Source organism: Podarcis pityusensis, assembly GCF_964106645.2.
Source record: "Podarcis pityusensis genome assembly, chromosome: 5".
Lineage (NCBI taxonomy): Eukaryota > Metazoa > Chordata > Lepidosauria > Squamata > Lacertidae > Podarcis > Podarcis pityusensis.
In genome coordinates, this window is record NC_138032.1 from 24,182,315 (window position 1) to 24,306,749 (window position 124,435).

General features: G+C 42.4%; 3 protein-coding genes and 1 long non-coding RNA gene across 11 annotated transcripts; 2 read left to right on the top strand and 2 right to left on the bottom strand.

Annotated features, from left to right (window-relative positions):
* Window positions 1-9,035: 9,035 nt before the first annotated feature.
* LOC308478522 lies at window positions 9,036-26,439 on the bottom strand. Its single transcript, XR_013987099.1, has 2 exons — window positions 26,036-26,439; window positions 9,036-9,970 (listed from the first exon to the last, which is right to left on the bottom strand). It is a non-coding gene; the product is annotated as an uncharacterized lncRNA (long non-coding RNA).
* A 210-nt stretch (window positions 26,440-26,649) lies between these two features.
* PFN2 (profilin 2) lies at window positions 26,650-33,651 on the top strand. The gene is made up of 3 exons (XM_081008357.1): window positions 26,650-27,008; window positions 29,964-30,156; window positions 31,619-33,651. Exons 1-3 carry the CDS (start codon window positions 26,877-26,879, stop codon window positions 31,714-31,716), a joined length of 423 nt encoding a protein of 140 aa, XP_080864483.1. The 5' UTR covers window positions 26,650-26,876; the 3' UTR covers window positions 31,717-33,651.
* Window positions 33,652-44,951: 11,300 nt separating this feature from the next.
* Window positions 44,952-96,430, bottom strand: RNF13 (ring finger protein 13). Of its 2 annotated transcripts, none has more exons than XM_081008241.1 (10): window positions 96,274-96,430; window positions 84,422-84,548; window positions 81,297-81,377; window positions 75,958-76,083; window positions 69,204-69,291; window positions 61,988-62,075; window positions 61,641-61,746; window positions 57,776-57,869; window positions 47,898-47,978; window positions 44,952-46,422 (listed from the first exon to the last, which is right to left on the bottom strand). In XM_081008241.1, the coding sequence occupies exons 2-10, from the start codon at window positions 84,533-84,535 to the stop codon at window positions 46,052-46,054; spliced, it is 1,149 nt and encodes a 382-aa protein (XP_080864367.1). In that variant the 5' UTR covers window positions 84,536-84,548; window positions 96,274-96,430; the 3' UTR covers window positions 44,952-46,051. The 2 variants fall into 2 exon arrangements, with proteins under 2 accessions (XP_080864367.1, XP_080864368.1); XM_081008242.1 differs by lacking the exon at window positions 96,274-96,430 and adding an exon at window positions 95,414-95,625.
* On the top strand, window positions 95,840-118,160 carry ANKUB1 (ankyrin repeat and ubiquitin domain containing 1). 7 transcript variants are annotated; one of them, XM_081008030.1, is made up of 7 exons: window positions 95,840-95,950; window positions 103,800-103,976; window positions 105,956-106,099; window positions 108,653-108,869; window positions 111,660-111,813; window positions 112,738-113,667; window positions 117,649-118,160. In XM_081008030.1, exons 2-7 carry the CDS (start codon window positions 103,887-103,889, stop codon window positions 117,746-117,748), a joined length of 1,635 nt encoding a protein of 544 aa, XP_080864156.1. In that variant the 5' UTR covers window positions 95,840-95,950; window positions 103,800-103,886; the 3' UTR covers window positions 117,749-118,160. The 7 variants fall into 7 exon arrangements, with proteins under 7 accessions (XP_080864156.1, XP_080864159.1, XP_080864160.1 ...); XM_081008033.1 differs by having other exon boundaries at window positions 95,842-95,950; window positions 111,699-111,813; XM_081008034.1 differs by having other exon boundaries at window positions 95,843-95,950; window positions 103,892-103,976.
* Window positions 118,161-124,435: the final 6,275 nt, after the last annotated feature.

The following is a 124,435-nucleotide window of genomic DNA, read 5'->3' on the forward strand; positions in this document are numbered from 1 at the left end:
CTTCCCCCAAGTTGCAAATGCCTGTGTTTTCTGAATGCCATATGGAAAAGCACATGAACCTAACTTTGGGAGAATTTGTAAGTAATCCATTTCTAACTTACCAAACTTGTGGTCTTTTTCCATGCTAGAGAAAGAGGCGCCTGCACATAACTGACTTCTGTTCTGCCCTCTTCATTTCTCTGCCTGTTCTAGGAGATCCCAGGGAGGGGAGCTGGGTGCAGCAGGAGGGGGTGACTCCCTGGCTTCTTCTCTCTCTGTGTCTCCTGGCACCACACCTCTCCACCCCCCTCTTCTGCCTCAGAGCTTGAACTGTCCTCTGCCACCAACTCTGCTTGCTCACTAAACCCTGTTATCTCCCTTGCTTATGGCACCACCTCCGCCTCCCAGTCTTCTCTTCCCTTCTCTGACCACCGGTCGTCCTGCTACCACCAATCCCAGGCTCTTCTTCCCATGGGGACTCCATGGCTGGTGCCTCTCAACCCTCCTCTAGATCCAGCCACTCCATGACACAATATCAGGGGTTGATTTGATTTGTCATATTTCTATGCCAGGCAAAGACACTCAAGGAGGGTGCAAAGCTGGGTTGATGAGGGCTGTGGCCTACAGAGAGTCCTGAGGGCCAGATAGAAAGGTTTGGAGGGCCAGAGGATACCCCTCCCTGGTGGAGGGCTTTCACAGGATTGGGACTGCCAGTATCCCTGGCAAAGCAGATCCCACTATCCCTACAGGTAACTGGTTCCATTTCACAAGAACGAAGAGTCTTTAAGGAATAACTTAATGTCCAAAGAGTTTGTCACCAGAGCTCTGCTTATTGTGTCCCAGGAGTGAGAAATGAAACAAGCCTCCTATAAGAGCATGGCTGGGTGAGCTTGAAATGCAAAGACAGGTGGCTGATTTATTCCTGCAGCAGCTGAATCTTCCCCCTTGGCTACAGAAAAGGTGACACTGTTTTAGGCATCGTCACAACATGGTTGGTTTGTTTTATGACACAGCACACTTCACTGTCTTTTCTTTATTTTATTTTTTATTTTGAGAAAGTAACCATACATAAATAAGAATAAAAATGTGCACCCCAACACCGAGACCATTCCATTGTAACTATCCAACCTCCCAAAATATCAACACCTCTCGCACTGGTTTGACCCCTTTCCATTTTAACAGTACAAATTCCACAAACACCCTCCGTATATCCTCAAAATAATTTCTGCTACCTATTCCCCATCTTACCTTAATGGCACGTATTAATTTATCATTAACAACTATTTCTCACACCTCTTTATACCATTCTTCCATTTTATATTCTGCTTGCCCCTTCCACTTCCTAGCTATAATAATTTGTGCTGCTGTCAATAAATTTGTGAACAAGTCCTTCATAGCCTGTGAACCTTCCACCTCATCGTAAATTGATAATAATGCTACCTCTGGACTTTTGGCCAGCTTTAACCCAGTGATTTATGTTATCTCCTTAAACAACCTTTGCCCAAAAAATTGTACATATATACATTCCAACCACATGTGAACATAATTCCCTGTTTCCTGGCATCCCCTCTAACATAACACCGAATATTCCTTGTTTATTTGATTTAACCTAACTGGTGTTAAATACCATCTCCAAACTAATTTATAATAATTTTCTTTTAATTCTTATATTTCTTCTTACATACTCCAGGATGTGATTAAACGATATGATATTATAGGATGACACCATAAGAGAACTTGGTTGGTGGTAACCAGATACCAAAATTTGTAAATGTTTTTAAGTGAGGCAATAGCCCACACTGACGTTTGCAATATACAAGCTTGCAGCCAGTGCTACATTTTCTATGAGAAGGAAGAAAAAGGGGAAAGCAAATACTCAACTGCAGTACATGGAGAAAGATGACCTACTGCAATGAAGGAAACCTAGGAGAAATAGAAGTGCCCGGTTAATTGGGTTTTATTTGCTGTTTGTGACCTGGTTGCTAAGCTTTCTTTTGGACCAGTTTTGATGGTTGTAGAGTAAGCCTGTAGATCAGGGCCTCTTGACTACACAGTTAATCTTCCCTCAATTCGACTTGCCCAAGCAAATGGTTAAAAACAACAACCCAGAAAAGAAGAAATACATCTCCCTCCTGGCACTTCAAACTTTTATTAGAACCAATTTAAAATGAATAAAGACACTCCAAAATCCTGAACACCCCTGGTATCTGCTGAACTGATGATTCAGCCTTTTAGTCTGGCTGAGTAGTGTGTGTGTGTGTGTGTGTGTGTGTGCACGCGCATATAAGCTAAGGAAGAAAGAAAGAAAGACTGCGTTGCCAACCACTGCCCTATGATTTACAAATAAAAGATGATCCCATGACTGGCAATATTCCCCTCAGTGCAGGACTGCTACTTTTTCCTCAGTAAAGAGCAGCATGATGTGCTAAGACTGGGAAGTCACAAGGGAGTACCGTAAAATCTGAAGGGGCAGTAACACATGAGACCCACAGGAAAGGAAAAACTTGGCAAAGAGTAATGACTCGTGAGGCAGACTGACTGATGTAATGAATACCATTCGTAACAATAAGTAAAAAAATTGTCACTTTTTAGGGTTTTTTGGCTGGGCCCTTACGAGCTGCACAGTAGCCAGAAATTCAACAGGTGAAACACTACAGCTCATTGCATCTCAGTGCAAGGAAGACTGTACTTGTTGAACACAGGGCTGTTATAAGAAGCTTTGAATAACTCTCTGTCCTTGTAAATTAGAGGGGCAAGGCTGCAAAAACACCATACATTAAAAGCAACCCCCCCCAACCCAAGAATCCTAGGAACTGCTGTTTGTAGTTCTGATGAGGGAAAACTTCAATCCCCAGGATCCTTGCAGGCAGTTTTGAATATGCTTTGGATACTCGGTGTGTACACAGCCCATGGCAGAATATTTAATTTGTATTGGTAAACCTTCTCCCTTTATTCTTTGTACAGTTTCTGCTGGCTCCATGACGAATCTTTTCTTCCCACTGAATGTTCTATGCAAAGACTCTTGTAAAGTTTGCTCTAAAATGGACTCCGTTCAAAACCCTTTTGTACTTATGGAGAGTAGATCTTGGCTGCTTTGCTTAATAGGTAGAAGTTTCTCTTGACCCAGAGAACACTCAATTAAATAACTCTAGACTGCTTGTTATTTAAAGTGGATCGCTGCTTTAAAAGAGAAGTTGTTTCTATTTGAGGGGAACGTTTTCCTTTCAGGACCTTTTCTTCTTCTTTAGGCTCTGTTTGAACTCTGCTTACGTCGTTCTCTGGCAAACCTCACGCCAGGATTGATTCTTCTTCCCACTCCAGTGTAAATGCAAAGGGAAACCCAGTGAAGTTAATTGAGCTAAACCGGTCTAAACCTGGAGAAAGACAAATTACCAAGAGCTTTACTTGAGCAAGGAACAACCCTTCACTGTTGCTTCTCGAAATTGTGACACGTAAATTATAGACTACGGTTTTACAGGAGAAAACAGGATTTGAGGGCTGGTAGATTCTATTCCTGGCCCTAGAAGAGGGTGTGTTCTCTAGGCAAAGCAAGGAGTTCCAGTTCTGAGAGGTCAGCTCTTCATTTCCAGAGTCTAACCTCTACTCTTGTAGTCTTGTCTGTGCATTGGGGCAGGGATAGAACTGCACCTGTTGGCCAGCCCCTAACATCATCATCATCATCATCATCATCATTATTATTACTACTACTACTATTCTGCCTTCGGGCAGAAGATATAGAAGCATGATTAGTCGCACCAACAGGGTAAAGAACAGCTTCTATCCATGGGCTGTTAGGCTGCTGAATGAAAAGATAACAACAGGGCAACTGACTTTCAGGTTTGGTGTGTGTGTGTCAGGAAACGAGGGGAATTAAGACTAAGAGAGATGAGTGGGAGGTGCTCGTGTAATCTCACTTATACAAGTTGTACAAGTGACAATAAAGTATTTCAATTATGCACCCAAGCTCTGACATCCAGGGTCATCCAATGACGTTCAATGGAAAGCGGTTAAGAACAGAGAGAAGGTATGGTGAGACAACGTGGTGCAGTGGTTAGAGTGCTGGACTAGGACCTGGGAGACCAGGGTTCAAAGCCCCACTGAGTCACGGATATCGCCAGGTGACTTTGGGCTAGTCACTCACTCTCAGCCTAACCTACCTCACAGGGTTGTTGTGAGGATAAAACGGGGAGGAGAAGAGCTATGTATGCCACTTTGAGCTCCTTGGAGGAAAGGTGGAATATTATAAAGGCAGTAAGATAAATAAACAAATGGAAGTCATTCATCACACAGCACATAGTTCAGTATGGAATTCATACAAGATACGTTCACCAGCTAAGGTGACTTTGAAACAGGACTGGACAAATTCACAGAGGATAAAGCTATCAATGGCTATCGGACATGATGGGTATCTACTATGTTTATCAGGAGCAGGGTACCAGTTGCTGGGGAAGAACAGCAGGAGAAGGCAATTGTCCTCATGCCTAAATATGAATGGTCTTCCCATATGCATCTGGCTGGCCAATGTGCAATGCGGGATGCTGGACTAGATAGGCCTTCAAACTATTCCAGTAGGACTCTCCCTCAGGAAGTTGAGTCAGATCAGAGGGTCCGTTCACTCACAAGTGGCACCTCAAGCCAATGGAGAAGCTTTGAAGCCCTGTTCTGACTGTGCCATACCCCATATGGAAAAGTAGGTTGAGCCCAGGAGATGGAGCTGCTTTTGTACTAGAATGGCAGGAACCAATCAGGAACCAATTAACTTCTGAAAAGAGAAGTGTCCGTTCTAGCCTGGTCTGGAATATCTTATATCATGGGTAGGCAAACTAAGGCCCGGGAGCCGAATCCGGCCCAACTGCCTTCTAAATCCAGCCCACGGACGGTCCAGGAATCAGTGTGTTTTTACATGAGTAGAATGTGTCCTTTTATTTAAAATGCATCTCTGGGTTATTTGTGGGGCATAGGAATTCATTCATTTTTTATTTTATTTTTCAAAATATAATCTGGCCCCCCACAAGGTCTGAGGGACAGTGGACCTGCCCCATGCTGAAAAAGTTTGCTGCCCCCTGTGCCTTGTATCAACATGCAGTCCCAAATGTGTGCATTGCTGGTGGGCGCATTGTTTAATCTGGTGAAAGAATCCCTTTTTCTCTCTTATCCCACTCCTAACCCTCTGAAACAGGCAACGCTAAGGCTCCTAAGGCTCCTCCCTTGAGACAGGAAGGAACTGTCCTTGCCAAAAGAGGTCAGGGAGGCAGTCCTTTTTGTGTGACACACAACTGTTTGGGTTTCTAGCTCCTGGAGAACAGGAATGTGTCTTTCCTTTCAGAATACAAGTAAAATAATTATTGATATTTTTTTTAAGGAAGAAAAAAGCTGTTTGAATAATATGCTGGCACAATGTATCTAGTGCTAGAAGTTGCAAAAATTGAAAAGGTTTCTTGTATTAAATCCTTTCTTGGAGAGCAAGGCCTCCAATGAAGCTGAATATTGGAAGATTCTGGATGGTTAGTATAGAAATTTATTTATGTATGCTACTACAGCAGCAAGAATACAGCTTGCCCCAAAGTGGAAAGATGCAGAAGTCCCAGCAAAGGAAGATTGGATACGAAGACTTATGGAATATGCAGAAATGGTGAAACTCACCGGAAGAATAAGAAATCAAGATAACAAACTTTTTATAAAAGAAGGGGAAATGGTTTATTGAATATTTACAGATAAATTGCAAACAGATAAAAACATTGGCAGGATTATTGTAATAACCTGCAGTTTCATAATGTAGGTAATTAAATGAGCAAAAAAGATATTAAAAAATAAATTTAAGGAATCGCAGAAAGAGAGGGAATGGAGTCAAACTTTGAAATGTTAAATTGATTGTAAAGCTAATGAAATGTAAGTGGTCCATGTTTCACAAGTATATAGTAAGGTTGGTAGTAAAAAAGCTTGGTAAACAAGCATTTTGGTTTCCCTGCGAATGTCCCGGCATCCAGCTGGCCACTTTTGAGTATAGGATGCTGAACTACATGGGCCAACTGGCCTGATCCTGCAGGCTTTTCTTACAAGGGCCAGCCAAACGCCTGTGGGATTTCCCCCTGCTCCTCAGGCAATATACTGTGGGAATGGGTGAGCCAGCAAGCAAATCCAGTTTGACCTTAAGTTTTGTTTTTGCTTGCTGGCCAAATACCTACTTGTCAGGGCTGCCTCAAGTCTCAGCTCACAAAAGACCAACGCCTTTCTTTTCTTATATACAAAAGTGTTTATTGCAGTTCATTGTTTGCTTCAGATCCGAGGCGCGCAGCCCTACGTCTGTTAGGCTTAGACCGCTGAAGTCCCTTCTGAATCCGTCCCTCCCCTGCACCAGTTTAAGAGGCTTGCGCTGCTCCACCTCTTTCTCTCTTTCCTTTTCCGCAGGGTCTTTCTGCCCGCTGGGGTTTCGCCCCTCCTGGATTCCTCCGACGCGGAATCAGACTGCTCTTGCCCCCTCCTGCGGGCTTTGGGACCTGGCCCCTCCTCCGGGCTCCCTGTACTTCCGCGCGCCTCTACATTTGAACTTGGCGCGCGCGCCCAACCTCTAACTTTCCTTTTGACAGCTACGCTACTCCCTTCACTACTCCCCTCCCCTTCCGGGAGGGTGGCTTGCTCCGACCTCCCTCCTTTCTCTACTGCCGGAGCCGCCTCCCCTGATACACTTGAACCTCCACCCCCTTCGCTGCACTCTGGCGGGGAGGCTGGTCCTGACGCCCAGCTGCCACTTTGGGATCCCCCGCTGGCCCCCTGCTCCTGACACGTCCCCCCTGGGGCTCCCCTGGCCTTGACCACCGGCGCCCCCTTCTGGGAATCCTCTGATTCGCTGGAAAGACTCATGGAATCTCTAGAGTCATCGTCATCCTCTTCCTCGCTGTCCTGGGATTCATCCCCATCGCTCTCCATCTCCTGCCTACCCTGTGCCTCTGTCCCTGAACCCCTGACACTACTATTTTTCTGGGGCAAAGTTCTTTGAACAAGAGCAATGTTGTCATCTCAGATGGGACAGAGTCAATCTGACGCAGCTGGTTTTTCCCCAGTCGACAATGGGTTAACTAACATACCACTGAAAAACCAGAAGAATGGCAAAGGGGCCAAAAATTCTAGTTAAAACTGGCCTAACATCATTCAACTCTCCCTGAATACAGGTATCTGTCAGGACAGTTATTGTTTGGTAAGCTGATAAGTAGGGATGGGTGTATTAGTGTACAGATTGTTCCTTCTGTTTTTTATATTCAGGGTGTGAGTGCTATTGTTTTCTTAGCCAGAGCGCTGCCACCCACACAGACGAGGTATTTTTTGCCAGGCTTGGCAGAACCTGAAGATTTGCAGAAATACCAAAAGTATTTTTGGGGGAATACACCTAAGGGCGGACCCCCCCCCCAAAGAAAAAAAGCTCAGAGAGGAATGAAAGTGTGCAGTGGCTACAGAATGTTGACTGCCTGGAAGAAAGTATAAGAACTGGGTGATGGCAGCGGCGGAATGTAGAATGGATAGAATCCTGAAAAGAAGCCACCGCACTGCAACATTTTGTTGTAGTTCATTTGTATCCAAAGTCCATGAAGCTGACAACCCTGATATTAATTTTCTTCCCCATGTAATGGCTGGGTAAACAGCCCCATTTCATGCCTGCAACCCATGTCCCAACTATAACCCCCTTTTAATCCAGGAAGAGACTTGGCTGCGCCCTTGCCAATTCTCATGTTTCCTCAAATGTACACCACAGGGTTTTCTCAAGCACCCACAGCTTATGTGGACTTCCCCTCATTGGCCAGCAGTTGAATGATGACATCATCTGCCAATCATGTCTACCTTGATTAAAGAAGCATAAAATACAGCATTACGTCTGTGTGATTTATCACTCATGCTTCGGCCAGGGGCTACCAACTGTTGAGCTGAGTCTTTTGTTACGTTAGGTTGCCCAATTCACAGGTTGCTGGTCTAGATGGGCATTTGGCCTTCTTATGCTCTTTTGCTATTCTTATTTTTGCTTCTCTTACAAATACGTCTGGTTTAAAAAACCCAAGCAAACCACCAGTGTACACTGGTACCTCGGTTTAAGAACAGCTTAGTTTATGAACAACTTGGATTAAGAACGCTGCAAACCCAAAAGTAGGTGTTTTGGTTTGTGAACTTTGCCTTGGAATAAGAACATGTTTCGCTTCCTGTTGAGTGTGTTCCATTTGTAAATTGTGTCCCCCGCTGCTATGGGAAAGCACACCTTGGTTTAAGAACGCTTTGGTTTAAGAATGGACTTCCGGAACGGATTAAGTTTGCAAACCAAGGTACCACTGTAATATTGCTCAGTACAGATACCATGACCTTTTCACCTTCTGCCTCACCCTTAGCTGTTAGTAAGAGCTTAACTGGGAGGAAAACCGAAAGCTGACACATAAAAAGGAGTTTCCACAAAAATTGGAGAACTAAGCTTTTCGTTATAAGCTTCTTTCTTTAGACCTCTGCTGTTGCTATTGCTACTTCTACCTTGAGTGCATATCTGGTGTGTCCTCTGTCCCATTTCAGTTCTATCCCTCCTTGCCCTGGGAAAAAAATATTGGTGCATTTGACATACACACGATTCTTCCACGTCTAGGAGCGGTGGGCTCAGTTGCTAAACATTTTACCCCTTGCAATAGATACTGATAGTGTTGCCAAGAAGAAAAAAAACAACAGCAACAACCTAGTGTGGCCTATTCCCCCACTTTCCCTTTTAAATAGAGGTTTGCCCTGCAGGAAAAATCTGCCCAGGAAGCTTTTCAGTGGCACTGAGGTAAACGTTTATTGCTTGCTAATTACTGCAGATCAAACTGCTCTTAAAGGGACAGTTACAGTGGCCAGTTTGAAAGCTGACAAGGGCGAAATGCTGAATGTGCACAACTGCAACCAGGGATGCTCTGATAATTGAGATGCACTGCACTTGGTGGGAGAGGGGAGAACGCTTGAGACTAGATAATGAGGCAACTAAGTTCCCAGGGCATGAAATATATAGGCTTAGCCTGTCCTAAAACCAATTAGTAAATAAATGCAATGAGACATATTCACCATTCTTCTTTAATGTTGTCAGAATGAGGAATTAAAGAGGCAAAACTATGGCCAGAAAAAGAAACAATATGAAGCTTCAGTCCATAGCTGAGTTAGTATCTATTTTCTAAGCACATTATCTTGGGAAAGGTGCTTCTAAACCCACATTTGCCCAGAGATTGAAACTCTGAGGGTGCGCAGCTGCAGGACAGAATCAGCAAACGCCTCCTGGGACTGCCCTTTCTCCCATGCTAATATCCACCCCCCAGTCATTTCCCCTGTCAGATTGGCTAACTTGAGAATTTATGAGCCTGGCAGTGGCAAGGAAACATAAAGTCAGTGCAAAATGAGGGTGAGGTTTGGTGGCATTTGCAGGTGAGAATCTGCAGATAGAGGAAGAATTAGGCATTATCTTCCTCCTGTTTATTTTGTCCTGCAAGTATTTCACCCCCACTTCACATTAGTCTTAGGAGTGAAACACCAGATTCCCCTCGTCACATCTAGTTCCACATCAAATATTATGCTTTCTGTTGTTTATGAATCTTGATGAACCAGCACACATGCATAAGGTATAGCACAAGGAACCTACTACTCTCATGAAACAGTGTGCCAGTGGTGTCATAGGCAGATGCCTCGATTCAAATCACAGGAGTCCTACTTTTAGTTCTCCTCCCACTTAACAATTTTTGGTCATTCTACAAGGAAAACATAAATGGAAATATTTTATTGTATGAAAGCAGGTGAGATCAAGCTAGCACTGAACTGAACTAGATTAAAAACTGGTTTAGAACAAGGAGCCATCTTACAACACAATTCCAGAAACAGAGAGAAAGACTCAGCAGCACACACTGCAACAGATTTCCAAGGAACACGGAGATCACTCATTGCATTGCCAAGTCCTTCTTGAAATTTTTAGGATTTTGTTATGTTCTCTGAGAAAGGAGAAAATCTAAAAAGAAGAAACAAAAGAGGAGCAAAGTGAGCCAATTGTTTCATTTAGCAGAACATATTTAACATTTTCAGCAAGTTTGTCACAACACAGTGTTTGGCAGAGGACATTTTTGCTGTAAACAACCAAGCGACACATCCGGCTTCACCTGGTTACAGCATAACCTACTTAATAAGCTTCTGTAAGATGAAAAATGGTCTTTCCTTACATTGTATCTTACATACCAAAATCTTGAACCTCCTCACAGATTCTGCAGATTAAAATCAACAACCTGACAGCTGCACTCTATAGCCACTTCCCTAGGAGTAAGTCCAATTCAATTCAGTGGAACTTACTCCTCAGCAGACATATATGGGGGTACATTGCAAAAAGGCAGAAAAGGTGTATATCTTAAAATAGCGACTGCACACCTAAATAAGGTCACCAAAGGATCAGGCAGAAAGGAATATAAACATAACCTGCAATTATAGTTTACCAGAGATAATCTATAGCAGGGATGTCCAACTGGTCGACCACGATCGACAGGTTGATCCCCGGGTGATAGTGGTAGATTGTGGTCGATTGCAGGGTCACTTTCTTCCATGGGGGAAAAAAGGGCCTCTGGCCCCGCCCCTCTCTCTTCCCTTAATTTGCGCACGACCGCAAAAATGGAAGATGGAGTTATCGCTGCCGAGTTTACTATTCAGTAAGCGATTTATGTCGCCCCCCCCCAAGAAGCGGCTTGCCCCCCCCCAAAAAAGCTCAACAAGTTTGGGGTCTCCCCCCAAATGGGTAGATGGGTAGGTATTTTTTATCCGTGAGTAGATCATAGTCTCTTGGGAGTTGGATGTCCCCGATCTAAAGTACAGATTATGGTTATGGTCACAAATATATGCTAATGATGTCAACAAATGAATTTGTACGATTAGTACCCGAAGTTGAACAAAATGCAGTCCCAATGCATAACATTAGTCCACCAAGAGGAAGGTCTAATTACCTGTTTCTAACATACATCTTAGTGATGAGCATCCTTTATATGAAACACCTAATTTGTAAAGGGAGATCTCTTTACAGCAAGGGATACCAAATGATTTTCACATGCGGTTCCCATTTAAACAGTTGCTTTAACTTCATGTCGCAATGTGGCATGAAAAGGACTATGGAACGCCTTATCATCAAACAAGGCAAGACGGATGAACCACAGAATTATTTTATGGATTGCGCTGGATGGATTTATTGAATTGTCAACGTGAGATAACGTCTGATATTAATTGCAGGAGAGATATTTGGACGCTTTAAAGATGTGGAATAAATAGCAAATGAAATGCCCCTTTACTTCCTTATGCATCCCCATAACACACAAAGCAGAGCTGTCCCATCGCTTTGTGTGCAGAGGGTTCCCACATTAGAAGTATCCACATCTCACCATGAAGAAGGGCAGGGAGGGGAAGATACAAGGACCACTTCAGACGCGGAAAGTGAATTGCAGGGGGCAAGTGCTCTTCCTTCCCCTCCCACCAAGTCCCTGAATATCCAAAGCTGGGCTTCCCTTTTGCAGGTCTGAAACTTGGGCCAGTTGCTGTTCTCCTGCTTTATTTTCAACTCAAAATGGTTTGCCATTTTACTGCAGCACGGGATAAAACAGAGGGTGCTTCCTCTGACAGCAGTGCAAATATGAATATAAAAAGCTGCCTCATACCATTGGTTCATTTGGTCAAGTACTATCTACTTGGCGGGCCTCTGACAGGTTTTTCCAAGGACAACCCAGTGTGGCCTATTCCCCCACTTTCCCTTTGACCCTTTTAACTGCAATGTCAGGGATTGAATCAGGGCCCTTTTGCATGCAAAACTTATGCATCATCACTGGTCTACGGCCCCTCCTGTCTAAATGCTAGAAACAAAGTGAGGACTGTAACTGGACCAGCACTAAATATACTGCATATGCACAGAGTAAATGATATGTGACTCCACTACAAAATTGTCTTCTTCTTTGGCGATCACTCGTAGCTGAGTAAGATTGTCTTCCATAAACACAGTTTTAACAATGAGTCTGTAAGTGACTGTGGAGGCCAATTCTGGATCCACACGTCCTTCCACAGTGGAGTTGAACACGGTATGGATTTGCCAAGAATGCCTTCCTCTTAGCACATTTCTCCCTTGCGTTCTGAGTTCGAGTGTCTTCAAAGTCCATGACACCTTTGGTAAAGGCTGTTCTCCAACTGGAGCCAGTGTTTCCCAGTTGTCGGTGTTTATACTACATTTTTTTAGATTTGCCTTGACAGTCTTTAAACCTCTTTTGTTGACCACCAGCATTACGCTTTCCATTTTTAATTCGGAACAGAGTAGTTGCTTTGGAAGACAGTCATCGGGCATCCACACAACATGACCAGTCCAACAAAGTTGATGTTGAAGAATCATTGCTTCAACATTGGTGATCTTTGCTTCATCCAGTATACTTACCGTATTTTTCGCTCTATAACACGCACCCGACCATAACACGCACGTAGTTTTTAGAGGAAAATCCGCAGGCATGCCACCCGTAGGCATTCCCTCCATAACACACACAGACATTTCCCCTTACTTTTTAGGAGGAAAAAAGTGAGTGTTATGGTGCAAAAAATACGGTATATTAGTTCGCCTGTCTTCCCAAGTGATGTGTAAGATTTTTTGGAAACACCGTTGATGGAATCTTTCGAGAAGTTGGAGATGGCATGTTTCACAAGCATACAGTAAGGCTGGTAGTACAATAGCTTTGTAAACAAGCATTTTGGCTTCCCTGAGAATGTCCCGGTCCTCAAACACTACTGTCATATGAAAAGTACACTTCAGAGAGGGATTAGAGAATGACAAAGTAGCTTGTAATCCTTGATTTGCTCATGAAAACCTTACCAAAACAGGACCAGCTGCTCACCTTCCTAGAATCTCTGTCTTCACAGAAGATGGCTACTCGCATTGTAAGAAGTAGTGCCAAGAATGAATACCTTTTGCACACCCACAAAATGTGATTCTCTTGAATTTTTTTTTAAGTGCATATAGGGACATAGGAAGCAGCTGTACTATACCAAGTCAGACCTCTCTTCCTTCCACCTCTGGGTTGTCAACCCTAACTGGTACCCACCATCCAGAGTTTGGGATAAGAATCTTCCCTAGCCTTGCCTAGAGAGCCCAAGGACTGATCACAGTACAGTATCTTTTGCATGCAAAAGCATGATTTCTAATACTGAACCACATCCCCTTTCCCCTAGTGATTAATTTTCTTTAAAATTAAATTTATACCCCATCTATCTTCTAAAGGGCTCGAGGAGATGTATAAGCTTCTTTCACCATTTTATCCTCATAATAACCCTGATCAGGCTAAGTGACTGGCCCACGGTGGGCTTCATGACTGAGTAGAATTTGAACCCTGGTCACTATACCAAGTAGCAATACACACTCTCAAGAGTTAGAACCATCCTTGCAGAAGGACCATTGCTGACATTTCTGCAAATGAAGCCTAGATTTTTCAAGATACAGGAAGGTGGATCATTAAGAAGAGAAGGAATTTCCAGGTGAACTGGTTATGGCAGAATAGCTTAGCTGCGGAGGAGGAAAGTTGTTTATTTTATTTTTTTTCATTATCTGTGTGGTATATGTGGTAAGACTGTTTTGCCAGTGGCAGAGTACAGTGGTACCTTGGTTTAAGAACAGCTTAGTTTATGAATAACTTGGATTAAGAACGCTGCAAACCCGGAAGTAGGTGTTCTGGTTTGTGAACTTTGCCTTGGAAGCAGAACATGTTCCGCTTCCTGTTGAGTGTGTTCCATTTGTAAATTGAGTCCCCCGCTGCTATGGGAAAGCGCACCTTGGTTTAAGAACGCTTTGGTTTAAGAACGGACTTCTGGAACGGATTAAGTTCGCAAACCAGGGTACCACTGTATTCCCCAAACCACTTTCATTTAGCTCTTACTCAACCTCATTGCTGATAACTTCTTCCAGAATAATAGTAATTATTATTTAAAGGGAATTTGAGAATTCAGGTTTGTTGAGAATGGATCTAGCCAAAACATTAGTCGGTAGAGCGTGAGACTCTCCTTGAGCTCCTTGGAGATAGGATACAAATGCAATAATACATACATACCTACATCCCAGGTAAGCATGCAAGGGACTGCAACCGTACCTAGGAATATTCCTCATTGAGTTTAGAAAGATTCCTCTCCCCCCAGTCCAAGTAAACATGTACAGGACCAGCCTTAATATCAGCTTGGGGAGGAGAATTTGCACAACAGGACCTTGAGCACTCAACAAATGGCTGGCTCAGGCACTCACTTTGGAGAAGATTGTGTGGGTGCAACATGTGCTCCTTATTATTAAGCTTCATTTTATTCTGGGCACTGGAGAATATACCTTGTGGTTTTCTCCCAAGTACAGTCCTTTTCTTGCAGGTTAGGTTTTAATCAAATGGGAAAGCAGCAAGGAGGAAACAGGGCATCAGCAGCAGGCTAAGCTTTCAATACTCCAGCAATTTGAACCATGGCTACAGCTGGGCTAGCTTTTGTCGCTTGAAATTATATGCAACAATATACCTCTGCTCACTTTACTAGCACTTTCCATCCCTTCTGCATAAGAGGGGGACAGTGATTGAGCAGCACTCAGCACCCGAGCAGCCATAAAAATGTATTGTTATTGTTGTTCTTTATGCTGAACGCGTGTTGGGAATGTTGACTGACTGATTAGAGATGAATTGCTGGTGAGGCTGAGCAGAACTGCATTAGCCATGGGAGATAAGCATAATGATCTGCAGAGTTGCCTCAGACCTTTAACTCTGAACTGCAAGCAGAAATTCCGATTGGAATTTGACATTATCTTTGTTCAATAAAGCTTAATTACATATCCAAGAACGCACTCACAGCGCCTTCCATTCACCGGAGGGATACAGAAAATGCCTCTCGTGAGCATGGAGGGCTGAGGGAGAAAAAACCCAGCTAGATGCCATGATGAACCAGGCAAGTATATCACCTGAAGTGAAGTGAATTTCACACCTACGCTGCTTGTTGGCAAAACCCTCCCAAATGCTTAAACAGAAGCAAGATGTGTGTGCCATTTGACCTTGGTTTGAAAGCTCAGGCAAATGCAATGCATTTTATAGAACCCTGGGCTGGTTAACACTAGGACCTTCCTGTTAAGGAAATATTTTGGTGCCACTTCATAAATAACCTCCCTCCCTTCCTCTGCATCAGGGATGAGGAGACTGGTGATCTCCAGAAGTTGCGCTTCAAACTCCCATCGTGCCTGACCATGGGCTATGCTGGCTGGAGCAGATGGGAGTCCTACACTACCTTGAGGTTCTCCCTCCCTGTTCTACATGGTTCCCTGTCTACTGAAACTTGGTACACTTTAATCAAGATTGTATCTTCTACTAAGGAGTTAAAAGCAGCCATATGAGAAGACATCTTTTTAAAAAAACACGTCCTTGCTCTAGAATTTTGGAGGCTCCTTAAAGGAACCCAGAGCAGGCATCTTTAAGACAAGAGACTGGAACATAGGAAGCTGTCTTGCACCAAGCTACATTATTGCTCCCTAAAGTTCAGTACCACCTACATTGATCTGGAGAGGCTTTCGATGTTTCCAAACAGGGGTCTTTTCCAGCCTAACCTGGAGTTGCAAACTGACTTTTTGTATGCGGATTAGGAATCTTCTCATGCTACCCACTTCCTAGGTACTCCATACATGAAAAGCACTGCTGCTGGGATAGATGGTCAGCCTCTTCACTCTCTAGAATGGGTCCTATGCTTTATCGTTATACAATAACCCTGTGAGGTAGGTCAGGTAGAGAGATCGTGACTGGTGCAAGATCACCAGCGTGCCTCATGGTGAGTAAGGATTAGGATCCATGTCTGCCCATGCAACCTCACACCAGCCCTCAAGGGTATGGCTCTCTTTGCCCTCTTTCACAGGATTATTATTTGCGGATTTGAACCTGAGACATCCCTACCATCAAAATCAAGAATCATATCTTGGGGACAACATGGTTCTCTTGTTCTCTTGTTCAGGGAAGTTTTTAATGTGTGACATTTTAATGTATTCTTAATCTTGGTTGGAAGCCACCCAGAGTGGCTGGGGAAACCCAGCCAGATGGGCAAGGTACAAATAATAAATTGTTGTTGTTGTTGTTACTATTTTCAGTTTTGTTGATGGGCTCCTAAAAATAATGAGATTTGAAAATGATAAATGTGAAAGTGATTTTATAACTTTATTTTTTTGACTTTCAGGCCTACTACCTATATGCTTTTTCTGTGAGGTCTCAAAACCTGTTGAAAGAAAGAAAGAAAGAAAGAAAGAAAGAAAGAAACCCTAAGAATGTTGCTTTCTAGCAAGAGCCAATAGGCCATGAGTAGGTGTCTAGGCTAAGGCAGAAGGAGAGTACAGACATATGACTTGTCACTGTTAACAGTGTGTTCTGAATTATCATGATTCCTACAAAAAATATTGCTCAGCGACATGGTTCAAAGAAACGGGAGATTTCCTCTAGCGATGGCATTGTTCAACAATGTATTGCGAAATGAATGTTGACACAGTCTCCGCTTTATTTTTAATACTTCTGCCGTTCTGTTGACATCAGCAAGGTTTCTGGGAGAGAAACCGACAACAGAATTTGACCCTAACAAAACAACTCCACTTGGAAGGCACACAATCCTGCTCTGATGCCTCCCATTTAAAATAACAACGTATCAAATATCTGAATGGGTAAATTTGTGCGCCAGTTTCTCCTCTTTTCCAGCAGAAGGTATTTAGTGCCACCACCAGCTACAACCTATTTCCCTAATTGAAATGGGTGTTTTAGTTAGCGCCTATGAAGCGCTCTGCAGTGTGTGCATCCTGCCAAACGACGGTTCATATATTAGCTAATGTACTTTGCTCAACAGCAATCATAGTAATAAGGTTCTGAATTCTTATTACCTCCATATGTACTTACTATGGACAACTGCTCATACCAAAAGGTGAGCTGCGTCTTACTCATCGACATCACAAGTTAGATGACCTGCAATGTTATCACTTCAGAATGCAGGGTGGGGAACGTAATACAGTGTGTGATTTAAGTGCTTTTTGTAAGCCAGAGTAACGTTAGCCTTAACTTTCCCTTCAGTGGGAATTAAAGAATAGTGTTTTATGTAGACTTTTAAATAAGCAAAATGCTTTAGCATCTATCTCATTTTCAAAATCTTACAATTTGGTTGAGAGAGCGAGAGACTGCAAATGGGTGCTCTACATTATCCCCAGTAGAAGGTGGATGGGTGGGTGGGTTTCAATTAAGGGAATCCTTTCTTGTTAAGATGATGCATACAAGGAACAAGGGTCTATTTGCATCTATGACATGCCTGAATATGCATTCTCAGCAGGGCGAGAGAGCAAAAAGTACACTTTCAGAATAGGTACCCACCAGCCACCATCAAACTCTTAAAGAGAAATGAGTCCTTTTGGTTTAATTTGCCTGTATTGGTGTGCTTGCTTGTTACAGTCTTTTGCTTGAACTCCAATATATCTAGATGGAATTTGGTACACAAGATCAGGGCACAATTCTGTTTTCCATGTCTGAACCCAAATCCCATTCATGTCTGATTTAAAGAGGAAGGCGATAGGGGCACAATAATTATATTGTAATGATATACCGGAATGAAGAATAGAATGCACATTCAGGACCCAATTCTATGCTTCAAGTTTGACCCCTACTTTGATGCCTTCACATACTTTTAAGGGAGTCAGGAAAGCTTTGACATACATACTGGCCAGATTTAAATGTAACAAAACAAACCCTTCGCCATTATGAGCATGAGCAGTCTCAAGTTCATACATTCTTTCCTCTCCTTCTCCTGTGCATGTAAGAATAAGTCTAGCAGCTGGTTTGCGGCAAACCATCACTTCTTTTTCAGACAAAAGGAGAAACCACAGTTTGCCACAAAGCCAGGAATGGGAACTTCTAACCTATTCCGTTCACGTGCAGGAAAAGGTGAGGAAAAGATGCATGAGATCAAGGCTACTCATGCTCATAAAGCAAACTATGGTTTGCCATTACATTTATAGCCGCTATAAAGCAAAATATCCTTGGGTGTTGAGAAATAAAACTTGGGAAGTATGTGCATCTGTTTTCTGAGATAAAAGATTAAAAACACACTGGGTGATATCCAACTAAGTCACGCTCAGAGGAGACCTATTCTGACTATGACTAACTCTTGATATCACTCACTGTAATGTGGTATCTGAAGCAAAGCTTCTTAAACATTCCAATTTCATATTTTTGTATCAGGTTTGGTGAAAGTCAAATGATTTCTTCCCCCAGGTTTTGCTTCCAGTCCTAGCGTAATAACCCTTAATTATGAAATTAGATGTGAGGAGACATCCTGAAGAGCCTTAAAATACTGTCAGTCTTAATTCTTACATGGGATTACAACCACAACAAAGCAAAATCTTCCCAAGTTAAGCATAAACAACTGCAGTCACTTGAAGCTGTTTCAACCACCGTATTTCTATAAACCACTTGTGGTAAAGAATAGATAGGAAACAGGAAACACAATGTGGTTTAGAAAGAAGTATTTAAAAGCATCACCACAACTCACACAGGAAATAATGAGGGAAAAATTGAAAGTATGTTGGCTTAAAGGCAGGGGTGAGAAACCTCAAGACCACGGGCCAAATCAGCTCTTCCAAAGGTCTTCTGGCTCCTTGGAAATTTAACTATCCCCATTAATTTGGTATCACCATGTCACCCGTCAGTTTCTAACCTATCTCCATGGGCCAAGTTCCTCAAGGGTGGGGTTTCAAAGTGATCTGGGAGGCTTGACTTAAGGGGGAGAGTTACAGTGGTAAAAAGCAGGGAGTCAAACTATTTTTAAAACTTGATTCAATTCTGGCTCAGGTTCATTAGCATTTCTAAACTCTGTGATTCTGTCCTGTGCAATTGTTTGGCACCAGTTTTCTCTCTCTCTCTCTCTCTCTCTCTCTCTCTCTCTCTCACACACACACACACACACACACACACACACACAGACACAAAAACTATATAATTGCAGTGTGACTCTTATAACATGACTATAGGGATATTTTATGCAGGAAAATGGTTGCTTTCTTCCCTAAACACATGCATGCATACCAGATCTTTATGAAGTTCACTCTCCAAACATACTTTTTACATTGACTTCCATCCCAGAAAAATATATATATATGTTATTTTTAGCTTACTTCGGGCATCTTTTATTTGTTGGCTTCTGTAATGCTATTATAGTTCCAATCACCCTACCTATTCTCAGAAACATACAGAAAAGCAATTAAAACGGGGAGGGGGGGGGAGCTTTACCTAGCACAACTGGAGACAAGACAGAAGCTTTAAAAACTATACATTGTTGGACGCATAACACTGTTATGTGAGGGCTTATGGGATTGGAATGCTTACACAGAAAAAGGGAACCACTTCTCTGAATGCTTTCTCACGATCCTGTATTCACCTCGCAAAACTTCAATTCCCAGCACCCTTAACAAACTACAGCTCCCGGGATTTTTTTTTAGAGAAGGGACGTGTTTTAAATGTATAGTGTGGCTCTCCCCCTCCTGGCCTCTTTCCCTATTATTAGTCAAAAGAAATAAATATGGTGTGTACACAGCCTTACTGTTTGCCCTCATACACCAGGTCAAAGCATATGCAAGATACAGGAGAACTATAATCCCCAAACTCTTATTTTTGCTCCTCCTCCTCCAGTTTGGCCTGCCTGCCTAACGTTAGAGAAGAGAAAGGCCCTATTCACCCGCCTCAAAAGGATCCTTTGGACTACTGGTGAAGCACTTATTTTGAACTGGTTACTAGGTTTTGTTCTGGGGGACTCGGCTCCAAGCTCAGCTTCAAAGCAACTCAACGAGTTCTGCGCCAGCTAAATGAAAAGGAGCAGGGTGGGAAGAGACAACCATCTGAACTGCTGTGTTTGATTTGACGTCCACAGTTGGCAGAATGACTACAGAGAAAGAGAACCAAGTGTTGCCAAGAGACCCCTGAAACTTCAAGGTTGGCCCTGCTGCTGGAATGAATTCCACTAGGCGCCACTCTTTTTTTTTTGTCAGTGGCCAATTCACGTATTCTTTAGTTCCAGGGCCTGTAGAGGCACATCCCACTTACCAGGGCTGGCCCAAGACATTTTGGTACCTGAGGCAAACCACAAAATGGCACCCTTCCCCCACCAGGGAAAAAGGGGTGAATGAAGATCTACAATGGGTTATCAATTCCTTGGCAGCCAGATCTGCTACACTTGTGGATTTTGCTGCTGGAGGCAAGGAGCTCTCCTTGCCTCAGGCGGGGGAGCAGCCCTGCCATTCATACTGCTGACCCCCACTGGGGATGCATAGGGTCTTTTGGATACGATCTGGCAGAGACCTGTAAGGGTTACGAATGTTGCATTGAAAGAAGGGAATCAGAAGTGCAGGTTGCTTCTGTTTCTAGAAGCTCCACAACTGGGAAATGTATGAACTGGCTTTAAGCCTCAAGGGCATTTTGAAACAAAGCTCTCCAGAGAGAAAACTGCTGCTGGAAATAAACAAGCGCAGGACTGGCTCCTGTTCTTGGCTATCCAGAGCAAAGGAATAGAAGCTTCTTTTTTTGATCATTACTTTGTGTGTCTTTGGGTGGGACAGAGCGTGCATTTAAGGAAGCACTGAGATGCATAAGTCATCATTCTTGCATGTGAATCCATGTGTGCAAAGAAGAAAACATGAAACCGTCGAAACTGAGCACAGATTTGCATGGTTGTTATTTTCTGTTAGCCTTGCTGGGCAATTTAAAATTGGCAACGAGGTTTCCTTATCTAAAATAGTTTCCCTAACCCTGGCTTAAAGGCACCATATCATTAAATCAAAAGCAGTAACCAAAACAACTCTAAAGAGTGTGGAATTTCCTGCATTCCTTTGTGTTAAGAGTCTCTGTATCAGTTGCTGGAATCCATGGTTCTCTTTCAAATGAAATACTTTTTAAAGAAAAGAGAAAGGAAAAAAGTTCAGTTTGAAAAACCCACACAGTGCCCTTCCAGAGTTAGAACACATGTGTAAAATTCAAGTTTGCAGAAATGTATCTTGCTCCGATTCAACTTTGCTTTTGAGCATCAATGACATTTTGAATATAGCTCATTGCACTGAACACAGAGTTTTGGCACCATCACAAAAGCTACTTTGGGGGAAGTGCTCCTTTATCCTTCTCTCTCCCTCACTGTAGGCAAACACTTCTGTGCATTCTCTTCAAGGCCTGGCTTTCATTCTCCCTGAATTAGGTTACTTGAAGAGCACATTTGCAAAAGCATGCTTTTATATAAAGGCACTGTGGAAAGTTTTTTTTACAAAGACTTTAATACATGGTCAGGAATTAAAACACCACAATTCCAAGTTGTTATTTTTAAATGTACCCTAAATTACAACACAGCTACTATAAATGTATCTTTGGCACGGCCATGATTTAAAATTATGTTAATCTACTCTTGCAACATGCTTCCAAAAGTACAGCTCAAATAACTGTGTCAACATTAGAAAGAAATCCTGAGGCACTGGCACCGATCCTGCCTCTTCTCCTACTCCTTCCATTTTTCTGCAGGATGGGCTCACATCACATTTTTAATGAATAATGCTTTACTTGGTTTTGCTCTCTGTGTGTGGTTGTCTTCACTCTCACCCGTTCCATTTTAGGTGACTCCTTGTTCAGGATTATAAATATCCTCATGGACTCCACAGGTCTGTGCAGGAAATTCTGGGTCTCCCTCAGTTCTGCTTGTAGGTGGGATATGATCTCTTGTCAATTCTGCTGCAGGGAACAGCACTGTGGCTGCAGCTCCTGCCTCTGTCTGTCACCCTCTATCAGGGTGGATGGGGGGAGCAGACAGATATATTACTGTCATGCCAGCTACACTTCAGGAGACAAGAGGATGAGCGAGACCCCTTCCAGCTGGCTTGTTGTGACCATTTGTTCCTAGCTTTGAGGGGGTTTTTTTGTCCTGATGAAAAAGGCAAGCTATAAATGACTATCAATCGATCCAGTCGATTATGGATATGGGACCCAGAGCCCACAGGGCTCAACAGAGACTGCTTTATCCCAAGTCAGATAGTAGGTGCACCTAGATCAGGCTTCCTCAACCTCGGCCCTCCAGATATTTTTGGCCTACAACTCCCATGATCCCTAGCTAGCAGGATCAGTGGTGAGGGATGATGGGAATTATACTCTCAAAACAGCTGGAGGGCCGAGGTTGAGGAAGCCTGACCCAGATCAGCCCCTCTCCAGAGGTTCATATATATTTCCCGGCCCAATCAAGAGACACTAGGGACCAGAAGCCTTCTTTCCCCCCCCCCATCTTCTCTCTCTCCTCCTCCCAGCACTGTGAGCGCATGTGCAAAAAGAAGTGATGCAAGGAATGGGATGCCCACACACCCCTCCCACGTCAAAATCTGGAGCCCTGCAGGTTACACATCCTCTGGAACATGAGCGACTTGCATGGCACATGGCAGGATGAGGGTGTATAAAGGGCTCAATGATTTCCCATAATGCTCCTTTGCGCTGCTTGTGTGCATGGCCTGATGAGCTTTTGGGACTCATCTGGGGGTAACGCAATGGTGCGTTTGACTTTGGCACTAGTAGCAGTCTGCCTTCACCTGCTCCATCCTCTGCATTTCCCTCTGTTTGAATGTGAGAGCGCTGCTGAAGAGCCACATCAACTTGTTCGGCAGTGAGGGCGAAAACAAAAGGGTCGTGAATGCCCAAGTGTTTGTGTTGGATCATAGGCATCTAAGTTTAATGAAGGGGTGGGAAACCTTGGGCCCAGAAGGACATTCCCACCCCCCAAACCATGCCTACTTGCCCCACACCTGACTTATGTGTAGGGTGGGTAAAAACATGGCTCCAAATAAGGAGTTGGGAGCTCAAAGTCAACTCCTAATTGCTCCTTTGCAAGTGGGGATCACTGGCAGCCCTGATCAGCTGACTGGCGGTGACAGCGAGCCCCAATCTGATCAACTGCACTGGGCATGCCTTCAAAGGGGCTTACCTGGATTTAAGCCTGCAAACAGACATTCTTCCTTTGCCAGCAGCCTATGGAGGGAAAATGTCTACTTGCAGGTATAACTTGAATGCAAGCCACACTTGCAGACTGACTTCCAAAGGGCTTGCTGTGAGAGTACTGATCGGCAAAGGAACCTCTGGGAGAAAACTACATAGGTGGCTTAAGCATCACTTCCTGTTTTGCTGCAGGATTGTAGAGCTTAGACATTTTTTAAACAGGACAGGAAGATGTCTCTTTGGTAGGGATAATTTCTAGGACTAGTGAAAACAGCAAGTGAAGCGTCATCTGTGTAAATGGTTCTCTTCATGTGCCATGTACCTTTGTTAGAGCTGCGCATTAATCCATAAACTAACAATACGAGATATCAGTTATCAATTGGTCAAATCTCAGTTGGGACATATTTATCCTTAGTTACCATAGGTCAGGGGCAGTTTGAGGCTGCCCTTTATTGTCATCATCTGGGCACACCTGTGCACATGAACCAACTGCAAACAGTAGATTTGAAGTGGGGCAAGTTGCTCAGTTTTAATGTGATCTACTAAACACTTATATGGATGGGAACAAGGAAGCCTGATGGCCATTTTCGGATGCAGCATGTTCTCGGGGTTGCTGTCTCTTTTGCGTTTTCTCCCACTTTCTTGCCTATTGGTTTGGAAGGCAAGGATTTAAAAAAAATAAAATAACAAAACTCAGCTTTAAAATTCTGCTGTATGATAAGAAATTGCATAGAACACACCAAAGACGCTCATTTACAAGCAGGTGGCTTACTACATGTAATTGCACAATACTTGAAACAGATTTCTGAGATGCTGAGGAGGCAGTTTAAGACATTTTGATGCTTCAAGCAAAACAACCAAGTGAGAGGCCTCACATGGTGGCAAAAATAAAAGAAAGAAAGAAAGAAAGGATACCCTTTCATGGGTGCTGCCTGGGGTGAATTACCTCACATTGCCTAATAGTAAGATCAATCTAGAGATAGCACAGAACATTTAAAAATGAGGCAACAGCATTCTAGATTAGCTGGAAAACACACGCAATAATGTTAACCTTACTTCCAGGAATGTGTGTGTGTATGGGGACTGGCTGCAGTTACTCAGCGATGAATGAAATATCTCTGCACATATTCAAAGGGTGCTTCACCTTATTATTCACATATTCAAGGGCATGTGAACTGCCACTGAATAGAACTCATTTCTGCGCAGAGATGTGTATGATTGCACTGAAAAACCAGGTTGGTTTCTGCTGTCACTTCAACACTGAGATGGGAAAAGATTTAACAAGGAAGGTTCTCCCTTCATGGCAATTCTTGAAGTTGCAGCCTGTGGAGGTTTGGGGACCAGTAACCAACATGTCAAATGGAACCTCTGCATGTCACAAGGCTGGTTTAAATAGTATATGGATTCCACAACACACATCATTTCGATAAAGAGCTGAGGCTTGAAAGAACTCCTGTTAATTCCAATGGACCTGACTGCCAAACAAGTACCACAGCATTAAAAGAGCAATCCAATTACAGTGGTACCTCAGGTTACTGATGCTTCAGGTTACATGTTTTCGGGTTGCGCACTGTGCCAAACCTGGAAGTATATGAAACGGGTTACTTCCGGGTTTCGGTGCTTGCGCATGTGCAGAAGCGCTAAATCACGCATGCATAGAAGCGCCCAAATTGCAACCCGCACGTGCGCAGGCGTGGGTTGTGAATGTGCCTCCTGCACGGATCATGTTCGCAACCCGAGGTTCCACTGTAGTCTATAAAGCAGCCTGCTCAAGTTTCATTGACGGCTATGGTCTTCTCTGGCATTACCTGAGAGTAGTCACTTGTGGGACTGCTCTGAAGAAAAATTGAGTCCAAGTGCAACAAAAAGTGACACACCCACACCCACGTTTTTCAGTGAGGAAGCAGGAAAAGAAAGTCATAATTTACTCTCAGGGAATTCAATGGATGCTCCTTTTCAAATGCAGGCACATAACAAAAACTGCATAAATTTAAGTCTTACAAACATCCAGAATTCTGGGCTGGTTCTTATACAGACCGAAAAGTTTAACCTGCAGCAGAAGTGATAAAATTGCATGTGCCAAGCCTTTGCTCTCCTCCCATCTAAGAGGTGCTGAAGGGAAGTAAGCAAACACTCAAAACTTATTAAGCCTGCAACCTTTTCTCTTTTATTACAGTATGGTCAGATAACCATCTGGTGATCCCAGCCAAGAATATGACAGAGGCTCCAATTTACAAACTACTTACTCTTGCAGCCATCTCCTTGAAATCTCTCAGAGATGAATCTAGATTCAGTGCCCAAGGCAGCAAACCCTAGATGCTCTTGCTTGGAAGGAATTCTTTTTATTGAAATTAAGTGAACTGAGTAGACATGTTTGGGATTTGCAGTGAAGGGCCGGGATCCTGACCTGAATTTCAACTCTTCACTAAAACCAGTTAAAGCTAGGGCATCAGCCTGCAGGGCAACTAACTTAGCAAACGGTGGGGGGGGGGGATTCTTATTCCACACATAAGCTTGTAGCAAGGCCAGGAAGAAACACCTTCTTTCTACAGAACTCTAGGCAGCAGGATCCTTAGCAGGGCTGCAACCCTAACCCCACATATCTGGGAGTAAGCCCCATTAACTACACAAAACCTACTTCCCAGTAGACCGTGGTTAGGACTGCACTGTGTCACTAAACCTGAAAGAACTCCCAAGAAAACACGTGCCGCATCTCAGCCTGGGTACCAGTCGCATGTGAACCACCAGAAATAACGATTCACACGTCTTGCCCCCTTCCCGCACCTCTCCTCTACCCCAACACCTACATTGCAGGCGGAAAAGCCAACAGGTGAAGCCTCACTCGCCTCCGCCACTGCATCGCCACGCAGGGAACAGCTGCAAAGCGTTGGCTTTTGACTTGCCCCATCTTTTTAAAGAAAAAAAAAAAAAACTTAACGAAGCTTCAGCAGACCGCAAAAGTGGGATGGGGGCGCCTAGCATTTCTCCCCTCTCTTCCCCTCCCTTCTGCCCGCACCCCCGCGGGCCCCCGCACATACCCTTGCTCTGCAGCTGCCACGACGCCTCGCCCCGCCTGAGCCCACCAGAGCAGCCACGGCGAAGAAGAAGAAGGCGCCAGCTGGTGTCCAGGAGCCCCCGCGAAGGAGAACAGCAGCAGCAGCAGCAGCAGCAGAGCAGCACCCTCCTCCCCCTCGTGCTTGGGCCTCAGCACGCGGCAGCGCAGCGTATCCCTCCGCCGGGAGGACCCACAATGCCAATAGACGGCGGCAGCGGAGGGATCCTGCCGCGAAGAGAAGCGTCCCCGGCATTGAGCGAGCGGTGGAGGCGGCGGCGGCAGCGGCGGCCACCCGCACTCTTTGGCTTGCCCTTCCCCCTCCTCCTCCTCCCCCCTCTCGACGCCTCCACACGCGCCGTTCGTCGCTGCGGGTCGGTTGGGCGCTGCCCAGTGGCCGCCTCCTTCCTCTTCCTCGCCTCCCTGTGGGGGAAGCTGCCATTTAATAATAATAATAACGATAATAATAATAAAGGGAGAAAAGCGGGCGGGCGGCCGGCCATCGCGGCAGTGGTTGCCGCCGCAAGCGCCTCAGGTGGACCCACCCCCTCGGTCCCCTCCCCCGCCTGCCTTCTCCTCAGCCGCCGCCGCCGCCGCCTTCCCGTCCGTCAGAGAGTCTCGTCCGCTGCGGGGCTGCTCTCCCTCTCTGCCTTTTCTCTCTCTCCCTCCGTGTGTCTCTTTCCCCCGCTTCCTCTCGCCCTCGCCTTCTTTCCCTCCCTCCCGCCTCGAGTCCCGGCTTCCTCTCTCTCTCTTTCCCCCTCCCTTTCCTTTCCTTCCTTCTTCCCTCCTTCCCCGCCAACCCCCCATCCGCCAGGCGCGAGCCGAAGATGGCAGGCTGGCAGAGCTACGTGGATAACCTGATGTGCGATGGCTGCTGCCAGGAGGCCGCCATTGTCGGCTACTGTGACGCCAAGTACGTCTGGGCAGCGACGGCCGGGGGCATCTTTCAGAGCATTACGGTAAGGGCGGCCGGGGGGTAGGTAGGTCGGTGGGGGGGGGTCCCGGAGAGAAGCAAGTGGCGGCGGGGGGGGGGGAGAGAAAGAGGGATGGATGGAAGGCTAGCCCATGATTTGTAACCCCCCCTTTTAAAAACACCAAACCCGGGCGGGCATATTTCGGCCCTTGGAGGAGAAGGGATGGCGGGCGGGCGGGCGGGGGGTGTCGGCTAGGCTTGGGCTTTGGGGGAGGAGGCGGATGAGCCCCACGGAGTTGCACCTAATCCCACGAGGGGCGGATTGCAAAGTGCAGCCTTTTTTCTTTTTTCCATGCATAGCGCGCGCGCAGGCGAGGGAAGAAAAAGGAGCGCCGCGTGCGGCGGAGGCGACTGTCCTTTTCTCTCCCACGACTAGGGAGTGGGGAAAGGGGGTTTTCTGTGTTTCCTGCATCTCTCCCTCTTCTTCCTCTGCCACCCAGCTAATAATAATAATTATTTATCTCTTGGCTCCCCACCTTGGTCCAGTGGTGGTGGGTGGGGGAGCCGAGGCTAGGCGAGAAATCTGGGGGCGGGGAGCGCCCTCATGCAAAACGCTTTCTGCCCTTTTGCTAGCTTGCATTATGTGTGTGTGCGCGCGCGCCCCCTTCCCAGCTTTGGGCCACGGCCGTAGCGCCCCCACCCCCCAAAAAAGAAACACACCAGGGGGGTGCGAGAAAAGGGAATAGCAGGAGAGGCCCAGCTGGGTGAAGGTGTAAATGGCAGCGAGTTTCCCTCCTTGCGGTGTCTCCTCTCCTTCCCGCCCACCCGCATCTTACGATGGCCGTAAAAGCGCCTTTAATGGGAAGAAAGCAGCAGCCCGCGCCAGTTAGGCCCCGGGCATTGCCTTTCCCCCTCGGATCTAAGGCTCCTCTCCCCAAGTAGTGATTTGAGGCAGTGGGAGAAAAGGGCCCTTTATCTGGTGGCTGGGCGGGCGAGAGAGGGAGGGAGGAGGGGGCAGACTGGCGTTTTGAGATCCCCTGCTGCTGGGCTACCTTGCCGCTCGCCCTCCCTAGCCTCTAAGGCATGCGGGGCCAGGTTGGGACGGGAATAGCCTCGGGCTTCTCGGGGGACCATTTTGTATGCCAGGCTGCGGGGCTCCTTAATTGCCACGGCAATTGGGCTGGAGCAATAGCCGGCAATACGGCGGCGGGAGGAGGAGGAGGAGGAGGGAAAAGGCCGGGCGCGGGGAAGGGAGGCGATGATTCTTGGAGAGGCTTTGCGTAGGATTCCCTCGTCTCTGGTCCGCACTGCTGGGGAGAGACTTGCGAATCCAGCGTAGGAGGCTTTTGTGAATCCATTCCTCGCCACTGGTTCCATGTTTTTTCACCTCCAAGATGGCGCACTGCCGCTGATTTTTTTTTAACCCCTCCTTTTCTCTTCTCTCCCGAGATATTAATCACCCCGTTTCTGCACTGCAGTCTTTCTATCTCCTCAGTTTTTTCCATCTCTCATCTTTCTCTTGCCATAAAGTTTTCTGATCATTCGAGATAAGAGTTTATAAAAAGAAAGGGGGGGAATTTCCGTGAGGTTGTGTGCTTGCCTGCTTAACTCACCGATATGGTATCTGCAGGCTGAGAGTGTTGAAATGTATATTGAAATTATATAGATTCTGTTGGCGCTTCCCCCTTTATTTACCCGTGCATTAGGTGTGCAATGTGATCTTGCATTACAACAGGGGTGGTGGCTGGCTAGCTTCATCCCCTTCCACTCCAAAATGCCATTTTGGCTGGCTGCCTGTCTATGCAGGCAAATGTCATGAAAAGCGAGCTCCCTTATTCTAAACAGCACTCCTCGCCCCTCTTGTCAGTGCCCCTTATTGAGAATAATACTGAGGGCTCTGTCAGCAGTATTAAAGCATGGCTTAGCCCTGTCCTGTCTGTAGGAGGCATAGGAACGGGTTAAAAGAAGTGGTGCCCTTGGTAGCTGCTGAGCCAGTCTCTTTGCTGCTAAGATGTTTATGGGTAGAATCTTGGCTTATGCTTTGGGAATGGCTGGGGCCTGCTATGACTCTGCAGTTCTACTGGAACAAGATGCCTATTCCATCATACAGTGCCGCGGGAGCATGTTTTCTTGCTGGACTGCCTTTTTCCATTTTGCTGTATGAATACACACACCTTGCACTATTCCTGATAAAAGAGGGCTAATATGTAGCCACCATGCTCTTGTTACTATGTTACACATTTTTTTGGTATTTCTATTGCAAATTGCTCCGCGATCATCGGATGAAGGGTGGCATAAAAATTTAAATTAAAAAATTAATTAATTTTCCCCCTGCTTGTCTAACATTGAGCTACCATACCCAGTTTTTGAGGGTTCTGCAAAGCACGTGCATTTTCCACCTGAATGGCCTTATTAGTATTGGAGAAGCTGTAATGTAAACTTTGTAATCTGTGTGGGAAAGAACAGAAATGCACGGTGTTAGAAACAATAACCTTGAGAACACTGCTTTAAAAATATGGTTTAATAGCATCCCTGAAACTTATTGACAGCCATGTAGCTATAAGTAATGGAGGCTATTCTGCATTTTGTGCCTATGTTGCATGTAGAACATAGGCCCTTTGTGCTTCTGCTTCTGCCATAGTGCTTTAGTTATTTGGCACATTGCAGGGAGTGGTCCTGTAGACAGCATGAAGATTTAACTTTTTTTGATCTTCTCTCCCATAGATGTATATGCTCAATCTAAAATCAGGGTCTCATTATTAATTGCATACTTAATGAAAAACATATTTGAAGACTCTACTTGGGTATCATCTTACTTTGTAGCACTCAGAACTACTTCATTAACTTCATACAGTGTTAGACTTTAGAAGCTACAGTTGTTTCTGCTAGAGTTATGTTCTCTTTTTGCTATTACATTAGTACATTCAGTGTGTACATTGACTCTTCAGAATCCAGGTATGAGAGCTTGCTCTAAAACTCTATGGACTTCTCTTTTTGACAGCCTGTAGAAATAGATATGATTGTAGGAAAAGACCGCGAGGGTTTCTTCACCAATGGTCTAACTCTGGGTGCAAAGAAGTGCTCTGTGATCAGAGATAGCCTCTATGTGGATGGTGACTGTACAATGGACATCAGGACAAAGAGCCAAGGTGGCGAGCCAACATATAATGTTGCTGTAGGCAGAGCTGGTCGAGGTAAGCTTGGAACTTTCACTAGTGTTTGATCTGGTGTTTTGTTTTCTACTGCTTAAAAAACATGTAGGCTTTAAATTATCTCAATTGATCTGTCCAACAAGATCTGGATTAGGTGACTGGCTGTCAAAATAGCTTTGTGGAGAATAAGACCATATTCTTAAGACTATGCACCCAGGATGTTAATGTTTTGGCATTTGAAATTAATTGCTTCAGGTAGAATAAAAATGCAAGTTCAGGCTTCTAATTTTGGAGGTTATTTATTGTACAGCAAAAGTTTATGACAAAGAGCACATGTACCTGGTTGCTTAGCTAAGTAGTTCATAGATGATTTATGCATGTATCAGTTTATAAATATGGAATATCTGTTGCTTTACATTCCCAAGACATCCTCAATACTTCAGGATGCCAGTCCATGCAGACTTCTCATATAAACCTTCCACTAAATAAGAAATGCATGTTGGATGGTGTTCCAAAAGGAACTTCTAACAACCTGATCCTATACAACAGGTGTGGGGAACTTGTGGCCTTCCAGTTGCTTTTGGACTCCCAGCTCCCATCCATCTTCGTCAGCATGGCCAGTAGTCAGAGATGATGGGCGTTGTAGTTGGCAACAGCTGAGTGCCACAGGTTTCCCACAAATGCTGCATACTAGTCTATTAAAAACCCAGTGCTTAGGATTTTATTTTTAATTTGATATACGGTACTGATCATCATTCAGCTTGTTCAACTTCATATGCTCTAAAACTGCAGTCCTGTACCTATTTATGTAGGAGTAAGACTCATTAAATTCTGTAGAGTTTACTTCTCTGTTGACATCTATAGGATTGTGCTGTTTGATTTCTTTTTTAAAAATTACATAAAACGTTGGCCTATTGGACTAATTACAAGTTACTTTGAGGCAAATCAACTAGTATAGAAATAGAAGCATCAAAAGTGAGAGGACAGTGAGAATGTAAGATTGTTTTGCGCACAGAACTATAACACATTTTAGTGACACCTACTGGCATATAACAGTACTTGCATTGCTAAAGGTCTTCAGGACTCTGCTGTTTTGGCATAAACACAATTGGATTCTTTTTGTACTGTGGACAACTTTTGATTTATGAACTACTAGAGCAAGTGAATATGATACAGTTGGTTCATTCCAGTTATTCCAATTCATATTACCCCACATCTGCTTTATTTACCTTGCAAGAAAATGTAGCCAAAGCTTCTTGACCCCACAGTATACCCCATGTATCTCATTTAAAAAGCTTGGTCATACTAAATTAACATCTGCGTCTGCTGAACATTCTTTTCAATTAAACAAGGTAAATGTTCAAAACAATATAGTAATGCTGTGCAGGTAACTATTCTGATATGCCAGTATTTGAATATGCTTATTGTACTGCTTTATTAAAACTTGGAATATTTCCTTGTCTAACACACTCCTTTGTAAAACTTCTTTTCTTTTCTCTTTCAGTCTTGGTCTTTGTAATGGGCAAAGAAGGGGTCCATGGAGGCGGATTGAATAAGAAGGCATACTCAATGGCAAAATACTTGAGAGACTCTGGGTTCTAGTTGCTAGGCAGACTGTTAAGTATTAGGGGAAATTGCTATTAAACTTTCCTGGCCTCAAGCTACATTGTGGAAACTTTATTAGCAATGCAGGGTGATGGGGTATGAACCTGTGTCTCCTTTGTATCCCTCTATTGGTGGGGAAAGGTGTTATTCTTTCTTTAATTCTGTTCATCCTTGTTTCCTTGTGTACTCCAGCATTGGTTATGGCCATGGGAAAGGGAAGGTGTCCATGGAGGGACACTCAACAAGAAAGCTTATGAACTGGCTTTATACCCGAGGAGGCCTGACGTCTAAGCAGCCTCTCCCCATCCACATAGCAACTGTTTTCACCACCACCTCTTGTGTTAAAAGTACTACCAGCCTATAGATGGCGGTTTTATTTACACATTTCCCTATTGTCATGGCTCCAGTTACCCTTTTCGTTTGTATGTTAATCACTGTTGTACCCATGTTCTGTATCTGGCACCATCTATTGCAACACAAAAGATGATATGCATGATACGTTGAAGCCTTGGGAGGGAATCATGCCAAGTCCAGGCATTACTTGTCTTAGCAATTAGTGTGACATTGAGAACTAAACCAATTTAAATTAAACTAAATAAGGTGCCGATTGTACAATCCAGATTGATCAATGCCTCCTCAGCACTTTGAGCATTTACACAGCTCATTAGTCTTCCTTTTGTAGAGCATGGTTGGGAGGGAAAAAGTGCATGCATATCTCTACTTTCCTCCCCCTTGTCCTTACCTTTAATCCACTCTTCTTTTTTGTTTGTTTGCTTCCATCTCTATCTATCTATATATATACATTTTTAAATACAGTGCCTGGTTTGTTTAACCAATTTGCTGCTTGAAAGCTGTCACAAGTGTTGCTTTAGTTTTGTTGTTGCTCTTCTGTGTAGACTTGCAAAACTCTTCATGGTGTCTGAAGCGCATCCTGCTTTTAAAAGGGTAACTGCAAAACTATGAAAAGGTGCCGATGCTCTTCTCCCCTCCCCTTCACCACCATCCCCATCTTGAATGAATCCCCAGGGACATTCCATCACCGCAATAGCTCAGGCACGTAATTTTGTTTTTGTTTTTGCCAGCTCCTGTTCTGTAGTTGAAATGTAAAAAGGCTGCCATCATGGACTTTAGATATCCCAGTGTAACCATCTGGAGTGTGTCCGGTTTCATTTTTTCATAGGACCAATTTGATTTGCAGCTTGGGTTTTTATATGAAACTGCATTGTCATTGTCAACAAACTACCACCTCCAGCTATACACCTATAGCCTAGTCTGAGATCAGTCTGTCAGATCATCAACTGAGAAATAAGATTTGCTGCTCTGATATCAGTGTATGTTTTGAAGGTTGGTAGTTGTAAGATAAAACGGTCCAAACGGATACCATTTCAAATCTAATCTTCATTTGGCCTGTTATGCCCTTGCTGCAGAAATTGTGGAGTGAACTGCCTTGTGCACTAGTCATCCAAAACGTGTAACCAAATTGTCAGTTTGAGCACAGTACTAACTTGTATGTCCATTTAAAAGAGAACTGCAGAACTCTGTATACAAAAGAGAAAATGGAAGATGGTCTTGGTTGGAATAACTGAGTTGGCTGTCTTGTGATGAATTTTTAATGTATTCTGTGCCATACTAATGTTTTAAAAAAATGAACTGTTGCTATTGTGAGATGGATTTTAACTGACAAGAAAGATTTCTTCTGAATGGCACTACTTTAGGGACACTAGTATTTGCTTCTATTGTTCGGGCCTTTGTGGATAATGTACAGACTTAAAACAAATTCTTGTTGCTGATTTGTCCATTTATTTCCCTGCACTTTGTTACATCTGGGATACAGTCTAACTCATCTGATTTAATATGCATTTCAAAAAATGCCATAACTATTAAACACCTTGTTTACAGACAGATGAAATAAATTTATTCCAACCAAATAAAGTATGAGTTAGTGTGTTATGTGGTTCTGATCTGCCCCATACCCCACCCCTTATGAAGGTGTGTCATATTGCAGTGCCCTTGTGGCGACCTGACTGTTAAGGGTGGGTTTAATGTTGTATTACATTTACCTGGGTCATGTCTTTTATTAATAAAGTGCAGCCCATTCATTGTAATGGAGTCACTCTGGTGTAAAATTTGAGTATAGTTCTTTATGGACCTGAACCTATAAAGATTACTTCTTGAACTATAAAACTGTTGCACTAGCTTTTAGTAATAAAATGAGACGTTCCTATACAAGTTAAGATGCATTTGTGGGAGTGGGGCACCCTGAGGCAACACCTCTGGTACTATACAAAAACTTATTTTAAACAAGGTTCTTTTTAGAGACTGAGTATAGCCTAGGATGGTGTTGCTCTGCTGAATTCTACTTCTGTTACAAATGAGAGAACTATGGTCTTGCACCCCTCAAGCTATTCCTTCTTAAAGGATGTACCATTTTTAAAAAGTAAAATTATGTAGATTTTCCTCTTTCTCTTATTGCTTCCCCCAAATTGCTGTAAGGCTGCTATAGATATCTTTCCACTGCAGCAAGCGCTTATTTAGTCTGTGTGTCTCTTCAGTCTTAAGTGGTTATTATATCTGCATGTGCAGATCCTTTTCCCTTGTAGCCAGCAGCTCTTAGTTTGGAAGGGAGAGTTAAGAGTTGCACATGGAATCACCATATTGCAGTCCTATAGGGATATGGCACTTAGAGATTGTGAATAATGTTTCTTTCCAGAGCAGAAGAGTATCTGAAGGTAACATACCATAGGCAAGAGCTAAATTATCATTTGTGGTGTGTTACAACTTTTCTCTACCCCCACCTTCCTACATAATTTTCTCCATGGTGATTTGTCAGCTTGGACTGAACATATGCATACTGTCTAAGACTGCCATTACCTATCCTGATCACAGCCTTGTGTGGCATGGAAAATCTGGAACCACTTCACAATGCATGTTACAGCTGGGTTAGGGAAATTGCCACAGCTTAAATATTCTTGAAATGGGCTTAGGAATCAGCTATGTGATGTGTGTTTTTTATCCTTTTCAAAAGGCTGCCGCCCGATTAAGAACCTTAATTGACAGTTGTGTAAAATTTGCATATAAAAATAGTTCTGAAGTGGAAAGCATACTTTGTTTTTAGATATACACATGTGCTGTGGTAAGCATTATCATGAAAGTGGTATTGCTTCCTGAGGGGGGGAAAGGGGATTTCTCAATACCAGGGAACCGTTTTAGTTAATTACTCTTAATTAAATATTGCAGTCCTAGTTTAAAAACTTAGCTAAAGCTTTGTTTTTAGAAAGTTCCTGGTGGTATATATGAACTGTTTCATCACAAATGCTGTTTTTATGAGAAGTAAGTTGAAATACAAGTGGTGAGAGGTGAGTCAGCATGGGGAACAACTATAATACTTCCCCCCCCCCCTTCCTCTCAAGGATATGAATGAGCCCTTGCAATCCTTGTTTGAAGTCTGCCTGTCTTTTCAAGAAATGAGTCTGATTTTGTCTAACTGATCAAAATGAGTTGATTCTTTTAAGCTGGGTGAAAGGTTGGTCTGGTGAAGAATAGAAGTTTTATAGACACTTTCGTTCTTTTAACTTCGCAATCTTTATTCTGTTAATAGCATTCCCTTTATTGGTATTTTTAATATTATTCACTCTTCCTTCATAAATAGAAATAGATGATGACTTCAGTAGGTCTCAGATGTTTTCTTTTGTGCAGATGCTTCTCAAGCTCTTCTGTGAGGTATATATGAACCAGGTAGTTGAGGCTCCAGCACTTTTGGAAGAAAGCAATTTATAGTCATACCTCGGAAGGCGAACGGAATCCGTTCCAGAAGTCCATTCGACTTCCAAAATGTTCGGAAAGTAAGGTGCGGCTTCTGATTGATTGCAGGAAGCTCCTACAGCCAATTGGAATCCGCATCAGATGTTCGGGTTCCAAATAATTTTCGCAAACCAGAATACTCACTTCCGGGTTTCTGGCATTTGGGATCCAACGTACAACTGTACAAATATTCTTTAGCTAGTCTTCTCTCGATCTTCTTTTGCTTTTACAAGCTGCTCTTGGGTGGAGGGACTGCAAAATTTCCATCAAGGCTGGTGCAAGGCACGGCACTGCCTGAAGTGGGTGCCCCTTCCCCATCTGATTTGATGCTACTACCATGGCAGCAGCGCTGGTGCTCCCTCACTCTCTTAAAAGAAGGTGAGGTGACCTGAGAGAGTGCTTGTGCTGCTGCTGCTTTGCCATAGCATCTAGAAAACCTTTTTTTTTTAAAAAAGTAAAGTAACTAAAGTAAAAAGGTAAAGGAACCCCTGACAGTTAAGTCCAGTTGCGAACGACTCTGGGGTTGCGGCGCTCATCTTGCTTTACTGGCTGAGGGAGCCGGCGTTTGTCATGTGGCCAGCAAGACTAAGCCGCTTCTGGTGCAACGGAACTCCAAAACCAGAGCAGCGCACGGAAACGCTGTTTACCTTCCCGCCGGAGTGGTTACCTATTTATCTACTTGCACTTTTTGAAATGCTTTTGAACTGCTAGATTGGCAGGGGCTGGGACTGAGCAACGGGAGCTCACCCCGTCACAGGGATCCGAACCTTTGGGGGGGGGAGCTGACCAGGGATTTGGCAGGTGGGTGGGCTGCAGAGGTAGTGGGTGGCAGGCCTGGGTAGAAAGGCAAGCAGGGTGGCTGAGCACTGCTTCCTGGCCCCTGCCACCTAAGACAGTTTCTCATTTTACCCCATGAAAAGACTAGCCCTATTGCCCAGTGATCCTTGGGTCTTAACAAGAAGTTGTACATTGGAATTCTAATAGTTCATATGATTCTGTTATTGCGTATTAGTCAGCTATTGTGTTGTCTGATTTGGAAAGATATAACTGGATGGTGCATCTATCAGTGGGTTCAGGTTAATCTTGGATATTTCTGCATGCTTAAACGTTCCTCTCCCTCCACACCCCCTTTACAAAATGTGGGCTAAATTGTGAACATTTGTCATTCTTCCACCAGTCTGTTACTTCTACATGCAAAAATGTCTGGCTCAGATCCTCGCATTAAGGCGCCCTGATACACCCTGATACAAAAAGTCCTGAATGGTTCTGGCTAGTGTTCCTAGGCTGCTGCAATATTGTAATATGCAACATTTTTGCCTTCACTGTGGAACAGGTTATAGAATAGAAAGCTGTATCCAAACTGGTTGAATTTGCTGTTGTATAGTATCAGGGATATTTTCTGTTCTCAATGAACTGCCATTTTCTTAAACTTGTTTGACTATACTAAAGAAAATAAAATGGGATAGCTAATCAATAGCAAGGGGAAGGGCAGCAGCTCAGTGGTGGAACACTAGCGTTGTATGCAGAAGACCCCAGTTTCAATCTTGGTATCTCCAGATAAGGCTAGGAAAGACTTCTTTCTGGAATCTTGCAGAGCTTTTCCCAGTCATCATATAGTCAGTGCTGAAGTAGATGGGCCAATGGTCTGACTCTTCTATATTACTGGAATGGCCACTGGGTACAAATAGTGCTAAATGAAGAAATCATGCTGGTTTTGGAAGGAATTCAGCAATTCTCTGAAAGGATCCATCAGGTTGCTTTCCTCCAAAATAATTCCAGTGGGGGAGACGCATTTACGTTTAAATTTGCACTAAGCAGCCACCTCAGTACTTAGCAGTGGTTCATAGAACTGCTGGTCAGCCGTCTTCATTTACCCTTTTCTCAGATGAAACAAATATGGAGGGAGGGAAGCCATTTGTCCACAATAATGCCTGGAGTGGAAGGACTTGTGTGTGCATTTTAGCTAATGCATCTAATGACAGGGACCCCACCATGCTGGCATATGACAGGCGTGACCTGACTGGCAGTCTGAGTGATGAATGTTGAAAAGGGCAGTTGAAGCAGCTTCTGTATGGTTGGTTTCTGCATGAGAAAATGTGTGGGATAGGGCAGACAGGATTGTAGCAAAGCAGCAGCTTGGGAGTGAGTGAGAGCCTTGGAAATGACTGCAGAAGTCAAATCTGCATAGCACAAGGTGTTAAAGCCCCAACTGTAGCATTTTCATCATTCCTGTGTCAGCAATAGATTTACCAGTTTCTGATCAATTTTCTGTAAGTTGAAGTGCTTGAAACGGCTCTTTAAAAAACCCCTTAGGGGTCAGGACAGAAACCAAAAATATTACTGCATTGCCATTGTGAAGAAGTCGGTAATGGCAGTGAACAAGGGACTATGTGCATGCATATGAGAGAGTGAGTGCAATCTTAGATCCATTTACCTAGAAGTAAGCTCCATTGAACTTACTACAGTGGTACCTCGGGTTACAGACACTTCAGGTTACAGACTCTGCTAACCCAGAAATAGTACCTCGGGTTAAGAACTTTGCTTCAGGATGAGAACAGAAATCGTGCAGCGGCAGCGGGAGGCCCCATTAGCTAAAGTGGTGCTTCAGGTTAAGAACAGTTTTAGGTTAAGAACGGACCTCCGGAACGAATTAAGTTCTTAACCCGAGGTACCACTGTAATTGCTTCTGAGTAGTAAGGTTTTTGTAACGTGAGTGTAACAAGGGCCATGTGCATGTTTGTTGTGGGGAAAATGTTAAAAAGGCTGAAAGTGGAAAGGAGAAGGATGTACAGAGAAGCTATGGGGCAGGGGACCTGCTCTACAACATTTTTAGTAGCTGTCCATATGTACATTTAGTATAAAAACTTGCTTTTGCAGCCACTCTACTACTCTTTGTTGCAGATCTCTCGAGTTAAAACCACCATAACCCTAAGCATTCTTAAACTGAAGTAGTTTTTGCTGTTCTGATCTTACATTCATTGTTTTCCTGGTTTTCTCTTTAGTCTGTATCAGCCATCACCCTATACAGCACCACCTCCTGCAATCTTGCTCTCCTATAGCTCAAGGCTTGGTGCTGTTCTGCCATGTTCAGTATGCACTCTTTAAGTGTGTGACCATCTACCATATTTTCTCCTGCCCTTTTTGTGGTTTCTCATAGCTCATACTCTTTGACTGCATAGAGATCCTCTCAAAGAGTCATAAAGCTAAAACTCCTTCCCTGCCCCTCCATCGAACCCTATTACAGTCCACCAACTATGTTGTACTAGCTGGTGTGCTCTGTTGAATATTCCACACATTCCCTTGGGGCAGTGGCTGCTGTCAAACCACTGGTGTATTATCTTCATTTAATGTAACTGATAAACAGCTTCTGATGGGTGTATTCAAAGTATGCACCTTCAGTGATAAAGTAGATCAACATTCTCTCTAGTGCGTACACTTTATTTTGATGCTTTGACTTCTGCTTATGACTGGGTTGTGTACTGATTGACTTTGATAAAACTTCCAAATCTCTACAGAGGGTTCTTGCTGGGTAAAAAGTGGTTTTCAGCTCATAGTTAAGCTGTCCTGAGCAGCAGTTAGTAAACTTTTTCAGCAGGGGGCCGGTCCACTGTCCCTCAGACCTTTTGGGGGGGCAGACTATATTTTGGGGGGGGCGGGGGGAAATGAACGAATTCCTATGCCTCACAAATAACCCAGAGGTGCATTTTAAATAAAAGGACACATTCTACTCATGTAAAAACATGCTGATTCCCAGACCGTCCGGGGGACGGATTTAGAAGGCAATTGGGCTGAATCCAGTCCTCGGGCCTTAGTTTGCCTACCCATGGTCATGAGGAAGGAACCAGATTGATGGTTATTCAGCTCCTCATGCACTTCTGTTGCTGTCCTTACCAAAGAGTCCTATGTTATGGTTTGCAGTTTCCAGTTAGACTGCAACAGGGGTGCAGGAAGATTGGGAAGACATGTAAAAGACTTGGTAAAAGACTGCAAAAGCCACTTCCCAAAATTGTCACCTGGCATACAGCTTCTATCTCATGAACCATGGCACCCACACCTATGAATTTTGTCAAAGTTTTTGATGTCTCATTAACAGCCAACATAATGAAATGATGTAAATATTAGCCAGAACATGTGTAACAGACAACAAACATTCCAAAATGAACTTTGGATCATCAGAGTTCCAGGAGTATCTCTGCTATGAGATGGTGTTGAATCACATGTAGCTAGCTGTCTGCTACTTTCATGTGCCTATATACCGTACCAGTAATAGCCAAAATGCATTGAACTTCATAAGGAATTAAACCACCCACACCTCTGTGAGTCTGCCCTCCTATGAGATAGTATTGAACCTCACCTGTGCCATTTGCCAAAATATGCTTTTTTAAAAATGAATTGGGGATATGCTCCCCCACTGTTAAGGTTTTTGCCACTCCAAATGATCACTCAAGGTCCAGGAAAGCATCCCCTGCAAGACATTTGACCCAATGCAATGGTTGATGCAACATGCACATGATGAACTATTGAATTTCCCCCCCTGTCTAAATGAAGTTGTTATCAGTAATGACTTTACTATAGAACCTGTTAGAACCACTGGGCCAGGGAGGGTTATTATTGGTTAACTTTATATCCCACCCTGCCTCCCAGAGGAGCCCAGGGCGACAAAAACACGAGTGATAAAACTAAGATATTTAAAAACATTTAAATTTTATATGCAGTGAAAGATGCAGTGCAGAGCTACTGGTGCCCTCCAGCTGTTTTGGACTACCCCTTCCATAATCCCTCACTATTTGCCATGCTGGCTGGAACTGATAGGCATTATAGTCCAAAAATCTGGAAGGCATGTCAAGATGGGCTGCCATAACCTTTCATGGTGAAGAAGCAGGCTCTAGTTTATGAATGTAAGTCTTTGAAATGCCACAAGACTTTTGAAATTAAGGGCTACAATCTCATAGAATCATAGAGTTGGAAGAGACCACAAGGGCTATCGAGTCCAACCCCCCGCCAAGCAGGAAACACCATCAGAGCACTCCTGACATATGGTTGTCAAGCCTCTGCTTAAAGACCTCCAAAGAAGGAGACTCCACCACACTCCTTGGCAGCAAATTCCACTGTCGAACAGCTCTTACTGTCAGGAAGTTCTTCCTAATGTTTAGGTGGAATCTTCTTTCTTGTAGTTTGGATCCATTGCTCCGTGTCCGCTTCTCTGGAGCAGCAGAAAACAACCTTTCTCCCTCTTCTATGTGACATCCTTTTATATATTTGAACATGGCTATCATATCGCCCCTTAACCTCCTCTTCTCCAGGCTAAACATGCCCAGCTCCCTTAGCCGTTCCTCATAAGGCATCGTTTCCAGGCCTTTGACCATTTTGGTTGCCCTCCTCTGGACACGTTCCAGTTTGTCAGAGTCCTTCTTGAACTGTGGTGCCCAGAACTGGACACAGTACTCCAGGTGAGGTCTGACCAGAGCAGAATACAGTGGCACTATTACTTCCCTTGATCTAGATGCTATACTCCTATTGATGCAGCTCAGAATTGCATTGGCTTTTTTAGCTGCCGCGTCACACTGTTGGCTCATGTCAAGTTTGTGGTCAACCAAGACTCCTAGATCCTTTTCACATGTACTGCTCTCAAGCCAGGTGTCGCCCATCTTGTATTTGTGCCTCTCATTTTTTTTGCCCAAGTGCAATACTTTACATTTCTCCCTGTTAAAATTCATCTTGTTTGTTTTGGCCCAGTTCTCTAATCTGTCAAGGTCGTTTTGAAGTGTGATCCTGTCCTCTGGGGTGTTAGCCACCCCTCCCAGTTTGGTGTCATCTGCAAATTTGATCAGGATGCCCTTGAGTCCATCATCCAAGTCGTTGATAAAGATAAAAAAAATCCTTCCAGTAGCACCTTTAAGACCAACTAAGTTAGTTCTTGGTATGAGCTTTCGTGTGCAAGCACACTTCTTCAGATACACTGAAACAGAAGTTGCCAGATCCTTCTATATAGTGAGAAGGTGGGGAGGGGTATTACTCAGAAGGGTGGTGGGAATGGGAGATTGGCAGATAGCTGAGATGAGCCTGCTGACGACTCTTAACGACTGTAATAGGTCTTACAGGAAAAGGCAAGGGGTGAGAAGGTGAGAAATGGCTTAGTCATGTATAATGGGATAAGAATCCAATGTCTTTGTTCAAACCAGGTCTCTCCATGGTTTTAAGCTTGGTAATGAGTTGCAATTCAGCAGCTTCTCTTTCCAGTCTATTTCTGAAATTCCTTTGTAGTAAAACAGCTACTTTGAGATCTTGTATAGAATGTCCTGGGAGATTGAAGTGTTCTCCTACTGGTTTCTCTGTTTTGTGATTCACCTTCTCACCCCTTGCCTTTTCCTGTAAGACCTATTACAGTCGTTAAGAGTCGTCAGCAGGCTCATCTCAGCTATCTGCCAATCTCCCATTCCCACCACCCTTCTGAGTAATACCCCTCCCTACCTTCTCACTATATAGAAGGATCTGGCAACTTCTGTTTCAGTGTATCTGAAGAAGTGTGCTTGCACACGAAAGCTCATACCAAGAACTAACTTAGTTGGTCTTAAAGGTGCTACTGGAAGGATTTTTTTTATTTTGACTATGGCAGACCAACACGGCTACCTATCTGTAGTTGATAAAGATGTTGAATAAGACCGGGCCCAAGACAACCCTGTGGCGCCCCACTAGTCACTCTTCTCCAGGATGAAGAGGAACCATTGATGAGCACCCTTTGGGTTCGGTCAGTCAGCCAGTTACAAATCCACTGAGTGGTAGCATAGTCAAGACCGCATTTTACCAGCTTCTTTACAAGAATATCATGGGGCACCTTGTCAAATGCCTTGCTGAAATCAAGGTAGGCTACATCCACTGGGTTCCCTTCATCTACCAGGCTTGTAATTCTGTCAAAAAACGAGATCAGGTTAGTCTGACATGACTTATTTTTCAGAAATCCATGCTGACTATTGGTGATCACAGCATTCCTTTCTAGGTGCTCACAGACTGTTTGCTTAATGATCTGCTCCAGAATCTTCCCTGGTATTGATGTCAGACTGGGCGGTAATTATTTGGGTCCTCTCTTTTCCCCTTTTTGAAAATAGGGACAACATTTGCCCTCCTCCAGTCTGCCGGGACTTCGCCTGTTCTCCAGGAATTCTCAAAGATGACTGCCAGTGGTTCTGAGATCACATCTGCCAGTTCTTTATTAAAAGAACTCTTGGATGCAGTTCATCTGGCCCTGGAGACTTGAATACATCTAGACTAGCCAAGTATTCTTGTACTATCTCCTTAGTTATTCTGGGCTGTGTTTCCTCTGCTGAATCATTTGCTCCAAATTCTTCAGGTTGGGCATTGTTTTCTTTATCGGAGAAGACTGAGGCAAAGAAGGCATTGAGGAGTTCAGCCCTTTCTGTGTCCCCTGTTTGCATTTCACCATCTTCTCCTCTGAGTGACCCCACTGTTTCTTTGTTCTTCTTTTTGCTATGAACATACCCATAAAAGCCTTTTTTGTTGCTTTTAACCTCTCTAGCAAGCCTGAGTTCATTCTGTGCTTTAGCTTTTCTGACTTTGTGTCTACACGTGCTGGCTATTTGTTTGAATTTCTCTTTGGTGGTTTCCCCCCTTTTCCATTTTTTGTACACATCCTTTTTTAATCTTACCTCAGTTAAAAGTTCTTTAGATAGCCACCCTGGCTTCTTTAGGCACCTTCCATGTTTCCGTCTCATTGGTATTGCCTGAAGTTGTGCTTTTACTATCTCCCTCTTAACAAACTCCCAGCCATCATGAACTCCCTTTCCTTTTAGTATTACTGTCCATGGGATCTCACCCAGCACTTCCCTAAGTTTTATGAAGTCGGCTTTCTTAAAGTCAAGAAATTGAGTCCTAGTATGCTTGGCTGCTCCTTTCCGCTGTATAGTAAACTTCAGAAGAGCATGATCACTCGCGCCTAATGATCCTTCCACTTCTACCCCACTAACCAGGTCATCAACATTGGTTAGGACCAGATCTAAAATGGCTGTTCCTCTTGTTGCTTCTCCCACTTTCTGGACAATGAAGTTGTCTGCAAGGCCAGTGAGGAATCTGTTTGACCTTATGCTCTTGGCTGAGTTTGACATCCAACAAATATCCGGGTAATTGAAGTCCCCCATTACTACTATCTCCCTTCCTTTTGCATGCTTGGCCATCTGTTCCAGGAAGGCATCATCTATGTCTTCCGTTTGGCTTGGGGATCTATAGTAAACTCCCACAATCTATATTATTACTGCCCATTAGCTTTAATAGGGATACTGTGCCCTAAAAGCTTTAGGACTTTAGTGATATCGTGTATTTTGTAAGCAGGTTGAGTGTGTATGCATGTGTGGCGGGGGAGAGAAGAGTCCTTCATCTAATGATTGTTGACTCATTTGTGTGTTGTCGTCCCCCCACCCCACCCCCACTATCTTAATTTTCCTCCAGTCACATTGAGTGACCTTTCCTCAGCTACCACAGTAACACAACTTGCAGAAATGATTTCTCAGCTGCTGTGAGAAGACTACTGACAGCGTTTGCATTTCTTTTAAGTTGACAGAGGCTTCCCTAAGACAGGATATTTGAATATGGATGAGGGCATTGATGCACTAAGGCTAAAGAGAGACTTATATTTATGTGTTGTTTTTTAAAAAAACTGCACAATGCTTAACACAGAAACTGCAACGAGTAATTTAGAATTGAGCATATTATAAGTGACAAACATATACTGTTCATTTTCTTGGTTCTATATTGGTCACTGGAAATGAAAAGCAAAATATGCTTTTTAATAGGGCTCTTGATTTCAACAGGCTTGCACAAGTAATTCTTGATGTGTTGTGCCCTAAAATCTATTTGCTGCAATGTGAGTGAATACTTATGCATTCAACAGTTGAACTAGGTTAAATCTTCAGCAGGTAATATGGTTGATGCCCACAAGCATTTCCCAAAAGTTTACTTTATTATACTGGCTCACAGCTCCCACTGACTGCAGCCTCTGCACCATTTCTTGCTTGAAAATAACACAGAACAGCTATGTAACACTATAAACAGGGGGTGGAGACTCCAGATGCTGCTGAACTACTGCTCCATCACCCCTGAGCCCTGCCCATGATGGGAGTCGTAGTCCAGCAAAACCTGGAAGGCCAGTTTCTCCATTACTGTTGTAACTACTCAGAGATGGCAAAGTGATAATGGCAGTGTGTCTGCCATTAATGGAATGCTGCTGCCTGAATGCCACATAGTGGCTGGGGGGGGGGGTTCTTACTGCATGAACACAGTTTCTCGCGCCTCCCCCACCCCCCTTTTGCATATCCTCTGGGAAGATTGCTTTTGTGGTTCTGTGTTCACAGCAATCCACTACATTTTGGTTCAACTGCAGTTTTTAAACACTCAGTTATGTAGTTCTTTCACATACAGTATTAAAGTGGAAAACATGTTTTATTAACATCCTTTCAAACTTTCCTATACAAGGCCATATAAAAAAATCTCTGCAGTTTAATTATACAGAAGTGTGGCTACTTTCTACATAGTTACAATTGTATATAATTTATCTTTTTCCATGATATACTGTAAGTAGAATTCTGTTAGATATTTATAAGCACTCATTTTTCAAATCCAATACTTAATTTTTCTATGTGCATAGTTGTAGCAGACTAATGGATCTTCAAATGCTCTGTATAGAGGTATATATCCTTTGAGAATCAATAGCACACACACAAAATTCCATATTTCTATATGTGGTGTGGCCTGATGGTGCCTTTCTGCATTGGTCCCCACCCCTGTCTTAAGAATAAACTGAGTTGCTTTTAGCGAAGTGTGCCAGATGAATACATTTGTATCCTGATTATTTTCCTCAGGAGATGTTTAAGCCTAAGTGATGCTGAAACTTCTTTCACTACTTCCAGCAGTTCTTGCAAGCACAATAGGATAATGGGAAGGGCAGGCAAATTGCTTTTCTACGGAGATCAAAGCCCATCTCCCTCATCTGTTGGAGAAGCTCTTGATAAATGAATACTAAAACAAGCCTACCTTGTTCTTTCATTGAGTACTAGCTGTTCTAGGAAAAGCCCTCAGACACATACCCATATACTTTTTTTGGTTGGATTTGCAGGGTAGAACGTACCATACATGTAATAAATAACGTTGTCAATATAACCTCTGCTTACCAACACACTGTAAGCAAGAAAAAATATTTACTGTCCTGGCTAAACTCCATTTTAACAAGGTGCTGAAATAACATCTCTTTCTGTGTGCATTGTCGTCCCTAGTGATGGGAGTGCCCCATGTTACTCATTACCATTGTGAAGTCCAGTTAAAACGCTTGTCTTCAAAAGACAAATGGGAACAAAACAACAACAACAAAGAAACCTGTAATTAGATCAAACTATATAGAACACTATATGAACAGCTGCTTCTACTGAAGCAACAGGAGGGTCACAATGCGCTTCCCTATGTATGTGTACATAAAAGTAGAGCTCTCTGGACAGAGGAGTTCAGTTAACACCATTTGTTCTGAAGTTCAAACGGTATTTGCCATTCTGTAATCCTGTTCATCATTGGGCTGTAGCTGGACTACTATACTCTCTTCAGTCATTCCATTCTCTGCATCGCTACTGTCAATATCTTCATTGTCGTCGTCGTCTTCATCCTCATAGTCTGAAGACTCGGTCATGTTTGGGTGAGAATAAGACTCTGACAGCGCCCCAAAGGACTGAGTGCTGACGGAAGCAAGCGGCCTAAGCAAAGGAGTGTTCTCGGAGACTTCATTTTCTTCCTGGCTGTCCGTTTCAGAGTCTGAATCTCCCTGGGAAGGGACCACTTTCTGTTTACAGACTGGGCATGTTTTCTTGGTTTTAGTCAACCAGGGATCCACACACTTGCAGTGGTATGCTATTTGGGGGGAAAGAGAGAATCACTTAACTTCATCAGTAGTTTTAGAAAGAGGGTGGTTTATATTTCATGATAAAACATACACAACACTGCCCCAAAACCCCTACCTGTTCTATAGCAGGTAGCTTAGTGGGGTCCACTCCCCCCCCAAAAAAAAAATCAACCATGTGCTGCTTAGGTGTTATCCTCAATGGAGGAACAGCAATAGAACATTTGTCAAGCTTCAATTAATTTTGAAAATAAGGGGCTAAAGCTGAATATTAGAGGACATTTACAAGCAGAAGATTTTGGGTTCAAGTTTTGGCATCAGTGGGTAAGACTGGGAATATCTCATTTCAGAAATTCTGGAGAGCTGCTGCCAGTCAGTGTGGATAATACTGAACTGGATGGACCAAAGGTCTGACTTGGTATAAGCTCCCTTGTACCAAATCAAATAATTGGCCCATCTAGCTCAGCATTGCTGCTACTTTTAGAAGCCCTCTGGAAATCCCTGATTGTTCCTGTACAGAATTCTAGGTGGCACTGGGTATCAGGAAAATACTTTTGTCGGACTGCTTAAAAGCACAAAGTGCTGTATAAAATTAAAAGTGAAAGGGGCCCCGTCTGCAGCACTCAATCTAATCAAATGCATGTACTGCCCTCATTTAGATGTATACTTCAGCCTATTACTGAGAAAAGTTATTCTGGATTAAGGCAGACATAACACTGTCAGTCTCTCAGGTAGCAGAATTAATCAGGGAGGGAGCAAATTATGCAAACACCACTTTCTAGCTGCAATCAAGGCATTGATGTGTGTAACACTTCCTAACGTTTAGCTGACCTACCTGTTCAAATAAGTAAGCGTGCATAGATTTCCTCAGATTAGCATTTCCAAATGTAAGTAGGAAATAGCATATTTGAATGTGGCTCCATTCCCATATTAAAAAGAAACCTCACTAGACAGGACTTCTATCTGGCTATTGCTGTTGGCCATTGTTGTATGCACTCCTTGAATTTGCTACATGACTTTCCTGGCATGCCAGTTTTTTCATAGGAAAGGGTTTTTGACATGGGAGAGCAGTCAAACAGAGCATATGCATGATCTGGCATATGCATTTGGCAGTGGTACAGACTCCAGGGGAGGGGAACCACCTGCTTCTTTGGATAGTGTTGACTGCCATTAGCACTGGGCTGCCTGGAAAAGTTGCCATTCCATCTGTGCTTTTGCAGCAGTCTGCTGAACAAATACAATTTTATTTGTCCGTTATAGTACTTTAAACTATTCTCCTGCTTAACTCCACATACTAAACAACCTGTTGAGTAGATGAAAGTAGGAAGGGATGGTTTTTTCCAGTTTTATTATTTTCAGAAGTCCCAACAATACCCTTGTATTTCACTGTGCATCTTGGACAACTAAAAGGATTTGTTAACAACAACACAGGTTTTGATTTCTTTTTCGTTGCATTTTTACATCAAGCCCAAATGAAGTTACTTGCCATGAGAACAAGGAAGGATTCTGAGCTTGTCTCCATCCTCATATTCATCCAGGCAAATGGCACAAACATCATATTCATCTCCTGCAGCAGAAAAAAATGGAATAAAAGTTGCATTACAAAAGTGGAAACTCAAGTATAAGATAGAAAACTGGCTCTACGGAGAATTTCTCCTCAATCCTGCAAGGCTGTTTTAGAATGCAGGACAATTAATTTGATGAAATGTTGTCTCTTTCGTTTTTATTCTATTACTGTGTCTCATCTCTTCTTCATGTTAAGCTATTAATGCTATTTTCTCACATTCTTACAGGGTCACTTTCCATAACATTTTAAAATACTGCTAAATGCAGGCTTCTCTCATAGAGTAATACTGAGAATGCTGAACCTTTGTATTGTCCTTGGAACCTCCAGAGAGTACTGAAATCCCTGTATGAAATGCTGGAGCCACAGCCCGTCAGTATAATAATAAAGCAGTGTTTCAAGTGGGTTTAAGGTAGCTTCCAGTGCTGCTACCCCAATTATGGTAAGGTGTAAGAAAAATGGGTGAAGATGGGCCCAAAACGCAGTAGAGAATAGTCATGAAGAGAGCCCTGTACTGAGATCTGCATAACACTAGGCTGCAAGGAAACTAGAGCTCTTGTTTCATTAGACGATGTTTCTGAGCTGCCTACAATACCAAAATTATTTTTGATCTTTTCTCAGAAAGAGCAATGTGTATCATTTCTAGTCCTGGAGAGAAACTATAATTGTAGAGAGGTTAAGCAATCTAAGACATCTTAATATTTTTACAACAGAATAGTAATTTGTTAATTGTTGGAGTCATGATTCCTAAAATTATTAATAAATAATAACAACATGACTGTGTGTGTGTGTGTGTGTGTGTGTGTGTGTATGAGAGAGAGAGAGAGAGAGAGTATAATATATACATAAATATAAAAACCAACAATATGATGAAAGTACACAATTTGAAAGGGAAGATACCTATGGTGAATTTATGTTTGCTTAGATATTAATTTATCAGCTTAGATGATTACCCTTTGGAGTTTACTAATTGTTAATGGGAATAGTTCTGATTCTTTTAACATGGTAAGACCAGGAAGTATACATCCTTGTACCCCAAGCCAGCATTTGTTATAAACATCCAAGCTCAGACACACATACACAATTCCTCTATATACAATAGTTCTCCTTTCCCTATTTATTTCAACGGATGGGCACCTGACAAATACATGCATGGACTTGTTCAGAAGCTTTGTGTGTGCATCAAAGTGCACACAACACTTTGCATTGGGTGTGGTTTTGTATTTTGCAATGTTTTGTGTAACATGGGATGGAAATGCCAAAGCACCTTCCAGGAACTTGTCTGGCAATTGTAAAAGAGTTGCAACTGTATGGTGTGCCGGCACGTACTGCTTCAAAGAAGAGAGCACTGGTTAGAATCAGAATTGTAGAGTTGGGAGGGACCATGAGGGTCATCTAGTACCACCGCCTGCAATGCAAAACTCTTTTGTCCAACATGGGGCTTGAACCCACAACCCTGAGATTAAGAGTCTCAAGTTCCACCAACTGAGCTATCTGAGCAACACAAGCAGGGGCAGCAACCCCTAGTAAACCTTATATTGCTAAATACCTGTACAGTTGAAGTGTTTTAAGATACTAACAATGGGAGCCATGAAAATAAAATTACTAAGACTTGAACCATATGAGGAGTTATACAGTATTTTGAAGTCAGGCAGATGGGCCAGTAATGGACAGTAACAGGATAAAGGACAATCCCATTTGAAAGAATAACACAATTTCTAAATGACAGAATTGTACTTATATTACTTTAGTTTATAATAACACAAACCACTGTTTTCTTCTTTGTCAGCATCCTTAATATGACTTCCATGATAAACTATGTTCAACATTTCTTCTGGTTTAACTATACCAGTTAAACCAGTTATATGAATTTATGGAATTTTTCCCAATCTTGCCACATAAGGTTTACTTAGCGTAGAATTTTCAGCCTACCCTAGGCACCTTCAAACACCACCTTCTCCCAAAATTAGTTGTAGGTCTCAAAACCATGAACCCCCTCAGAATGGCTTCCCTACTGAATCCAACAGACATGATCAGTGTGTCTCTTCTTTTACTTGTACAGACAGAGCCTTCTGTTAAAAAGGTGGTCATGCGATGGAGACACCTGGTGCAGAACTCAGCAGCCAGGCTGCTCACTGAGACCAAATTGCCTAGCACTTAACACCAATCCTGGCCTGAATGCACTGCCTACCAATTGGTTTCTAGACCAAAGTCAAAGTACTACTGGCTTTGGCTTATAAAACCTTCTGCAGCTCAGAATCCTAACACTTCAGGGACTGCCTCTCAACACATGAACCAACCCAGAACCTGTGTTCTTTACCTGAGACCCTTCTCAAAGTGCTCACTCCAAGCGAGGCACAGAGGATGGCAACACAAAAATGGGTCTCTCAGCTTACTGAATGCTCTCCCCAAGAAGGCCCACCTGGTACCATCACTATGTGTTTTTACGTGCCAGGCAAAACATTCTTATTATCCCAGGCTTCTGTATCTTAATTTTTCTATATTACTTGTGTATTTTAACTTGTTTTATCCTTGTTTTTAGTGTTCATTTTTTTGCAAGTCTCTGAGTTTCAAAAAAAGCAACTAACAACAGCAACGGCAGTCTCTACAAAGACTCCACAAGCCCTGTCTTGATAGGAAAAGCTGGCTTCAACAGAAAATGCCTGACCAAGTCTTCAGGCTCTACATCCTAAATGCTAAGAAATGCATCACATATAATAAAAGAAAGGTCTGATTCTCTTCCCTTACTACTGTGAGACAGGTGTAAGGCCATCCCTGCACAATACCCCTCATGCCAAATGCAAGCTACCAAGAACAGCCAAGAACTGTTGGCTCAGAATTAAAGCAAAAATCCAGCGAAGGAATAGCTGGATCCCTCTCCCTTTCTAAAAAGTTTGACTAATTAGCCTCATCTGAATGCAAGGAATCACACAATGCTTTTTCTGCAAGCAGAGTAGGCTGCAGTTGAAAGAAAACCCAGGAATGCCTAATACCAAGATTACAATCCTCTGGAGCTGCTGCTTTACTTCCCATCCAAATAAGCACCAGGAAAGCCCTGAAAGGTTAATCCTTTAGCATCAACAGGGCTGAAGCTGTTGTTATTGGTGCTAATGCATTTTGCATTACTGTCCTGGGAAATCTTATCTAGCAACAATCAAGCCATTTTTATTCCTCTCTTGCCAAACCTGACAAAGAGCCAATATGGGGCTAGAGTTGGCCATCACACAAGTTTCCCTCTGTAGGCAACACCAGGGATAACTCAGGCTTGCTCTGTCTAGACGCCAGCATACTCAGAGCTACCACATTGTTTAAAGGAGCTTTGAAGAATAATTAAGACTGAAATGTGCCCTATTCCCCACCTCCCCCAACAGGCTTAGAGGTTTTTTCCTTAGGTCTTCCTACGGGAAGTTGACACAGTTTATATGCAACTTAGCAAATGGCATTAACAACCAGTGAAATATTAGCTTCTATCTTGATGCTAACTAAAGCAGTTTGAGTGGGGAGGGGGTCACACTAAAGATGGCTGTTTTCCAAAATAACTATAAGAAACCTTGCACATACTGAAAAGTGGCAAGAAATATGTCTGCCTGTACATACTAAAAACATTGTGTTCCTTAACAACATGCACGGGGGCGGGGGGCGCAGGGGTATGGCTCACTCAAGCGCAAGCAAATATGCAAGGAGAAGCAGGGAGGAAGGGCACTGCCAAGTCTTAATAGTTTTGAGGGCGAAGGTCTATAGCAGGAAGCCTCCTCCACCCCTGGAGACTCTGCCTGCCATTTAGAAGCCAACTCAATCCACATTCTATTTTTTGTTGCCCTTTTCTTCACATTTTCCAGCTCTTCAGTAACCTTTTTGAGGTACACGACCAGAATGCTACCCAGTATTGCAGCTCAACCATAGATTCAAGTAACAGAATCATGCTACTGGAAGTTCTATTCGCAATCTCTTTCCTAATGATGCCTCACAGGGAATTTTCTTTTTCACAGCTGTTGCACATTAGTTGCATCGAGCAATCTACTACAATTCCAAGGTCTCATTCCTGCTCAGTCATGGTCAATTCAGGCCCCATTAGCATTTCCTTGAAGTTACGATTTTTTGCCCCAATGTACATCACTTAACCATTGCTTTTTCTGAATTGCATTTGTGATTTTAATGCCCATTTCAGCCAATTTGGAGAGATCCTTTTGGAGTTCCTTGCAATCATCCCCCCCCCCATCACCTTGAACAATATGGTGTCATCAGCAAGCTTGGCCACCTTACAGATCACTTCTAACTCCAGACTATTTATGAACAAGTTAAAAAGAAGAGGTTCCTAAACTGATTTTTGGACGAACCCACGTCTTACATCCCTCTGTTGTAAGAACTGTCCATTCCTGCTCTCTGCTTCTTGCTCTTCAAGCAGTTACTGATCCATAACTGCTAAGCTCACTTAGGAATCTTTAAGAGACTGTATAGAAAGCATATTGAGAGTCTTAAGTATACATGCTGTACATGTGCTTATTGACATTCTCAAATAACTCTTAAGAGGCTGGTTAGATGGGTCTTATTCTTGCAGAAGCCATGCTGGAATTGCCCAGTGTATTAATTTAGTAGATGTTTGGTCCATGTGTTCTAGATGATGAATTATATGAAATAATAAATGCATGTATTCTGCACCTCTAACCTGGCAGATTAGGGAAATATAAAGTATGCAACCATTATTTGAGAAGTAATGGCCACCATGTGATTGTAATAGTATGTACTGGTTATAGGAGATGGGGAATTAATGCCAGCAAGTGGGATGAATGCTGAATCTGAGCTGAAACTTTTAACATCTGATTTCACAGAACTTTGCTCACAAGCACATTACATTAGAAAGACAAGACTACATTTATCAAAATATGACTTCCATATATATATATGTGCTTTGATTTGTAAAATGAATTAATGAATGTGGCGGTCTACTAAGACCCATACCAAATCGTGCCATTTGAGAACTGCTGGTCTAAGTGGAGATCTACTCTATTTTTCACACACTCTCTCTACTCATTTCACCCTCAGGAAGTTAACATTTCATATTGAAAAAGATATTTGTGGTTTCTCTGGCTTTTACCATGATGGAAAAGAGTGGGGCCCCCTGGGGGGGGGGTGCTAATTCATCTTTAAGATTCAGATGCTCTTCCAAACCTGTGAAAGACTGAATGAATTGAGTTAGCTGTGATTCTGCCTATCATGGAAGACCAGAATGAAGAGCTCTATGCTACTGTCTCCATCAATAATAGATTCAATACAGCACCCACTCAGTTGATTCCACAAAGGCCCCTTGATCAAATATTTATCACTTTTCCAGCGGTTTGTACAGTTAAACAATAATTTGGCAGTGTGTTTGAGTATAAATGGACTGCACCTTAAATGTCACACATTGGAGAGCTCCAGTGTAATTAATTAGCATTAGCAGTTAGTAATAGCCTTTACAATAAAAAAAAATGTAGTTGTTTACAAGACTTCAGGAAAAGATGAGCAAGGGAAAGCAACAGAATAATCCAAAAGCTTTCCTTGGAGTTACAGAAGATTTCTGGGTTGTCGTCTTGCCTCCAAAGAACACAAAATATCAGTGTTGTAAAGCCTAGTCTATTTGCTGTTTTAAAAAATCAATTGGCATTGGAATTTATTTTTTTTATAGTAATTTGGAATGTGCTTTCCATTAGGAGAGTTCAAATATTCAAATAAAGTGGAAACAAATAAAAATAGTATGTGCCTGAGGACTTTCAGCTGGCACCCATCTCAGAAGCCTGTGGCTGTGTTCATGGGGACAGCTAATACAGCAGCTTATATGTGCCTGAAATTAGTACATAAAACAAGAACTGCCTGGAATCTAGCCATTAACTTGTGGCAGACCTGTCACCATGAAAGGAGCACTACTCTTGTCAATGGTTAGACAGGGAAGAGTTGTGCCCTCCAAATACCCTCACAGCAGCTCTGGCTGTTCAGGGCCAAACGAGATGTGACATTGGGAAGTGTGTCATGGGATCTCCTGCAATTATTATTTTTTTAAAGTTTAAAGATCACCTGATCAGGACTGCAGCACCAGGAGGGGTATGTAACACATTATTCTATGCCACTTTTCTGATTAAAATCACAACACTCCAAAGCTACTATTTGCCATGTAGGGCAAAACATGCAAGTATTTACAGCGCTATTAAGTCAGCATTTGCCCTGTAGAGAGAAAAATACCATATGGGCACCTGTGTGGCAAATAGCTTTGTGGGACTATTTTCATCAGAAATATTCTCTCCCCCCGCCCCCAAAGGCCGAGCATTTGCAGTGTGCCCCTCCATTAAGCCCCATGGATGTTATTCTTCAGAAGTGCTTAGGAGAATGTGTTTCTTCCACGATAAGCAGTGTTATTCCACTCATATTTGAAGTGTTCGTATGTGTGCCTCCAGCAATATAAAGTACCAGACAGATTTTTTAACTTGAAGAGCCTTACACCTTGTCTTCCTTCCCCCATTGCTTTCCTCCTCAATCAGTTCTTAGGCAAAGGGTTGACTTCCTATTCTAAGCACCCAGCAACAGCTTTAAAGATTTAACAGACTTGCCTGGCTGTCAAAATCAGCACTTACTCTAGAACTCAATTCTATATATAGACCTGTTACAGTTATATGTGCAAACTCGTGACAGCAATTTGAGGTTTTTTCTACAATCAAGTGACATATAAATTTTGTGAAATAAATAAATAAATACACGGTACACTTCTCAGAAAGAGGAATCTTTCATCTCCATGCCTCCCAAATTTTGGAAAAGGTATGTTCTCGTGACATTTCTATACCACTTCACATTTTGAGGTACCTCCACATGGCAGCAAACACATGCAAGTTGACTCTAGTTGTCAGATCTCTGCTAATGAAGGTCAATTAAAAACTGGCAATACCTTAGAGCAAAGGTTTGATCAGAGCAGTCTCCAGGTTTGAGGGGACCCTCAGCATGGGGCTCCCTATGTCAATGTGGCCTCCTAAACATTAGTGGGTGACCCTGCTCCTATTCATTTCCACCATGACACAGTGGCAGATGGGCAGGCATATAATGAAAGGACAATGACTGCACTCCTCTAAAGAGCATAAGGCAAGCTGCCATTATCATCACCCACAATGCCCTGCAGTGAAATAGCATTATGGTGGGCAACTTTGAGCAATTGCAGTGGGGGCTGACTGGAAAACAAGGCCTGGGTCAGCAGAAGTCAGCCTCAGCAATGGTCCAAACATGTCACCTGCTGACATCAGCCTTGGGTATGATATTGTGGCCTATTAGATCTCTTCCACTTTTATGAAGCAAAGCAAAAAGCAACATGCTTACTAAACACATACATGGATACCACAATTCTACCACACCCCTCCCATGCTCCATAAGCAAGGCATACTGGCAAACCCAGTAAAATAACATGCAATACAACAAGAAGAAAATAATTCTCCTTGCATATTTGTCCTCTTTAATTCATCTCCATCAGAAATCCTTATCAGGAAAATAAATTAACACTCCTTTCTATTAAATTTTAAGCCCGAGAAACAAAAATATTCAGCAAATATCAGCCTCATTATTTTTTTATGAGAAACTAACTTTGTATATGACACTGTGCACTCTTTTCAGCTGAACATCTGCTTTGCAATGTCCTCAATAATGGAAGATGGCAATCAAGGGCGAACAGCAAATAGGGTGCAGCTCTGCCCTGAAATCCAAGCCCATGTGTAAGCCTCATATATTCTTCATGTTGCCAATGACAATGTTGTAGTTATCTTAATGTCAGTGAAAATCTCCCCCTCAGTTGTTTGCATGCTACAGGTTAAGGATGAAAGTCCAATGAATTAGGCAAAACATGTAGAGCAAAAACACTGGCAAAAAGATACATACTCTTCCTCCCCAAGAACTGAAGGGCTTCATATTGGTTCATTGAATGTTGGAGTTGGGGAAAGGGTTGCAGATTGTGCCTGACTAATACAGTCATCACAGTTGTAATGGAAAGGAGAGACTGAAGGGAAACATGAGCCAATTCAAGCATAAGCCTTCAGTTCTTGACTTAATAACTGATTTGTAAAACACATACAACAGTGCGTATACAATGATTAAACATATTTCCTTTTTTCAAAAGCAAAAAATCAAGACTCCCGTGTCCTCATGTGTCCAAACTATTAGGCTACATTAGCAGTCAGGTCATACTGCAACTGGCTCACACACAAATAACTGCTTATGCAAGCTACTCATGCAAACAATGCTCTGTGGGAGTCTGGGACTTGCAAGCGATCATGGTCGTGCTGTTGTAAGTCACAGACTCACGGAAGAGGAACCGCAATCACACAAAAGTTTCCTTTTTTAATATCACACTGCTCATTGCTCTTACTCGGCTACAAGTGATCACCAAAGAAGCTCATGTGAATAGGCTACTTGCACAAGTTTTAATTTTAATTTTTTAATTAGTTTTAAAATACACAACACTGATCTGCAACCAATGAACTTGCCCAACCCACATAAACCAGTTGCTAGTATTAAGGTGATAATTATGTTATTCTTTCCTTTCCCCTCCCAACAGTAATGCAACATAATGTGTAAGTACAGTCCAGGAGACTCCAGAGGTGATTCAATCTGTCTATACAGATGATCAGGAGCACAATTAGTATATACAGAATCCTGAAGATCATATTTGTAAAGATGCAGCTGGCAGAGTGTTTTTCAACCCTGTGCCATTGCATTTCCACCATATGGCATAAAACTTTTTGTCCTCTGCCCCAGTTGCTTATTTCTACTATGGCTACATGCCAGACAGCATTGCCACCACTTACAAAAACCTTAGTAAGTCCTTCATTTTAATGTCCTCATTTGGCCTATCCATATTGGATAGGATGCGGGTAGCCCTATGGTCTAAACCACCAAGACTCTTAGGCTTGCCAACTAGAAGGTCATGGTTTGAATCCACGCAATGGGGTAAGCTCCCATTGCTCTGTCCCAGCTCCTGCCAACATAGCAGTTCAAAAGCATGCCAGTGCAAGTAGATAAATAGGTACTGCTATGGTGGGAAGGTGAACAGTGTTTCTGTGCGCTTTGGCACTCGTCATAGTCCTCTGTGCGCCAGCAGCAGTTTAGTCATGCTGGCCACATGACCCAGAAAGCGGTCTATGGACAAACGCCAGCTCCCTCATCCTGAAGCAAGATGAGCGCCACAACCCACAGTTGCCTTTGACTGGACTTAACTGTCCAGGGGTCCTTTATCTTTTACCTTTACCAATATGGATAACAAGGATAGTTGCACTGTAATGTCTATTGGTTCATGTAGTAATTTAGCATTTCAGCATGCACTGTCCTCACAAACTGTATCATGTACAAATTTTTTTAAAGTACCTTTATAGCCTGCTTTTTTTCCACTGTGGAACTTGGTTATGAGTAGTTAATGAAAAGATTTAGCCAACTCCAGCAATATATGACCTGGTTCAGTAGTAATGACCTATAATGCCAGTTCAACTACACAGAGATCTTTTCCAGTCCTGAGTGCCTTAACCAGAGGAGCTGGGGACAGAACACAATGTCTTTGTAATATTAATCATGTGATGCCATTCAATCTACATCAAACCTGCTCAGGTTTGAAAACTCAATGTAGAGTTCTTCATTGCAATCCTATACCGTTCTGCTCAGAAGCAAGCCCTACTGAATTCAATGGGACTTACTCCATGGTAAATATGCATAAAATTGCAGCCTTAGCAAAATTAGCCTGTGTCATCTGTAGCTCTAAAATGGCATAGATTATTCAATCAATTCTAAAAAGCCACACTTACCTTTCTTGAACTTATGTACCGGAAGCTTCTTAAGCTGATCTTTTTGAAGCCGATTCCTTCTTGCTCTGTGTCTGTCCTGGACAAATTTTGTGATCTTGAAAGAGACAGAAATAGAAGACGGAAACTTTTAAGAGTAATACACCACACAACTCAAGTCTCCTTTCATTCTGAGAACAGTTGTTCAAAAGAAGAAAGACAAAATCAGCCACACAGAAAACATGACTCAATAGTGGGAATGAAAAACCTATGTACATATCCTTATCCTGCACACCAACACCTCCACAAGGTTATATTGCTTCATCTTCTCTGAAGTCATCATAGTCGCCACTACTCAAGGCTACTATAAGACCAAAGCAGCTCTAGTATAGCTATTGGACAAGTGACAAGCTCTAAAGAAGTCTACCTAGTGCATTTAGAAGAACCAACAGGGTCATGCTCCCCAGTCTCCCTCCTACCATCAGGCGACCAAAGCAATCTCTGGACCAAACCCAGGCTTGAAACCTGATTGACACAGATCTACACAATTACTATAATTTGAGAGTTAGGGGGTTGTACAGCAACCATCTGCTCAAGCACCTTGCCTAGTGAATGGTTCTTACCCACTAGCCAAGCTGTTACAATCTTTTATGCCCAGGGATGACTTTTTCCAGGAGTGTTTGCACTCCTACCTCCTTTAATGCAGATGGGACTGACCCGCCTCCCTCAAAACAAAGCATTGATTTCTTGAACCAAGCTGGTCAGCTCCTACCTACACAATGTCATGTAGGAAAGATCTAACTTTGCCCATATCCTCAGGCCTCAACAAAATAATCCATCAGAACCAGATGCTCTGTGGATAAATCATAGACTGAACTGCCTCAATAGTGGCTTCCAGGCTGTGGCTGATGTGAGCAATTCCACCCTCAAAGTGCATATCCTATGAGGAGTCTTTCACTTCTTCTGCTGGGTCAAAATGCTGGTGTTGTGTAGTGGTTACAATGTCAAACTAAGACCTGAGAAAGCAAGGTTCAAATCTCCACTAGGCTATCTGGGTGACGTTCGGCAACTCACTCTCAGCCTAACTTACATCACAGGGTTGTTGTGGGGATTAAAAGGGGTGGGGGGAGAAACCATGTACAACACCTTGAGCTCCCTAGATAAAATGGTGGGATAGAAATGCAATTTTTTTTTAAAAAAAGAGGAAGGACCTAAAGCCACTAAGAAAAGCTCAGCTGGACAGAACTATGAAGATGAAATGGCAATAGAAAAATAATGACCCTTCACCCTCATCACTGCCACAGAGCAGGTTCAATAAACAGCTCTCACCTGTGTTCCATCAGATTCATTGCAAGTTTGTATTCAAGCCATCTCCCCATCTGCTTTATAGCCTTTAGCTATGGTTGCAGGAAAATAGAGCCACTGTGCTGTGGCCAGATGCGACAAATGACTCTGTCGCTCCCATGTGCTTAGAGTTGCTATGCGCTGAGTTTTTAAGTGGCTACTTATACTGAAAATGAGAATGTACACCCATCCTTTGTGGAAAGATGCCAAAGAGGCGGCTGGGAAATTGCCCTTCTCTGCTACATCTCATGCTCTGGGCTCAGCTGTGGCTGTGGAAAAAAGTTGAGAGATGGAGCCTGCATATTCTTTACTGAAAGTTCAACCCTGGGTTTATCATCTTTGGGTATCGCCTCCTCTTGCTTTGCCTCTTTTCTATGATTCAGACTGATACGTACATTAGAGAAACTAGACATAGTACATAGCTGTGTATTCCACAGAAAAATTCTCCAGAGGTTTGCAATTCAGTGTCTTCCTTTAATTGCACATACAGTAAGCTTATCAAAGGCAGCGTCCCCAGGGATACAATTGTTTTTAAATAACATGTGGTACTTCTTCCCTAGGGAGTTTGAATTCCATTGTATTTGACCAGTTGTCTCCTAGCAGCTCTATTCTATGTTCTATGGTGTTACCCTTTGAGGTCAGCATTGTTTCTGGTTGTTGTTCTTTAATGTATGATAGAAGAACTGAAAGTGTAATTTCTAAGATTAAAACATCTTTGTCCATTCAACTTCAGATGGCCAGCTCTGCTTCAAGAAATCCCCAGAAAGCTGAGGATTGTGTTTAATGCTTACATCCAGTACACTCCCACCACTGGTTTGGGAAGTGGTGTACACATGACGCTAGCCACAATCCAAATCTATCCTGCTGTTTCTTATTAAATACTGCATTTTGATGTGTGTTTTTCCCAACCCAGCTTTGATCTGAATTGAAAAAAAGAATGACCTAGCTGCATTTTAAGCGAGTAAATGAGTACACAGCCTACTTTTTTCCTTCTATAGATGAAATAAATTTGAAAAAAAGTAACTATGACATTCTAAAATCAAAAAAAGAAGATCTAAAGTATGTTCCTTTGTACAAGCAGATGTTTCCCCCCAATGAAATGAACAAGAACCCATGCATAGGCTACATATATGTGTGAGCATCTACACTCACATAATTCTCTTAACTGGGAATATGTTGTTTAGGCTTTTTAAAAAACCTATTTGTTTCTAGCATTTCGCTGTTATTCTGGCATTAATTTCTAAGCTACCTCAGCAAGGCTAAAAAGGCAAGGATTTTTTACATTGTTTTTAAAATAAAGGCACAACATGAGCATCTAAAAGAGCTGCAAGCACTTTAGGGACCACATGCAGCTTCTTTGGAAATTCTCTTTTGATGAAGGACAATTAGGAGAGTTGTAAAGGTTCCTTCTTTTTTTCAAAATTACATACAAGGAAGACACTGAACCTGCAAGGAATCAATCTAATTAAAGATTAATTAGATTAACCTGCAAGGAATCAATCTGTGTCTTCAACATAACAGCAGAAAAAAATCACTGGGTATAGCATAAAACATGGTGTCTTCAAAGAATTTTATATAAAAAAAGTTAGGTCTAAAACGAGTAAAAGAGTTTTGTCTCTGGAGCATCTGCTGTCATCTCATCCATGAAACTTGCAAATCAAGCATGGCATCAAAGTAACATGCTTGTGTCAACTGTGATGCAGAAAACTATCAATTTCACCTGTAGCATAAAATATACAACTCCAACTGGCCTTATGGAGGGATTGCCTCAGCAGTCAGATCTGCTTTGTCTCTTTTCTGTCCTCCCTCAGCAGCGATGTCAACAGATGGGCAGGTAGGTATAGTTTGGGAGGAAATTCCTCGTGGGCCAAAGTGCACCCACTGATTGGTCATGACAGGCCCACGTGCTGGAGGTTCTCCAATTCTAACAATTCCTAAGTTCTAGAAGCTCACATGCCCTTGTTGTTCTGGGTTTGTAATTCTTTAAAATTTTAATTTACCAATGTATGAACTTCCTCCAACCTACAGAGTTCCCCAAGTAAATCATTACTTTATTCTGGAGCAGCACTGTTTCACTTCCAAACTGATAAGCACTGAGTGGTGGGAGTGACAGCTTTGAATTTTGAGAAAGGCACCATTTAAACTTTCAGTAAGAAGGAAAGAAGGACATGCACTTTTGATCTCTTGTGGGCACCGAAGCAGATGCATACAAAGAACCTCCAGACCCACACCAGCTTCCCTTTTCATATCGACAGATGCAGAACTTCATGTTTGCAGCCCGTTGCATACATATGAATACCCATTCCCACAGAATCTCTTATTGAACTGGTGTATACATGTTAGGGATCTCAATTGGCTGACAGCTTCAAAGCCATTTTTAGATATTTCTTAGTGTATGTCTTAAGAGCTTTAGTGTGCTGATTTCATTTTAAAAAAGAAGACGCACCCTATCAAGTAAGTTGTAGGCTAAACGGATTCCAGCAATACAACAGCAGTATGTTTATATCACTTGTGGAAGGGGAGCAGGAGAGAAGGTTATACTTACCATAAAAATAACAATAAGGATGAGACAGATTCCCACAATAATTAGGAATGGTATTAGGTAGTACTCCAAAGGAAGGCTGAACTCTGGGATTAACAGAATATGGCCTCTGTTAAAGGGGGAAAAAAGGAGAAGGATTGATAGTGAAATTCATGTTAAGGTAGCTGAATATAAATCACTCTTGCCTATGTCCTATATCCACATTCTTCCCCCGACAAAAAAGGTTGTGCCACATTTTATTGAAGTATTTAAATCACACTTTATTGATTTAAAAATCCATATAAAGTTTGAAAAATCACTAGATAATAACAGTTCACAAACAACTAAAATAAAAGTAAATCTTTGCATACCCTTTCTCATAGGTGAATTCTTTAAGAGACTTAGCTGATGTTTCACCAATAAAGACAGATGGAATGTCAATCTTCTTTAAAACTTCAACTGTTCAAAGAGAGAGGACAGAATGGGAGAAAAGATGAGCAACAATATACAGTTTATGAGTGCTGTATACTACTATATATGGGTATAATACTAGTGACAATTGGTGAATATAAGCAAATCACTGTGCAAAGGCACCTTTAATAAAATAATTGTTCAGGTACTTTTTGCGTGGGTGTGCTGTGAAAAATCCATTTCCTTCAACAGTATTTCACATGGACACAGTAACATGTAAATGATCCTTACCCCGCATGACCACATAATAAGAATGCATGTCCCCTCTGTTGTCTGGAATATCCTAGCAATAGCCTGCATACAACTGTGCCTTGCAGGGGGTAATGAACACCCCAGTGTAATTGCTTCTGCGTGAACAGCCACAATAAGAAAGAACTTTCTGGTGGTGTGCAAGTAGGTACAGTAATTTCTGACCTCGATCAAAAGTAACTCCAAGTGTGATGGGAGATGCAGCAAGGAGGGGCTGCACAACAAACATGTCTCTCATGTTTCCTACTCCTCACCACCTCTGTTACGTGTGAAATAGTGTGCTTTCATATCTTGCAAAAACCTCTAATGTCATGTGCAAATACAAGTATGCTGCTCACAACTGCTTTTCTTGTGCCTATGCAGCCATTTTCCAATCACTTCCAAAACCACATTTTAGGAATGCAAGATCTGATGACGTGATACACCAAAAGCAGAGTTACAATCTAAGACAGAGTATCTTGTTCGTCCCTTGCTTCAATACTTCCAAATACGAACACAGTAGGGAGCGGTCATAAGAAATTTTGGAGCAAGGTGTCCAATGATACTCAACTCTTAATTTTCTGTAACATCCGAGCTGGAAATGGCTGCCCAATACTGGATTGGTGTCTGGATGCAGTGGTAGGCTGAATGAGTTTGAATCCTGGCAAGACGGAGGTTCTGTGGGCAAGTGGTTCCCAGGTTTCTAAGATTTGCTCATTTTATTATGTCCGTTACAGGCTATGCTAGTATGCCCTCTAGTGGTATTGCTAGTTGACTTACACCAGCTGTATGTACCTGCTCTGCAAGCACATGGGCTTATAAGAGCAAAAGTATTGATCACTGCATAATGAAAGAGCATTAAATCTCCATTTATAGCAGCGTGTCAGGGTGTGAGAGGTTCTAGTATTTGACAGAACCCCAGTTACAAGGACTATTGTTGGAAATGTGGGTGTCCTTCATGACCTTCACTAAAGCAAAACAGAACTGACATTCCAGGCCTAAAAGTTTTAGCAGCATTTTTATTATGCATCTGCTGGAGCACTTTGGCTATATAAAATGCTTGGTATTTGGTTTTGACAAGTTACTGTCTCTGAACTGGCCTTCTTACTGCAGAAGATGGATTCCACACATTACATATTTGTACTCTACAACCACCAGTACTTTCAAGAAATTCATGTCAATTAGTTCCCTCCACCCCGTTGAATTTTATTGCAATTTTAAAAAAACACTCTGAGAACAACAAAAAAAGTTTTAAAAACATGAAAGGAGGAAAATAAGTTAAGGAAAATGGCCCTCAGGAGAACACAGCACTATAAAGCGTATTGCAACAAAAATAGTATGTATTTTAGATACATATCTATCTATCATCTATCTATCTATCTATCTATCTATCTATCTATCTATCTATCTATCTTTGGCATTTATATACCACCCAGTCTATTATGCCCTCTTGTCATACTGTAATATCTTGATCACCTTTACTGATTTCAGTCCTGTCCCATTAAACTTTAATTAGTTTAATGCTAATCAAATGTCCAGTGCGCTTCCGATGCGACAATGTCCCATTACAGCAGAGCATTTCGCACAGCGGCTCAAGAAGGGCTGGAGAGTCAGCATCTTTTCAATAAAGGAATCTTGGAGCAAGCGGTTTGGAACTCAAATAAAAGGTTTATTTACACAAAACAAAAACCCTGGTGAAGAATCACACATATCAGCAAACACGCCCCAAAAGAAAGGGGAAAGGGGAAAAAGGAGAAAACACACAAGTGAGTTGACTATTTATACAAACTCACATTCCTGGAAGCCTAACGACCTCCAGCTGCTTAGTGATTAGAGCGTCTTGATTAGAGCTTCTTAACCCTTTAATACCAACACCCCCTCTCGCTCGTAACACTGAGCTGTACCAACCTTAATTCAAATTTAAACCTGAACAGAAACATTTATGAAATTGCGGACTCAAAGCTTTTGTAAAACCGTCTGCGAGATTTTCTTGGCTTGGACAATACTTTAGTTCAATTAAACCTTGTTTTACACTTTGGCATACATTTTGATAACGGATATCCAAGTGTTTTGTGTGTGCCTTGAATTGACCTCATTTAGCTAGTTTAATACAAGGTTGATTGTCTTCCCACACTCTGATAGGTAGGGAACATTCTCCAAACAATTCTTGTACCAGTTGCTTATAAAATTCCAGTTCTCTACATACATCTGATAATGCATTGAACTCAGATTCAGTTGAACTTAAAGCTATAAGTGATTGTTTTCTTGATCTCCAACCAATTAGTGCATTTCCAAATTTTATCGCCATTCCTGACACTGATTTTCTATCTGGTCCAGCATCAGCCCAACTGCTGTCAGCCCAACATTCAAGTTGTGTGCTGCCCTCTGCTGATAGTTTTAAGCGAAACCTTTTGGTAGTTTGGAGATACCTTAAAACTCTTTTTACTCCTTGCCAAGCATGCATTGATGGTTTTTCAGCTTGTCTACACAGCATGTTGACAGCATATGTTATATCGGGCCGAGTCCACTGTGCAATGTGGAGTAGACTGCCTATCGCTGACTGGTAAACCCCGGGATTACAGAACTCTGCCTGTTGCTCAGTTTGAGCATCCTTTGTGTAACTTAACTCCATTGGGGTTTTAACACCAGCACAGTTGTCCATTTTAAACCTTTCCAGCAACTGCTGGATCTTAGCTTCTTGGCTGAGCCAATAGTTCCCATCTTCATCTTGCTGAATTTTAACTCCTAGATAAACAGATACATTGCCTAGTGATTTTATCTGAAACCTTTCTCCAAGCTTTGTGGCAAATTGTTTATCGTCCTTTCCACTGTATAATAAATCGTCAACAAATATCAAGACTGCTTCTTGTTCACATCCCGAGCCTTTTAGATAAAGACACGCATCTGCTGCGCTCTTTCTGAACCCCATGCTCTCTAGAGCATCGTTTAAGCAGGAATTCCAATTACGGGCGGACTGTTTCAACCCATAAATGGATTTGTGTAGGCGCCAGACCTGGTTTGGCTTGGCTCCTTCAAAACCTGGTGGTGGCGTCATATAGACTTCCTCCTGTAAGTCTGCATTTAAATAAGCCACATTGACATCAAAATGAAACAGCTTATTTCCCTTCTTAGCTGAAGAGGCTAAAAGCATTCTTAATGACTCCGATCTTGAAGTAGGGGCATAGATTTGAGAATAGTGAACTCCTTTACGCTGCGAAAACCCTTTTGCAACTAGTCGGGCTTTATATTGCAACTCCTCAGTAGTTGTGGGCTTTAAACGATATACCCATCGACAACCTACAGCTTGTTGCCCTTTCGGAAGCTCTGTACTTGTAAACACACCGAGAGACTTCATTGAAGCCATCTCTTTTTCCATTGCTTCCTGCCACTTTGCGGCTTCTGAGCTTGGAAGCTGTTGTACCTCTATATAGCTATCTGGCTCACACTGTGCCATATTTATGTATACACTTGTCACCTTAAACCGCTCTGGCGGCTTGCCCTTTGTGGCACGTTTTGACCTGCGCAATTGCTCCTCTTGTGCCCCCTCTGACCGTTGGCTGTCAGAATCTGTCTCAGACTTTATGTCTGGACGTGCCTCTAGGGATAAAGACCTCCGTTTAGATACCTCCCTTGGGCTTGGTGTTGCAGGCGACCTGCTTCGCTTTTGCTGTCTGCTAGGCCTACTGACTGGCGATGTTGGAACACTCTTAGATTCTGGCTTTTCTACCTTAGGAGAAGAACCTTGTGCCTGGTCAGAATCTGCATCTGAACCATGTGCACCGTCCCCTTCTGGCTCATCACCCTCTGGACTTTCTTTCTCAGCATAAATGCCTAAATCATCTCTCAAAATGTCAGGGTTAGCATGTAAGTGAGTCCATCCGGATTGCTCACAAAATTCAGCGCTCCTACTGAGGACCACTCTTGTAGTATCCCCATCTGGGTTCACGAACCTCCAAGATTTGGCATGTGGTTCGTACCCACAAAAGATGAGTTTCCTAGCCCTTGGACTTCCCTTTTTCCTTAACGCTTTTGGGATAAGTACATAGGCTTGAGATCCAAACACCCGAAAGTAATTAACTTTGGGCTTCTTCCCATATAAAGCAAAATATGGCGTAGTATCAATTACCGAATTATATACTCGGTTCAGAACATGAGTAGCCGTCTGCCAGGCTTCCGCCCAGTAACTTTGAGGAAGTTTTGCATCAAACAACATAGAGTTTGCCAACTCTTGCAGAACCCTGTTTTTACGTTCGGCCACACCTCCTTCTTGGGGGGAATAAGGTGTAGACAGACGATGCTTAATTCCTTTTTTCTTAAAGAAATTCTGCAACACAGACCCGGTAAATTCTGACCCTCTGTCTGTCTGAAAAGCAAGAACTCTAGTACCAAATTCAAGTTCTACTGCATGAACCCAATTTTTAACTGTTTCTGCAGTATCTGCTTTTGTTTTGAGAGGAAAAAACCATGTAACCTTTGTTTTGTCATCTGAGAGACACAGTGCATACCTCGAACCTCCCATGCTAGCAACAGGCATTGGGCCACATAGGTCCATATGCACAAGTTGGAATACTTTGTCAGATTTCCTATTTGAACTGGGATAGCTGCATCTATGAACCTTCGCCCTTTTGCATGCAGTACAATCCAAATACTTAGTACATTTGTTCAATTTGCACCCTTCTGATAATTCAGGTTGCCTTTTAACATACTGAAAATTAATATGTCCCAAACGGCGGTGCCATAAATGAACACAAGAATTATGGGTAGGCGAGTTCACACAACCAGCATGAACCTGTTCAACTTCATCTGGACTTGTCTCAAAATAATATAACCCATCTCTGCATTCCACCTGCAAAAGAGATACGTTTTTCTTTGAAATAGTGCAAACCCCATTTTCAAACACAGTTTTAAACCCATTTCTATCAAGTTCTGACACAGACAAAATACACCCCTTCATTCCCTTTAGCACGTAGGCATCAATTTCTGTTTGCAAACACTTCAAAAACACTGTGCCTACGGTCTCTAAGGAACGTTTAGTTGAATCTGCCATTGTCACAACTTTAAGGGTTTGCAAATGTCTGCAATTCTGCAAACGGACACTAGATGGCGCCACCAGGTGGTGAGATGCACCACTGTCGATCAACCAGCGTAGATTGCTGCCTTGGCCACGCCCTTGCATCAACGCCATTGCTGAAGCCATGTGCTGTGTGCTGTGGGAGTAGCCACGACCTCCTCCTCTTCTTCGACGTCCCCTGGAACTCCTTGTCTGGTGACTAGGGGTAACGGCCTTGGTGCTGTCTTGACCAGGTTCACGTGTACAATTCCTGATTAAATGGGAAGAGGAACCACAGCGAAAACAGTGTCTAGCTGCAAAAGCATTTACTGTGTTCTCAAACTCAGCATTCCCACTCTTAGGCACAGCATAACTCCCCTTTGAAGACAAACCTCTTTCTCTTTGCCTTTTATCCTGTTCATCCGCAAGTCGAGAAGAAATGTATTCAAGGGTTAATTCAGATGAAGGCATAGCTTCCAAAGTTAAAGCTAGAGTCTCATAGCTTTTATCAAGAGAAGACAACAATATGTATGACTGCTGCTCCATAGAGAAAGGAATGCCCAGCTGTCTTAGTTGATTAAAGGCAGACACCATTTTGGCAATATGTTCTTTCACACACGCTCCCGGTTGGAGACGTAAATCAAACAAACACCTTGTAGCATGGATCTTGGCCCCCGCAGTGTTTCTGGAATTTAGCCACTGCAGAACCGTCCAGACCTCATGCGTGTTCTTTAACTCAGAAACATAAGGCATTTGTTCTGGTCCCACTGCCAAAACTAGTAGACCTTGGGCTTTCCTGTCGCGTTTCTGTGAAGCTGCCGCTGCTGCTTTGTCTTCTGCAGACGCGTCTGCAGCTGCCTGTAAAGGCGGTGCTTCAGTACAACTCCACAACTCTTTTGCTTGCAACCAAACCCTTACTCTAGCCTTCCAATCTTGCCAATTTTTCCCATTGAGTCGCGTAAATGGGACAGTAAAACTTCCCTGGGACTCTGCCATCCTCCCTGGGGCTTAGGAACGATACTCATACACCTGTAGACCGTCTCCCAGCTGCTGAGGTGGCTCCTCGAGGAATAAGACGTCTTCCAGCGAGTACAAACTGCGCAGTGCCTCTTTAAAACTTTTCCTAGGCACGTTGCAGGACTCAAGCTGCTTTGAAGGCTTTCGTTGTCGGCAACCGCTTCTGTCTTCGCTCCAGTCCTTTCATAAATCACTCTGAACTGCACTCCTTATCTCCTTCTTGACGTACAAACAACCATAACCTGTCCCATTAAACTTTAATTAGTTTAATGCTAATCAAATGTCCAGTGCGCTTCCGATGCGACAATGTCCCATTACAGCAGAGCATTTCGCACAGCGGCTCAAGAAGGGCTGGAGAGTCAGCATCTTTTCAATAAAGGAATCTTGGAGCAAGCGGTTTGGAACTCAAATAAAAGGTTTATTTACACAAAACAAAAACCCTGGTGAAGAATCACACATATCAGCAAACACGCCCCAAAAGAAAGGGGAAAGGGGAAAAAGGAGCAAACACACAAGTGAGTTGACTATTTATACAAACTCACATTCCTGGAAGCCTAACGACCTCCAGCTGCTTAGTGATTAGAGCGTCTTGATTAGAGCTTCTTAACCCTTTAATACCAACAAGTCCTTTTTAAGGAGGAGGGCTAAACGTCTGACAGGCTTACAATCTTCAAAACATTAGCAGGACCGAAAATGTTACTTCCAACTGGCTGAGTTGGAAGTAAATGAATTTTCATTTGAATTGTACACATTCTGAAGCTTCTGTTTTTGATTGTTGCAAAGAGTGGGAGAATGTCATCAAGCAAGATACCTGTACTTACTGTCTTGAGATCCCATGCTAATGAGGTCATCGGAATCAACATTGTGAACTATGGCTGCCTTATAGCCAGCTCTTTGTGCGTTCAGAACCTGTGAGCCAAACAAAATGCCTGTCAACAAAAAAACTGCACAGAACTGATAAATTAACTCAGAACATTTTGTGCATAAGAACATTAGCAAATATTAAAGATATTAGCAAGTTCCCTTTCATTCATGCAGTATTCAAATTGCTACACAAAATATATCCATATATCCACTTTCCCTTCTCCCATTTTATCATCACTACAAGCTTGTGAAATAGGTAAGTTGGGCTGAAAGACAGTAACAGGCTCAAGATCACCCAGTGAGTTTATGAGTAAGTAGGGAATTTGAACTCTGGTCTCAGTCCAGCATTCTAATCACACCACCACACCGGAAGTATACTGTCCTTTGTGCACTAGTTGGTCTCTAAGGTGCTATTGGAAGGAATTTTTTTATTTTGTTCCGACTATGGCAGACCAACACGGCTACCTACCTGTAACTAGAACTGTTAATAATGTACACTATTCAGTACCCTGCATTTCCAACTGAAGTTGACTAAGTATATAGTTAGTTAACAGTATATAGTTGGTTAACAGAGTTAACTCTGTAGAATACTTCCAGGAACTCCGTGAGGTATGTTACACTGTCAACTGAATTTGGTGTCCTACTTTTATACTACTGCACTAAAAATAGCTAACAGTGATCCTAGTAACAGCCTGTTTCTGCATAATCATGCAAAAACGTTAGGCTTGATCACATTCTTCTGTTAACAGCTTTCCACTGGTGGAGGAAGGGAGGGGGAACTCCCTAATTTAATCACAGACATAACCAAATAAAATAAGCTGGTTAAAACATAAGCGTAACCAAACTACGGCTTAGCAAAATTGTGTCAGGGTTCCTGGAGTCACCAATGAGTTCTTCCCACAGTTCACCTGCTGCTCCAAGCTAAGCTACAGTTTAATTTAGCGTGTCATCCATACCCAGGCTAATGGTTTGTCTCCTTCAGACAAGCCATGAGTCCTGGCTTGGACAACATACTAAGTCAAAGCATGGCTTAGCCCACAGTAGTGCAGCAGGTCCAGGGGAAGTGCAAAACAGCTGTAATCTCTTCCTTGGAAGCTTACACATTCATGTCAAACCTCACACTCTCAAACTGTAGATTATTTCCTCCTCTTTCATGTGCACAGTGATAAATGGGTTAAGAATCCCTCCAAGCCTCCTCAAAATCTAGTCCTAAATCTTCATCACATGTGGTGATCTGAATTAGAACTATAAGGATTCAATGTAGCAGCATTGTAAAATTTTAAAAAATAACAATTGCAGTGTGCTAGAACAGAGCTCCCGGAAGGCAATGATGCTTTTAAATAATTTCTGTTTTCCTTTCAGGGTTTTAAAATGCTCTCACAGCTCCAATGCATTATACTGCAAGTGCCAACTGATACCAAGGCTGACCCCAAATTCCATATCAAAACATGTTCAGTAAGGCTTGTGCCTCTAAGAGAGCAGAGGAATCTCTCTACACATGAAACCATCTCTCATTCTAAGCCACGGCCACATAATGTGTCTCCATCACATCCCGCAAAACAGGGGAAAATGTGTTCTGGATAAACCACCCTCTCTTACTCATCAGTTATAGTGACGTCTCTCACAAGGACAACACAGGTTAAATATATGCTGTACAGAGCTGTGGTTGCTCTTGCAACACCCCCCCCCCAAAAAAAACAAAAAACAACGACCTAGCTGGTCTAGGTTTATAGGCCAGCTAAGTTATGGGATGCTGAAGGTGCCCATTAAACACCAGTGCGGGGGGGGGGGGGTGGCCCTGTTTCCACCCCCAACAGTATATTCTTATGGTAAGCATTTGAGCCAGAGAGGAAAGATGCACCATGAGGTTAGCTCACTAATTTAATTTATACAGCACGAGTGGAAAACCTTTTCCAGCCACAAAACCACGTTAACTTGTGGGCAACGTTCTGGAGGGTATCACTTACCAGTAGTGGACAGGACCAGAGGCAAAAGTGGGCAATTTGCATCCCGCAATGCAAAAAGGCGGAGGTTTCTACGCTCAAGATATATTTTCGCAGTTGAAGGGCAATTCAAGGCAGCCAAGGAGCAGAACATGTGAGGGGTGTGGTCAGGGGAGTACAACCTGGGGAGACTCTAAGGGCCCCCCGACCTTGGGTTTCTCCGCCTCTGCTATACCACAAATAAAGTATTAAGGTTCAGGGCTGGCAGCCTGCCCAAACCATGAAGCCTTTAGCATCATAAAGCACAGCGAAGGAAGCTTTCAGCAGTTTTCTGTGAACCCTAAACAGCACTCCGAGGCTCCTGCTTCAATCTAGCTAGAGCAGAAACAGAAGCACTCTTGGTAGGGGCTGGGGATAAGATTGGAACACTTTGTTTCCAAAGTCCTTACAAATAAATACATAAACACAAAACTGAACTGCTTAGATTTTGATGTCTAAACAACCATTTGATCTACCAGGCAGACATTCATGGATATTCATAACCTGCTGATCTACAAAAGAGGAAACACACACAAAAGGAGCCAGCAAAATATGCCAAAAACTCACAAGTTCACTTATTGTTTATTCAACTTAATTCCCAGATTTGTTTTCTGAATATTTCCTCTCAATAGATTGAAAGAGCTCTAAAAACAAAACTTTGTGGAAATGTGCCGCCTTTTAAAAAAACAAATCATGCAGGTTTTCCATTCAGGAATCAGAATTGATTGCAGTTGTTTTCAGTCTATTGTTTCAGTTATTAGACACACAACTTCAGGAGACTTTGTCCATGCCCAAGTTCTGTGTCATCCCCAATTGCCTGCTACTTATTCTATTAGTGGATAATTTACAATCTGCCTGGGGCTCAGTAGGCATTTCTCAAGCACAAATAACCCAACTCTCCTGGCAACTGTGCTCTGCAAAGTCAATAGCATTTCTTTAGGCGTGGGCTGTCTAACTGGATCCATCAGTAGACTCTGTCCTACACTGGCGCCTCGTCTGTTGCAGTAGGTTAACCATACTGCACTTTTTACCACCAGGTCACAGCAATTATCTCCCCTAAAGGAAACTGGCATTTACATTCCTACAGCTCTTGTTGCTACAGACATCCAAATCCTTTGGGAGATGCATAGGTTACACTTCTGGATGCTGCACAGAGAAAGCTGTCATCTGTTCCCACGGCTTGCTTTTCCACTGCAGCAAGAGATCAAATGAATGAGCTACAGGCAGTTCTCATTACTGCATTCAGCTGTGAAGTTTTGAAGCAAGATCTGTTCTATGCTGATGTCACAGGATCAGAAAGCACACAAGATATGCTTCATACTTTTTCTGATTTGTGTACCACAGAAGATTTGAAGTTGAACTAATTGTAGGATAAACTATTACAGGAATATAATATATTATTCGTTTTGTACAACACAAAATATTTTAACACAGCTATCCAGAACACACAGGTTTAGATCAACCCTCCATCCAAGACAGGCTCCTTTCCATTGGATGATGCGAATGTTGGATGCAACTCACTGGGCCCATTTGGGCAAGCAATCATACCTCAGCATAGTAAAGCTGAGATATTGGCAGAACTGGCACTTTTACAGGTGCCACATAATACCTGAACTGCATCTATAAAAACTCAATCATTTAGTGGCAGCACTGACACTTTGGAACTCCCTGCCTATTGACCTTCACTGTATTATTTTTGGTGCCTGCTAAAGTCATTCTTATGTAGATGTGTCTACCCATATGTTTAGAAAGTCTGTATGAGTTTTGATTTGTTTTAGTCTATTCTATTGTGGTTTTAACTTTCTGTACGCTTTAAATTATGGTTGTAAATTTTGTAGTGGTCATTTTATTGTTGTAAACCACTTTGATGCTTTTTCTACAATCAAGTGGTATATAAATTTAATGAAATAAATAAATAAATATGAACATGCCTCACATAGCTTGGTGAGAAGGAGCTGGCACATTGGGACATCTCCATTAACTACAGCTTCCCATTAAGTCTGAACTAGGCATCAATGGGGAATGGTTTCCAAAAAAGCTAGAATATGAAGCCAACTTTAAAGCATGGCTTAATATTCTGGATAGTTTAGAAGCCATTAACCATCAATAACCAGTTCTGGTACAGCAGGAAACTATTCTTAACTAACACTTCCTGGCTCATGAGAATGGAAGAACAAATCAACTGTGTGAGTATGCAAGGTTCATTCAAACGTAGCTGCTATCAAAATCAATTAACAAGTTTTTTTGCCCAAGTAACTAGAACAGTACAGACAATGATAATAGAAGAGAAAAAATGTGCAGTGAGTCTATATGGGTTTTTTGCAACTAAGTTTATTTATGCACATTGATTCTGTTTTAGGGAGATGTGCATGCACACCTTGGAGGACCACAGAAAGTTTTGTTTACTATGGTGTATGCAGTAGTACTATAATCCCAGAACACCTAGGTAATTTACCCAGGATTTTAAGCACTGAAAATTAAAAGGCAGTGGTGGGCCACAAGTTAGCCACTCCTGCTCAAGCCCAACATTTCAGGCTTTGATTTGACAATGCTGTTTTGCTTTCCTGCTCTCACTTTCAGAGGTGACATTAGCAATGCAGCATTATAGTATTCCGTCCCATCTAACAAAAGCAACCCTAAGGCTGTCAAAGCTCCTCCTGTAAAAATGCATGCCATTCCTTCATCTACTTGTGAAAATTTATTCCAAGATTGTTCCAGCTTCAAAGTGGCTTGCTCTTATAACAAAAATAAAAGGAGTATGGGAATCAGAAACCTATTGAATAATGAATAGCATGCCATAGTGTTAATGGTATTCAGCCCCAGAAGGGAAAGGATAATGCTACACAAAACTAAAAGAAAGGGGGGAAAGTTACTTTCCTGCGAGACATTTCTCTGCTGTCATTAAAGTTTTTGTAAATTAGGATCAGCCTTCTCCTAATACACTTCATCTGTTGGAATTATAGCCATCAGTGTAGCACCTAATACAAAGTGTTTATTTCAGTTTAGATTATTTATAGAATACCAAGATGCTTTAGTTTTCCATCCTGCAACTGGAAGGATGGGCAGATGATAAGAGCATGTCTAAAAACATGAGAAGAACTCTGCTGCATCGGACCAAAGGTCCACCCACTCTCAACATCCGGTTCTCACCGTGGCCAACCAGATGCCTACGGGAAGCACACAAGCAGGACCAGAGTGCAAGAGAACTCTAAGCATGAGTGCTCCCCAGCAACTGGTATTCAGAGGCATACTGCCTTAAACTGTATTCAGTGTGAACTAAGCAACAAAGTTTCATTCCATGTATCTTAAATTGGAATCCTTAGATAATGTTACATTTTATCTTTTATCCTAAACAGTGTTGTATACTGCCACACAATGGGATGCCCTTCAAGTGTTCCTGAATTTTAATCTCCATCATCCCTTACCATTGGCCATGCTGGCTGGAGCTGAGGGGAGTTGGGAAACCAGTACAGTCATACCTCGGATTGAATGTGCTTCAGGTTGAGCACTTTCGGGTTGCACTCCGCGGCAACCCAGAAGTAACGGAGTGCATTACTTCCGGGTTTCGCCACTCGTGGATGTGCAGCTGCTCAAAATGACATCACGCACATGCGCAGAAGCAGCAAAACGCGACCCACGCACGCACAGACACGCCGTCATGTCTTACATTCCATTCAGGATGCGAACGGGGCTCTGGAACGGATCCCGTTCGCATCCCGAGGTACAACTGTATATGGAGGGAACCTCGTTGGCTACAATAACATTCCTACAATGGCAGCATAACATCAGGTGATTTGGTTTTTAATCAGTGTATGCCAACAGTAAGTCATTTAACTGGACTGCTAGGGGCACTCCACTTAAATATGGTACTCTCGTTTTATTTTTTCCATTTGGGCGTGCACAATTTTTCATTTGGTTCAACTTTGTCCACAAAAAATAATAATGCAGTATTTCCACCCACACTCCCAATACTACAGATGAGGTGAAAGCTATACAATATTCAACAAAAACATTTTATATAAGAACCTATCCGGATCAGACAGGCATAAGAGGAAGCCATTGTTTCCTGCTACATCAGGGCTGGAGTATCTCTTTCAGTCTAAGGGCCACACTGCCTCATGAACAACTTCAAGGGGTCACATGCCAGTGGTGGGTGGAACCAGAACAACCAGATATAACTCTTTCCTATGGACAGTAGACTACACTCCATCAAGTATGCCCTCATAAATGTTCTTCCAGGGAAATCATATGATCCTACCCTCTAATACAAGTCAACCCCCCACAAAACACCTCCTCCAGCACTGTTCCTTCTTTACAGAACAGAAATGTGGGGTCCACAACAGCAACACTGATAATACTGATTTTGCTGAGGGTAAGTAACCGCATGCAATCTTTTTAAGGACACAAGCCACTTTGAGGTTTTATTACAATCAAGTGGTATATAAATCTTGTGAAATTAAGAAAAATAGAGCCGATCAAAGTAAAACACAAAATGTTACACTTTAAATGACATTCAGAACATTAATCAATGATGCAGAAAACGACTAAAAGAATATTTGTGTAGAACCCAAGCAACTACCACAAGTGGTGCAAATTGGTAACACGTTCCTAAAGAAATGTGTATGTATACACCAGATCTACACGGTTCTTTTTAAAAGAACAAACTTAAAGATTATTCTGAATCCTCAGAAACACTGTTCAGAATCCTTACATATGAGAAATTACCTACCTTTATATCAAAGTTGCAATCAAGTCTTCTGATTAATACAATGAATTCATGAGATGTGTTGTCCTTCAGAGGTGGAGGAGTTATGGGCTCACATGCATTCTCGGGTTTTGAATTTATTAGAAAACCCTGAAAGACATTTTCAAAAGCAAATCAATCAGTTCTCAGTCACAAAATGGCTGCATAAGTAGAAGCTACTTGCCTCATATCATTGAACTCCAAGTTGTGAAAATTCTTAACACTACAGCTAGAGAAGATAATTTTGACCAGATTGATACATGTAGTAGTGGTAGAACAGACTATACTATTTTAAGATGCTGGTGACAGCACACATTTTCTCAATGCCCCTGTATTTATTTTAAAGACAATTCCTTTAACTAGAAAACTAGTATGGAGGGAACAACATATTATATGTTGGTTTTGTATCCACAAGTAGTTGTTTTTTCCCGGGTGAGCATTAAGAAACTATATTAGGGTGTGTTTTAGAACCTTTATATGCTGTTCTCCATATCCTTTGATTAGAAGACGGGATCAGCAGCCATTTGGTTTCAAATTTAAAGTAGGAAGTGAGCTGGGGGAAAAGTCAGCAGCCAGACCAGTTCTGTTTAGCTGATTGCAGCCTTTGGGAGCTCATGGCCAGGACCTGTAAACAGGAATGCTGTCTCACAGTGTACGTACGACCAAGATACACTGGTGGTGAGGGAGCTGCTGCAGTGACCTGCAACACCTGTGCCAGAGAAAGTGCAAAACTATACCTACAGCAAGTACAAGATGGTTGCCTTGTGGGAAGGTACAGCAACTTAAGGCCCACCTCTCCACACTTGGAGTTATCGGACAAGATGAGGAATTTCTCACTAAAGCAGAGTGGACCATCCTGGAACAGCAATGCGGGGTGAGGATGCCCCTAGAGAGGGAGAAGATCGCCCAGTGTAGGAGACAAACTCCTGGAGGAACGTGACACACAGAAGCAGGACTGTCAGGGGCCATGCTGTGTCATTGGAGCTGCAAAATCAATTCCATGCCTTCACCTCAGATACCAATTCTGGGCCAGAGGGACAAGGACAGCAGTTGCAGACCTCAGAACACACCGAGGTATACAACTTTTTAATAATAAATAATAATGTAGAAATTGAGAGGTATAAGCTATTCAAAAGGAATTGACCAAACAGGAAGGGAGGAAGAGGAGATTGGGAACTGGCTGGTAGTTTCTTAGATTTTCCGAGTTCAGGGTGGTGCAAATTGTTGTCGTCTCTCCATTTTATTCTCCTAAGAATGTTGTGAGGTAGGGAAAGGCTGAGGGACAGTGGCTGGCACAAGGTCACCCAGGGAGCTTCATGGCTAAGTGGAGATTTGAACCCTGGTCTCCCAGGTCACAGTCCAATCCTCTAACCCTTACACGACATTGGCCCTCTTACATATGCCTATTTTTAGAAAGTTCTCGCCACAATGATTAGAAACATGGTAGATCATTCTATGGCACCAGGACACGAAGAGTTTATAATTTAAATAAAGTAGTAAGGGGGGCTTAAGTTCAGCAAAACCCAAAAATCATCAAAAGTCAAAGTATGGTATAACTTGTAATGACAACTTGTCAAGTATGAAAGAGATATGTTTCTAGTACCACTTCACCTGGGCATTAATCCAACAAAGCACTTAAGTGTTTACTTCGTTTTAAACATGCACACTGTCTCATGAAAGCTAAAGTTTAAAGTTAAGGATATGCTGAAGTGCTCTACTGGAGTGAAGCCTGCCAATTTCAGTGTTTTAAAAGCAGAACTCCACTAATGAAGCTTTCAGGTACTTTCATAGGCAGCATGATGGTAGGATTTTTATTGCAATCTGCATTTAAAACATGGCAGGTACTGGGTAGCATTCATTTCTATCACCTTGTTCAAGCAAGCCTTTCAAAGCTGGAATAATTGCTGGATTTTTAAAGGAATCACTTTCAAGTGATTCCCCGCCCGCCCCAACAAAGGAAAGCCAGGAAATTAAATATTCAGAACACCCAAGGTCACTTAACAAGGATGAGCTATTTCGCCAAATAAATGTAACCAATCTTCTGTATACACAGATCAAAGCAGCTGGAATTAAAAAAGAGAATGTCACAACTTGCTCTCTCTCCTCAACACAGGTTTAGGCATCTTCTCTTATTAACTATTTGGTGACAATCGCTATTGTGAATCAATATATTAGGAACAGAATTATGTGACCAGAAAACTTTACGCTGTTAGCTAGGGATCCCAAAACAGCTGGAGGGCAGAGTTTGGGGATGTCTGACCTTTAGCAAAGCAGATGGAGCCATCTCCTCTACCAATATGAACACCACAGTGAGGAAGTTCCAAGTGTGCATCGGAGCACCCACTTCCACGTGTCACTACTTCAGCAAGCAACTGTTTCTGAGGATATCCCAAAATCCCCATTTTATTTATCTACTGTGCTTTGTATCAAGTTTCATATTCACTATAGGCTGACATACAATGGATACCTACAACCATACTTCCAAAAAGGAGGAACATGTCTTCCAGGTGTATGACTATTTCATTATAGGGCAAGGAATTCCTATAAATTTGAATACTTCTGTCCAGTGTCCAGTCTGTTGTACATTTGGAAGTTCAGCTGCTCTCAATGAATTTAATATCAATATACATCTTACCATTCTCCACTGCTTCCCAGTTTCCCACATTAATAGCAGAATTTTATGTGTTGCTTTCCTGAACTGCAAATCTGAATAAAGACTGGCACTAAAGCAAATGCTCTACTGATATATGAGGGGGGAAAATGAATAGCATTTGGCTGTTGCATGGTATGCTGTTTTGAAATTAATATAAATAGAATTTTCTCATAATAGCAAAATGGCAATTATTCCAATACCTCTATTTTTTCTTGCAATTCTTATTTCTTGCCTCAAAAATGAAATGAAAACAAAATAAAATTACTGCAACTGTATTTCTACCACCTTCCTGACTATTAGGGCACATGATAAAAGCTTCTTTCAGATATGTCTGGATTTTAAATTTCTTCAGCAAAACTCCTATATTTTGTAAAGTTACTTTAAAAAAATCACTATTAGAAAATATATGTACAAGACTCTCAGTAGCAGAGGTTTGAAAAACACTGCTAGCATTTAGCATTCATACCACGGCATTAATAGTGACACAATCTGGTGTTTGCAACTATCATGCACTGATTTTAACCTTGAGACATTGAATGCTGCGGCTTGCTGCAATTACATTAGCAGGCACAGGAGGCAGACCTCAGTCAATATCCAGAGAAACCAAAATGCTCTTGGAATATGTTGCACTACAAACAGGAGCACAACATACTGCTGCTTCCTAGTCCCCTTACGTACTGTTACACATCAGAAACTGTGAAGGCCTAGATGGTATCATAGATACGGTGGTATCAAGTTAAAGATACTCACCAAATCCTGAAAGTCTTTGCATTAAATTCAACAGTAAATCAGCTCTAGGTGTTGCAGAGACATCTGAGGAGGATCAAGTTGTGGGTAGTGTTCTCACAATCCCCAAACCACTTATTCTCAGAACAAACAATACTGTCTTTGAGGAGATGTACAAGTGAGTTCAATACTGCAACCTACTGCCTGCTGTTCTCTGCCCTAAGTCAAGAGTACCACAAATTCTGGAGAAGACAACATCAGAAGACGAGACCCTATGGCCCTCAGATGCTGCTGGACTACAGGCTCCCCTTTTCAGGTACATATGGTTGTGCTCATGTCTATCAAGAACAACCTGCTTCACAAGGATCTATGGGCAGAACATGTGTCACCACAATTCTAAACAACAGCTGAAATAAATTAAGTATGATTTTCCTTGGTGCTTTCATAATTCGAATTGCCAGGGTTTGGGTGGGAGGCTACTACAGCCCTTAAACCAAATTGTTCCAAGAACACTGTTTGGCAGCATTGTTAAAAAAAACCTTTTGCTAGGTTTTTGTATTTTGTAGAGGTCCTTGAGCATACACATTCATTAAGGCTGTAAATGTTTAGAATCAACTGAAAGAAACACAAAAGATGACTCACGGCCATTGTTGGACAAGGTCATATTGTCCAAGAATGTCTAACTAAAGAAAGTGTTCAAAATGCAGAAGTCACTTATATTTGACTAAGAGTCACTGGCTACAGCAGAAGCCCTGAATCAAACTGCAAGAGATATTGGGGTATTGCAACAAGTGTACAATTGTTATGGGGCAATCAAATAAGATAAGAACTGCAAGCATGCATTAAAATATAGTATGGTTATTTATGCTAAGGTTTGTTTTAGACAGGATCAAACGTGGCTGTTACGTTTTATCAGTTTTAAAGCTAACTAACTGATAGCTTAGACCAACTTCATTTGAGGAATAGTTGCATATCAGAAGTATTATAAGCAAAATCAGGAGCAATAAAAACATTTCCTAACAGGTCAATCTTGTGCAGATTTCCTCAGGATTCAATCCCACTGAGTTACTGTCAAGCAACTAAGTACAGGACGATCGCAGGACAAGAAATAAAGCCTGTGAAGTTAATAGGAGGACACTTATTTCAGGTAGGTTTAGGGTTGGGTCCTTGATGAAAGGAAGACCTACTGTTTGCCACAGAAGGGAGGAAAGGTGATTGCTCCAGAGGGAAGATCTAGAATCATTGGGTGAAAACTGCAGGAAAGCAGATTTTGATTGAACATTAGTAGAAGCATCCTAACTGTAGGAGATGTTTAGCAATGTAAGAAGCTGCCTTGGAAGGTGGTGGAATCGCCTTCATTTTAGGTCAGAGATGTTGCAGTTGTATCCTGCACTGCAGATCCAACATTGAGCAAGGGCTGACCTCCCACACTCCTTCCAACTCTGTAATTTTAGAGAGCCAGATAGTAGATTAGTATCATTCTAAAGCCAAGCCTTAGTTTAAATGTTCTGGGCTCAGTCTTTTACTTGACTGCTTTCTAATAACATCTTCACATGGAAGTCCAGTGGTTGTCATAAATGCTTTTCTGCAGGTTTATCTAAGGGTTTATATCTCAAAGCTTTATTTCTCAACACCCTGTCCCTTAATTAATCACCAAGGATTATAAAAGTATTCTTGAAATCCTCCACACTAGAAAGAAAAGTCTTTGCATTGTCTTCTGTTGCTCTAGGCAACACTATTGGCAGAAAGCTCTTTCTTTTCTTTTCTTACTATAGGGACACAGTCGTGCCTACCACCTTTTCCAGCTGATTTTGGATTAAGTCTGTTGCGCAGTTGTAAAATCCATAGAGCCAATTGAGACTAAGCTACATATTAAGAACTCACAAAGCACCGTGTTAAATTTTCTTTATTTGCTCCTATTTTGTTACTTGCTCTTGCTTCTTACCTTCAAGCCTTCCGTCGGGAGTCTGTAGCCAAACCTTGCTGGCAGGTCATCAAATGTTTGTGTTACATTTTCAAAATTAAACTAAAAGCAAAAGGAAAGTGAAGGATTATATTATGTACTAAACTGGAAAGGGGACCATATAAAACCATTGTCATACTACTAAGAAATAAGATACCAATAGCACAAATGATTCATTTCTCAAAGTACAGTTCAACTGTCTCAACAAAATCTTGTCATATGCCCCACATTGTGCCCAGGACCAGCCCCTGAAGTTCCTTTCTTCACCTATTGACCTGCTTCAGTTTCAGTTTATAACATAGCTCAGCAATATTTTAATTCCCAAGGTTCTTCCACCTTCAAACATTTTTGCAATGAGTTAAATGCTGAACTCCTCTTTGGAAGTGTTCCAGTTCCTTATTCACTGTAAAGTCTGCTTTTACTGTAAAAAGAATGTGCAGTAAACAGCAAAAAGTGGTTTGCAAAATGTTTTAACATTAAAGTTTTTAATCCTAAACAGTCTTTGCTAATTTTTCTACAACAGACTAACACGACAAGCCCCTGGAAATTGTTACAAAGCAAAATCAAGACTATGTCTTTAAAATGGACAAAACAGGCAGTGTGTGTTTTAAACTTAGACATTGTAAAATGCTTTCTTTATGGAAGTTCAGAATCTACAACCGTCAGATTGCAGAAACCCACTAAAATTATGTAATCTGCATTCTTTTGCCTGAGCTCTTTTTATGCTTCTGACCAGAGTAAAAAAAAGGGGCCATTTTAAATCCAATTAAGTAAAATAAAAGTTATGTTTTTAACATACTGCAAGGAAGAAAATGTACCATTTGTGAAAACTGAACTAGAGCCAACTAGAGCCAAGTGTGTTTGTAATAGTGAATCCTTGTCATAAGCGGAGGACTTTCTGGTCAAAAGAAATAAGGGACTCTTTTATTAAATACAGATTCCTGGGTTGACCACAGGCTTAATGCAGATGGGGGAAGAGCGAATGGAGAATTTGCTAGGAGAGAACAGCTATCACAGAAAAAACACTGTTTAAAGAAGCTACTAAAAGGGGGGTAGTGGAAAAACAGAGGGGAAGGAGTAAGTTCTGCAATCACACATTATTGCTGGCAAAGAAGATTTCTTTTCTTTATAAATGAAGAGAGGCACTACAGCTCAAGCTTGCATGACAGTAATACTATATCCAGTCCTGTAAGCCTGGATGACCTAGGAGAGGAGAAAGCTTTATTGGAGTGTATATGTTAGGGAGAAAGCAATGAGAGATTCCCCCTCCCCTCTTTCTCAGTACAGGAACTAAGGGCGTTCCAATGAAGCTGATTGGCAGGAGTTTCAAGACTGACAAAAGAACGGACGTTTCACATTCATTAATTTCTTGCCAGAAGTGAATGGAGTGTAATGGTCATACAAAGGGAAGTGCGGGAGACTGTAGATTAGAGAACACTTAGAAATAGCCAAAAGCAGGGACCGCCATCATGTTAAACCATAGTTTGTTTTAAACTATGCTTTAATGTGAACAAGCAACATATTGTTTATATTTAAAACTTATATCCTTCCCTCATCACAAGACCCCAGTGTGAATCGCAAACACATAGAACAAGGTAGTAAAACTAATAGTAGCAACAGTTCTTACTACACAAGCCAATCTTGCAGCTTTAAAAGGCCTGTTCAGAAACATACGGGCTCAGGAGGTGCCTGAAGATATAGAATGTTGGTGCCAAAGTAACCTCCAGAGGAAGTATGTTCCAAAACCATGGTGTTACTGCTGAGAAGGCTCTCCGACAGGTCAGTGATCACCAGATTCTACTTAAGCCTGGAACTACCAGCAGTGCTTCCACAGGAGTTCTCGTGCCCCAGGCTGGATGGTATAGGAGAGGCATTCTGCCGGTAACCAGGTACTAACCATTTAGGGCTTTATACATCAGAACCTTGAATTCACATTAAACCATTGTTTAACATAAACTATGGTTGAATTGAGATACAAACTGGGCCCCTGACTAGAACTGATCAGCCCCAACAGACTAGGTCACTATACACAGTAACTTTATCAAATGGAAACAGCAGATCAAAAGCAATATATCACCCCATGCAGGCATTCCTACAGCAATTCCTCTTTGCATTGGAGACATTTTACTACCTTCTATGCTAAATAATGCATGTTTACAAGTTCTAAGTGGAGACTATTGCAAGTAGATGAACTAATGTAGTGAAGTCCCTTGATTAGCGTTTTACTATCTTAAAATAAGCGTAAACTGCCTAACCCCATATTCATAAGCAAGCATGTGAAAGAAAACAGGAAATGCATACAAATTTGCATTTTTTGCACCCACTGCTTGTAACCTATTACATCCCACATCAGTTTCCACCCATTTAAAAAAAGGTAAAGGACCCCTGACAATTAAGTCCAACTCTGGGGTTGCAGCGCTCATCTTGCTTTACAGGCCAAGGGAGCCGACAACTGTCCGCAGACAGTTTTTCCAGGTCACGTGGTCACGTGGCCAGCATGACTAAGCCGCTTCTGGTGAAACCAGAGCAGCGCAAGGAAATGCCATTTACCTTCCCGCCGGAGTGGTACCTATTTATCTACTTGCACTTTGACATGCTTTCAAACTGCTAGGTTGGCAGGAGCTGGGACCAAACAACGGGAGCTCACCCCATCGCGGGGATTCGAACTGCCAACCTTCTGATCGGGAAGCCCTAGGCTCAGTGGTTTAGACCACAGCGCCACTCGTGTCCCTATTACCTAAAAGCTAGCTCAGATTTTTCAAAGATATTCCTATGTCAGTTTAAGGGTTGAGAGCCCCTTGGATCCTTTGACAACCTCATTGTCTCTTTAGGAATGCTTTACACACACGGTGTAATTTAATGCTGCACTATGATGAACACTCCATCTGCAAAAGTATTTCGGCTTGCCAGATGGAAGAAGCCCCCCTTTCGCCTCCCCATGCATTGCTGTGATGCTTATCCAGCCCCTCTCTCAGCCAATTTTGGGGTGCTTTGGGGGGGAGGGACAGCCCTGCTGTACAAGCAGAAGTCCTTGTTCCGTGCTTCCACTGATGGGGGCCCTTTGGGTGAATCCCAACCACAGGGGAAAATAAATAAATAATACTTACGGCTAAAATATCTGCTTCCACAGGCAATAGGTTTAAGAAAGCAAACAGCTGAACTGTGAGAATGGTGTAGATTTGAGTGGCAGACAACATTAACATTCCTATTGACAGCAGCATTTTAATTAAATTCCTGCAAGACAAAAACAAAGGAAGTCAAGACTGGCAGAAGGCATTAACACTCTGATCCAATAAATACACATAGTTGCTACTGCACATAAAGTTACTTAAGCAAGTGCAGCTCAATCAAGGATTTGGCAGCTCTTCTGCCAGATTCTACCTCACCCAACCCCAAAAGATTGTTCTGTTCATCAGGCACATAGGTTTGTTCTGATGAAATGCTCAGATAGAAAGCATGTTGTACTTTATCCTACCCCATTCTGCATTTTCCTCATCTTCAATACATACACTTTCTGCTCTGTGGCTTCATATCACATAGTTATATCATACTTGGGGATGGGTGCAGTGACAGGCAGCAGAGGAGTGCCATTCTGTCCTCTGAGTTAATGCAAAGTACTAATCCTAAGCCAAAGCACACGACAAGTGCAAAGATGAATGCTGTGGTGAGTTGCTAGCGTAGCAGACACTAAGCTGCACCCCAAACATTGTTCTACCAGTCCAATGGCTTGTAGAAACAAGATCATAAACAGAGCCAGTCACCCAACGACTATGCTGAAATATTTTGCTTTATTAATATGCAATAATAACTTACTTTGAATTTCAACTCCTTTATTATTTACTTAGAATTGCTAAAAGTTGCTAAGGAGTTGTACCAGACTTTGGCAGGTAGGTGAGATAATTGTTCTCTGCACACGAAGCACAATGGCTTCTAAAACAAATCTACTAAGTCATTTACAAGTTCTATCAATCAAGTGACACACACTCCTCCAGCCTTCTGCTTTCATTTACATTAATGGTTTCAGTCTTCCAAACACTGATTTATTAATTGAAATCTACTTGTACTAATAGAATCAGAAGGCACTACTAAACCATACTGAAATTGAAATGCTCACTTACAATCTGCTTCACACCTGAAAACCTTGTGCTAACTAAAGCTTGTGCTAACTTCCAGGCGCTAGCCTAGTACACAGAAGCAGTCACATGCAGGCCAACAGAGCACACAAAAGTATTGAATTTTAGCACATCCTTCTGGGACTACAGGCTCTTGCTTAATTGGATTGTGCCTCACACAAGTGAAAAATTCCAAAAACAGATGATGGATCCAAAGATAAACTTCGCTGGGCTTTATTATGGTCTCACTCTTGATTCACATTAGAGAAACTGAATGAACACAAATTCCAACATTTCTGACTGGATACATAGGTGCTTTTGAGTTTTAAATGTTTTTATTATTTAAAATATTTCTAAACCGCCCTTTATCCAAATGAAATTTACACAACTTAGGTCCAGGATACCTCAGGGACCACCTAATCTATTATATACCTGTTTGATCACCATCTTTCCTTAGGGAATCACTGCTAGTGGTACCCCATGGCTCAGATGTACAGCCTGTATCCACAAGGGGCCACGTGTTCAGTATTTTGTGGAATTTCCTTCCAGTTGAGGTCAAATAGATTGCCTCCCAGTTGAACCTCCGGTGCCTACTGAATACATTTTAATTCCAGCAGGCTTTTAAACTGAGAAATTTTATAATTTTTACTTATTTCAGTCTTAATGTTTTGTAGTTCCTATATGCCACTTAAGAGACAACTATGATTAAGTGATATAAAATCACTCAAATAAATAAGATTAAAACAATTAAAAACATCAATAAATTAAAGCTTGGAGGCAGCAATAAACAACAGTTAAATGAATAAAAGAAAACCCTAAAATGCCAGGGTAAACAGAAATATTTAATTTGTGACTGCAAGGACTAATATTAGCACTAGCTGTACTTCTTGGGGAGGGCATTCCAATTTGGGACAATACCATTAACTTCACAGATGTCATTTGCCTCTGGTGTTCTGTTCTGCCTTAATTCTCCCACAAAATAAACTGGTCATTGGTGGAGTAGGTTCTTTGATTCCTTGGAAGATGAGGCGGCATTCTTCATCAGTGAGAAGAACAGCAATGGCTGTCAAATTTTCAGTTGCAGGAAACTGCAGAAATTTACTCAGGTCCCACTTTCAGGCTTCCCACAGACATCTGGATGGCCATGATGAGAACAGGATGCTGGACTAGATGGGACACTAGCTTAATCTTGCAGGATCTTTTTATGTTAAGCTTCCCTGAAGAGTACTTTGCCCACCACTACTGGTCTTCCCCTATAATGCAAAGTCACAGAGGTACACTGGACATTTTTTGTGGGGGGGGACCTGTTAAAACACACCTCTGTATGAATTGTGGAAATATTAGCAGAGCCCCACCATCCCTGATTTTCAAGAGGTGTCTGGAATCATCAACACTGCCTAGCTATCCACTTGGCAAGAGATGGCAGCTGAGAGTTTCAGTAGTACAGTACTATGCTGGGTTGGAATGCATAGTTAATAGCATTAATTTCTTATCATTTCTTATTAATGTTCAAAGGCAAAGTCTGACTTTCAGGAGGAAGTTACACTCTGAGCAGTTGAATCATTCACACAATACATACTCACTTTTTTGGCTCTTGTTTAACTATTTTCCAAAAACTAATTTCAGGCCAGAATCTACTGCTCAACAATGCAAAGATCCTTTAGATGCGTTAACCACCTCAAATACTACAGTGTCCATTATCCTTACACTTCACCAAGTCTAGAGAGCCCTAGCTTTTGAAAGCCGAAAATCTGCATTTCCCATTTGTCAAGGCTTCATGCACTGGTCTCACAGATGTTCCAACTATCCTGCCTATAGAAAAATCTCTCTTTGGAAATGGGACAGAGTCACCACATACATGAAGTACTGCACCAGAAATAGGTAAGGCAAAAAGGTAAAGGACCCCTGGACGGTTAAGTCCAGTCAAAGGTGACTTTGGGGTGCAACGTTCATCTCCGCTTGCTGGCCAAGGGAGCCAGCGTTTGTCTGCAGACAGCTTTCCAGGGTCATGTGGCCTGCACGACTAAACCGCTTCTGGTGCAACGGGACACCGTGACAGAAGCCAGAGAACACGGAAATGCTGTTTACCTTCCCGCCACAGCAGTACCTATTTGCTCCACGACACACCTGTTAGCACCCATGGCTGTTGAAGTCCCAACCTCAGCTGTCATCATTAGCATCACAGCAGACCTGGAATGGACAGTTTGTGAATTAAGTCTGATTGGCCCATCTGAACCTCACTTCCTTTCCATCATCTTCCCTTAAGCTTAACAGATCTCCTCGCCCTGAGACAACTGAACAAATTGTCAGGTCACTGATCTTGCCACTTTATTTCTTCCTATACTGTTGCAATTCTTCTTTTAAAGTAGGGCAAGCTTCTTCACTTTTGACAGCTATCAACTATCAGATGCAACCTATTTTCAAATCCCAGTTGCCTCTGAAACAAAAATCAAGCCTAATTAATATTCTGAAAGAGCCCCAAAGCATTCACCTTCTCCAATACTCCTTCTCACATACTTCTGTAGGTTACTTTTCTGAACCCTAGTCCAGTTACAGAATATAATTGAGGCTGCAGCCAGATGTGCTTCCTCATGAAACGTTGAATACAAGCAAAGTCAATAGTTTAATGACTCCACTTTACATGAAGTCCCATTTTTAAAAAACCACTTACATTGTTTATAAATGCTTTTAAATACATAAAACTGACAGATCTCTGAAGGTTCTGAACTAACTTGTACAGCGTGAGAGAAAAAGGGTAAACTGAAATCACAAGAACTTTGACTGCAGAACAACTGTTTTCTGTATTAAGGAATATATGCTATTGCAAGTGTCTGGGCAATCTGATGATATATTCCTATTCCAGTAAAAGAAAGAAATAGATACAAGGAACAAGAAAATAAAAGACTATAACAGATCCAACTTCCCATTTTACAGACACTACCACTCATTTTGAAAACAAAGGTAGCTTTTAATGTTTATTAGTTTTGGAAATCAAAGTATAGAATATTCTCCAACACAAATCTTGCAGCAGGAATGAGGAACTTCAGGACTGGGGACCTTCTATTTCTCCACAGCCCACAGGACTCACTGGCCCTTTTCTGCTCCTTCCTCCAGTTTTTTGGCCTGGCTGGAATGTGACCTTCAACGGCTTGCCTGGATGGGCAGATGCATACATACAAAACTCTGACCTGTGTGACTGGACTACAAAGATAAGAATCATATTCATTGTACCACCACCACTGGCATGTGGCTCCCAAAATGTTGCCTACTAGGGAAAGTGGCCCTCAAGTTGCTAAACAATTCTCAACCCATCTTTCAATAACACAGCAGCATAGAAGAGTTCCTATCCTGTTGGAAATATGAAAGATAGATTAAAGATGTACAGGTAAAAGAAGTACTGACAAGATTTCAATAGGACACTATTAGTTGACTTTCTTGCTAAATAAATGAGAGAGAAAAAGCCACAGCAGTTTCACCTGTGAAAGATAACTGCTATCTTTGGTCTCAAACGAAAGGAAAGGCAGCCCACATTTTACTTAAAAAAAAAAAAAAAATCAAATTTGGGACAGAAAAGAAGTAGTTGGCATATCTGTTAGCTTTGGGTAAAAAAAAAAAGTCACTGATGGTAGGGAAGAACGGGCTGTGCATGCAAATTTTAATTTGCGATTAGTATTTTAATAAACCAACCTACAAATATACTGATTAAAACTGGAGAGGCCCAGTAGGAATAGTTATACAAACTCATTTTGGATCTTTTTTTATATTTATTAAAAATGCATGCATGCCTTTTTAAAACCTCAAAGGTGGCTAATAACCAAAAGCAAGAACATTAGAATATATAAGAACATCTCAGCAATTTAAAATAAGCTATATCTATAATCCATAAAGCCACCAACCCTGTCAGTCCTTAATAATTCAATGGTATACCTTTTACTATATTTAGTAGGAAAGCAAGCATCTTTATGATATGTGGGAGAGTACTGCTATCCTTGAGTATGAATAGCACTTTACAAAGCATAAAAGTCAAATTCCTGCCCAAAGGAGTTACAATCTAAAATACAACACAAAGGAGTCAGAGTATGATAGAGGCAGTGTAAACAGCGGGAGAATATGTATTATTTGAGTTATATATACTTCAGGTTAGTTACAATGGGATATGTAGACTACAGGGTATATCAAACGTTCGTGGAAAAGTGAGTTTTTGAGAAAAGATTAGAGAGTTAGCAAGTGGCATCATAATCAGGAAGGCCAGATGAAGACTGGAAAATATTCTCTCCCCCACAACCACACCTCCTTCTTCCAATTAGTTCCCCTCCCCATCCAGCTCTATATTGGCTTGTTCTTGCTACCCTGACTGGGCACTGTTTTGTTGGGGCAGGGGGCAGTTTAGAAACTTGACACTCCACTTTACACCCAGATAGAGCAGTCAATACCTAATTTTTGAGAGCAGGGCTTTATTTTCCTCCAGAGAACATCTCAGCACTTCTTATATGGGAGAAAATAAAAGGCACATACTCAGGAACACTTAACCTACCCCCTAACCCAATGCCTAGACCAGGGGTCTGCAACCTTTAAGACAAAAAGAGCCACTTGGACCCATTTCCGAAGAAAAAAAACCTGGGAGCCGCAAAACCATTGCGACATTTAAAACAAATATATCTCCGGAGCCGCGATCTGACAGCGGGCGGGAAGGTGACGTCGGGACGGTGCGTGACTAACGCACGCACTGCCCCCATGTGACGTCACAGCCAGTACAGCGCCCGCCACAGTGGGGGGTGTTGGGGTGCACAATGCGCCTCCTCCCCTCGCTAGTATCCGCCCCGGAGCCGCGGCAAAGGTGTAAAAGAGCCACATGCGGCTCCGGAGCCGCGGGTTGCAGACCCCTGGCCTAGACCAACAGCAGGCTCTCCTTCCTCTTGATTGTAACCCAGATGGAAGCTTGTTTACCCTGCCCTACAGAACTACCGTCTTTTTCGCACCATAGGGCGCACCCAGTTTTTAGGGGGGGAAATCAAGAAAAAAAATATTTCCCCCCCCCAGCCCCAAAGAGCAGCATACAGGCTGCGCACAACCTCTCCCTGCCGGAGGGGTTGAGCGGGGCTATGGCACAAGCCAAGGCAGCAAGCAGGATGGATCCCGCTAGCTGTTTTGGCTTCCTCTTTAGCCCCGCACAACCTCTCCTTGACAGGAGACGCTGCACAGGGCTAAAGAATCCATAGCCCCGTGCAGCCTCTCCTTGCCGGAGGGGTTGCGCGCGGCTATGGCACAAGCCAAGGCAGCGAGCAGGATGGATCCCGCTCGCTGTTTTGGCTTCCTCTTTAGCCCAGCGCAACTGCTCTTTGCCAGGAGACGCTGCCCAGGGCTAAAAAATCCATAGCCCCGTGCAGCCTCTCCTTGCTGGAGGGGTTGCGCACAGCTATGGAGCAAGCCAAGGCAGCGCGCGGATGGATTCCGCTCGCTGTTTTGGCTTCCCCTTTAGCCCTGTGCAGCCTCTCCTTGCCGGGAGACGCTGCGCAGGGCTTTCCTGGCTTTACTGGGAGGTGGGGGGATTCCCTCACCTCTCCCAAAAGCCCGCAGAAGCCGCGCAACCCCTTTAAAGAGATTACGGCTTCTCCTGGCTTTCCTGGGAAGTGGGGGAATTCCCCCACCTCCCGCAAAACCGGCAGAAGCCGCGCGCACTTTAAAAGGGCTGCACGGCTTCTCCCAGCTTTCCTGGGAGGTGGGGGAATTCCCTCACCTTTCGCAAAAGCCCGCAGAAGCCGCGCAACCCCTTTAAAGAGATCGCGGCTTCTCCTGGCTTTTCTGGGAGGTGGGAGAAGGAACTGATGCGGCCAGTCAGTCCCTTCTCCCTCCTGTGGAAAAGCCCGCAAGAGCGCACGGAGCTTGTGTGCGGCTCTTGGGGGCTTTTCCCGCCTGCCTCCCCCCTGCATTCGCTCCATAGGACACACACACATTTTCCCTTGCTTTTTAGGAGGGAAAAAGTGCGTCCTATGGTGCAAAAAATATGGTAAAAACAGACCCATCCCTTGTCTACAGAGTCTCATTCTGACTGCATAGACATTCCCTGACTTACGCTTCAATATGACTCAATGTGACTTAGTGAGCACCTACCAGGGATATTTGAATCCAGGTATTAGAGCATGTTTCGGTTCACTGGGCCAGGCACCTTCCACCTGAAAGGAAAGGTGGGCCAAGTATTTTGGTCCTGTCTTTTCCACCCCAAGACTTAAGTGTACCAATGGAAGGGACATTGTGCAATATTTGTGAAGCTACAGGAACTGCATCTACACGCCGCCTAAATACAGAGGTGCTGTATTTTGCTTCTCAGTACACTTTTCCCTAAGGCAAAGCAATAGAAATAGATACTGTGCCTACACCCCATTTAGAAGGCCAGGTAGCTTCACGATACCCACTCAGAAGCCAAGTCACTGGCTCCTGAAATTAGAGCAACCCAAGAAGACTGCAAATTAGGTTAGGACATGATGAAAGCAACTGGAAGATCAGGCTGCTCAATACCATAACTAGGGAAACAGCTTAATCATTTTGCTCTCAGAATTTTCCTGAGCACCTGTGAAAACACAGGAAGCTGCCTTATACAAAGCCAGATCATTGGTCCATCAACTCAGTATTCTCTACAGCAACCGAGAATACAGCGGTCATTCCCAACCCTATCAAAAGCTCAGAGTTCCAAGAATCGTTCTTACCAAGGAACAATTATGTGTGACACGGGAACATGGGTCTTCAGACTGTTGGGGACTCAGAAATGGAGGGTCATATTTGAGGCTAAGAACTGCCCATGCCTCTAGTGCAATTTACATATACCTTTAAGAAATTGATCTTTACTGACCTCCTCTTCAAATGGTTTTTATATAAGATAAATGCCCTGGCCTTATTCCATACTCTCCTGGTTCATGTTAGGCTGCTTCAGGGTTGCCTATTGAACAGGCAACAAAGCAATAGGGTGGACTGTTGGAGAGATGGAAGTGTTAGGGGCCTTGAATCCTTGCTTCAGGCAATATATACACCCAAACTGGTCCAATGCAGCTTGGAGCTCTAGCTAGAAAACTTGTAGCTTCAGTCTGCCAAGTCAGAAGATCAGTTGACTCACAAGCCCGGTATAGAGACATTTCTCATTTTAGAAGTTATATAGTTGAATAAAAGATCCAATCTTAATTCTCCAAGTGCCTGACAGCTGTCCCAGAAACCTTCTCTCTTCCTGTGCATCTGATGGGTGAGCTTTAATCTGTTTCTCAGATTTTGTCTTTTTATTCTTCACAGTCTCCCACAGGGTGCTTTTCCAGATTGGAATTCCCTGCTCTTCCAGCAAGTGATAATCCTCTCAAGCTGTTGACCAACTCCCTGAGACCAAAGTGCCTACAACAAATTAGATCATAGCTGGGCAGGGATCTTCCTTGGTTTGGTCAATGTTCCATTAACACATAAGGAGGAGGAGCTAGTCACCCAATACACATTTAACAGTAGAAATAACACTTAAGCTTATGTTTTGAGAAACACATCAGCTATACTACTTATCTAATAGAGGAAGTTTAATCTGGAAAGTATGAAAAGAGCATGTCCAGAACTTCTTTATTTTTCCCCTGACAGATTTAGTTGAAAACAAAGTGATACTGAACAGCTGACCTACTGTGTGAGAGACCTGTGGCTTCTTCACCATTTACACAGACATAATCCATATGCAAATATACTGACTGCTTTATCAGACAATACAAGTTGATCAGCAGTGTGTTAAACTAACAGCAGTCTACCAAGCACGTCCCTGGCAATCTGTAAGAACTAAGAGCTCAGTGCTCTCTGAATTCTAAAGTGCATTAAATGCAAATAAAAATCAAAGTATCTTCTCAGTATCACATTTCCATCTAAGTAACAGCAATGCCAGGTGATTGGGAAGGACTATATAATTCATTCTTTAGAAAAGAAAGGATGCAGTGAGACTAATAGGAGCCCATTTCGTAAGAAACAGATGTAGTCTACTGTTGTTTATTATAACAGTTAACATTCTGCCTTTCTGAAAATGAAATGAGATGAAATGAAAAGAACAGATAACACCAAAGAGACCAATACATAACATCTCAGATGTTAGAAATTCAGATATATAATCTAATCACCAAATTGCCCCTTAAACCTGGGTTCCAGTAGACACAATGGAATGTTTAGGTACCAGAGGTTCCCCCCAATGGGATTTATCATCATCATTCTTCATGTCGTTTCTATACTGCTTTATATTTTAAAGAACAAATCTCAAAGCAGTTTACAACACATTAAAACAACAAATAAAATAATCCAGAATAAAACAATTTCAAGCTTTAAGGGAAATATTTCAGATCCTTCTCTACATAACATTATGCTTTTCCCAGTCACCAACCTGGCATCCAGAGATCTCCACATGGTCGCAATTTGACCCATGCCAAGAGCAAAACACGCCTGGCTAATTTCTAGCACTGCATAGAATCTGAATTGTAGAGTTGGAAGGGACCACAAGGGTAATATAGTCCAACTATCCTATGTCTACTATACCTAGCATAATTCTAGCATTTTTTAAAAAAAGAATTCAAACAGGTTTTGAATCCTATTCTATTGCTTACAAATTCTGTAATTTATTTTCTAAACTAAGAAGAGAATTCAAAATTATTCTGATTATATTCTTACCATGGTGATTTCTTAATTATCTTGAACAAGTCCCTTCTACTGGGGGACAGCTGAAGTCTGATATTCAGCAGATGATTTCTTCAAGGCTTTGAGTTCTTATCATGGCAATTACCATTTGGGAATTAGAAAAACAGAACAGCAGGGCCCACTCAATGGCTCAGGCTGCCTTTTGACTCTTCCAAGAGATAGCACCAGTGTTTCCTTGCTTTCATCTTCCCTCACCATATCTTTACCACATGTGTTATCTCCGATACTGCAGGCCTGTGTGCAGCATTTAAGTAAACTTTAGGCACTTTATCAATGAATGTTTTTTAAAGCCTATTCTCAAGCTGCACAATCAAATAATGTTTTTAGGATATGCCATCACAATGACTGTTTCAGCTATATCAGTGCCACCAACAAATTTCAAATTGAACAGAAAAATCTGCTGTGCCAGCAGCTATCTGCTACAGCACAGAAACAAAAGCAGCTATAGATATAGCCTTCAGTGGCCACATAGTGGGATCCCTGTGTTTAAGATAATCATAACATCACAATAACATCACAAATAAGGCTCTTAAATTTATCCAATGACCTGGGAAAGGAAGAGGTTGTTGCAATCACTAACAGTATAAGCAGCCAATATATTATTGGTTGTAACATCTCACAGCTACTATCTGCTACTACCATAATAGTACAGGCAGGTGCAGGAAGCACCCAAACAATAAGTATATTAAATAGAGGTTTTTAGTAGCAAAATTACAATGCAATGCTGAGTAGAATGGGAACTGCTTCCAGGGTGCAGTCTTAGCTGCTAAACAGCAAAAACTCAGGACAAGTGACAAAATTAGAAGTCAACTTGTCCCAGTACAGCCAGCACATTAATAAATGGTAAAGCCCAATGTCTTAGTGCAATTGTAAAACTACCTACCCAACTAAGCCTACAACACACTTGTAAAGGCATGCTCAGCAGAGCAGTCACTTTAAAACGCTTCCCCGCATATCCTTGCTGTCCAAATAGGGCATTCTTGGCTACACAGAGGAAGGAAAAGCCCTCACAAATTGGTCCCAAGCCATTTATGACCTATCTCTAGCAGATAACAGGATGTGAAGGTAAACACTGCAGTATAATCCCATCATCTATTAGGCTGCACATCAATTTGGATGCACTCAATGCTACCTAATGTTCCTTGAAATCATCAAGGGAGGCCTCACAAAGTATTACACAATTGTGGAACACACCCCAGCCTTGAGCACGGACACTCATACATATACAATGCCGGCTTAGGCCACTAGCAGCAGAATCAGGCCATGTGGGTGAGATTTGGGGGGTACACCTACCCAGCATGCTGGAAACAAATGACATTTACAGGAGGAGGAGGAAGAGACCCATATTGAATTTCTAACCCACTTCATGATTCAGTACGACCAAAGCACAGAACCCGGCAGCAAACGAGACTCGCACAGCTGAGTGCCGCGCAAGCAGCGGCTCCCCCATGTCTGCTCCCCCATTTAGCAACGACTAAGAGGAGAGCGTGCAGGATATATACATCCCTGCGCCTGCAGCTCAACCCCAACAGAGGCTCTGAAAAACCTAAGTCGTGTCATCACAAGCACCGGCTACATCACAAAACCCAGCTGACAAAACCACAAGCCGCCACCGCGAGCCCAGTTCCACCCCAGGTTAAGAACCAAGGCAAATGCAGCACACCTTTACATACCTGGCACGGGGCCGCGTTAAACAAGGGGAGCGATTTTAAGGCCGGCGCATCAGACGCTCTTTTGCGCAGACGAGCGTCTCGAAACCCGACGCTGCGTTGCGCGAGTTTCAACCCAAAGCGCAAAAAAAAAGAAGAGGAGGGAAACGAGAAGTTGAAAGTAAGGCCTTAAAAAGTGAAGTGCAACTTGCCAACTTGGCTCCTCCCGATTCCTGGGTTGTCAACACGCGCCCGCCCTTCGCCCCATTCAGACGTGCGCGTATGACGCGTTTCTTTTTTTCCCCCTCGCGAAAGCGGGCTCTCGGTGGATCAGGTAGGTGAGGGGGGAAAGAGGCGGCAAAGGCCCGTGAAGGGCGAGAGGGTCCGTTGGGCTCTCCGAACGACCCCGCGCAGCAGACGCCGGAGCCGGCAGAGCCCCGAGCCTCCGGCGCCCGCTTCCTCTCAGCCCGGCAGTGGCGGCGGCGACGCCCGCCTCTCGCTTACCCGGAATCCGGAGGCAGAAGCCGGCGAGGGGCGAGCGGGGTTTACCCAGCGAGGGAAGAGCTTCAGGCGGAATCCATAGTCTAAAGACCCCCCTCTCTCGACCCCTCAGACGAAGCAGCGGCGGAAATCCCGCCCCGGCGGAGAACGCGCCCACGCATAGGCGGAGAGGGAGAAGCGGGCGGCGGGGATTGGCCGCTTCCGGATGCCCGTCGCAGGGGGGCGGACGGTGTTTTGCGCACGGATGCTCGCACGTGACGGCCGCCGGAGGGGGCGGGGCCCGCAGGGAGGAGGGAGGAGGAGCATGGCGGATGCGGCGGCTGGTCCTGGCAGGAGGCGAAATGGGGGTGAGGGCGGGTGGCCTCAGGAGCGTAGCTGTCAACTTTTCCCTTTTCTTGCGAGGAATCCTATTCGGAATAAGGGAATTTCCCTTTAAAAAAAATGGAAACGTTGACAGCTATTCTCAGGAGCCTGTATTAAAGCAAAATGATGGCATAAATTTACTTAGGTCATTTGTTCTATATACGATATTATGTGCTGGAATGAACCAGTTGCAAGCGACAGCAGAGCCTTTGAGCATGTGCAGAGTGGTTTTGTTTTGGTTTTGCCCTCATGAAGACAACCATCAGGAAGCCACGCTGGTCCCTCGACAATGCATGGGATGGAAGCCCTTCTTGCAGGTGGGAAAAGGTGGCTTAAGATGCAAAGAAGGAAAGAAAGACGCACCTTTCCTGACAAAGCAAATAAGTGAGAGGCAATTGTTGAAGATGCTTGAAGTGCCGAATAAGGGATGGGAGTACTGGTAGAGTTTTGTGCCGGGAAAAAAGCTGAGCGCTAATAATATAAAGGAAAACAAGCCAATGAGAGCTTCTAATAAGAGGAAACAGATCTCTGCAAGATGGAAGATACACATATTGTGCAGGGTGGGAAGCAAAAGGAAAGAAGCTCCGTGTGGTTTGGGAGTAGGAAAGAGAGAAAAGATGCTGCAAAATTAAGACTTCTATTATACATCTATTCTACATCTACATCCACCCCAGCTGGATGTAGATTTGACTGAATAACATTTGATGTCTACTCTGAAGTTATGCAAGAATAGTCTATGATTCTCATGCTAGCACTTTTCCGTATGAAGCCCTTAGAAATGATGTACGAAATGTAGCAGGAGGGGATAAATGACTTTTTCTTCTTTTCTTTCCATGCCTACCAGTCATACAAGAGGCTTTTAGGCAAGCTGTTACTAAACTTCCTTAGGTTCTCTCTCACCCTTAGACGGGAGTGATTTCTGGGGATCCAAGGTACATACTTTGGAGACCAGAGAGCATATAGCTTACCTTGGCTTTCCCCAATCCCAAAATGGCTCCCAAATAGTCTAGGCAAACAAAGGTTTAAAATAACCCTTTGAGGCTGATACAAATGCACCAAGACCAATTTAATGAAGCTTATTAATAATAAAAGACGGTAAGAAGACAAATGGAAGTGACAAAATGTTGCATCAGGAAAATAATAAAGAAAATGTTTTTAGTCTATTTTGCCTGTAGTAGCTACTTGCAAACCAACCTGGTCTCCTCCCATGTAACATAGCAATGTAGATGCTCAAGTTGAAGGGCAAGGGGTTGCTCAGCATTTCACTTGCAGAAAAATACCTCTGGATACAAGCCACTATATCTGCATAATGTGAGGCCCTTTTCAACGCAGCTGTTTCTATGAAATCAGTGCAGACCTCAGGAAGGGGAAGACAGGCTTTGCGCCATCTATTGCTTGAATCAAGGAAGGGAGCTTCCTTCCTCTTTCACTGCCAGATATAACTCTGCTCCAGTTACCAGTTGCCGTGTGACTGCAGAACAGTTGAAGTACATTCTGAGTAAAAGATCACATGCCATTGTTATTACCATATCACTCCTTAGTCCTCTGACTTTCCCGTGGTGTGAACTGATTTCATAGAAAAGCAACAGCTCAGTTGAAAAGGGCCTTACATTATGCAGATAGGGTGGCTTGTATCCAGAGGTATTCTTCTGCAAGTAAAGTGTGTTTCCATCCCCAATAGTTGGAGCCTCCAAATTTACACTAAGCCCCTTGAGCCACAGCACCCACTAAAAAGCTGATGTTGCGGGAGGGGGAGATCCTCTGATACATTATGCAAAGTGGTGCGGAGGCAGCAGTAGACAGGTGGATTGTTGAAAATAGGGAAGCCAGCCTTGTGTCAGCAGATGTGTTTTCTGTTTTTGCCAAAGCATTTTTTCCCCATTCAAGACATTGTACTTGGTATGACAGCAATTTATAATTCTGTTGGATATATTGGTGCTGCCCATCAACATGTTTAAGTGATCGTTCAGTTTTGGTGAAGAAATTAATAGTATACATAGAAGTTCACATTTGGTGTTACAGTTGTCAGATGATAAAGGAAACTTGTACAAACCAGCCTGATGACATTTTAAATGCCATTGGTCTTTCAGGGTGTGACTGTGTGGTTAGGGCCCGATTCTTGCACCACCAGCAATTGCAGAAAGAGACTAACAGGCGACAGATGTAGGCTGTTATTGATCCTGGCAGTGATAACAAAGTTGCGTGAAGGTTATCTGACTACTCCTTGATTGTTACATAGCTTTTCGGCATAAATAGAGGTGTGTCAGTAAGCATTTACATTTTCTGATTCGGTTCTTGGAGGCAAAACCTACATTGGGCAGAACTTTAGTAGCGAAAGAGTACTATGCTTGAATGTAGAAAATCTGAATTCAGTCCTAGAAAAGGAGAAACGCCATGGCATATAGTATATATATATATATATGGAAAGGCAATATTCTCAGTAGCCCATCTGTTAAAAAAACATGAAAACAGACAAATAGGGCCTTGTAACAAAATAATGTGTCGTATCTGTGGTGTGTGTCTGTGTTCAGATGGCATTTTATTCCATCTTCTTCTTTTTTTTTTAAGATATTTATTAAAATTTTCAAACTTTACAAAATGAAAAAAGAAAAAAGAAAAATACAAAATAAAAGTAGTTAAAAACAACTCAATCTTTCCGTTACTTATCTTTCATTGGCTTGTTTCCCGGACCTCCTCGCGCCTCCCTTTTTTGGCTTCCAATTCAGTTTGTTAGTTCAGCAAATCCTTCCCCTCTTTGTTTATCCTAGTCTTTAATCTTAAAATATTATGACATTGAATTTTAACCTATTAATAATCCATTTTTCATATTCCCTTATAATATTACAGCTAAAAACCACTTAATTTCTATCCAACATCATTCTAACATTCATTAATTTTGCAATATTTCTGTAGATAGTCTTTAAACTTTTTCCAATCTTCTTCCACCGACTCTTCTCCCTGGTCTCGGATTCTGCCAGTCATTTCCTTTTTTTTTTTTTTTTTAAAAATAATTTTTTATTAAGGTTTTAAACAAAGAAGAAAGAAAAACAACACACACAAAAAACAATACAAAACTTAACAATAAAAACACAAAACATAACAATTAAAAACAAACTCTCTTTTCCTTTTCCAATTTTAAATTACTTATTTTCTGGACTTCCTCATACCTCCCTCTTTTGTATTCCAATCCACATTATTTGTCCAGCAGTTTCTTTTCCACTTTTTTAATCCCAATCCTTAATTTAATAAAATGTTAAAATATATAACTTCAACTTTTTTTAAACCTAATCCTTGATCTTAATGTCATATAGCTTTAAATTTTTCTCTTTTATTATCAAATTTCCATTTCTTTAAACATCTTTAATCTTGATCTTTAATCTTAATCTATCCTTAACTTTAACCTGTACAGCTGGAAACCACTTATTTTCAATCCAACATCACTCTAACATTCCTTAATTTTGCAATGTTTCTGAAGATAGTCTTTGAATTTCTTCCAGTCTTCCTCCATCAACTCTTCTCCCTGGTCACGGATTCTGCCAGTCATTTCCGCCAATTCCATGTAGTCCATAAGTTTCATCTGCCATTCCTCCAGCGTGGGAAGTTCTTGTGTCTTCCAATACTTTGCGATGAGTATTCTTGCTGCTGTTGTTGCATACATAAAGAAAGTTCTATCCTTTTTTAACACCATTTGGCCCACTATGCCCAGGAGAAAGGCCTCTGGTTTCTTGGGGAAGGTATACTTAAATACCTTTTTTAGTTCATTATATATCATTTCCCAGAACGCCTTAATCTTTGGGCACGTCCACCAAAGGTGAAAAAAAGTACCTTCAATTTCTTTACATTTCCAACATTTGTTATCGGGCAAGTGATAGATTTTCGCAAGCTTGACTGGGGTTATGTACCACCTGTATATCATTTTCATAATATTCTCTCTTAAGGCATTACATGCCGTAAATTTCATACCTGTGGTCCATAACTGTTCCCAGTCAGCAAACATAATGTTATGACCAACGTCCTGTGCCCATTTAATCATAGCCGATTTTACCGTTTCATCTTGAGTATTCCATTTCAGCAGCAAGTTATACATTCTTGACAAGTTCTTAGTCTTGGGTTCTAACAATTCTGTTTCTAATTTGGATCTTTCCACCTGGAAGCCAATTTTCCTGTCCAATTTAAATACCTCCATTATTTGATAATAATGAAGCCAGTCTCGCACTTTGTTTTTTAGTTTTTCAAAACTCTGCAATTTCAGTCTATCTCCGTCTTGTTCCAAAATTTCCCAATATTTCGGCCATTTCCACCAATTCCATATAGTCCATCACCTTCATCTGCCATTCTTCCAGGGTGGGTAGATCTTGTGTCTTCCAGTACTTTGCAATAAGTATTCTTGCTGCTGTTGTGGCATACATAAAGAAAGTTCTATCCTTCTTTGACACCAATTGGCCGACTATGCCCAGGAGAAAGGCCTCTGGTTTCTTCAGGAAGGTATATTTAAATACCTTTTTCAATTCATTATAGATCATCTCCCAGAAAGCCTTAATCCTTGGGCACGTCCACCAAAGGTGAAAGAATGTACCTTCAGTTTCTTTACATTTCCAACATTTATTATCGGGCAAATGATAGATTTTTGCAAGCTTGACTGGTGTCATGTACCACCTGTATATCATTTTCATAATATTCTCTCTTAAGGCATTGCATGCCGAAAACTTCATACCTGTGGTCCATAACTGTTCCCAGTCAGCCATCATTATGTTATGTCCAACGTCTTGTGCCCATTTAATCATAGCAGATTTCACCGTTTCATCCTGAGTATTCCATTTCAACAGCAAGTTATACATCTTTGATAAAGTCTTAGTTTTGGGTTCTAACAGTTCTGTTTCTAATTTTGATTTTTCCACCTGGAAGCCAGTTTTCTTGTCCGAATTATATGCCTCCATTATCTGATAATAATGAAGCCAATCTCGCACTTTATTTTTTAGTTTCTGAAAACTCTGCACATCTTCACAATGTTTCCTTACCTGTTCATATTCACATTTCACATGATTTTTCAGACAAATAAAAGCCGCCTCTGGGAATCTACTGGCATCTAGTGAATGTGCATTGCTTATTTCTGTGCTAACTGTTACTAGACAAAAATCCAATGGCAACCCCATTGGCTCAGAAAAATGCTGGAATGTTGCATTGATTAAATTTGGGTCTGAATATTGGCATACAGTTTTTCCTGCCATTTAAAATTTAGCAGAACATGGAGTGATCAAAAAGCCTCCATTCCGTAACACAACAACTTACTGCAATACAAAAGGAACATTAGACATCAGGTGGAGGAAGGCTGCTCTCGAAGTACCAGCTAGCTTACTATTGCAGGAATTGTTAGCCACAAAAATATTTTCAGTTTAAGATACAAAACAGAGGATTTGCTGTGTTGCCCTGTTGCAGCAAAACCAACTAAGAGTCTGGTGTACAGACAAGTTGTCAAGCATTTCAATTGGCTCTGATTATATTGTATACATTTAAAATTTAAACATATGCATGCCTCTTGAATTCCATTGCCATTTGGCCATATGACGATGACACTGATTTATTACAGTTATCAGTCACTTTGTACCAAAAAAAAGTCTCAAAGCGACTTGACAGGATAACATGCAACAAATAAAAGCAATTTAAAACCAGAAAAAAATTAAAGCAATGAACAATACAAAATACATAAAAAGCTGATCTAGCGACATTAATAAGGACATGTCCTTCCTACCCCACGAAAAGATGGGTACCACCATAGGCCTAATGACCTGAAGCCTGAGCAAGCAAAAAGGTCTTAGAATGGCACCTGAGGACTGACAAGGATGGCACCAGGTGCTTCTCCCTGGAGAGAGCATTCCACAGACGGAGTGAAATACTATGAAATACTAAAGAAAGCCCATTCTTATGCAGCTACCTCTGCATCTCCTTTGAGTAGCCTTCTGAGGGCACACGGAGAAGAAAACATTTCCCACCTCTATTCTCATAAGTGCATCTGCAAGCATCCAACTAGGGATAACATGTCACACACCTAATGGTGGGCTCTAGTCCATGAAAGCTTTTGCCACAAAAGATTCGTTAGTCTTTATGGTGCCATAAGTGATGTATGGAAGTGAGAGCTGGACCATAAAGAAGGCTGATCGCCAAAGAATTGATGCTTTTGAATTATGGTGCTGGAGGAGACTCTTGAGAAGATCAAACCTATCCATTCTTAAGGAAATCAGCCCTGAGTGCTCACTGCAAGGACAGGTCGTGAAGCTGATACTCCAATACTTTGGCCACCTCATGAGAAGAGAAGACTCCCTGGAAAAGACCCTGATGTTGGGAAAGATGGAGGGTACAAGGAGAAGGGGATGACAGAGGACGAGATGGTTGGACAGTGTTCTCGAAGCTACTAATATGAGTTTGACCAAACTGCGGGAGGCAGTGGAAGACAGGAGTGCCTGGCGTGCTGTGGTCCATGGGGTCACAAAGAGTCGGACACAACTAAACGACTAAACAAACAAACATGGTGCCATTAAGACATGCCTTTCCCAAACTTGAAAGCGTATGAAATAACACAGGGATATTAATAAATGGTTCTTTGCCCAGTTCTCATGCACTTGCTTTTCAGATACCTATAGTTTCAAGCTATTAAGCTGTCTGATCCTTGTTGGGGGGGGGAGGGGACAGTACAGTTGGCTTCTGATCCAAACTGGTGGAGCTGACTTATAAAGTTGTTATGGTAACATGAGTGCCGAGATTAGATTTATTTACAGAAAGTGCAAAGCCTACCATAAGCAATAAAATAAACACCAGACTCACTTATGTTCTGGCGCTCTGTGGTTTGAGAAGTGCTTGTTGAGCAAATACGACTAGCTTGGAACATGCACGCACATGCTGAATGCTTGCTTCCACTTGCCTTGATCAATACGTGGTTTGCTGGTTTAATTAAGTTTACGGGTTGGAAAAGGGAACATTTTTTTTTGCTGTTCAGTGCAGCCTGGGAAACAAATTCCGCTCATTGTTTCCTGCAGGGTCTACACTGCCTGCTTGAGCCTGGGTTTTCCAGGCTGCCTTTTAGCTTTTGGGAGGCGGGGGCAGGGTGGGATGTGCACATTTTGCTTGGATGTTTACAGCCTGCTTTAAATAGTTTTTTCTTTTGCCTCCAGTGCGGAGATAAGATTTGCATCTGACATGGAATTTGATGGGGTAGAAAGACGTTGGAGGAGTTTCTAAAAAGCTTTTTTTTTTCCAAAATGAGGATTTTCGTCGCTTTTGAAGGACTTTGGGAATCCTTCGACATTTCATCAGAGAACACAGTGAAAGATCTAAAACTGATGATAAAGGTAAGGGCTTGGCCAAGTTGCTTCGTTCTCTATTATTTTGATTTTAAGTGCTTGTGAGAATCTGAATCAGATAATATCCATTGCCAAAATGAAACTTCTAAGGAACGTCTTCCTACGCGCTGGGTTCTTTTAAAAAAAAGGAGAGTTCAAATTTAATGGAATTGTCTTCGTTGTATTTCATTTCAAGAGTCTGGTTTAAATTTATATTATCCGTTTTTATATTAGAGTATAATATTTTACATTTTAATCCATCTGATTAGGGCTGCATATACACCATACATTTAAAGCACATGACTTTAAAATATTGGGAACTGTAGTTTTTAAGGGTGCTGGGAATTTATCCCTGAGGGGTTAACTACAGTTCCCATAATTCTTTTTGGAAGAAGTTATGTGCTCTAGATGTGCATTAAATATATGGTGTGAATGTGATCTCAGCTTCACTAGGTAATTTTGAATCTGCATATATTTTCACAAGAGATGGTTAGGATAGTCTCTTTGAGTGATGAAAGCTGAGTAGACAAACTTAAATAACTAAGTGCTTTGCTGTCTTGTAAGGTTCAGCTAAACCCTTCCAGTTGCAGTATGCAAAAGAGAAAATTTAAATTTGTGTACAAGGATTTATGTATTTTGGCACAACCACCAAACACATTTGAGGGGGGCTTCAGATTCACTCCAGGGCACCGTAAGTCGATATGAAACAACACAAAATAAAAATACAGTTCAGTATGCTTTAATTTCCCAGAGTTTTTATTCATTTTTACTATTAAGTATGTCCCATTGAATTATAAGGCACTGATCCTCAAGTAAGTGTGCATAGGATTGCAACCCAAACACGTTTACAGTCCAATAGTATGAATGTTTACTTGCAAGTATATCCCACTGAATTCAAAAGGGCTCTTGTTCTCCATCAGGGAAATAAAACTGAGATAGATAGATATATTTTAAAGCCTATTATAACCTCAAGCCATGAAGAACAGCATGAGAGAACCTGGTCCTGGTAAACAGAGCACAGGATCTGGCACTGAGTTGGGATAAGCAGCTTGTGGCCTCCCAGATGTTATCGGGCTGCAACTACCATCTTCGCTGACTGTTGACCATGCTAGCTGGGGCTGATGGGAGTTGGAGTCCACTGGCGTCGGGAAGGTTGCCGGCTGCCCACCCCACACTAAGTGTCGTCCCCCTAATGCAATGGGACCCCTTACACCAGTGTTTCTCAAACTTGGATCTCCTGCTGGTTTTGGGCTACAACTCCCATCATCCCTAGCCAGCAGGACCCGTGGTCAGGGATGATGGGAATTGTAGTTCAATAAAGAGCTGGGGACCCAAGTTTGGAAAACACTGCCTTACAGTCTCTAGTACTGGGCTCAGGCACTGCCTCCTGTACTGAAGCAACAAGTCATCGTCAAATGCCTATGTGGCTAGTCCACATAGCTGCGGAGGAGGCAAGGATGGTGAGGGGGTGGGATCCACATAAACAATTAATTCCCATTTTAATAGGAAGCTGGCATTATATGGAGTCACGCAGTGGTCCATTTAGCTCAGCATCATCTACACCAAGGTGGAGAACCTCGGGTCCAGCGACCAACTGTGTTCCTCCAGACCTTTCTGTCTGGCCCTCCGGGCTGTGACAACCCCTTGTTTGCAAGGGTTAGGATGCAAGTCTGCTGTGCAAAGGTCCAAGTCACATCCATGGCTCCACCCACTTCTGCCTCTCGCCCTGCCCACTGCCGCAATGCGGCCCCCGGAAAGTTGCCTGCCAGGGAAGGTGGCCCTTGTCTACACTGACTGTCAGTGAGCCTCTGATTTTTTAGACAGAGATGCCAGGAACTGAGCCTGGGAAAGGTACTTTGCCACTTCGCAATAGGCCTTCCCTGTAGCTCCCTCAGTGGTGGGTATTGACTTGAACGCTAACAGGTTATTTGCCCTCGATGGAAGTGTTTACAACTTGCTCTAAAATAATTATTTCCTCCCCCTTTAAGGATTATTTTCACGTTCCTCTCTCGGAAGATAAGCAAGGCAGGCGGTATTTGGAGCTAATTTATGCAGGAGCAGTGTTAAAGGACAGCTGGATACTTGCTGATGTGGGCATATCAGTTTCTTCGACCATCAAATGTGTTGTTAAGGTATAGTACGGTTTTAAAACAAACAAACCTAGGCTGCCTAATTAGCACGGAAAGTCTCCATGCATGCTGATTTCCTCGCTAAATTATAGATCTTGGGCTAGGATCACACAGCAGGAATCAAAAAGCACCTGATCTTCCAATGAGATGCAGTCACCTTCAGAAAATGATGGCAGGAAAGCGCTAATGCAAGGAGAGTTAAACCTTAGGCTGTGTACACAACAACGTGTTCGTAGCACAAAAATGGAATTGTACATGCTTATCCTCAGCGTTTTGCTTTCAATCTGGATTGCTTCTAGACCCTGCCATCCACAAGCATGGGTGTGGTTTCTTGATATTCCTTTGAAATTCCTCCCTTTGATTGGGTTATTATCCACACCTAGTCCTCCCTACACATGTCCTAGGTGAAAGAGGAAGGAGGTGGCGATTGTGACCTAGTTAGATGCCCACCCATTATGTCATTGGGCAGCTATGTATACACACCCTGTCGCCAGGGCTGTCGACACTTGTTTTCAAAAGAACACTGTGTGGGGTAATCTATGGTGACCTTTTGGAATGAAACCAGTTTCTCAATGCATGCTTTCCAGGGGCAGGAAAATACGCAACAGATCTTGATTGTGTGTGGCCTACTTGTGTGGGGGGGAAATACTCAGTCTCCACTGATTCTAGAATAAATGCCACACGTACACAGACTTTAGCCTCACACTGATTTGTAAGGAACTTTGACTGCACAACACACACACCATACACTTCAATTCCTGCAAAGAATCATGGGGACTGTAGTATACTCTTCGCAGAGCTATCATTCCCAGCACTACAGTTCCCAGGATTCTTTGGGGGGGCGGAGTCCTGTGATTTGGATGTATGGTATGAGCACAGCCTTTGAAAGATTTCGAGTCTCTCTTTTAAAATGCAAAACCTTGAATATTCCGTATTGCTTAATATCCCGTATCCTATCACATTCTGTAGTTCTTCAGAAAAATGGAAACTGGGAAAAGATAGATCTGTACAGAAAGCACATTAATATGGTAGCCAGCTCCTTGCCTGGATGTCAGTGCCTGTGATATGTGAAAGGATGTTCTGCCTCAAACACAGTTCCTCTTTGCCCCTACCTGCTGCATCCGGCAGGATAGTTGTTGTTGTTGTTGTTTAATCGTTTAGTCATGTCTGACTCTTTGTGACCCCATGGACCAGAGCATGCCAGGCACTTCTGTCTTCCACTGCCTCCCGCAATTTGGTCAAACTCATGCTGGTAGCTTCGACAACACTGTCCAACCATCTCGTCCTCTGTCGTTCCCTTCTCCTTGTGCCCTCAATCTTTCCCAACATCACGGTCTTTTAGCAGGATGCTAGTTTTAACCTTAGGGAGGCAAAGGAGCAGGGTGGTGGTGTTGCTACTACTACTACTACTACTATTATTATTTACCCACCCATCATCAGCAGGTCCCAGAGCTAGTTAAAACAATTTAAAAATTGAGAATTAAAAAGAGTTGAAACATCTTACAGTCACAAGAGTAGGGTAAGTCCCAGAAACACAAATCTCAGGTGCTAATGGGCTGGCTGGCTGCAGTACTAGCTCTAGGCTTGAGGACAGCCAGCCTCTTGGCAAAGTTGGAAGGGGCCCTTAGTGACACCAGGTGGACTTACCTGGTGGCGGTGGCAGCAACAGCAGCAGCAGTGCCCTGAATCAGTACCAGGTGACTTGAAACCCGCCATTTAGATTTCCCCCAATGCCCAGAGCAATCCCGCCCCCCGCCCCCCTTTTGAAGCTGATATGCAAACAGAGAGAATTTCTGAATTCAGCTTGGCTGTGGTTTGAGAATCCTGAAACAATTTATCCCAGGTCACTTTGTTTTCTCAGTTTGAGAGTTAGTTTGCCAGAATTTTTATTGTTCCTGGCACAGCATTACTAAGATCACCGAAGATGAGAACAAAGCGTAGAACATTGAGAGCTGCAATTCTCTGCCCAGTTACCTAGGAATGCAGTCCTCTGATCTCAGTTGGAGTAAACAGAATTGAACTGAAAAAGGACTGTGCTCATATTGGGGCATCTACAGAGATGGAGAAACAGAGCCAGACATTGTTCTCTTGGCCTGGAAATCCTATATTAGAAACCATTATTTCCATTCAACAGGACCTTTAATTGTGACAAGTGTTCTACAAGTCCTGTTTCGTCTTCTCTCTGAACACCTTTACTTTGTGAGGTAGGTCAGTGGTTATTCCTATTTCACAGATGGGAATGAAGGTTGCAAAAGAAGGACTTGCACTAAGTTGTAACGAGGCTGATCTGGAATGCAAATCCAGCTCTTTGTATATAGGACAGTGCTAGGTCTTCATATCTTCCTGTATCTCCCCACTGTAGAGATTGTAAATTAAACTGAATTGAATTTTAAAACAAAACTGATTGCTGCTGTTGCGGACTGCAGCATCAACCACAAGACCACATTCTATGCATGGGCAATGGATGTCCCCATGTCATATAGTCAGAATTCTACATGGGCTATAAGCACAATTTACCACTGGAATATTGATCTCATTGTTGGGTTTCCTTTCCAGGAAGAAGATAAGCCAGTTTTCTATGTTTACAATGCTGTCACTCGTGAAAAAGTGCCCATCATGGGGAAGATTTATCTCCTGGGGTTAAAGGTTTCCCAGCTCAAAAGCCTGGTAACCCTGAAGTGTGGCTTTCCAAACAGCATTTATTGTCTCAGGACGCCAGAGGGCAGAGAGATGTACGGCTGCAATACCTTGAGTGACTATCAGTTAGATATAGGTATTAAGACTGTTTGTGGGTTTTTATCTACTCCCACGTGATAACATAGCTCTCCAGACTTTTCTAGAAATATCTGAGCTTAAGAAATAGGTATCATTTTGGACTGTTTCCCTGAATAAAAATATTTTTATGTATGTTGGACAACACCATATTTTGCAATATTACTGGGCCTTCCCACGAGTGCCTTCTTAACATCTGCAAGTGATACAGAGTATTTGGAAATGTTAAAACGAACAAAGCTGATAAAAAGCTAATTAAGTCAGATAATTCAGCCTTTGTTCAGAGATACTGCTGATGCAATGTGCACATTATAAAACAACAGCAACACTTTGTAGTAAGCAATCTATATCTAAGTAGCCTATGAAATGACGAAGACAACTTGAAAGGAAGCATTGTTGATACACTGGTTTGCCTCATAGAAAAGCAAAATAAGTAGTCATAGAGTAAGGCTGCAAGCCTATGCTCACCTACCAGGCTGTAAAGCCCATTGAACTCGGGGTGTAATTCTGAGCAAAGATATATGTATAGAATTAATAAATAATTTTTTTTTATTTATACCCCGCCCTTCCCAGTTCAGAAAACCGGGCTCAGGGCGGCTAACAACAAATTTAAAACACTTAATTAATGCAACAAAAAACAGCATAAAATACAGTGAATAACAATAAATTCAGAATTCAAAAATCAATTTAGGGGGGAAATCCATCCAATAAACATTAGATGATCACCAGGGCTAGCTGGCTAAATTGGTCCTATTTGGGCCAGCGAGGAGACCAGGAGAGAATTAGCTGTGGGATCCCAGAGCGGGTTATCTTCATAAAAAGGGGAGGGGGAGGGAAAGAAGGGGAATAAAAGATCAGACTAAGTTCAAATTGAAAGCCAGGTGGAATAGTTCTGTCTTACAGGCCCTGCAGAAGGAAGTTAAATCCTGCAGGGCCCTGGTCTCATGGGGCACAGCATTCCACCAGGTCGGAGCCATCACTGAGAAGGCCCTGACCCTGGTGGAGGATAATCTGACTTCCTTAGGGCCTGGGACCTCTAAACTATGATTATTCATGGACCTTAAGGTCCTCTGCGGGGCATACCAGGAGAGGCGGTCCCGTAAATACGAGGGTGTAAGGCTATAGTCCAGTGCATACCACTCAACTATCCCATTTAAGCGGGGCATTCCAGATTGACAGAAGCCTTCCTGGCTTCTGATCCCAATCCTGGATGCCCCAGTCCCATGCTCTGGCCGTGCCAGAGTGCAGAACCAAAACACTGGTGTATTTTTTGCTTCCGTGCTGTGGTGCGATTCAATTGGCTCACACCTGAGCACGGGGCCAAAAAACAACAACCCAGAAGCAAAACCCACCTTTTCCCCTGCACGTCTCTGCTCTTCTCACGTCTTCTGACCTGACACTTCTGGAAGCCAGTTTCCGGAAGTACGTCTGCAGTGCTGGCAGAGGAGGAAGAGGTGGCAGGCCAAGGGAGGAGGGCAGGGAGTAGGAGCAGCGTGAGCAAAGGAGAGCAGAGATGGCTTGGGCAGGTAGCTGTGAGACTGGGTTGGTGAGCAAGTGAAGGAGTACAAAGGTGGGACAGGTGGGATGGTGGGGGCAGGGGTGTCCTGCTTTGCCCTCCCAGAATTTTGGAATGTATGCCAGCGCATACTCAACAGAGAAGCTCATTAAACGTAGTTACTTCCACAGAAACCTGCACATAAACTGGCCGCAAGATGTACAAAGTGTCATGGAATTCTACTCAGTATTGATCCAGAGTAGATTCCATTGTATAGTTAGCACAGTAACAACTTAAACATGTTGCAGGATCCCCAAAAATAGACCAGAGGCAATTAATATTTCATCCAGCAGAGCTTTATTGGTCACAAATCCAATACATTCAGGATTGGCACTGTTTATAAGAAATCCAGTCGCAGCAGACTTAACTTAAACTTACAAGAACTTACAATAAGTCTAAACCTTCACACTAAGCATACTATGTACATAACACCACACTAGGCGGAAGAGAGATAGAAAGAGAAAGTGAAACCTAGGCTACTTCTGGCCCTACTTTTATAGTCAGCATGACCGTGACAGAAAGAGATAAGAGAGCCAGTTTACTAAGCCAGCTGTGCTCAGCTTCTCTGAAGGAATAACCTAAACAAGAACCTTCTGCTTGTTTCTTTGACACAGAAAGAAACCTTCCAGAACCCTCATAAATTAAGCAGACTACAGGAAAGATCTCTACACATCAGATCAATACTTTCTGTACTAAGAAATGCAAACTAACACAAAGAATATACCATACTGGCCTGAATATAAGCCTCACTTTTTTCCAAATTCTGACTCTGAAAAGTTAAAGTGTGGCTTAAGTTCGCGATCTTACAAAAATTGGCTTTTACGATATTGCTGCTGAAACAGACATATGGTAAAATGGAACGGGTGTGAGTGTCTCCGGGATTTTAAGGGAGTGGCTTATATTTGGGTATTGTCTCTCCCCCCCCCCCCCTTGAATTTTAAAGGTGCGGCTTATCTTTGGATACAGCTAATACTCAGGCCAATACGGTATTAGCGTTTCCCAACCTGATGCTCTCTCCATGTTTGGACTAAAGCTCTCATTGGCTATGCTGGCTGGGGCTGATGGGAGTTGTAGTTCAAAGCATCTGGAGGACTTGCAGGTTGGGGAAAGCAGAACTGTATAGAACTCAAATAGCACACTTTGGTTGTGATGGCATCTAACAACAGTTCCCGCCAGCAAATGACCTTGTGAAAAGTCTATTATAACATGTGAGATTTTAAAATTTTCATGAAAAAGCTAGAAGCAGAGCAAAGGACTGGAACTTTCCGTTGGCAGGTACAACTCTTCACCTGGATGTTTGGGATGGGTGGAAAGAATTCCTGACTGGATGTCTCTTAGGAAACAAGCCCAAGGTCCAGCGCTATCTTTCAAAGGAAGAACCAGTGCTCAGGTACAATCAATTTAAAATAATAGTTAACTTTATAAAGAGGTTTTCCATTTGAGACCGAAACGGTCAGTTTCAAAATGCCCCTCGCCTTAAAGAAAAAAAACTTTCTTATTTGGCCTAGGTTCTAATCTTGCTTTGACACCTTTATGAAAGGTGCTTCTCAGGCAAATTAGGTGCCTCCATAGATTGCAAATGGAGACAGGGAGAGAAACAAAAACAAAATGCAAACCCCAAAGTACTTAGGACTCAGCTAGACTGGTAAAGAAAATGTGTTTTATATGCGTTGTATATGCGATATAACATTGTGCCACCAGATGAAGATGTGGAGTCCCATTTTTCTCTACCCGTTTTCCCTGTTTAAATTCACAACGCTTTAAACTGAAACGCTTCTTTGGTGTGTCTAGATCCAGCCTTAGATGGAGCTTGATCTGCACAGCCCTAGTGAGTAGTTGCTTTTACAGTCAGAAGCAATCTGCCCGGACGCTGAGGTCCAGCGCCGAGGGCCTTCCGGCAGTTCCCTCACTGCGAGAAGCAAAGCTACAGGGAACCAGGCAGAGGGCCTTCTCTGTAGTGGCACCCGCCCTGTGGAATGCCCTCCCATCAGATGTCAAAGAGAGAAACAACTACCTGACATTTAGAAGACACCTGAAGGCTGAAGGTTCAGGGAAGTTTTTAATGTGTGACATTTTAATGTATTTTTAATCTTTGTTGGAAGCCGCCCAGAGTGGCTGGGGAAACCCAGCCAGATGGACGGGGTACAAATAATAAATTATTATTATTATTATTATTTACTTTTATTCACGGATTTTCAGACTCATGACTTAAAAAAAACTTGTTGCATTATCCTCTCTCTACTATGTGCCTAACTATGATTTTTGCAAAGGACTTGTTTTACTTTTCACTATTCATTCATGTTCTCTCTCTCAGATATCAAAAGAGGGTAGCTCTCTATATGGCAGCCTTTTTCGGGCACCTTCAGCTTTTGGCGTGGCTCCTGAAACAGGGTGTGAAACCCACTGAACCAGTTGGCATACATCCCTATCGAGAGTGGTGTCACGAAAGCAGCCAGCCGGATGTCACCAGTTGTCCAGTTCATGCAGCTGCGGAAGCAGGCCAGCTCATGGTTCTGAAAGCCTTTGTCAATTACAGTGTCTTATGCCTCGAATGCCAGAACTCTGCAGGACAAACTCCCTTGCAGCTATGTATCCAACACAGACACAAGAACTGTGTGCTGTATTTAGTCACCAAGATGTGGTCCGTGGTTTCTTACCCTAATTCCTCCCTTCCCATGAAAATCTACATCAAGTTAAAACTGTGGCTGCTTAAGGCTCAAAATAACATCTGTACGAAGAAGCTGCGCAAGCAGACATCAGTCTTCAGGACTAGGGTTGGGGACACTGTCCTTGTGGATGGTTTCACAGAACCCAAAATGACTTCCAAAAGTTTTTATTCGGCCACAGTCAAGGGCACAGGCCGCAGAGGCTATGAACTACCAAACATAAACTCTCAGTTGCAGCACGGGCAGGGTGACTGGTGCTTGACGATTTCAAAGGGGTACCTAGGGACAAATGTCAAATTGCCCCTGGTAGCAGATGCATACAACCATGCTAATGCGGGCAGACTGACACAGAAAAATAACGCCAGGAGGAAGATTCTGCACATTAGCAGTGAAGAAAATATGGACCAAAATATGTGTTTAGCAAGAGTTCCTCTACCCGCTGTCTCTGTTGTCAAGCCTGTTTCTCGTTATTCCATCTCCAATGCAAAAATTCTGCTCAATTCTTCTGTCAAGTCTTTTTCAGAACACAGTGGAAGATCACCAAGGGAGAATGCAATCTACTGCTTAGCTATAGCCAGGTATGTTTATCTTTGTTCTTACCAAGGGTGGGCAGTGCACCCAGAAACACCCCAGTTTGAAAGGCAGCAGCTAATCACACTATTGGTGTTGTATCCTTTTTAATTCTGCCCCCACCCCACCGTCAAGACTGAATAAAATATAAATAAATAAAAAGTGACATTTTAAAGTACATGGCTTCCCCAAAAGAGTCCTGAGAACTGTACTTTACCCCTTGCAGGGCTATAATTCTCAGCACCTGTAATAAAATACAATCCCCAGGGTTCTTGGGGTGAAACATCTTCTTTAAGCATGTGTTAGGTGTGCTTTTGAGGACGTGGGTGGCGCCGTGGTCTAAACCACTGAGCCTTGGGCTTGCCGATCAAAAGGTCGGCGGTTCAAATCCCCGTGATGGGGTGAGCTCCCGTTACTCAGTCTCAGCTCCTGCCAACCTAGCAGTTCGAAAGCACGTCAAAGTGCAAGTAAATAAATAGGTACCGCTCCGGCAGGAAGGTAAACAGCATTTCTGTGCGCTGCTCTGGTGTCGGTGTTCCGTTGTGCCAGAAGCGGCTTAGTCATGCTGGCCACATGACCCAGAAAAACTGCAGAGTGGACCAACGCCAGCTCCCTCAGGCTGTAAAGCGAGATGAGCGCCACAACCCCAGAGTCATTCGCGACTAGACTTAACTGTCAGGGGTCCCTTTACCTTTATGTTTTAGGTGTGCTTTAAAGGCATATGTTTTATGCATTTTCCTGATCTTCCACAAGCTATTTTATCCCATTGATTCACCCAATTCTATGTATCTTTCTAGTACAGTGGTATCCCGGGTTACATACGCTTCAGGTTACAGACTCCACTAACCCAGAAATAGTGCTTCAGGTTAAGAACTTTGCTTCAGGATGAGAACAGAAATCGTGCTCCGGTGGCGCAGTGGCAGCAGGAGGCCCCCATTAGCTAAAGTGGTGCTTCAGGTTAAGAACAGTTTCAGATTAAGAATGGGCCTCCAGAACGAATTAAGTACTTAACCCGAGGTACCGCTGTAACAAACTGCACTGATCTTCTTTACAGTTTTATTTAACATTTACCTCCCATATTTCTATGGTGAGCACAGCAGTCAACTTAAGAAAATAAAAATTTTCCTGGAAAGAAGTTCCATCTAGCCATTAGTCATAGTAGGATATCGCCCATTGGAAACAATGGGACATACTTCTCAATAGATAATTGTAAGATTGGGACCTAAATCATAAAACAAAAGCACTAGAAAAAGCGAGATACTATCAACCATACAGCAGTGAAATATCATAAAAACAGCACAGCATCCAGCAGAGAAAACATGCCAGCCTGAAAACACCTGTCAACATAAAATGTGCTTGATCTTAAGAATCTTCTTAAAAGTGAGAAAAGAGAGGGCCAGATATACCTGATTTGGCAGGGTGTTCTACAGCTAAGGCACCACAACTGAAAAGGCTGTACTGTCAGGATCTCATCCAACTCAGATCCTGGGGAGAGCTGTTCAACGAAAGAAGCTTGAGGTCTCACAGAGAACTCTGTTCATCTGAACACCTGGAGGGACCCGCAGTAGGTTAAAAGTAGCCTGAGCAGCCCCATCTCAGGGATGCCTCACCTCTACACCCCTGGCCTTATTTTTTGGAGTATGTACCCTGCCCTGAAAACAGCTGATACAACGCAGGACTGAATGTTTTTTTGGTCTTGTTTTTTAAAAACCAAATACAGTGGTACGGTACCTTGATTCTCAAACTTCATCCGTTCCGGAAGTCCGTTCCAAATCCAAAGTGTTCCAAAACCAAGGCGTGCTTACCCATAGAAAGTAATACAAAACGGATTAATCCGTTCCAGACTTTTAAAAACAACCCCTAAAACAGCAATTTAACATGAATTTTACTATCTTACAAGGCCGTTGATCCATAAAATGAAAGCAATAATCAATGTACTGTACTATAAAATAAATAAGACATTATTGTAAATGATAAAAATTAAAATTATTTTTTTCTTACCTGCACTGATGATAGCCATTGTTCTCCCTCTCTTAAAGATTTTATTTTTAAGTGCATATGCAAGAGAGAAGTGCAGATGCAGTGACTGAATCTTCTTTATTAGCTGTAATATTTATTTGGGGGTGACTCCTACAAAAGGGTGTCTTGGATAGACTTGAGAGTGAGACTCTCGCTGATGAATGCATACTGCCGCCATGTGGTGGTAGTGATTTAAGCAATAGTAACCCTGGTGTTTCCATCTGAAGAAAAATACCTTTATGCAGCTGCAAGCTAAAGGATGGTAGGAAACAGCAGGAAACTGCTGAGTAAGCTGACAGTTGCTAAACTGTGCAGGGAAATAAAACAAGCAAAGAACTAGGTAATAAGCGTAGACAACATATAAAATGGAAGAGACTGATCTGCATCAAATGATGACCCAAAACCATGGTTTTAGGTTAGGCTGATTGGGAACCAACTATCATGTACTTTTGCTTCTGCATAACATCTGAAATCTGGGAACGGTGGCTTGTTCTAACCAAAGGGAGTTAAAACCAAGCAAGAATCATACTGTGATTTCAGTTCCTGGATTGTTTACTTACTGAGGACATATCTACCTACATTTCCATGATGGACTTTTTAAGAGCCATACCATTCACCAGTGGATTTTCCAGACCCACACAGGGATCTTTATTAGCAAGGGGAAGGAGGGCCAGAGGCAGATGCTTTGTGACATTCCTAGGCAGCCAGTGGTTAAGAGCAATAGCACAGCCCTGATGGGTCAGACCAAAAGGCCCATCTAGTCCAGCATACAACCATATACCTATGAGAAGTCTACAAGCATGACATGAATGTAATTGCCCTCTTCTGGGTTATGGTCACCAATAATTGTTATGCAGAGGTATATTGCTTCTGATACTGGAGGCAATATAGCTATTATGACTAGTAGTCATTTGATGTCCTCCATGAATATATGTTTTGTCCTAGTTTAAGTGACTGGAGATTTCTGCAGCATAACCAGTGCCCATCTTAGGCGAAAGGTAAAAACTATGATCACTGCTGTGGTCTCTCTTTGATGATGCATGAAGCTGAAACAGGCTAATGTTTGCCATGGTAGTTTCCTGAAATAGTCTTCACATGATAATCAGTCCCTATCTGACCACCGTATTTAGAGTTGTATAGATTAGGAGTGGGGATCCTGTGGCCCTCCAGATGTTGTTTGCCTGCAGCTTCCACATGCCTGATCGTTGGTCATGCTGCCTGGGGCTGATGGGAGTTGGGAGTTGAGCATCTCATAACACATCACGTAGCAAAACTGTTCCTGGACTGCGCCACCTCAAGCTGCAAGTGGGGAATTAATATGTCTGAATGTTTTCCCTGTTGGAAATGGGGTGGAATCCTGCACACAGGAAACCAACAGCATGGAGGTTGCTCCTAGACACATTCTGTGTTTGGTAAGTTTTGAGGCAATGTAGGCTCCAGTTCCCATCAGCCCTAAGCAGTACAGTCTACAATCAGGGATGATGGGAGCTGTAGTCCAACAACACCAGGAGGGCTGCAGACTAGCCACCTCAGCATTAAGCCTTTGGTTTAATCACTCTGTGTTTGTCTCTTGCAGAAACAAACCCTAAGTACATCTGAATGTAAATATTCACATTTATCCCTTTATCACCTTGCCTCTTTTTTCCCGCTTTCCCCCCTGGTATCTCTCCCTCTGGATAAATTCCAATTGCATTCCCTTGGGGGCAAGGAATTCTAATTTTGCTTATGTTAATCTGCAAAGCTCTACGTACACCTACAGTACTACATAAATAAAAATAGTACGAGATGGAAATGCATCAACCAACTATAGCATTACTACATATTTATGTTTCCTTGATTTAAAACAGGGTGTTTGGGTTTGTCTGTTTGCTTTTATATATATTTAAAACCAGGTGTGATATGTACTTATTCTCTGCTTTTTCTTTGACAGTGAAAAGTAACAGACATCATATCTAAATCTTCTATTGCAGTGCATTTAAAGAGAAACCTTGGCTCGAACAACTTGGCATTGCAAGAACCCTGGCTAAAAAAAGCATATACAAACCTGTGTGCTTACCAACCTCCATTTGAAACGAGCATTTGCTGGAGATGATCCATCTTAAAAAGTTGTGTTCGGAGATCCTGACACATTTGCTGAAAATTTTAAGCTAGATTTCCCACCCCACCAACTACATACAAAGAGGATTACATCATGGAATATTCATAAGATGTATATTCAAAATGTAATATATAATTTGTGACTGTATATTTTTGGCTCTTAGTGTCAGGCACTGTAAATTGACAGGCCTTGTAAGCAGTCAGCATGCTACTTTACATAAATTTCATCTGAGGGGAGTAGATTGAGAGGGAATCATTTTTGAAGGCTAGTAAGTTGGAACTGACAGATGGACTTTTCCCCCCTGAGGACTGAAGTCTGTTTTAAAAAAAACACCGAATTGCAGGTTTTTTTTTTAATGCAGCAAATAAACCTATACAAAGTTGACGAAGACTTGCTTATATAAAAACAAAATTAGTTAAAAACTGAAGTGAAGCCTCGAAAGCTTCCGGGGGCGGCGCGAACGGCAATGGCGGTCCTCTTCTGAACGGGAGAGGAGGCTCCGCAGGCAACGGGTCGTCCGCTACGGCGAAGCGGAGACCCACTCTGGAAAACCCCAGGCGGCAAGAGCCTGGGGTCTTGAGGCTCGGTGGGCGCCTTGAGCGACCCTCCAAGCGCAGAAGGAACCCCGTAAGGGGCTCCGGAGCGCGGAGGGGGGTTGCGGCGCTGAGAGCTGCTTCACAGCCTGAGGAGCGAAGCCGCGCTGCTACTGTCGGTGAGCGCTGATCCCTTTTCCTGCTAAATTACGGATTCGGACGAAAAAGCAACTAACTTGTGAGTAAAAGACTGAGTCACTTGAATTTGAGACTTTAAAGGGAAAATTTAAATTGGCTTGAACTTGGCTGAAAGCGGAGAGACGTGGAAGCAGGAAGTCCGTCTTCCGCAGCCATTGAACTTGAAAAAAGCAATCAGCTGGAGGAGTGGAGGCTGAAAGAAAGAGATCCTAAGTTTTACAGATCTAAGCATCTATTGAACCTGCATCTTAAAGTAAAGACTTTAAGCTAAAGATTTGGGATTTTACTTGCACTTGACTTTCCTCCTTTTATTGGATTACAAATTAGAAGGTGAAACCCAGAGTCAGGAGCTGCCTGAGCACTAAGGGAGCTGTCAGCACTGCAGATTTGGATACTGTATATTGGAACTTGAAACAATCTGAGGGTATTGAGACCTTTTAAATTTGAAACATTCTTTTTGGAGATAAATAAGCACTGTCTGTAACAAAGTGACCATTTATAAACTCTGCTAAACATTTGTATTTGAAGGTTCTTGGACATTAAATTAGACTCTGAAAGACATTTTAAGCTCCCTCTAGAGGATTGGATTAAAACAGTGACTTTACATGCACTTTTTACTTTCGATTCCCTTGCTGTTTGCTTGCTCTGGACCTTTCCATTCCCATGGGAATAACTCAGTGTGACCTTGACTGACAGATAACGTTGGAATGAGTGGCACAAGAAAAAGAGGGAGAGCTAAACAAACAACTTAAACAACTCTAACCTCAGCCTCACAGACACGTAGATCATCTGTACCTACTTTGCCCTCAGAAGTGGAGGGAGAGGGCGAAGCAGAGCAGTTACAATTGGAAGATATGGCCTCAGGAGCATCTGTTTCTGTTCTAGACAAAATTTTTGAAAAATTGGAAGCTTTGGACAAGAAAGTAGATGCGCAATCAGCAAAGATTGACAAAAACACAGAATGTCTAAATAAATTAACCACACAAGTGGTACAGAATGCACAAGCAATTGGACAGTTAACGGAGGCCTCAGCAGAAAATCGGAAATTGGCTGAGGACACCAGACAAAAATTAGAAAATTTAGAGCAAGAGGTAAGACCACTCACTAAACAAGTTGGGGAACATCAGATTTATCTCTCCATGATAGAACTGCGAAATCGTGAGAATAACTTAAGGATTAGATCACTACAAGAGGCAGAAGAAGGACATCTAACTGAGTTTTTGACCAAAGAATTCTCCAAGTTCTGGAACTTGGAAGAAAAGGACTTTAAAATCGTGTCAGCTTTCAGACTTGGAAGATTCATAAAGAAGGAGAGGCCCAGAGACTGTTTGATAACATTGAGATCAAAGGAGGAAAGGGATAAGATTTTGGGACTACATTTTGTAAAATCACTGGAGGTTTTGGATAGAAGAATTGAAATTTATAAAGATATCCCAAGACTACTGCTTGATCTTAGAGCCGCCTATTCTGAACTTGTTAAACTACTAAGGAGCAACGCAATTCCATTCAGGTGGGAATTTCCCCAAGGAATATCTTTTACCTTTAGAGGGAGAAAGGTTAAAGTAAGAACACTGGAAGAGAGAGACAAATTCCTGTCTACATACGGAGAGGACCTTCAAAAAGGAATTGAACTACCTTCTGGGCCTGAGGCAACGCCAGTACCAACATCAGCATCTGTGGAACCTGAAGATCCTGAGAAGATACCACCCCTTGAAAAATAACCAGATAGTTCAGGATGTCTCTGCAACTGTTGAGCTGGAATATTAATGGTTGTAACATTCCGGAAAAAAGGAAGAAAATATTTCATATATTAAAAAAAAGAACAATTGGACATTATTTGTTTACAAGAAACACATGTGACGAGGCTCCACAGAAAAGTGTTAATAAATAAAAGATTGGGCCAGGAATTTGTATCGTCGGACAAAGTTAAGAAGAGAGGCGTGGTGATATATGCAAAAGAGAGCCTGTCACCTAAATTCCTATTTAAAGATGAACATGGAAGAATTTTGGCTATTGAGATACAATATCAAGGAGAGAAACTGCTGATATTAGGAATCTATGCACCTAATGAAGGGAAATCGGAATTTTACAAGAAGTTGCAGGAGACAATGCTGGACTATCTAGACTACAACAACATCATAATGATGGGAGATATGAATGGGGTCGTATCAACTAACATGGACAAGTCACAAAGTCAAAATGTTACAAAAGACGGCAGACTACCTAAAACCTTTTTTGAAATGACTGACAATATGGATTTGATTGACATTTGGAGGACAAAGAACCCACTAGGAAGAGAGGGAACATTCTTTTCTGAAGCCCAACTGACCTGGACAAGAATCGACCAAATATGGATTTCTAGAGGCCTGGCACCTAAGGTCAGAAAAGTGGAAATCTGCCCAAAGACCTGCTCCGACCATAATGCAGTAAAGATGGATATGACACTACTACCAACTGGATCCTTTAGATGGAAGATGAATGACAATTTGTTTAGAGATCAGGAAATTACCAAGAAGGCCCAAAAAGTTTTGAAGGACTATTTTGAGATAAATATGAATAATATGGTGGAAAAAAGAATAATCTGGGACGCAAGCAAAGCTGTAATGAGGGGATTCATGATACAACAGAATGCAGTAAAGAAAAGAACACAAAATGAGAAAAAAGATAAGATCTTGGATAAAATAAAAGAATTAGAGAAGAAATTAAGAGTGAATCCGAAGTCACAGCCAACTCTGAGAGAAATTAAACTTTATCAAACACAATATTCTAAATTGATAAATCAGGAAATTGAATGGAAGGTTAAATTAATGAAACAAAAAACGTTTGAGTCGGCGAATAAATGTGGAAAACTGCTAGCTTGGCAGTTGAAGAGAAGACAAAGATTAAATACTGTTACAAACTTAGAGGTTGATGGAAAAAACATCCAGAATCCAGTGGACATTAGAAAGTGTTTCCAGAGATACTTCAAAAAATTATACACCCAAGGGCCGCAAGATGATGTTGAGATTAAACAATTTTTGGCAAAAAACGGACTATCTAAATTGTCACAAGAAAATAGGACAATCCTGAATTCTAAAATAACACGACAGGAGATCGAACAAGCCATCCAGAACATGCAACTTGGCAAATCTCCAGGACCAGATGGGCTGACCTCCAAGTACTATAAGACATTAAAAGACTATTTGATACAACCTTTGATGGAGGTCAGCAATGAAATTATGGAGGGGAGGAGGGCACCGGAGTCGTGGAAGGAAGCGTTCATCACATTAATACCAAAGTCGGAAGCTGAAAAGACACAACTTAAGAACTACCGTCCCATCTCTCTTTTAAATGTGGATTACAAAATATTTGCAGACATTTTGGCAAATAGATTTAAAAAAGTTTTAAATGAAGTAATTCATAAGGACCAGGCCGGCTTTCTCCCAGGAAGACATCTGTTTGCTAATACAAGGAACATTATTGACATTTTGGAACTTTTGCAAACAGACATAAATACAAAAGCAGTTTTAATTTTTATAGACGCGGAGAAGGCCTTTGACAATATCTCCTGGAAATTTATGATGGGAAATTTAAAAGAGATGGGAGTGGGACGGGGTTTTGAGAATGGGATCGAGGCGATATATTCAGAACAGAAAGCTAAACTGATAGTTAATAATGTGGTTACAGAAGAGTTTAAAATTGAAAAAGGGACACGACAAGGTTGCCCTATTTCCCCTTTGTTATTTATTTCGGTTCTGGAAGTGCTATTGAACATGATTAGAGAGGATCGGTTGGTGGAAGGAATTCAGGTCGGTCAGAAACAATATAAATTAAAAGCTTTTGCAGATGACCTGGTTTTGACCTTGCAGAAGCCAGAGCCCAGTACGAAAAGAGTATTACAACTGATTAATGACTTTGGTCGGGTGGCTGGATTTAAACTAAATAAACAGAAAACTAAGGTTTTGGGGAAAAATTTGACTGATACAGAGTCAGAACGGTTTCAGAATGAGACGGAACTTAATGTGGTTAAAAAAGTAAAATACCTAGGGGTAAACATAACAGCAAAAAATCTAAGTCTATTTAAGGACAATTATGAAAAATGCTGGACAGAAATTAAGAGAGACTTAGATAGTTGGTCAAAATTGAAACTTTCTTTGTTAGGCCGAATTGCTGCTATCAAGATGAATGTATTGCCAAGGATGTTGTTTTTATTTCAAACACTTCAGGTCTTGGACAAAACGGGGTGCTTTCAGAAGTGGCAGAGAGACATTTCTAAGTTTGTCTGGCAGGGCAAAAAGCCCAGAATTAAGTTTAAGATATTAACTGATGCAAAACAAAGAGGGGGCTTTGCCCTGCCAGACTTAAAGTTGTATTATGAAGCCGCAGCGTTCTGCTGGCTAAAAGACTGGCTACTTCTTGAGGACACTGATGTGCTGGATTTGGAAGGGTTTAACAATGCCTTTGGATGGCATGCATACTTATGGTATGACAAGGTTAAAGCAAATAAGGCCTTTAAGAACCATATTGTCAGAAAATCATTGTTTAATGTCTGGACAAAATATAAAGACTTGCTGGAAAATAAAACACCAAGGTGGCTTTCACCTTTGGAAGCCAAGGCCCGAAAAAGACCCAATATGGAGGCTAAATGGACTTCCGGGTTGGCGCCATCGCCGAATGGCGGACTCCCTCCGAGCTCCGGAGGGAGTCTGCTCGGCAGGGGCTGGGTCCTACCGCATCGGCGATGCGGGGACCCTTAAAAACCACGGCCACGAGGGTCGTGGACATGGAGACTCGGCTGGCACCGCTAGCGCCCTCCCGACTCGTGAAGGAGCCTTTTTAAAGGCTAAGGATCGGGTGCCGGGGAGAAGCGTGGTGCTTTGAGTCCTCTGCTATCCCTGCCGAGCGCAGCCGCATGCCATCCGGCGGAGAGCGCTGACTTCTTCTATTGAAAATTCGGACTTATTAGACAACAACCCGTGAGTAATTTGGAAACTGGGTTTAAAAGGAGGAAAAAAAGAATTTCTTTTTGAATTGGATACGAGCGGGGGGGGATCCAAAAAGGAAGTCAGTCCCCCCCCCTATTGTAAACCTTTCAAGACAAGGACGGGGTAACCAAGGTCCAAAAAGATTTGTTTGCTGATAAAAACTAAGAATTTCACGATGGGGAATTATAAGAACTGTGCTGGAGGATGAACTGAGGGAGAAGAAACGTAACCCCCCCCCCCCCCTGGGAACCGGGGTGATTGAAGAGAGAGCCTGGTGAAAAGAATCGGAGATTTTGACAGCTGTCAAAGTAGCTGTCAAAGTCGGAAAGCAGAGAGGATTTTATTATGAGAACTTTGCTGGCTAAATTTGTTACAATCTGCTACAATTTGTTAAAACTTGGATATAAAATGGCGAAAATATGGATAACAATCGGACTTTTGGACTAGAGAAGACAAAGTTACAACAATCCCCCTAGAGGAGTTTCGGGACATTACAAAGATGGTCGTAAGTGAAAAAAACACCATTGGAATTTTACAGGACTGGTTATCTTCTGGGAAAGCTGCGAAACGGAAACAATATTTTGTCTACAGGGTGTTCAGCTAAAGGAGACAATAGAATTTTCTATTGAAGAAAGGAAGGGACTGAACGCAAGTTTTTGTTCCTGAATAATAATAATCCCTGCAGACTTACTAAGCTTCTGAATTAGAACGTTTCAGCAGCGGAACAAGAGAAAACTGGACTACAATTTGGAAAGAACAATGGGGGGAGTTTTATTACAGATCTGAAGTTAAGTGTTCTAAAAATGTTTATGAAAGGGAAAAAAAAAAAAAAAAAAAAAAAGAAAAGAAAAAACCAGCAAGGAGTTGGGGGAAATAGGTGATTTATGGATTGTAAGAATCCCAGGCGGATAACATGGTTTGGTGGTCAGGGGGAAATTAAACCGGGGACAGGGGGGGAGAACTA

Bases quoted from the DNA above. Each gene is read 5' to 3' on its own strand.
- RNF13 (XM_081008241.1), bottom strand. From the start codon at position 84,535: ATGCTGCTGTCAATAGGAATGTTAATGTTGTCTGCCACTCAAATCTAC. The intron at 57,870-61,640 runs GTAAGTATAACC...GTCTCTTTCAAG, and splicing joins TCCTTATTGTTATTTTTATG to ATCACAAAATTTGTCCAGGA. The intron at 46,423-47,897 runs GCAAGTAACTTC...CCCCCCAAATAG, and splicing joins AATCCTTCCTTGTTCTCATG to CATACCACTGCAAGTGTGTG.
- ANKUB1 (XM_081008028.1), top strand. From the start codon at position 96,883: ATGAAGACAACCATCAGGAAGCCACGCTGGTCCCTCGACAATGCATGG. The intron at 96,951-103,891 runs GTGGGAAAAGGT...TTCCAAAATGAG, and splicing joins GATGGAAGCCCTTCTTGCAG to GATTTTCGTCGCTTTTGAAG. The intron at 113,668-117,648 runs GTATGTTTATCT...CTTCTATTGCAG, and splicing joins TACTGCTTAGCTATAGCCAG to TGCATTTAAAGAGAAACCTT.
- PFN2 (XM_081008357.1), top strand. From the start codon at position 26,877: ATGGCAGGCTGGCAGAGCTACGTGGATAACCTGATGTGCGATGGCTGC. The intron at 27,009-29,963 runs GTAAGGGCGGCC...TCTTTTTGACAG, and splicing joins GCATCTTTCAGAGCATTACG to CCTGTAGAAATAGATATGAT. The intron at 30,157-31,618 runs GTAAGCTTGGAA...TTTCTCTTTCAG, and splicing joins TGTAGGCAGAGCTGGTCGAG to TCTTGGTCTTTGTAATGGGC.